Below are 144,179 nucleotides of genomic sequence, written 5' to 3'. Positions count from 1 at the left end.
AAAAATGGAATTTCATTGTTTTACTTTGATACGATTTTATTACCTTTTATAGATTTATTAGCCATTTACTATCCTCCTGTGAATTTTGTGTTCCTATCCTTTGCCCATCTTTTTATTGGAATATTAATCATTTCTATATAGATTGGTATGAACTCTTTGCCTATTAAATATATTAGTAATTCATGTATTACAAACATTATTCTTTCTGTTCTTTGCCTGTCTTTTTTTAAATCTATGGAGAGTTTTCTGTTTGTTTCGTATGCTTTTTTGCTGCATGGAGATTTAGGGAACTTAAAAAATTTAAACAATCAGTCTAACCATTTGTGGTTTCATAATATCATGTCATGCTTAGTATAGCCTTCCTCGTTCCAACTTTTTAAAAATTTATTCTCATGTTCTTCTGGGGGTTTTGTTATTGTTGTCATTGTACTGCATTAAACGTTTAAGCCATTGAATTTTCTTTGGTGAAAGAAATGAGGTAGAGATTCAGATGACCTTTGCCAAATGCCTTTCCATTTCTCATAACATACATTATTGGAGAGACCACCTTTCCACCACTACTTTTCAAAGGTTAACTTTATTATAAAATAATTTTATACATCCTTCTGATAATCCCTGAATTTCTCAGTCTATTTGTTAATAGAATCTTTCTGTTTCCATAACAGTCCATACTATGTTAATTAGTGTAATTTAGTGAAACATTTAAATATTTGATATGTTATTTCCCTTCATTATTTCTTTTTATCTGACTCTTCTCTTACCTCTGTTTCTCTAGATAGACTTCAGAATGAGTGCATTACATTTTTAAGAACACTGTAAACTGACTGTCATTGTAATACTTGGATAAATTATTTCCAGGAGCACTCTTACCTTTTCATTTCTTTTAATGATATTCATATTTTTAAATTCCTAGGTAAAAAGAACATATGTCCACCAACACATTAAAGTCTTTTTGAAAAAATAATATTGCATTATATTGTAGACCTTTGATGAAGAGCTTGAGAAGGAAGACCTTTCTGTAATTCTATAATTACTATTTACATTTATGTTAATGTGAATGAATTCATTCTATAAGCAATTTTGAAGCACGTACTGCATGCAGTATACACCATGTTAGACAATGAAAAGATAATGAAGCAAAACATTGTCCCTGCTCTGACATCTTATCAAGATTTCTAGGAAGAAGACAGTCATATAAATAATTGCAGAATAATAATGTGACTATTATAACATAGGCAGTACACTGTGTCACAGACTATAGGATCACAGGTTTGAAGAAGACCTTACTTTCTCTTGAAGCTTCTTGAAGACTTCCAAGATATGACATGTCAACTAGATATTGAGGAAAAGTGACTGTTGGCTAACAAGAATATTGTCTATTCATGATTCATGTGTCTACTGGAGTCTAGATGTTACTAAAAAAGATGGTTTTATATGAAAATAACCAAAATAATTTTTAAATGAGCACAATTATTAATTAAAAATTGGATCTTATATATAAGCAGATTTTTCATAGAGGTAAATTCTTTATATTGTATAGATATGAATTTTTTTTACTATTTTAATGTGATGCAAATACTTTCCTAGCCAACTTTATTAATTTTCATGGTATTGAAATTGAAAATTTTTAGACAGTTAAATCTGTCATTTCCTGTTTAATTTCTCCTATTGTTTCAATCTTTCAAAATCTATCATCTCTACAAAGATCTAGCAAATGGGGTTCCATTTTGGCCACATTTCAGTAATCACATGCAATTGCTGAACAGCATCCAAAAATGATGAGAAATGAAAAGTAAGCTTCCATTTTTTCACAAGTAAAAATTAGAATGGGGCGAAAAGAGATTTGGTGCATTGTCTCTAAGGATAATACAGAGGATGATGAGCAATGATTTTTCCATGGCCAATAATTTTAATTAAGAGAAAATGAGTTGACAGTAAAGGAAAACATTCTGGATGAGCACAGGAAAGACCTTATTTACTCTCAGGGGGGCTAGAATATTGGAATAAACTCTAAAATAAGATGAGGGGCTCCATTCCCATAGGTTTTCTCAAGATAATAGAAACCATTTATACCAACGGTTTACAACCCAGTGTTCTTAATTGGTGTACCTTAGAGAAAGTAGGGGAAAAGGATAAGACTGTTAACAGGAGGCCAAGGACATAGGTCTATTGCTTGAACAGAAAGATCTCAGAAAACTGGTTTATCCACATGTACACCCATGGCTGATTCACGTCAATATATGGCAAAATCCACCACAATATTGTAAAGTAATTAGCCTCCAATTAAAATAAATAAACTAATTTTAAAAAACTGGTCTATCCAGTTGACAATTGGGATGGTGACAGATGGGGTGCTGACTTGGCTGACAGCTCAAGCTCTCTTCTCTATCTTGGCTGAGATTAGTCTTTCTTCTCTATATTGCCAGAGATTAGTAGTCAAAAGGCAAGTCACATTTTTAAAATATAGTAATTTTTGATTACTTCCCTGGCAGTATGAAGAACAGGATGAATGCATGGAAGATGAAAGAGTGGTCCTCCTCACTTCCACTGCAGGGGCCATGGGTTCCATCCTAGGTCAAGTAACTAAAATCCTGCATGTCATGTGGCTCTGTTAAATAAATAAGTAAATAATTTCCATTACAGTTTTGTGATTTTTGATCTATGTTAATTCATATTTAGTCTTGGAAAAAAATGGGTTCACAGTGAACGCTTTTCCTCCAAATCTAATATAGTCATCAAATTACATAACACTAAAAAACCTGGATCAAGAATTCCAGAAAAACATCTACTTCTGCTTTATTGACTACACCAAAGCCTTTGACTGTATGTATCACAACAAACTATGGAAAATTCTTAAAGATATGGGAATACCAGACCACCTTACCTGCCTCCTGAAAAATCTGTATACAGGTCAAGAAGCAACAGTTAGAACTGGACATGGAACAACATACTGGTTCCAAATTGGGAAAGGAGTACGTCAAGGCTGACATTGTCACCCTGCTTATTTAACTTACATGCAGAGTACATCATGCGAAGTGCCAGACTGGATGAATCATAAGTGGAATCAAGATTGCCAGGAGAAATATCAATAACCTCAGATATGCAGATGACACCACCCTTATGGCAGAAAGCGAAGAGGAACTAAAAAGCGTCTTGATGAAAGTGAAAGAGGAGAGGGAAAAAGTTGGCTTAAAGCTCAACATTCAGAAAACTAAGATCATGGCATCCAGTCCCATCACTTTATGGCAAATAGATGGGGAAAAAATAGAAACAGTGAGAGACTTTATTTTTTGGGCTCCAAAATCACTGCAGATGGTGGCTGCCGTCATGAAATTAAAAGACGCTTGTTCCTTGGAAGAAAAGTTATGACCAACCTAGACAGTATATTAAAAAGCAGAGACATTACTTTGCCAACGAAGGTCCATCTAGTCAAAGCTATGGTTTTTCCAGTAATCATGTATGGATGTGAGAGTTGGACTATAAAGAAAGCTGAGCACTGAAGAATTGATACTTTTGAACTGTGGTGTTGGAGAAACCCTTGAGCGTCCCTTGGACTGGAAGGAGATCCAACCAGCCCATCCTAAAGGAAATCAGTTCTGAATATTCACTGGAAGGACTGATATTGAAGCTGAAACTCCAATACTTTGGCCACCTGATGTGAAGAACTTACTCATTTGAAAAGACCCTGATGCTGGGAAAGATTGAAGGCAAGAGGAGAAGGGGATGACAGAGGATGAGATGGTTGGATGGCATCACTGACGTGATGGACATGAGTTTGAGTAAGCTCTGGGAGTTGGTGATGGACAGGGAAGCCTGGTGTGCTGCAGTCCATGGGGTCGCAAAAGTTGGATGTGACAGAGCAAATAAACTGAACTGAAAAAAACCTAAAGCATTGAAAACATAAATTTTTTTTTTTAATGAGGGACTAAAAAGCACAATTTTCTGTGGTTTTTAAATGCTATGCTAGTAGGAAAGTTAGATTAAAAATAGTTTTGCACACTCCTAGAACTCCCAAATTAACCAAATTTCTTTTCATAGGGTAGGCATATTCAGCATATAAATCAATGGTCAAAATCTGGTCTTTAGTGACTGAAAGTAGACATAAAAAATGCATATTTTACATTTTGAAAAGTCTTTAATTGACTAGTAGAGCCATAGCAAAAGGAGATTAGAAATTTTTCAGCTGCATAAGATTTTCAATGAGTTCCCTAAGGATGTGGGTGGATATCTTTGATTTTAAGATTGAGCCGATTAGTAAGAAAAAAAAGTGGTGTCAGACATTGGAACCTGATTTTTATTATCTAGCTTTTAGGCAATTCATTTCCTCTCTGAATTGAAAAAAAAATTATAATATCTTGGTTAATGAGAGCAGTGTTATGTTTGAAAGGCTAGAGCTGGAGATCTTAGAGGAAGAGCAGCTGGTGGCCAATCTAATGCATGTAGCCTCATAAGGCTACATTGTATTGATGTGGTCACCAGGGCCTCCAATCCAGTAATTTCAGTTCATCAGATTTAATCAGACTCAGAGAGACTGGCGCAAACTAACAAACTCCTAATTCTCTGAGGTCGAAGATGGGAGGAGGGAGCACAAATATCTGCCTTTCCTTCCTCACCAAATCCTATGAAATCACCATAGCGTTACTTTAAAAGGAAATAAATCTACAATAGTATCGGGAAACAAGAAAAAAAAGTCTTCGATAATGAGCCAGAAATTTGGAATGATTCCTAAAAGAGTCATATTTAAGAGAAATTTAAAAACCTTATAGAACATAACAGCTCAAAACACACATAAAAGAGGAATCATAGCATTGAGAGAACTGGCTTGGGGGGAGCTCCATGCTTAGAGCTAATATAATTCGTGAATTCATTCTTTCATTCAACAAATATTAAGCATCTATTATGTGTCAGGTAGTGTTCTAGGCATTTTGTCACATCAATGAACAAAATGAAGTTCTTGTCCTCTTGGATCTGTGTTCTAGTGGTGTGAGACAGACGATAAAAGATAAACGTTTCAGTATGGAGAAGAGGATGAATGCATGGAAGATGAAAAAGTAAATGGAGCGAGAGGGATATGTCTTGAGGGAGTATGAGGCTGGATATTGAATAAAGTGGTCAAGGTAGGGCTCGTTGAGAGGAGGAGAGAGTTAGCTATCTGGGAGAAGGGCGTTCAGAACAGAGGGGATGGTGAGTGTGAAGGCTCCAGGGTGGGAGCGGTGTACCTACAACGTTCTAGGAATCTGAAGGGAGCTGAAAGTAGCAGATGAGGTCGAGAGGTCACAGGGCGCTGACCGTGTAGCCCTTGTATGGACCTTGGGTTTTAATCTAAACGAATTGGGGGTAGTGTCAGGGGAAGTGTGCAGTCAGGGAAGGTAGAGTGCAGAGTTTTGAGCAAAGGAGTGATATGGTCTCATGAACCTTTAAATGACTTGACCCTGTATGTCCTGTTGAAGGTCAAGAACAGACACAGGAAGATCAGTAACGCAGGTGAGAGAACATGGTAATTCTGACCAGGATAAAATATTGGTGGTAATGAAAGTGGTTAATTCTAGTATATTTTGAAGGTAGAATGAATGTAATTTCCTGATGCATTGAGTGTAGAATGTGAAAGAGAAACATCACAAATGACACATTTTTTCTGGCCTGAGAACTAGTTAGCTGTGGTTGTCCTCACCTGATATAGGGACACCTGCATATAGAGTAAGTTTGGGGAGATTTGGGAGAGGAAGGGAAGGTGTTTGTGAGTTTCATTTTGGGTGTGTTAAGTTTGAGATGTCATTAGACATTCAAGAGGAGATGTCCCATGGCTGATTCATGTCAATGTATGGCAAAAACCACTACAATATTGTACAGTAATTAGCCTCCAATTAAAATAAATAAATTTTTAAAAATTAAAAAAAAAGAGGAGATGTCAACAGTTTTCTAGGATCTGGAGCTTGGAAGAGAAGTCTAGGCTGGAGACATGTATTTGGGGGTTGTTGGCTCTTTTAATGATGTTTGAAGCCATGAGACTGAATAAGATCAGGTGGGAGAGTACAGATATTGAAGAGAAAATAGCATTATTTAATTAGAGGAGAAAAAACAGATGATCATCTCAATAGATGCCCCCCAAATATTTGATAAACCTAAAACACTTATTTCTGATTAAGAAAGCAACAATTATCAAGAAACTTTAAGGGGAAAAAAAGACTTAAATATATAATGAAAGATAATATGTTCTCTCAATGGAAGACTACATTTTTTCTTTGTTCCCTCTGCTTGATGTTTCTCAAATTATCAAGCAATATGGCTTTATTGTAATAAGGAAACCAGTACGATGATGTGTAAAGAAGAAGTTAACCACATCATTTCATCCCCATCTCAACCCCCTTTGAGGTAACAAATGTTAACAACTGGCATTTATCCCTTCACATCTTGCTCATGGTTCATTCATTATTACAAGTTATACAGCCCACAGTTACAGTGGTTTGTTTATATATGCTTTGTTTAGACAAAACAGAATCAGGCCATACATGTTACTAGCTTTTAAAAATTTAACAACATATCATGGACATCTCTGCAGATATATTGATATAGATTTAACTCCAGCTTTTGCTCTTAATATATAGACACACATATTATACTTGTATATAACTTGTGTATATATAATGTATATACATACTAATGCATGTAATTATATATACACATATATACATTAAGTATCATCATGCTAGTTTTAGAAATTTCTATAACGTTTTCTTCCTTCAATCCTCTTCAACCTAAATCTAATCTCCCTACCCTCAACCCAGCATAGCCCTTATTTTTTCAGAATATTCCATGCTTTTCCCCCCAAGCTCATGTAACAATAAGAAAACTGAAGTTTGTACAAATATATTCATTTACATAAATATACATATACATACACACACATATACTAGTTTATATATGGTAACCATAACATACACAGTTCTCAGTGTCGAGCCTTCATGGTCACTCAACTTCATGAAGAAATCCTTCTGATTTGTGGGCAATAGTTCTAATTCCTTCCTCTTAGTAGCAGCATAGTATTTTATGATGCAGATACATGCACAATCTATTCAACCATTTCCTTATGAATGCATATTCACTTTGCTTTTAGATTTTTGCTACTATAATTCTGCAATAAGCAAGTTATATATAGCCTTCCATACTGGCTCTTTTATTTCTACTGGCTACATTCCCAGTAGTACAATCATTGGGTCAAAATGTATGTGGATTCTTTAATAGATGTTATTAGATATTTTTTCCAAAAGGCAGTAACAATTCACATTTCCACAAGCAATGCATGAGACTGCAATAGATAATATTATTCTTTTTAATTTTTGCCAGTCTGACGGATGTAATGTCTCATTATTATTTTAATTTGCAGTTTCCTCACTGCTGTTGAGTTTGCGTGCTCAGTTGCTTAGTCGTGTCTGACTCTTTGCAACCCCACAGACTGTAGCCCACCAGGCTCCTCTGTCCATGGGATTATCCCAGCAGGAATACTGGAGTGGGTTGCCATTTCATCCTCCAGGGGATCCCGCCTACCCAGGGATCGAACCCAGGCCTCCTACAAGCTCCTGCATTGACAGGTGGATTCTTACTGCTGAGCCCTCTGGGAAGCCTCCTGCGTTACATGTATTTTTCTAAATGCCTATTTTTAATCTTGACTTTGTCTATGGTATCTTTTGCTATATAAAAGTTTTCCATTTTTAGGTAATCAAATATGCTTATCTTTTATGTTTCTGGTTTTAGTTAAAGAGGTGTTTTCTATCCCCTCGATTTCCATGTAGACACCCAAATGTTCTTCTAAGATTTATTGTTTACATTTAAGTTTTTAATCCACTTGGAATTTATTTTTGGATTTGTTGTGAAATTGGGATACAAGTTCATTTTGTTCTAGATGAACAGCCAGTTGTGCCAGCACTATTTATTAAATAAACCATTCTTTCCCACAGAATTGAAATGCTACCTTTGTCACATATTAAATTATGATATATACTGAGATCTATTTTTGGATCCATTCTTCTGTTCCACTGATTTGTCTGCTCTTATGCCAATACCGTGCTGGCTGTATTACAGTGATTTTTATTACAGTGGCTTTCAGTTGAAGGCAACTCTCTCATTATTTATCTTCTTTATAGTTTTCTTTGCTATTCAAGGATTTATATTTCCATCAATATTTTTAAATAATTCTACCACCTCTCAAACAACCTGTTAGGATAGTAAGTGGAATTCTATTGTATTTATTTGGGGGTAATATTTTTATTTTTTAATCTATAAGAGTTTCAATATTTATTTCTTTTAAAAAGAAATATCCTTATCACATCTTAAAAGTTAATTTCTTGATAATTAAATATCTAGTCATTGTTTATATATGAATACTGGAGTGAGTCAATGTTTAAATTTCCCCAATTATCTCATGATTATTTAGTCTATTTGTTAGACTCAGGATCAAAATAAGGTCATAAATTGTAGTTGGTGGTAAAAGGTCTTTAAGTCTTTTTTGGATCTATAGCTTCCTTCACACTTTTTTTTTTGCAATTACTGGAGAAAACGGGTTGTTTTTTCCAGTAGCATTTCCTAGCCTGCATTTTGATATTTGTGTCTCTGTAGTGTCATTTAATGTATTCTTTTGTCTGCAGTAGTTTCTGCGTATTGGTGGTTAGATCTAGAAGTTTGATCAGACTCAGGTTCAATTTTCTGGTAAATACTCTTCACAGAGGACGGCATAGGATGCCTTGTTGTCTCTTTGTCGTTCAGCACTCCTCTGTCCATGGATTTGTTAGAATTTGCACAGTGGTAATGTCTTGACTCCATCTCTCCTGTATTGTTAACAGAAGCAGCCTTCAAAGTTTCTTCTACGAAAAGTGCTTCACTACTTAGGTACCTTGACGTACATGTCATACATAAAAACTACAAGATAAACAATTGATTTTGGATGAGCTGACTTCCTAGAGTCCTCTGAAAGTGACTACTAAGTTTTGTTTTGTTTTTGTTCACTCTGTTATGAACTAGTGGGCATAATCGTATTAGATACATCAATCTCTTAGAGATATTACTTATGTTTCAGTGGACTGTGGGAGTCTCTTCAGGTTGGCTTGGAGGCCTTTAAACATAGCCCTGGGACTCTTTAAAGTCACACCAGAGAGCAGGGAGCTCAGTTACTCCAGGCAGGTGTTGTGTTTCCTACCCTAGATCTGTCAAGGCTGTAATCCAAGGGGCCCTTTGACCTTCTAGATGAAACTGAATTTGGGACCACCATCTGGGCACTTGATGTTAATGGCTTAGTCAGTTCTTCTGGACTTTGTCAGTGGATGGAGAAGAAAATTGCATTTGTTGGTAAGATTGTATGTCATGAATTTATACTAACAGTTTCAATTCAAATTAAAGACTACAATGTTATTACTTAACTCATTGAAATCCTTTCTACAACAACAAAAAGTTTCAATTGTTGACAATCCTGGCAGAATTGCCTGTTTTCCTTCAGGCCACTCTGCATACACTTTAGTCTGAAAATAATGGTCTCCATACTGCCACAAAAATGTGGGATTTCTCAGGGCAGCTTAAGATTTTTTTTTTTTTTTTTGCAATTCTTTTTTTGTCTGTGGGGCATATCCCACTAGGGATGGGCTATCAAAATAGTGTGCTTTAAAAGTCACTTTAAATTGGTTCTCTTCAGGTAGCTGTGCCACCAACCTGATTCTGGTTGGGTTGGGTTCATTTGTTTTATTTTGCTTTCAATGTTTAGAGATTGCTTTTTAAAAATTTAAATTTGATATACAGTTGTGTAAAACATATGGCTTTAAAGTCAGGTCTAAAAGCATGGTGTGTTAAGAAAAGCCCAGCTTCTCTCTCTGCTTGTTCACTACTTGCCCACAGAAGTCATTTAAAAATGGTTTTATAATTAGTTAACTTTGTATTTTTAAATTTAAGTAGTTATGGATTTATGCACATGTGTGTGTGTGTGTATATATATATATATATATATATATATATATATATATAATGTGTATATGTATATTTGTATCTCCCATTTCCTAAACATATATATATATACCATATATACTTCTCTCCATGTTGTTTTCTCATTAAAAAGAAAACTATCTCAGAGATCACTCTGTCTCCTTACACTTTAGAATTTTAATGTTTTCATCCAGTAGAATTCCACTGCCTTCCAGCTTATTAACCTTGCACTGGCCAGCCTGTTCTCCATTGGGTCTTCAGATGCCCAGTCCCTATCACGCATCCTCCCTTTCCAGGGTACCAACAAGCATCCAGCAGCTGAGAAGTAGTATTTTATGATATTAATTTTTCCCATCCAAGAGCAAGGTATATGAAAGCATAAAGGTATCAGTTATATCTCATATTATTATATTGAATATAAATTTAATTCAATATCAATCCAAAATCAAATAGGATTTTCTAAGGGAATTGGGTAACCTAGCTATACAATTCCTGTGAAAGAGAAAGGGAGCCACATGGCCAAGAAAGTTTTGAAATAAAAAGAAAAATGAGGGAAGACTTTCCCTACTAGATACTGGAACGTTGAATCTACAGTATAAACTTAGTTTACTAGCATACTGTAAGGCTTATGCTCTTGGCCATGATGAAACAACAGGGTCGGATTTAGCCTCCTCTGTATGCAATGAATTATAAAAGAAGAAAAAGTATGTAAAACATCAGTTTTCAGTCATTGAGCAACAGGCAACAGAAGGAAAACAAGCAAGGTGAACCCTAAGATTGTCCTAGCACACTGCCTAGAGAGAATTTCTCAGCTGCAGCCCAGGAAGAAGTACCTAAACAGAGTGGTCTCTGACCCCCAAGGAGGTCCAGGTGGCTGGAATTTGTGGGTCAGGCTAGAGAGTGAAGAGCCGTGTGGAGAGAACTCGGAAGATCTGCAAAGAGTTCTCTCAAGAAGTCAGCTTGGGACTCATCAGTACATGTGTCTTAGTCAGCTCAGCTGCTGCAACAAATGCCATAGACCGGGTGGCTTAAAAAACAGACACATTTCTCTACAGCCATCACTTTGAAATAACTTTAAGTAGAGTATAATCTATAAAAATATTGAATAGATATATTGTATACCTGAAATTAACATAATATTGTAAAGTAAAAAACACACATATTTATTCCTTACAATTCTGGAAGTTGGAAGTTTGAGATCAAGGTGTTCAGTTGGGTTCTTGATGAGGGCTCTCTTCCTGTTTATACCATCACATGGCCTTCCTTGGTGCCTGGGAGAGGTTGAGATGCCCAGGATCCTCCTCCTTTTGTAAGGGCATTAATCCCATCCTAAGGCCCCCACCGTCACGATCTCATCTAAACCTAATTACCTCCTGAAGACCCCCTCTAAATGCTATACATTGAGGGTTAGGGTTTCAACATGTGAGTTTGTGGGGACACAAGCACTATATGTGAGAAAAGACCACCAGAAAAGATCAGGCAGAACAACCTCCAGAACCAGCCCTAGCTGTTCTGAACACAATTGGCCAAGTATAAATAAGACAAGTTTTGAAAGGATTGAATTCCTTCCAAGTAACAACTTAACTGTGTCCTAAAACAGAACCCAAAGCTATCCAAAGGAGCAAAAAATAACCAGTATTGAGCAAGACAAAATTCAAACCATTTGCATCCAATAAAAATTTACTAGGCATGCAGAGAAGCAGAATAATATAACTCATAAAGATGAGAAAAATCAATCAATAAAACAGACCCAGAAATAATACAGTTGATGAAATTATTAGATGATAGCATTATAAGAGTAATCACAAATGTGTTCAAGAAGGTGAAGGAAAGAATAAGCATGTTAAGGAGAGACATGGAAGACGCAGAAAAAAAATCCATGCCAGACTCCTTCCTGGTGATTTGAGTTTGGAGCCTTTGGTGAGTTGGCTTTTAGAAAATTGGCTTTGGAGAACTGACCAAGAACTGTATTTTAGACGTGAGATTGATAGTGGGGCTAGCACTTTTTTTTGAATGGAAGTAGCACAGCTTGGAAACCACAGGCCTCCCTCCTCTTGTCGGGGGAACAGTTTGGGGTGGGTGAGGGCAGTGTGGGTGCTCTCTCTCTGTAAGCTTCCTCTGAGGATCAGGAGTGGAGAGGGAGAATGGACTCCGTGGGCGTGCAGATCCAGGAGAGCAAAAACCAAAAGGCTGATTGCACAGTGACATTTATTTCACCCAACTGAGAAACTGGGACCAGTGGGAGGCAGGCTCTGCTGAGTTGGTGAAAGTGGTGAAATCTTCCTCATTGGTACTTTACCAAGAGAAAGATGTGCCTTAAAAGAGTGTGAAGCTGGGGATGGAGAGAGAAGCTGTCCTCATACACCTAGAAAGTTTCTGGTAAGGCACTGTGTTGAAGATCCAAGCTTGGGTGTAATGTAGCCACTGTTCTTAAGTCTCTCACAGTCTAATGGGCTTGCCGTCCTCACTTTCTGTTCATTTTTATTTGCTTTGTTGACTCCCATTCTTCTTGCATGTGTATTAAGTCGTTTCAGTTGTGTCCAACTCTTTCGACCCTTTGCGTTGTAGCCCGTCAGGCTCCTCTGTCCATGGGATTTCCCAGGCAAGAGTACTGGAGTGGGTTGCCATGCCCTTCTCCAGGGGATCTTCCTAACCCAGGGACTGAACGCAGGTCTCCTGCATTGCAGGCAGATTCTTTATTGTCTAAGCCACCCAGGAAGCCCAAGAATACTGGAGTGGGTTGACATTTCCTCCTCCAGGATATCTTCCCAACTCAGAGATCAAACCAGTGTCTCTTTCATCATCTGCATTTGAGGCGGGTTCTTTACTACTAGCGCCACCTGGGAAGTCCCCAGTCTTCTTACTTGCCTCTTAAGTAATTTGGCGCCTCTATGGAGCTGATAACAAGGTATCCTGAGCTTCCTACTACTCTATTTATACAGTTATCATGATGGAGAGAGGGAGGAAACCGATACACATTATTAGAGCCTAGAATGAGATTTCCCTTAGACCCAGGGAGCCAGGGCTCCTGCCTTGAGCTCTGCGCTAGAGGGCTCGCCCGGGGCTCTTCTCAGGCATTACTCGCCCACTTGGCCGGAGGTCAAAAGGGCAAAGGCAATGTGACTGCTTCGAGTCCACGCCCCCAGGAACCTGGACCAGAGCCATCACAGTTGGGCTGGAGTGTCCACACAGGGAGGAAAGACAAGGTGTATATGCCCTAGGAAAGGAGAGACTTCCCTGGTGGCTCAGATGGTGAAGTGTCTGCCTACAATGTGGGAGACCTGGGTTTGATCCCTGGGTCAGGAAGATCCTCTGGAGAAGGAAATGGTGGCCCACTCCAGTACTCTTGCTTGGAAAATCCCATGGACAGAGCACTGTGGTAGGCTACAGTCCACGGGGTCGCAAAGAGTCAGACACGACTGAGCGACTTCACTTTGTTTCTTTTCTTTTACCCCAGACACCTCAAATGTTCATAGTAAACTGTCTGGCCATCCAGAGGTGGCCTGACTTCTTGCTAGGGGAGCCCAATATTACTTTTTACCAGTTTGAACCCTGTCTCTGGGGCCTGGGCAGTGTAGCAGAACGCATGACTTTACCAGTCATTCTGCGTCATGTCTCTTAGCATCACCAAATTAGAGCTCTTGATTCATTCCCTTCAACCCACAGTCCTCCCCGTCTTCATAAACAGTTTCAACACCCACTCAGTTGATCAGACATTCTATATTCTTCTCCTGTTATCCTGAGCTTCTGCTGAGACAATCCCTTAGCGTGTCCTGTTTGCTGTGCCTCTGAAATAGGTCCCAAATCCAGCTACATCTTACCTGCTTACTGCTACCACCTCACGCTGTCACCATCACGTCTCACCTGGGCTACTTCACCAGCTTCTACAACGCTCTCTCATTCTGCCTCTCTTCCCACTAGCTGATTCGCCAACAGCAACTGAAGTGACTTATTAAAAAGTAAAACAGAGGATACTATTCCCTTGTTTAAAATCCTCTAATGGATTTCCACTGAGATTAGAATTATTCCAAATTCCTTTCAATGTCCCATAGGTCCTATACAAACTGCCCTCTGTCTAGCTCAATGGCCTCCTCTTAGCCCATTCCTTCTTAATCACCACCTCCTTCCACTCTGGTCTCTATATATTTTAGATGCTCATACTAATTTCCTTTCCGACACATCCTCTTTTGTTTGGTCTGGAATAGTCTTACCAAGTTCTTAAAAGGTGCGTGAATGCTCAGTCGCTCAGTCATGTTGACTCTTTGCGACCCCATGGACTGTAGCCCGCCAAGCTCTTCTGTCCATAGAATTTTTCAGGCAAGAATACTGGCGTGGGCTGTCACTTCCTACTCCAGGGCATCTTCCCCACCCAGGGATCGAATCCGTGTCTCCTGTGTCTCTTGCATCGGCAGGCGGATTCTTTACTATTGCGCCACCTAAGAAGCCCTGAGTTCCTCTTATCTGGGCTCAAATGTCATCTTCCAAGAGAAGCTTTACTTAACCACCTTCTCAGTGGAGTCTGTCACACCTCTGGCATCTCCAGTCACTCCCTAGCATATTATCCTGTGTTATTTTCTTCATAGCACTCATCAACATCTGAAATTATCCTATTCATTTCATGCTTATTGTTGGTTGCCCTCCATTAGAACATAAGTTCACAAAGGAAGGACTCTTTTTAATTCATTTTTTATCACTAGAGTCTTAGTGTCTAGAATAGTTCTTGATATACAGTTGGTGCTAAATAAATATCTGTTAAATGAATGAACTAATCAATGTACATATGAGGTTCTCAAGCTTTCTGACAGTTCATCTAGAATTTGTTTGCAGGTTGTTCATACTAAAAATACAGAAATCAATCTGCTATCTTAAACTGGGTTTCCTAGGAAGCAACTCTGACACTGAGATTAGCATATAGGAACTTTACAAGGGATTGCTCCAGGAATCAAAACCAATGGAAAGAAAGTTGAATTTGGCAGAAAAAAAGTTTGGTTATTAGTCTCATAAAAGGTCTAAGTTGATCCTAATAGGAATTCCAAAGCTAGGGTAACACTCTCAATTTGGTCTAGATCATGATGGTTGGGACCAGGATTTATATTTCCAAGATGTCCAGTCATTGTTGAGTCACCAAGTCATGTCTGACTCTTTGCAACTCCATGGACTGCAGCACTCCAGGTTTCCCTGTCCCTTACAATCTTCTGGAGTTTGCACAAGTTCATGTACATTGAATTGGTGATGCCATTCAACAGCTTTAGGGTCTTTTTCAATGAGTCAGCTTTTTGCATCAGGTGGCCAAAGTCCAGTCATTAGACACAGGTTATCCTGGGGAGGAAGCACACCGTTGGGATCTCAACACCACAAGCACAGTAGGTCTCAGTGCTGCAGCTGGTACTCATCTCCCTCCTCTACTGGCCATTTATTTTACCTTCACCCTCCGCTTCTGGTGTCACCCTCTGGCATCCTGGTGGCTTACCTGGTAGTATGATCCAGACTCTCAACTCTTAAAGAGTCTGAGTCCCTGGTCACTCTGCTGTTCTCGTTTAATAGCTACTACACTGGTCTATTTACTATCAAAACTGAGCAAGACAGTACCAAGAAGTGCTCAAATGGATCACCTGGGTGGAAAGCATATTATTATTATTACTATTATTATTTTTATTTTTCCTCTACTGTCTAATAGAAGCCTTATGTCCTCCTGGTGACTAGGGCCAATTATTTCAGCCAGGATGGTGATTCCTCTTCTTGTCCTCTGATCCCTTGGCATGAGGAGCTTTAAGAGCCCAGGTGGTGGCCATGGTGAAAGTACTCTGTTCTAGTAACCAAGACTCTTGATTGTTCAGAACCAGAGTTTCAAGAATAAGAAGCACAAATTCCCCAAGTGGGTCATTAGGAGTGAAGGAAAACAGGACGACTCCTGCTTTCACCTCTTGATCCCTAGGCCTGTGTATTTTACCTCTTGGGGAAACAGCACCACATAAGGGTCATTTATTTAGAATGTGCCCTCCATTGTGGAGGATGACATGCCATTTTCATAAGGAGTTGTCTCTGAGTTGGCTCTTCTGTCAGGCTAGTGGCTTCTGGGTATTGCAGTATGTGATGTGAACAATGTATTTCACAGTCATGTGCCCATTCCAACTGTCCTTTAATGTTAAATGGGTCCCTTTGTGTAACACAGTAAGATGTGAGATCTCATGCTACAGGATTAATTTTCTATATGCACTTGAACAATGAATGGTACTGGCTGAGGCACTTCCGACAGGAAAAGCAAATCCACATCTAGAACATGTGTCTATTCTTGGGAAACAGTAGATGGTAACCAAAGTTGTTAACTTGTCTTCAAGGGATGGCTTGGTCTCTTGGAGGGCCTATGTGATTGGTTTCTGTTGCAAGAAGGTTGGGCATTCAGTCCTGGTGGTAGCTCGACCAGCCTTAAGGGAGCCCTGTGCCACTGCATTCATGAAGAACCTTCATTCCTGTTACCATGGGAACCCCATTCATGTGCCCACCATACAAGCAATGAAGTGGCTGATGACAGAGCCTGGCTTGTATCAACTGGGATATGTGGTTTTTTTTAGTACATCTCCTGTGATGCTCTCTGACTGTCATTAACATGTGAAATTAAGATCTTTACACCCTCTGCTCACTTCCATGTATTCATCCACATTGGCTTTGCCCTTGTTTTAGTTGTTCTTCAATCTTCCAAGCTTTCTGCTCCCAGACCCCTGACCAGATGGCCAAGTTATTCAGCACTGCCCACAAGTCCCTGTGTATTCTAATTTCAGGCCACTTCTCTTTCCCCATAAACTGGTTGACGAGGTGGGAGACATTCTTCTCATCATTACCTTTCAAGGCCATGTTGGGTGGGGCAGCAGGGCAGTCATCATTCTTTTCCAACTTGCACCAGCAAACTAAGTTGAGCCATTTCTGAGTAAAGCTCAGGCTTTTTCTCCCTATATTAACTGATCATCAAGGATTCCCCCATGCAGTAAGAGATGTGAGCTGAGTGGTGGTGTACTGGTAAATAACAACCAGCTTTCTGAAAAGGAGAAAGAAACCTGGTTTATAACATTAGCTAATATCCTAGCAATTTCTTGTTCATTTTGTCCAGCATGATGTAATCTATTTACTGGATCAGTGTGATATTCTGCATGATGTCCAGCTGGTTCATGTCTCTTTAGACAATGTTATGACAGAGAACAGAGAGTTAACACAGCTTAAGGACAAGGCTATAAGTGGACACTGTTGCACAGTCCAAAGGAATGTGAGTTATTTCTGATTCTCCTTTTGATAGGGATAGAAAGAGATCACTGGCCACATACCATCTACCTGCATCCATACTAATCTGCTCTAGCAAAGATAACATACCTGACTCAGCAGCTGCTAACTATTAGGTTAGACTTGTGAGAGTCCATTGCCATTTTCCAGGGTTTGTCTGGATTTTGTAGAGGCCAGAATGGTGAATTAAATGTAGTGTTCTTGCCTGGAGAATCCCATGGTCAGAGGAACCTGGCAGGCTACATAGTTCATGGGGTTGCAAGAGTCGGACATGACTCAGCAACGGAACAACCAACCAACATGATGAGAACCATCACTCAGCCATCTCTTAGGAAGGCAACCACATTTACCTTTTTTCTTGCATTCCTTTTAAATATGAATGGTACAATACATATGGTTGACCTCCCATATCTGTGGATTCCACATCCACAAAATTCAACCAACAGTGAATGAAAAATATTAAAATAAGTTCTAGAAATTTCCAAAAAACAAAACTCTAATTTGCCACACTCTGGCAATTATTTGTATAGCATTTACATTGTATTTGCAACTATTTACATAGCATTTACACTGTATTAGTATTATAAGTAATCTAGAGATGATTTAAAACATACAGGAGTATGTACATAGGTTATACGCAAATATTACATCACTTTATATAAGGGATTTGAACATTTGTGGATTTTGGTACCTATAGGGGTCCCCAAAGCACTCCCCCTTGGATACCAAAGGATGATTATGTAATACAAAGTTTGCTGATTCAGCCATTTTTGAGTATACAGTTCAATGGCATTTAACACGTTCACATTATGTGCAACCTCCACCACCATTAATCTCCGTAACTCTCAACATCTCATTTCACTCAGCATAATATCTTCAAGACTGATCTACATTATAGATGGTCTGATTTTTGTGTCTTATTAAGGTTAAATAAAATTCTATTCTGTATAAGTACACCAGATTTTCTTTATTCATTCATCCATCGTTGAATATTTGGGCTATTTCCACCTTTGGGCTACTGTGAAATGCTTTATGGACATGGATGTATAAATGTCTTTCCCTGAAGAAGTTCTGTTAATATTTTTTGCAATGCAGTCTTCACTTCTGTTACAACATTTTTGACTTTTAGCATTTCCTTTTCACTCTTTGTTAGAGTTCCCATCTCTCTACTTATATTATCCAGCTTCCCAGGTGGCTCAGTGGTAAAGAATCTGCCTGCATTGCAGGAAACACAGGAGACACTGGTTCAATCCCTGGATCAGGACGATCCCCTGGAGAAGGAAATGGTAACTCACTCCAGCATTCCTTCCTGCGAAATCCCATGGACAAAAGGAGCCTGGTGTGCCACAGTACAAAGGATCACAAAGAGTCAGACACAACTAAGCATGCATGCTCATTTAGTTTATGCTTTCCAATTTTCCCATCTCTTCTGGGGTTTTTTTTAATTGTTGTTTGTTGATGTTCTTTATCAAGTGTTGTAGTAAAGTTTTTGTATAAATATATAAAAATAGTATGTATAATATGTATTTTAGAAAATTTGTGAATTTTTGCTTAACTAAAAAATTTATGACATTTTGATTCCACTTGTTTGACTTAATATGAATAGAATGCTAGATTTCTAATTTCAAAAAGCAGATATGCAACAAGCAACAAAGATTTACAGTATAGCGTAGGAAACTATAGTCAATATCTTGTAATAACCTATAACAGAAAATAATCTGAAAAATAATATATATTTTAATATTATATATATAATAATATATACACATCTGTAACTGAATCTCCTTCTGGTGCACCTGAAACATTGTAAGTCAATGTACTTCAAAAATATATATATATATATATATTAAGAAAAAAAAAAAAAACAGGGACTTCTCTGGTAGTCCAGTGACTAAGAATCCACCTGTAAGTACAGGGAACATGAGTTTGATCCCTGGTCAGGGGGCTAGGATTCCACGTACTACAGAGCAACTAAGCCTGCATTACCACTACTGAGCCCACTGCCACAAGTAGAGTCCGTGCTCCACAACAAAAGATCCCACACGATGCAATGAAGATCGCCATCCCACAACTAAGGCCCGACGCAATCAAATAAATAAATCTTTTTTTAAAAAAGCAACCCCCCCCCAAATAATAAAATGGAATATGATCTAGCCATTCAATATCAATGTAGATTTATATTTATTGACATGTGGAGGAAAGTACAATATATTGCTCCGTTAAAGAACTACAGAGAATAAAAAGTATTCATAGTGTGGGAAAAAAAAAAAAAAAAAAACTCAGAAAGGCTAGAAGGGATTGGAGTGGGCAAATGCCCTCCCGCAGGTGGGAAGGCTCTGGTAAAGTCTTCTCTCCTGGAAAGTAAACTCTTGTAATGGAGAATGTTCTGGGCATATTTCACAATGGCTGCTCTTCCTCCGTCTCTTCCAGAATTGTAAGAGTATTTTCTTGGCTCTTTATTACGAAAGCTTGGTGAGATTTTTGGAGGTAAAACTCTCTGTGGTGTGGGAGCGCAACTAAGACTGAGTCCCAGAAGAGCTTCTCACTATCTAGATAGTCCCCACTCAGTCATTAGCAATCGTCAAAATGACCACTGAGATGAGTGTTCCCACCATTTAAGGCTCCAGACTCTTCTGTTCCTCGCAGTCACATCTTTACTATGACTCTCTGAACTTGTCAGTCTTTTCAGACTTCAGGGTGGCAGTTTACCCTGCAGCCTCAGTGTTCTAATGGTTTCAATAAAAGCCAATGGCTTTCCATTTGTTCAGCTTTTTCTTCTAAGAACAGTAGTGATAACTCCTTTTTTTTTTTTTTTTTCATTTGTTTTTATTAGTCGAAGGCTAATTACTTTACAATATTGTAGTGGTTTTTGCCATACATTGACATGAATCAGCCATGGATTTACATGTGCTCCCCATCCCGATCCCCCCTCCCGCCTCCCTCTCCATCCCATCCCTCTGGGTATTCCCAGTGCACTAGGCTGGAGCACTTGTCTCATGCATCCAGCCTGAGCTTGTTGTTTCACCCTTGATAGTATACTTGTTTCAATGCTGTTCTCTCAGAACATCCCACCCTCGCCTTCTCCCACAGAGTCCCAAAGTCTGTTCTGTACATCTGTGTCTCTTTTTCTGTTTTGTGTGTAGGGTTATCATTACCATCTTTTTAAATTCCATATATATGCATTAGTATACTGTATTGGTCTTTATATTTCTGGCTTACTTCACTCTGTATAATGGGCTCCAGTTTCATCCATCTCATTAGAACTGATTCAAATGAATTCTTTTTAATGGCTGAGTAATATTCCATTGTGTATATGTACCACAGCTTCCTTATCCATTAGTCTGCTGATGGGCATCTAGGTTGCTTCCACGTCCTGGCAATTATAAGCAGTGTTGCGATGAATATTGGGGTGCACGTGTCTCTTTCAGATCTAGTTTCCTCGGTGTGTATGCCCAGAAGTGGGATTGCTGGGTCATATGGCAGTTCTATTTCCAGCTTTTTAAGGAATCTCCACACTAGAACAGTAGTGATAACTTCTAAGCTCTTCACATGGTGGTGGTGTAGATGGAAATTTCTCCCCAGGTTGTTTTTTATCTAGTGCCCTGTCTGAGGTGGGGGGTATGGTTTCATAAGCTTTTACTTGGTGTTCCCCACTATGATAGTTCTTACTCATTACAGGCCAAAAATTCAGTATGGGGGGCTGTGCAAATACCAAGGACATCTACTCTTAAGTGTACATTTGTAGAGTGGGGACATGGCAAGTGGTGCGTTCGAAAATCCAGCAAAACTACTATAAGCTGAACCTGGGCTAGACCTCCATCCAAGGACCCTCTTTGCCCCCAGTCTAACAAAGTCCATAAAGACTGAGTCTCTCAGTATCAATGTCAGTTCAAGTTCTGCATCCAATTGTCCTTGAAATGTTTTGGGTACTCTTTTCCCCCAAACATTAGGTACTATTTCCCCAGCCATAAGTAAATGGCTATAGATCCCTTGAGGAAATGACTCAATTACTGGGGGAATTATTACTGTGTACACTCTTACGGTGTTGTAGTCCTTTCCCCCAGGGACATGTTTCTCCTTTAATTAATGTGTTCCAGGTCCAAAAATTGGTTGTAAATCCAAAACTAAAATGGAGCAACTGATGTTAGGGACAGAATGGAGCTGGCTAATTCAGGAATGTTAAAGAAAACTGAAACTTACCTAACTTCACCTCACCTAATTTAAGATACAGGAATTTACAGCTTTTCTCAGAAATCAGCAGAGGATGCCAGCCAGTCCTCAAATGCCAAGTGTGTTTACGCCATCTTCAGATTTCCTTATTTCTTGGACTCAGCTACCCTGAGCTAAGGCAGAAGACCACCAGGCAACCAGTCCACTAGAAGTGTCAAATAACTTCTAAATTTATCCTCCCCAACCCCCCACTGAAGAATAAAACCTTTAATCTGAGCAACTTGAACTCATGTCTTGATAACCTTGAGTGTCCCAGCTTACAGGTCAAAAACCTTTCAATAAACTCACCTTTCTGCCTTGCTTTACTCATTGTGAAGAATTTAGGTTTTCACATAGTTCAGGTCCAGAAACTGGGCAACTTTTACTGGGGCAACTTTCTTCAACTTCTTGATCTTCCATCCTTGATTTATTTGAGTTGTTCAGATTGAGAACTTCGTTTGATGGTTGCCCATCTATTTTGCCCTAGATGCCTTGTTCTATTTGCCATCTCTATAATTTTGTAGGTCAGGCCCCTTTGACTGCACTCCTGCCTTGTAGCATCCACTTGGTTTCGGATATTTAAATGTCACCATAAGATCTCTGTGTTACAGGGTCCTATTGTCTCTACCTCTCTCAGGAAGCCCAGTTCTGAAATGTCATCTTCTACCTGCAGTCCTGGACTCCAAAGAGAGTCACCACTGAATTTATGAGTGATGTTGTTGCCTCTCACTAGAAAATTTCTTTTTGATTTGATAAGTGGTATATCCTCTGGACTTCTCTGTGAAATGTATTTTTCTTCTTAGTTTTCCAGTTCTATGTAAGGATTTTTGCTCTAGCATGTTCATTTATCTGAGCTGTTTAATCCCCGCCCCCCTTACACTGTCAACCACAGCAGTTCCAGCATTTCTACCTTATCTGGTGTAGCATGAGCCATTGCTTTTTCCCTGCTTCTAGATGACATCTTGAGTGTGTTCACACCATCACCTGGGGTTCTTGCCTGAGTGTTAAAGCCTGTATCCTGGGAAGGTAATCCCAAATCGATAAAATTCTCCCTCATCTGACTTTACGTTCCACCTCTCTTTTCTCTTTTTATCCAGAACCTTCAGAATTCTATCCCATGCATACTTCCCTGGCTTCTGTTGGTACTTGTCACTTAGCTTCTACAACTTCTTTGGGGTTACTTTCCAATATTATCAGCCTTAGAATGTCTGTTACTTAACTCTAATCATTGCCTCATGGTCAGCAGGGAGTGTGGGGGTGCATCCTGAGGGAAGTACATGTTATCTTGCACAGGAGGCCTCTCAGTATCTCACAAGGCAAGAGCACTAGCCTTTAATAGACACAGTGGAGCATTTTGCTAGGCCAGCAGGTTGTAGAGAACTTAAGATTTTTCATGTATATTGAACTAAATGTCCTCATCCCATGTGTCAGCGTCCCACCCTTTCCCAGGCTTGAAATGGACCTAACCTGCCCAAGTGGAGAGTTTAATCTTTTTGGAAGTTTCCACTTGGCCTTCTATGAGTATTACAGTTAAGTCCTGGGATGATCCTCAGTTTTCTCTGTCTTCCCACTACAGGAGATGAGAACTTCTTTATATGCTTCCAGAAGGTCTTCTGGGTTTCACACTGAGCTTTGAATTGCAGATTAATCATACTCAGCCTTTCATAATCTCTCTCCAAAGTATCAAGTCCCCTTAGCAATAGCCAATCAAATCCCAAGGGTCTTATAGATACTATTTCCCCTATACTTTGGCAACAGTGCCTGATCTTTCCCAGTACACCATGCTTTAGCAATTGTCCTGTTTTTTTTGTGGTAGCTCTGTTTCACCTGCCATCACTGATTCATTGCCAGCCAGTGAAATTGGTGACCAACTCCAAAATTCAATCATCGTATTTGCTTTCTTGGACCATTTCTGATACCAAAGCTTTTAGATCAGGTTCCATGAAAAGTAAACTCTGAAGCAAAGATCAGTGTTCTAGAAGTTTATTAAGAACACTAGTGCAAGGAAAGGCATAAGAGTAGGATCAGACAGAGTGAAAAATTAGGTTATGAGGCTGTTGCATAATAATTTGACTGGCTTTTGTCCCTGGTTCCTGGGAGGTAACTTCTAAACCACTGGAATTTCCTATAGGACAGGAGTGAGTTTGTTATTTATAGTGGGTCCTTGGACCACACCTGAGTTTATGCTAATGAGATGATTCAGGATGAAGGTTGGTCATGCCAAGAAAGACCAACCAAGTGATTAAAGAGTTGAGACTTTCAGCCATGTGATATCAACCCAAGTTCTGGACATCTAGGGAGGTGAAGGGAATTGGAGACTGAGTTCAATCATGGGGCCAGTGGTTCAATCAGTTACGGTTGTGTAATGAAACCCCAGTAAAAATTCAGGACACTGAAGCTCAGTGGAGCTTCCTGCTTTATGAACAACACATTGATGTGTCAGGAGGGGGAGATGTCCTGACTCCACAGAGAGAGGACACAGAGGTCTGCGTTCAGGACCCTTCCAGACTTCACCCCAGGTATCTCTTCATTTGGCTAGTTCTGATGTGTACTCCTTATAATAAAATTGTAATCATAAGTGTAGCACTTTCTTGAGTCTTGTGAATCATTATTCCCTCAACTACTGAACCTGAGAAGGTTGTAGGAAATCCCCAATTTGTAGCTTGTCAGTCAGAAGTGCAGGTGGCCTATGGGTCCCTGAGCCTGTTGATAACATCTGGAGTAAGGGCAGTCTTATTGGACACTCTGACCTTAAACTGTGGGTTTTGCGCTAACTCTGGGTGCTCAGTGGCCAAAATACATGGCAGTACAAAAGAAAACATTCTAAATGATACCAGCCTCAGCTGATCCCACAGGGAGTTCTGATGCTCTGAAGCTCACTGTTGTTCCAAGTTGGGCGGGGGGATCAGATGTTTATACTTCCACGATGTCTTCAAGCTGCCCTTGGGCAGCTCTCTTTAACCAAGGAAATTCCTGAAGAGAGCAGATAGCTGAGGGTTATCCCCAGGCAGCATTCCCAGAAACTGAGGGATGCTGTTCAATCTTGAAGCAGAATTACCAGGCAAATCACAGTGCCCGCTACACTTTGTAACTCTACTAAATGGTAGAGAAAGGACAGAATGATTAAACAAAGTACTGAAGATTCTTTTGGATTTGTAAGCATTCTGCAGCTAAAGAGAATTCAAAGAGTTGAAGAGTGAGATTGACTGGTTGATCCTGGCAAATCTTCACAAGTGATCATATCGTTTTCCCAATTAAATCTTTTTGATGTCTTCCTATTGCCCTGGGGATGGATAGTCTTAACATCCTTAGCACAACAACTTAGGCTCTGTGTGAAACGGCCCCCTCTTGAATCTGCAGGATCATGTCTTTCTCATCTCATTGCACTCATGTTCTGTCTGTGGATTATGCTCAGTCGTTAAGTCACATCCGACTCTATGCAACCCCAGGGACTATAGCACACAGGCTTCCCTGTCCTTTATTATCCTTTGGAGTTTGCTCAAATTCATGTCCATTGAGTTGGTGATGCTATCTAACCATCTCATCCTCTGTCATCCCCTTCTCCTTTTGCCTTTAATCTTTCCTGGCATCAGGGTCTTTTCCAGTGAGTCGGCTTTTTTTTGCATCAGGTGGCCAAAGTATTAGAATTTCAGCTTCAGCAACAGTCCTTTGAATATTCAAAGCTGATTTAATTTAGGATTGATTGGTTTGATCTTGCTGTAGAAGGGACTTTCAAGAGTCTTCTCCAGCACTATAATTCAAGAGCATAAATTTTTTGGCGCTTATTCTTATTTATAGTCCAACTCTCATATCTGTACCTCACTACTAGAAAAACCATAGCTTTGATTATATAGACCTTTGTCAACAGAGTGATGTCTCTGCTTTTTAATAAGGTAGGTTTGACATAGCTTTCCTTCCAAGAAGCAAATGTCTTAATTTCATGGCTGCAGTCACCATCTGCAGTGATTTTTGAAGCCCAAGAAAATAAAATCCATCACTGCTTCTACTTTTCCCCCTTCTGTTTGCCATGAAGTGATGGGACCAGATATCATGATCTTAGTTTTCTGAATGTTGAGTTTTAAGCCAGCTTTTTCACTCTCCTCTTTAGAGTGGTATCCTCTGCGTATCTGAGGTTGCTGATATTTCTCCCAGTAATCTTGATTCCAGCTTGTGATTCATCCAGCCCAGCAGTTTGCATGATGTACTCTGCATATAAATTAAATAAGCAGGGTGACAATATACAGCTTTGATGTACTCTTTCCCAATTTTGAACCAGTCCGTTTGTCCATGTCCCACTCTAACTGTTGCTTCTTGACCTGCATACAGCTTTCTCAGGAAGCAGGTAAAGTGATCTGGTTATTCCCTTCTCTTTAAGAATTTTCCAGTTTTTGTGATCCACACAGTCAAAGGCTTTAGTGTAGTCAATGAAGCAGATGTCTTTCTGGAATTCTCTTGCTTTTTCTATGATCCAATGGATGTTGACAATTTGATCTCTGCTTCCTCTGCCTTTTCTAAACCCAGCTTGAACATCTGGAAGTTCTCAGTTCATGTACTGCTGAAGCCTAACATGAAGGATTTTGAGCATAAACTTGCTAGCATGTGAAATGAGTGTAATTATTTGGCATTGCCTTTCTGTGGATTGCACCTGACTTTTTAAAGTTTTGGAGTCTTTTCACAGGCTGCTTCCTCTGCCTAGAAATGCTTCCCTACCTCTTTACCTGGCCAATTTTTACTGATTTTTAGGTCTTTAAATGTCTGTTTCTCAGAGAGGTTTTCCCTAACCTTCACTCTAGATAAGGGCCATCTGTTATACACTCTCACAGTACTTGTTCCCTTTAGATGGCCTAAAAATACTTACCAGATATAGTTACCTGTGTGTTTAGCTGTTTAATGCCTGCTTCTCTCCTTTTGGTAAGTGTCACAAAGGCAGGAACTATGGCTATTTTGTTCTTCCCCTTTTCCCAGCACTTAATTCAATGCGACATGGGAGTTTAATAAATATTTCTTGAGTGAATAAGTAAATGAAGTAATTAAGGATAGACAATATTGATGCAGGTTAGTGGCTAAAATCATATGGCTCTGGGAGCAGGTGGGGTTCGAGTGTTTTAAATCCTGATCCCTCTATTGAGAGCTCTGTAAACACGTCCTCACCTTCAACAACGTAGAAACTTCAGATTATCAGTTCACATTGAATTTGTCTAACTTGGGAAACTTAACTCAATAACCAAACTCTAGGAGAATAATGTGGGATAAGAATACCTATTTATTAGCAGCAGTACGGCATAGCCCTGAAGCACACGGACTGTCCTGGGATGAATCCAAAACTGTCATCTTGGTCACAATATTCAGCCTCTTGGTACATCAGTTTCCTCACCTGTAAACAAAGCACCTGTGTTTAACCTGTCAAACCTATCTAATTCACAGCACCCAGTTTAATGTTGCTGTAAAGATCCAATGGAACCTGATAAGTGCTTTATATGTGTTGGCTAATATTACTTATCAATTTAGGTTGAGAGACACCTCTGGTTTGAAAGCTGGAGTTGGTTAGCTGCAGAAGACATTCCCTCTGGGTGAGTAAATTCAGGCCATAGACCAAATAGATGAGTGTTGTTTGGTAGAGTAAAAGTAATGAAAATATCCTCTGGCAACATTTCCAGAAAGCTGGCAGGGAGCTAGAGGATAGATCTTCTCCATCCCAAGGGCTGTTTTGCCTGAAAATCCATGGCAAATCACTCAGACCCAGAATTCTACTCCTCCTCACAGAGAGTGTAAACACCCTGGGAGATTTTGGTCCTTTGCTCCCCTTGTAGATTCCAGAAAGGCCATTATCCTTAGGGAAAAATGGCCTCTCTCCAGTCATTCAGGTCACAACACCATTGATTAGTTTTCTTTAAACACACTAGACCTAAGGAAGAAGTCTTATCACCTTGATTTCTGGTCCTCCTTTGCCAAATTTCCTTGCACATTCATGAGATGCTGATGCCTCTTATGGTGGAACATTTCTGCAGGTAGAATTCTAATTTTTCCCTCATCATTTCTGAAAAATTTTAGAGCACTTATATAGTAGCCCTCAAATTGGGAAACTGGAGACCTGAGCCTGGAATTGTGAGACTGAGATGTGGGTTTTAATTCTGACTTTGACACTAACTGGTGAACTTGGTCATAACCTATGGCTTAGGTTTCTTCATTTGAAAAATGAAGCAGAAAGAGAAAATAAGCTAGATATCCTTTTAGGTTTGTAATTCAGAGATTTTGCATCATGCTCTCCAAAAAAACTCAATATATTGTTAATATACTTTCAGGGTAGAAAGTTGTACTGAATATTTTATAAATGAAGATATTAACTTTTCTTTGTGCTGAACTTGGAAAATAGAGTTGGTACCAAAAAGAAAGATTACAATTCTGAGGATTGGATAAGAACCCAAATATGGTCTTCCAGGGCATCCATATGACCATTGCACAAAATATTGGGTTGGCCAAAAGGTTCATTCATTTTCTTCTGTAAGATGGCTCTAATAGTGCTTAGTTGTCTTTAACATCATTCAAAACAATTTTGTTAGACTGTACTGTGACAGCTGTCAGATCAGCATGCATTTAAAAAAAAACTTATCAAAACGGATGAATTTTTGTGTAGCCATTTTAATATTGCAGATGGAAGAAAAAAGGCAACATTTTGGGCATATTATATTTTGTTATTTCAAGAAAAGTAAAAACACAACTGAATGCAAAAATGATTTGTACAGTGTATGAAGAAAAATGTGTTGAAGTGGCTTGTGAAGTTATTTATCACTGGACTATGCTCCATGGTTGGAGAAGGCAATGGCAACCCACTACAGTACTGTTGCCTGGAAAATCCCATGGACGGAGGAGCCTGGTAGGCTACAGTCCACAGGATCACAAAGAGTTGGACATGACTGAGCGACTTCACTTTCACTTTTCACTTTCATGCATTGGAGAAGGAAATGGCAACCCACTCCAGTGTTCTTGCCTGGAGAATCCCAGGGACGGTGGAGCCTGGTGGGCTGCCATCTATGGGGTCGCACAGAGTCGAACACGACTGAAGCGACTTAGCAGCAGCAGCAGCAGCAGCAGCAGCAGCAGCATTCTCCATGATTAGGTAGACTATTTGAAGTTGATGGAGATCAAGACATTGAGAAGAATCAACGTTTTACCATTCAGGAGGAAGCCAACATACTCAAAATATCCAAATTAAATATTGAAAATCATTTGCACCAGCTTAGTTATGCTCAATGCTTTGATGTTTGGGTTCCAAATAAGTTAAGCTGGGAGAGGTGGGGGAACCTTCTTAATTGTATTTCTGCAAATGATTCTTTACATAAACATAATGAAAATGTTCTATTTTAAAACAGACTGTGATGGGAGATGAAAAGTGGATACTGTACAATCATATTGAAAGGAAGAAATTGTTAGGCAAGCAAAATAAACCACCAACAACCACATCAAAGGCTGGTCTCCATCCAAAGAAGGTGATGTTGTGTATTTAGTAGGATTAAGAAGGGGTCCTCTATTATGAGCTCTTTCTGGAATACCAAATTATGATTTCCAACAAGTACTGCTCCCAATTAGACCAGCTTAAAGCAGCACTGCACTTAGTCAACAGAAAATGCATAATCTTCCATTAAGATAATGCAAGACCGCATATTTCTTTCAGTTCAGTTCAGTTCAGCCACTCAATGGTCTCCAACTATTTGCAACTCCATGAACCGCACGCAGCACATCAGGCCTCCCTCTCCATCACTAACTCCCGGAGTTCGCCCAAACCAATGTCCACTGAGTCAGTGATGCCATCCAACCATCTCATGCTCTGTTGTCCCCTTCTCCTCCTGCCTTCAATCTTTCCCAGCATCAGGGTCTTTTCCAATGAGTCAGCTCTTCACATGAGGTGGACAAAATATTGTTTCAGCTTCAAAATCAGTCCTTCCAATGAACACGCAGGACTGATCTCCTTTAGGATGGACTGGCTGGATCTCCCTGCAGTCCAAGGGACTCTCAAGAGTCTTCTCCAACACCACAGTTCAAAAGCATCAATTCTTCTGTGCTCAGCTTTCTTTATAGTCCAAATCTCACATCCATACATGACCACTGGAAAAACCATAGCCTTGACTAGATGGACCTTTATTGATGATGACAGGCAAAACTGTTACAGTTTGGTTGAGAAGTTTTTATTCATCTGCCATATTCACCAGCCACTGTACCTTTGGATTTCCATTTATTTTGGCCTTTACAAAATTCTCCTAATGGAAAAAATTCCAATTCCCTAGAAGACTGTACAAGGCACCTGGAACAGTCTCTGCTCAAAAAGATAAAAAGTTTTGGGAAGATGGAATTATGAAGTTGCCTGGAAAATGGAAGAAGGTAGTAGAACAGAACAGTGAATACATTGTTTAATACAGGTCTAGGTGAAAATGAAAAATGTGTCTTTTATTTATATTCACCTGGCTTGGGTTGTTTTACAGATCTTTTCCTTGTGCACTTCTTCTGGGAATGAATGTAACTGAGCAAGCAGATAGGTTCTTAGCGGGGAGAGAGTCACAAAAGTCATAGTCATTCTACCCCAACAGTTTGCCATGGCTTTAGAGACAGATGTAATGGCTGTGTGACAAAACCTCTCTCAGCCTTAGCATCTATGTCTATAAAATAACACCTACTTTACAGGGTTACTGTAAGAATGAGAATAGCAGGAGGGTTAATACTGCAGAAGCACACAATAGTTCAGTTCAGTCGCTCAGTCGTGTCTGACTCTTTGTGACCCCATGGACTGCAGCACACCAGGCTTCCCGGTCTATCACCAACTCCTGGAGTTTACTCAAACTCATGTCCATTGCTTCTCCTCCCACCTTCAGTCTTTCCCAGGATCAGGGTCTTTTCATATGAGTCAATTCTTCCCATAAGGTGGCCAAAGTATTGGAGTTTCAGCTTCAGCATCAGTCCTTCCAATGAATATTCAGGACTGATTTCCTTTAGGATGGACTGGTTGGATCTCCTTACGGTCCAAGGGACTCTCAATAGTTTTCTCCAACACCACAGTTCAAAAGCATCAGTTCTTCAGCGCTCAGCTTTCTTTCGAGTCCAACTCTCACATCCACACAAGACTACTGGAAAAACCATAGCTTTGATTACACGGACCTTTGTTGGCAAAGTAATGTCTCTGCTTTTTAATATGCTGCCTAGATTGGTCATAACTTTTCATCCAAGGAGCAAGCGTCTTTTAATTTTATGGCTGCAATCACCATCTGCAGTGATTTTGGAGCCCCCAAAAACAAAGTCTGTCACCGTTTTCACTGTTTCCCCATATATTTCCCAAGAAGTGGTGGGGCCAGATGCCATGATCTTAGTTTTCTGAACGTTCAGTTTTAACCCAACTTTTTCACTCTCCTCTATCACTTTCATCAAGAGGCTCTTTAGTTCTTCTTCACCTTCTGCCATAAGGGCGGTGTCATCTGCATATCTGAGGTTACTGATATTTCTCCCAGCAATCTTGATTCCAGCTTGTGCTTCATCCAGCCTGGCATTTCTCATGATGTACTCTGCATATAAGTTAAATAAGCAGGGTGACAATATACAGCCTTGACGAACTCCTTCCCCAATTTGGAACCAGTCTGTTGTTCCATATCCAGTTCTAACTGTTGCTTCTTGACCTGCATACAGATTTCTCAGGAGGCAAGTCAGGTGGTCTGGTATTCCCATCTCTTTCAGAATTTTCCACAGTTTGTTGTGATCCACACAGTCAAAGGCTTTGGCATAGTTAATAAAGCAGAAGTAGATGTTTTTCTGGAATTCTCTTGTGTTTTCAATGATCGAGCAGATGTTGTCAATTTGATCTCTGGTTCTCTGCCTTTTCTAAAACCAGCTTTAACATCTGGAGGTTCATGGTTCACATACTGTTGAAGGCTGGCTTGGGGAATATTAAGCATTACTTTGCTAGCATCTGAGATGAGAGCAATTGTGTGGCAGTTTGAGCACTCTTTGGTATTGCCTTTCTTTGGGATTGGAATGAAAACTGACCTTTTCCAGTCCTATGGCCACTGCTGAGTTTTCCAAATTTGCTGGCATATTGAGTGCAGCACTTTCACAGCATCATCTTTTAAGAGTTGAAATAGCTCAACTGGAATTCCATCACCTCCACTAGCTTTGTTCATAGTGATGCTTCCTAAGGCCCACTTGACTTCACATTCCAGGATGTCTGGCTCTAGGTGAGTGATCACACCATCATGATTATGTGGGTCATGAAGATCTTTTTTATATAGTTCTTCTGTGTATTCTTGCCACCTCTTCTTAATATTTTCTGCTTCTGTTAGGTCCACATCATTTCTGTCCTTTATTGTGCCCATCTTTGCATGAAAATTGCCCTTGGTATCTTTAATTTTTTTGATGAGATCTCTAGTCTTTCCCATTCTATTGTTTTCCTCTATTTCTTTGCATTGATCACTGAGGAAGTCTTTCTTATCTCTCCCTGCTATTCTCTGAAATTCTGCATTGACAACAGAGCATGAGATGGTTGGATGGCATCACCAAGTCAATGGACATGAGTTTGAGTAAACTCTGGGAATTGGTGATGGACAGGGAGACCTAGGGTGCTGCAGTCCATGGGGTTGCAAAACTGAGCGACTGAACTGAACTGATTCAAATGGGTATATCTTTCCTTTTCTCTTTTGCCTTTCACTTTTCTTCTTTTCACATCTATTTATAACGCCTCCTCAGACAACCTTTATGCCTTTTTGCATTTTTCTTGGGGATGGTCTTGATCACCGCTGCTTGTACAATGTCATAAACCTCAGTCCATTGTTCTTCAGGCACTCTGTCTATCAGGTCTAGTCTTTGAATCTGTCACTTCCACTGTATAATCATGAGGGATTTGATTTAGGTCATATCTGAATGGTCTAGTGGTTTTCCGTACTTTCTTCAACTTAAGTCTGAATTTGGCAGTAAGGAAGTCACAATCTGAGCCACAGTCAGCTCCTGGACTTGTTTTTACTGACTGTATAGATCTTCTCTATCTTTGGCTGCAAAGAATATAATCAATTTGATTTCAGTATTGACCATCTGGTGATGTCCATGTGTAGAGTCTTCTCTTGTGTTATTGGAAGAGGGTGTTTGCTATGACCAGTGTGTTTTCTTGCCAAAACTCTTTAAGCCTTTGCCCTGCTTCATTCTGTACTCCAAGGCCAAATTTGTCTGTTACTCCAGGTAGTTCTTGACTTCCTACTTTTGCATTCCAGTCCCCTATAATGAAAAGGACATCTTTTTTGGGTCTTTAGTTTTAGAAGGTCTTGTAGGTCTTCATAGAACCATTCAACTTCAGCTTCTTCAGCATTACTGATCAGGGCCTAGATTTGGGTTACTGTGATATTGAATGGTTTGCCTTGGAAATGTAGAGCTCATTCTGCCGTTTTTGAGACTGCATCCAAGTACTGCACTTTGGACTCCTTTGTTGACTATGGATCTACAAGACCTAAACACAATCACAGAAAACTAACCAATCTGATCACATGGACCACAGCCTTGTCTAACTCAATGAAACTATGAGCCATGCTGTGTAGGACCACCCAAGATGGATGGGTCATGGTGGAGAGTTCTGACAAAACATGGTCCACTGGAGAAGGGAATGGCAAACCACTTTAGTATTCCTGCCTTGAGAACCCCCATGAACAGTATGAAAAGGCAAAAAGATAGGACACTGAAAGATGAACTCCCCAGGTTGGTAGGTGCCCTATGTGCTAATGGAGATCAGTAAACTAATTCCAGAAAGAATGAAGAGATGGAACCAAGGCAAAAACAACACCCAGTTGTGGATGTGACTGGTGATGGACATAATGCCCGATGACGTAAAGAGCAATATTGCGTAGGAACCTGGAATGTTAGGTCCCCAAATCAATGCAAATTGGAAGCAGTCAAACAGGAGATGGCAAGAGTGAACATCGACATTTTAGGAATCAGCTAACTAAAATGGACTGGAATGAGTGAATTTAATTCAGATGACCATTATATCTACCACTGTGGGCAAGAATCCCTTAGAAGCACATAATAGGCACACAGGAAAAAGTTACGCCTTTACTACCAACTTTCCCTAGTCCAGTAAAAACATCAATAGACTGAATGCATATTGTCCTTTTCTTGTTTTTTCTTTAAAAAAGACAAAATGTTAAATCAACTATACTCTGAAATGCAAATCAAAACCACAATGAGGTACCATTACACGCCAGTCAGGATGGCTGCTATCCAAAAGTCTACAAGCAATAAATGCTGGAGAGGGTGTGGAGAAAAGGGAACCCTCTTACACTGTTGGTGGGAATGCAAACTAGTACAGCCGCTATGGAGAACAGTGTGGAGATTTCTTAAAAAACTGGAAATAGAACTGCCATATGACCCAGCAATCCCACTTCTGGGCATACACACTGAGGAAACCAGATCTGAAAGAGACACATGCACCCCAATGTTCATCGCAGCACTGTTTATAATAGCCAGGACATGGAAGCAACCTAGATGTCCATCAGCAGAAGAATGGATAAGGAAGCTGTGGTACATATACACAATGGAATATTACTCAGCCGTTAAAAAGAATTCATTTGAACCAGTTCTAATGAGATGGATGAAACTGGAGCCCATTATACAGAGTGAAGTAAGTCAGAAAGATAAAGAACATTACAGCATACTAACACATATATATGGAATTTAGAAAGATGGTAACGACAACCCTTTATGCAAAACAGAAAAAGAGACACAGAAGTACAGAACAGACTTTTGAACTCTGTGGGAGAAGGTGAGGGTGGGATGTTGTGAAAGAACAGCATGTATATTATCTATGGTGAAACAGATCACCAGCCCAGGTGGGATGCATGAGACAAGTGCTCGGGCCTGGTGCACTGGGAAGACCCAGAGGAATCGGGTGGAGAGGGGGGTGGGAGGGGGGATCGGGATGGGGAATACGTGTAAATCTATGGCTGATTCATATCAATGTATGACAAAACCCACTGAAATGTTGTGAAGTAATTAGCCTCCAACTAATTAAAAAATAAATAAATAAATAAATAAATAAATAAATCAACTATACTCTGATACAAAAAAAAAAATTTTTTTTAAGGCAAAACTGATTACGCTAAGTCTTGACATTTTCTCACCTCAGTTTCCTCACTGCAGCTGAGCTCAGCGGTTTCAAGTTCCAGACCTGGAGTTATAACTGGGTTCCAGTCCTAGCTCTGCCCCTCTAATGCCAGGGTAATACAGATGGAAAGAACCACCTACCCAGGATTAGACTTTCTCTTTTCTCAATTTCCAAAATCAGAGGGGCATGAAAGACCCAAGGGCTCAACCCGCCTAGCACCCACCAAGAGGGCGGAAACCGGTGGCAAGAGGGAGGAGATCGGTGGCAAGAGCGAGAAGACAGGCACGGAGGAATAAGGGCGAGCCTACGAAGCAGCGGGAGGGGCTGGAGTTCCCGCCTCCGCTGCGTGCGCGCGCACTACAGACGCACGCACGCACGCACATCATACCGCGGAAGCGCGCGCGCAGGCCCAGCCCTCGTCGCCGCCGCCATTTTAGCTCCTGGTTCCGGCCGCACGGTGTAGGCTGTTGTAGCGGGAGGGGTGGGGGTCGTCCAGAGTTTAGTAGGTGCCCTCGACTGCGCCGATAGAGCCGCCAGGGTTTCTTTTTTTCTTCCTTCATAACCGCCTGCTCGAAGAGTTCGAAAATGTCTAAGCGACACCGGTTGGACCTGGGGGAGGATTACCCCTCCGGCAAGAAGCGTGCGGGGACCGATGGGTAAGCCAGGCCGGGGGCGCGAGGCAAGGGCTCGGGCTTTGTTGGGGTCCCGGCGGCGGACGGGCCAGGGAGGGCCAGGCTGAGCGGACTCTGGGGCCCGACGCTTTGTTTCCCTTTCGGCTTGGGTCATTGGCGGCGGGGCGCGGGAGAGCGGTGCCACTCCCGGCGTTCGGCCCGGCAAGGGCGCGGGGAGCTGAGTGGCGCGGCCGCCGCCCGGCCCAGTTGGGAGAGCGGAGAGGCCTGGCGTGGTCACTGGGGCGCCTCCTCCCCGGGCGGAGTCGAGCGAGAGTCACTTCGAGGGGAGCGGACGGGAGGGAACCGCGGACCTCGTGGTCTGGGCTCCGGGTAAGGCCTGGATCCGGAGCAGAGAGTGGGGGAGGGCGCGGCAGGAGTAGTCGCTTCCAAGGGCACTAGGTACTTCTCGGGCAGCGGGGTCTGTGAGAGGGCCTTGGGGGGAGGCTGAGTGCCCAGCAAGGGGAGAAGCGGAGGCCGAAAAGTGAGAGGCGCGTGGATTCTGGTGTAGGCGGGGGTGGGGGTGGTGGAAGTTGAGTGAGGCGTGCAGACGAGGAGTTACCGGGGGATGGGAAAGTAGAGGGCCAGACATGTGAAAAGAAACTGTGGAATATACCTTATGGGCAGCAGCTGGTGATTTGGGGCTACTGAGTTTATACTTTGGCGGGAGAGCGCGTGCCTCGGTCCATTCAAACACTTCAAAGTAGATACTAGGCAAACTTCCGCTCTCTGCCCACGCTCCCGCCATCTCCTTTATTTCCTGCTTTGGCCGAAACAGTAGTTACAGGGTTATCCCTGGAATAGATAATAGAAGATAGTCTCTCTCTCTTATTTCCCTGTGAATTCCTGTTTTCTGTCCCTCTTCCCCACGCTCATTCGTAGGTAGCTTTTGAAACAAGACCGTTTTCAAAAGTGTCTAGTATTTAAAAAACGGCAAAATGTCGCCCTTGGGGAGATTACTTGGGAGTTGAAATACACAGGTGTTTTCAGATTTCTTTCTACTCAGCCTTTTCGTAAAGATGCAGAGGAATTTAACAATTGATTTTCGCAATTGCATGAAAATAAGTTCTTGTCCAGTGTGTACTTTCTTTCCTGACGGACAGAGATTTATTCGAGTAATTCAGGCAGAGACTTGAAAGTCTGGATACCTTCAATACTTTGCATAATTTTGCATTTTATTGTGTGTATACTTGTGCAGAATCGCTGTATCAAGTCTGTATAACTTTTTTGAATTTCTGTTCACTCCCTTTGGGTTGATTAAGGTATCTGGGAAGTATAAGCCAAGATAGGGTGTACTTTTAGATATCTTTTCATGTATTGAATACAGAAAGTATAAGTATGTAAAATTTTAATCTTGTGAATTTTTTAGTTTGCAGTGTTACATGTCAGCTTTGTCGTTTTCGGCAGTGGACCCTCTCCCCCCCAACCTACACAGCAAAATTTTAGCTCCTTTGAGCGACAAGTCACAAACTCTTGAGACCTGGAAATGACTTGAAAGAAAGTATAATTGTTTACACTCAAGGGATGAGGAATGGAGACCCAGAGTTGTTTAGGTGGTTTGTGCAGCCTTTCAGTTTACAGCTGAATTTAGAACCGTGATCTTTTGATTTTCACTTTGCCTCGTGCTTTTTCCAATACAGCACACAGACTATGACTAGTTCAGTGTCATTACAGCCTATTTTAATGACGTTTATATTGGGTTAGTGAAGTAGGAAACACTTGGTTCTTTGTTCCTGTGAAGCAAAAATAAGTTGCTTGTCATCTGGGTAAGGTGCAACTTAGCATCTTAATATCTCTCACAGAGTTGAAATTGGAAAAAAAAAATACACTCTAAGTGAATGAATTCATTTACTCATGTTAGGATGTATGTGCACCATTCAGATGCTTGGGCTTAGTGGTCCCATGATAGGGGCGTGGATTTGCGCCCCTTTTCTTGTAAATCTGGCATCTTTAGTAAAAATAGGAACTTTTCAGGTCTTTGATGGTGAACTTATGATTCTGTTGGGTGTTATAAATGACATCTACCTGTAAATGAAGGAGAGTTCATCTTTGAAATAAAGCTCAAGTTCTGAGATATTTTGGTGGGGCATTTGTATAGTAATTACTATGTCACCTGAATGTCATTTCTTATAGAACTTTCTCTAGCAGTGAGTTTCCAGTGTTCATAAGTGCTTGGGATTCCCACCCCCACCCCATTTAGTAATTTTAAAAGTTACTTTTGTTGACTGTCATGTAGCCTTGCAGATTTTTTTTAAAGCCCTACTAGTTAACAGAGAGAGTAGGCCTGCCAGTCGTGTGAACTCCACTGTCAGACATGGATGTCCCCTTTTCCCCATTCCTGAGACGTGAAGGTAATTTCACTGAGAGATTATACTCAGATTCATGCTCCTAAACTATATTTGGCTTTCTTTACTCCTGCTATATTTTAGTTTTGGACTCTGGTAGAGACGTTGAAGGTTTCTGTTACATATAGATCTTCTTTTTCCCATTATTCACAACATTTTTTGTGTAAAATTATTAACCAAGAGACAACTTACTGTTGAAGTATGGAAAAAATTTTTGAAAATAGGGACTTTTTCATTTTGATATTTGTTTTTATTACTGCCTGATAAGTTTTTTTCTGTTAAAAATGTGAAGCAAATATAGTGATAAAATAATACATGTAGTTCCCAAAATATTTTAGGTACTATATGTGTGTGTATGTATATATGTATTTTTTTTTTCATTGAAGTTCTGTGATGTGGGTGAGGTTAAGTAACTTGCCCTAGAGAACAGAAGAAATGTCCGTTCATAAAAATGTAGAGTAAAAGGCAAAAAATTCTCAGATGCCTTCAGCCCCTTCTTTATTTAATCTCTTGATGGAAATTTGTTTTATTTTATCTCTGCATATTTATTCACAGGTATGAACTATAATATTTGATAGCAGTAGGATCTTTTTCCTTTTTTTATTTTATTGGGAGATACTTGCTTTACAATATTGTGCTAGTTTCTGTCATACATCAACATGAATCAGCCCCAGGTATACATAGGTCCCCTCCCTCTTGAACCTGCCTCCCGTCTCCCACCCCGTCCCACCCCTCTAGGTTGTCACAGAGCCCTGGGTTGACTTCTTTGTGTCACAGCAAATACCTACTGGCTAGCTATTTTACAGAGGGGACTGTATATGTTTTCATGCTACTCTCAACTAATCACAACTTCTCCCTCCCACACTGTATCCACAAGTCTGATTTCTACGTCTGCTTCTCCATTGCTGCCTTTTAATATGTATTATTTAGGCTTTGATTTTTTTTTTTTTTTTTGATTCACCCAGAAATGTGTCATAGGCTGTGGAATAGATATAGATTATTCTTTTCATTGGCTGCATAGTATTCCTTTTGTAAAGGAGTATCATCATTTATTTAACCAATTTCCTGTTCACTGATTTTTTGGGTAGTTTTCCAACCTTAAAAGTAAAAAGTGTGATGAGCATCCTTATGTGTACTTACTAATACATCTTAAAAGTCCAATATATCCTTGGAAAGTGAGAATGCTGGATTAAAAGCAGTGCTTACTTAAAATACTTGGACAAACAGTTTACATCTTTAGAGTGTTTTTCCATGTAGAATTTTAACCTGGTATTTTAAATTAAAAAAATATGATAACCAATGTTATATTGGGCATTTATTATGTCCCAGGCACTATTTTAAGCACATTACATATATTAACTCTTTGTTAATTAACTCATTGCATTACCCCATGAGATTTTTATTGATGAGGAAAGGAAGAACTGGTTGTATAGTTAGTTGAAGTGCTGAGGCTGAGGATCACGCTGAGAGAGAACACTGAACCCTCTGCTCAGCCACTGTCTGTCGTGTCTCTTTCTGTCATGTTGTGGCTAAGTGACTATACTGCACTGCTTTGGTAAGTGGTTTTTTAAGCATTAGATCTCAATTAGTAAATCTTCTAAATAACAAACTCCTTTATAGTAAAAGTACCTGTTTTAAAAAAGAAAATGTGCATATATACAATATCCTACATATACTTATGAAGCAGTGAGTTTGAGCCCTCCTTAACTTGCCCTTTTATCTTCCCTGTCCTGTTGAAGGTAGAGAGTTAGAATCACAGGCAACATTTCAAGGTGATTGAATTTGTGTTCTTGTTTTAATCTAAGAGACTATTAATACTATTCACTTTGCAGATTAGTGCACTGAGGCTTATACTTTTCCAGTGGATATGCAACTGTGATCTCGGTGCTCCTTTTACACTTATATCAGAATTAAACCCCAGTATGTGGTCAGCAGTTAATCTTTGTGTCTTCAGAATATATTTTATCCTTCCTCTGTTGTGGTTGTTTTTGGTAATGAAGTTTCTGGTGAAAAAGGCCCCTGAAAAACACGCCAGGCCTCCCTGTCCATCACCAACTCCTGGAGTTTACCCAAACTCATGTCCATTGAATCAGCGATGCCATCCAACCATCTCATCCTCTGTCGTCCCCTTCTCCTCCTGCTCTCAATCTTTCCCAGCATCAGGGTCTTTTCAAATGAGTCAGCTCTTTGCATCAGGTGGCCAAAGTATTGGAGCTTCAGCATCAGTCCTTCCAATGAATATTCAAGACTGATTTCCTTTAGGGTGGACTGGTTGGATCTCCTTGCAGTCCAAGGGACTCTCAAGAGTCTTCAACACCACAGTTCAGAAGCATCAGTTCTTCGGTGCTCAGCTTTCTTTATAGTCCAACTCTCACATCCATACATGATTACTGGAAAAACCATAGTGTTGACTAGATGGACCTTTGTTGACAAAGTAATGTCTCTGCTTTTTAATATGCTGTCTAGGTTGGTCATAACTTTGTTTTCAAGGAGTAAGCGTCTTTTAATTTCATGGCTGCAATCACCATCTGCAGTGATTTCGGAGCCCCCCAAAATAAAGTCAGCCACTGTTTCCACTGTTTCCCTGTCTTATTTGCCATGAAGTGATGGGACCAGATACAAATAAATGGCTGTCTGAGGAGGCCTTGCAAATAGCTGTGAAAAGAAGAGAAGCGAAAAGCAAAGGAAAAAAGGAAAGATACACCCATTTGAATGCAGACTTCTAAAGAAAGGATAGTTGGTGGTTTATTTCGAAGATAGGCCAGGAAGCTTAAGTTCTGAACTGGTGGGGCTTCATTTTGTATGTTAGGTAGATTATCCTTTAGGTTCCTTTGATTTCTTTCTCTTTATGCCAGATGGGATGAGAAGTTTCAATTTTAGTTTGTATATCTTAGAGTTCTGTAAAAGGTGAACACTGGGATGGGAGAAAGGAGAAATCACTTTTTATAGATACATGTATGAAAAGATTTTATGTGGAAAGTATGTGTGTGAATATTTGTGTACATATAATAAGATTTTTCTCTCTAGGCAAGTTTCTGTAAAATAGAATTTTATTTTTGAAAGGACAAGAACAAATAAAATTGGTCAGTTTATCATTTTTTGTTATTGGGGAACCATCCCAGCTCATGCTGGGTTCAACATTTTAGCTGTATTCTCCTAAGGGGAGTAACTGTTGCCCAACCGATATGCTATTACAGAGAATGATTGGTCTTCCCTTGTCTGCTGCCGATAATTGGGGCATCAGAAATTCATGACTTTTGTGTGTTGTGGATAAGGAACAGTGACATATTTAGCAGCTTGTTTCATGGTTCCATATTGCCTCACTGTTTCAGGTCTGAGCCCAAATACCTTGTACGTTTGTCTGCTGTAGAATTTGGTCTGAAGTAAACTAGACTAGTTCCCCAAAGTAGGAGATGGCAACCCACTCCAGTATTTTTGCCTGGAAAATTCCATGGACAGAGGAGCCTGGTGGGCTACAGTCCATGGAGTCTCAAAGATTGGGACACGACTGAGAACACACACACACACTAGATGAGTAGACTGAATAAACATAGATAGTTTAAAAATTCTTACTGTATTAGGGATCGTCTCTAGTCAAAGAGTTGGACCCAAATTAGCGACTAAGATGCAACAGTTAGTAATTAAAAGTAGATAATAGAATTGACTAAATGACCTAAGATTAATATAGTGGTCATTTGTGTAATTTTAAATAATAGTAACCAATGATTTTTTTTTTAATGGGCTGCTTTTCACTTTATGGATGATTAACGTATACATAGGTTTTACAGAGTACTTCCAATGTTTTACTATTGCTGTTAATGGTAGGTGCAAGAGTAAACAGTGAAAAGCAGAGTGAAAAGTTTTAGTTTTTCTTAGAGAGTAATATATGCTTTTTGAACAAAATTTGGAAACTATAACTTAAGAAAGCAAATGTACTAGTTCTTTAACTCAATATTTCTGTGACTGTAATGTGAGGTGGAGTTATCTTTGAAGCAGAAGCATTAAAAGGTTAATTTGTTGTTAAGTTTTGAATACACTTTTGGTGCAGAAATACATTTCCACATAACCTGAAGGAGAGTTTGGGAAGGACTGATGCCATTCTCTTTGCCTAATTTGTCCCTGCCTTTTCCCCACACTGCCCTTAGTCTTTAACTTTTAAAAAGGAAAGGATTTTACTTGGAAAATGAATTCTTGTGTTATTTTAGCTGATGGGTAAAGGTGGAGAGAGACTGTTCTTACCAGAATTTGAATCATCATCAAAGAAGGGAAAGATGGTTATGAATGAGGCATGGAGAATCCTTGATTAAAAGTTCTTTTTCATTGTTTCTAATACTTTTGAGTTTTATATCAGTTTATTTGGTTGTTGGACATTTACTTTCTTGTGACTATAATGCTGCTGTGAACATTTTGCATAGAATTTGGAATCTGAATTGTAAGATTTTTTTTTTCTATTTTTAGGAAGGATCGAGATCGTGACCGTGACCGTGAAGATCGGTCTAAAGATCGAGACCGAGAAAGAGATAGAGGAGATAGAGAGCGGGAAAGGGAAAAAGAAAAGGAGAAGGAATTGCGAGCTTCGACAAATGCTATGCTTATCAGTGCTGGATTACCACCTTTAAAAGCTTCCCATTCAGCTCACTCAACCCACTCGGCACATTCAACACATTCGACACATTCTGCGCATTCAACACACACGGGACATGCAGGACACACATCACTTCCACAGTGCATTAATCCATTTACCAACTTACCCCACACGCCTCGATACTATGATATTCTGAAGAAACGACTTCAGCTCCCTGTTTGGGAATACAAGGATAGGTTTACAGATATTCTGGTTAGACATCAGTCCTTTGTACTTGTTGGTGAGACTGGGTCTGGTAAAACAACACAGGTGAGTTACTGCATACCGTGGTGCATACTTTATAATAGTTTGTGTTTACTAAATATGAATTTGGTCCTGGCAGTTACTCTCATTGGCTGAGCTGTCAGAATATTTTGAGGCATAGCTGCTTTGTGTATTTAGCACTTTTTAGTGACTTAGAGGGTGGAGATTCAATGGAGAGCACCTATTTTCCTGAGTCTCTTTGGGAAAACAGCAGTACTGGTTTTGATTCCCACCCCCCTCCCAGTTTTATTATGTAAATTATGGCAGTGATACTCTCCTACCCACTTTGAATTTGGAGTGGTACATACTTGGGGGTGCCAAGGTGAAGAGATCTGAACCATGGGAGTGATCTTTGTTTTTGTCATTTTCATTTCTGTTTTTATAGTTGTTTGCAACTATGTGAATGATACCTAGTCTTTTAAAAAAGTAGAAGAGCTAAGTAAAGTCTCTTTACTCATGACCTCCGTCCAGTAGTGTCCCCATCCTCCCCACCCCTGAACTAAACACACATATTAGTGTTGTGTTAGTAACATACTTAGGATATTTCTCAAACATGGATGAGCCCTTATTTGCTAGGCCCATGTCATAGACATCTAGGCTGTTTCTGATGGTTGTTTTGCGTGGGCTAGTATATATTTGGGATAAATTTCCAGACATTGCTGGGTCAGAGGAGGATTAATTGTAATCTTGGTACATACAACCAAATAGCTTTCCATAGGCAATAGGCAACATATCAGTTTACCCTTCCATAAGCATATATTAGAACAGATGTGGGAAACCATTAGAGTGTACTACTGAACTTTTGCCCATCTGATAGGTGGAAAGTGGTATTTCAGTGTAATTTTTAACTTGCATTCTCTTGAGAAGTGAGATAACCATATTTTCAGATGCTTGATCCTGACCTATCGGAAAATTTCTTAGATTTTACAAAAGTAGAAGTCCTTGGCTATTGTAGAAAATTTGGAAAATTCAAGAAAGTGTTGGAATGATTTTAATTATTATTCATCATGCTGAAATAATTACATTGTTTCCTACTGGCCTGTTTTTCCATGTTTATTTATCTATGATAGGTGTTCAGATTTGAGTGTACTGCATTTACAAGATAATCTTTTATTAAGGTTACATAATGACACAAATTATTAATTATTTCATGGAGACATTTTGAATACTACAATAGCAACCCAAAGTGGAAGTTTTTGTTATTTAAAAGACTGAGCTTTCGTAAATAGGATATTTCTTTTAAAGTGGAGGGAATGTAGTGTTGATGTTAGAAACCAAAACTGTTGGTTTATTTTTATCACCTTATGGAAATTTAAAGAATTAAATACATGGAAAGATATAAATCTGAACTTACTAGTTTCATGTTTTTAATAATTATTTCAGTGGTTTATGTAGTTTGTTTAATAGCACTTGTTTAATCAGCAGTTGGGTAAAGCCAGGCACTGTGTACTTTGTATTATCTCATTTTTTCAGCAGCCATGCAAGGAGGTTGTTAGTCACCATTTTACAAATGAACAAAATGAGATATAGATTTATGAGAGGTTTAGTAGGTTGCCCTAGACTACATAGTAGAAATAGTTGGGTTCAGTATTTAAAACTTTGTACCTTTGTTTCATAGCTAAAGTTATTTCATATTGCTCTTCTGGGGTCTTATATGGTTAACGTTTCAGAGATGAGCTTATTTAGAAGCAGTTAGTGGAGAAGAAGGTCAGGTGAACTCAAAACAAGAGGTTTGTGATTATTTGGATTGGTATTTGGGATTTTTTTGTTTGTTTTTAATACTTAAGATACTTGGATACTTAAGGTTGCAGGGCATTTAGGGGATTTGAAGAGAACCCTTCAAATAATTAATTTCATGAAAATACTTTTTTTGGCATACTCCTACTAAATTTTGACTCAAAACCATTAAGAATTGTCAGCCATTTTGAGTATTTTTTGTGTGTATGCCTATCAGAAAATGAAGTTCTCCAAACAAGATCTACCGTGGTTTAACTTTTGACAGAGATTCATACTGAATACTTTGCAGATTGCAATTTGGTGTGCATATACTATAGCCAAATAAAAAACTAAAGCTAATTCAGCCAGAGGGACAGCATGAGCAAGGGCATACATTTAGAAGAGAAAGCACATCCCCTGGCCAGAGTGTATAGTGTGTGTTTGGAGGGGGAGATGGGGCTGGGGAAACCAAAACTAGCTTTCTTGCTGTAGATCAAGGGGCCAACAGAACCTTTAAGTCGAAGGGAGATGACAAGGAATTTTACAAAATGTCCTGTCTAGTGAGAATGTTGATGACAGGCTTTGTAGGAAGTCATAAAAATTTGATTTTGTATAGGGTGGTAGAATGGAGAATAAAGGGCAGATTGATGACTTCTCTGTTAGTCCAGTGGTTAAGACCCCATGCTTCCACTGCAGGGAGCAATGGTTCAGTCCTGCTTAGGGAACTAAGACCTCCCATGCTGTGTATCCAGAAAAAAAAGACAGATTGGAGTTAAGGTGTTACTATTGTTGAGTAGGAGACATGGAGGGATTTTTAAGTACTTGGAGGAAGGTGAGAAGTGGTTTTGGTTTTAAATTTGTTGGATTCAGGATACCAAGAAATTAGCCATCCTTCAAGTGAAATGATAAGGTCAGGTGTAGGACTAGGGTTGGGATTGACATTTGATGTGTGTCAGAAGAATAAATAAATAAAATCACTCAGGATGATGTATAAAACAAGAAGACTGAGGGCTATGGATCAGTTTTTAGGTAGATGGTCACAAATGGAGGATGGGAAGAAGCTGAGGGAAGGGATAGCTTAGAACTGATATCTGGCTTGAGCAAGTCAGTAGCATATTTTATGATGTACTTCCCTTCTTACTGCTACTCTTAGAAATATGGATAGGTATATTGATGGAGCCAGTCTCCAAATATTGTCTAGAAACCCTTTAAAAGTTCCTGAGATTTTTTTTCAAACAAAACTTCAAGTAAAACATATATTGTAGCACATTCAAAATAGAAGCAGAGTCTGTCTTCTCTTAAGCTAGACATTAGCAATAAGCAGATCTACAACGATGTACTCTCGCTAAATTTTGTTTTTTAGGATTTACTTTCTTCATAGAAACTGTTAACGCTAACATAGAATGGGTTTTTACTGTTAAGGAATTAATGAATATTTTAACAAGCTTTCAGTTTTAATTTCCAAACACAAGGAATGTATTAGTTGTTGGGCATCCTAGATTTTTAAAAGTATAAAGAGGTCCTGAGATCAAAAGTTCAAAAACTGATGAATTAGCCAGAGTTGTTCCTATCTTATTTTTAAAGTGGGAGTAAGCTATTTGTTTCACTAGAGTGAATTTAAAAATCTGTGAATGTTCTTGCCTTGAGAGTTCTGAATTAATTTTTAATAATTTTAATTGACCAATGAGTGTTTACTTGAATTTCATTTTGTTTGATCGTATGAAGTACATTTTGCCTTTGTAGGCAGTTTGCTGAAATGAAGATACATATAAAACTTTTCTGGAAAGCCACATAAACTTTGATCTGTTGGTTTACAGGCCCAGAGATGCCCTTCTGTTTTAGTTTAGTATTTTTGATCATTTTAAGTCCTTTAAAGATGTGTGTGTTTACATTCGTAGAAAAGCAGCATAATCTCTCCTTTCCCCTTTCAGATACTTGTCAATGACAGCGGTTATCCCAAAATTGCAGAAAACCTGTCTACAAGGCAATAATAGTACAACAACCAGTGTTCTTCAAATATCTATATTTTCCATACCAAAAAAACTCCCATGTTTCCTGTAGCGTTAAAACCAGATAGACTTGAGGGCTTTGATGGAGACCCATTCTCTCTTTGTAGCAGTGGGTTCCAGTTTAGTGTAGTAAGCACTTAGATTTTTCCCATGGTTCTTTTTCAGGTAAATGGGTAGAGAAAAAACCATTAAATTAGAGGATCTCTGAGCTTCTGTTGATAATGAAACAGCCAGGAAATGCACTGTCATCATGGCAACAACCAGCTACTTATACTTGTTGGTCTCCCCCCGCCCCTTCTGTACCCTTCATTGCACTCCTTCAGGGACGTGCTGTTGTTACTTCTCTAGGTTCTGTTGAGTTTGAGATTGACAGTTAACTTTTTAAGATCTTCCTAAAATTAACCTTTAGGATGTTACCGTTGTGTGTACTTCTGAGGGGAAAAGGATAGGAGTTAGATTCTCTTGACTTAGCTTTTTTTTTTTCTTTTTAACATTTTGAATGAGTGCAGCATGTAGGATCTTAGTTCCCCAACCAGGAATAGAGCCTGTGCTCCCTGCATTGGAAGAGTGGAGTCTTAACCTCTGGGCTGCCAGGGAAATCCCTAACATAACAAATTTGAATTGAATTGAAAGATACAGCTTTATAACTACAAATAGATATGATTTCTACTTTTGTGTGCGTTACTTTGTAACTTAAATTGTTTAAGAATTTAAGTTAAAGGTTTCTTAGAATATTTTTGGGAACTAACATTTGTTATAAACTTAGAATTTTCCTAAGTTGACTTTTCCCCCCCCGTGTATAGAAAAACGCTTGGTGGTGGAACTTTGACCCCATCCAGCACATTCAGCTGAGTGTACCTGGCTCACTGAGGTGTGGTTTCCATCAGAGCCGTGTTCTCTGGGACCTTCCCCGCCTCGGAGAGCTCATGCTGTTCCAAGTTTGAGTCGTAAATAATTGTGGTGTGCCTGAATTGAATTTTGTCTTACATTATTAGAATGAGATAAAACACTTCATGTTAAACATACTCAATGTGTAGGCAGAGTAGAATTAATTTAAATGTGAAATTATTTGATAGATTCCACAGTGGTGTGTGGAGTACATGCGATCATTACCAGGACCCAAAAGAGGAGTTGCCTGTACCCAACCCAGGAGAGTGGCTGCAATGAGTGTGGCTCAGAGAGTTGCTGATGAAATGGATGTGATGTTGGGCCAGGAAGTTGGTTACTCCATTCGATTTGAAGACTGCAGTAGTGCAAAAACCATTCTTAAGTAAGTACTGTCTTTAAAAATGGACACTCTTTCCCCTCTGCTTTTAGTTTTCTGCCACCAGATAGCAGACATTGCTAGTGGAGTCTCAGGTTATCCAGATTTAGAATAATCCAGATTAAACCTTCTTATGCTTACTAGATGACTTTTAATATGGATTCTTTTTTATTAGTAATATATATAGCTGTTCAGTAGACAGTGAAGTTCACAGGTCAGATTTTAGTTACTTGGTGCTATATCTTAGGTGAAGTGTATCATTTAAATATGACAGAAAGATAGATGATATATCTTAGTAGAGGAAAAATGTTTTTAGAAAGAAGGATGTGTGGGAAGGGATATGATTTATTTGGGGTAGAGGGCTTTTAATACTAATTACACAGGTGTTACCATGGATGTGTTTTGCACTAAAAGGAGCAGTCTCTTGTAATATACTCTTACTAGAGTCTCCCCAAAACCTCTTTGTTACACTGTATTGAGCTTCTTTCTAATATGATTGACAACCATATTGAGCTTCTTTGTAATACTTTTCACACTTGCATTCAGCATAAGTAGTGTGGTGTTTGTTGCCTGATGGTAATTCTTTTGAAAATCTTTTGTTTATTCTGTGTGTATGTGTATGATAGTTCATTTGTTTTTTTAAAATGAGTTCTTTGTCTTGATACCGTCTTCTCCCTGAGGTTGTTTTTAAAAGACAGTGGTGGGTGGGATGTTACACAGACAGTGATAGGAGTCTTTGATGGCAGAGGTACCTACAGTGTTAGAGGGGAAGCTGTGTATCTTACAGAAAACTTCAAATGTGTGTAAAAGTAGAATAATGCTCTAATGAACTCATTTTTATTTGTCTTGCATTTTCAAAGTTGACTCATCTTGTTTCGTCCATATCTCAACCCACTTCTGTGTCCCCCAAAATGTGAAGCAGATCCTAGGCATCATATACTTTTGATCTGTAAATACTTCAGTGCATCTGTCTCAAAAATAAGATTTCTCTAAATGTAACTGTGCTATCACAACTTAAAATTTTTTTCCATAATCAAAACCTTGTTACCTTTCAAATTCCATCTCAGTTTCTTCTAATTTCTTCGATTTATTGTTTTATTATGATTTCCAAATAATTGCTTTATTAATTAGTTTCAATTAATAGCAGTTGAACTTAAGTGTTTACTTCAGTCAGCTTGTCTTTATGACTTTATGAGGTGTGTTTTTGACTTAAACCTTAATCTTTTTGAATAAATCTTTAGTGATAGTCATGGTGTTTATCAGTTGTAAATACAGTATAATTGACAAAAGTGTTACATAAAATCTGAACTTATTTTTTATTACTTTACAATTAGATAATGTCAAGGAATTGAGGATAATAAAGTGCAGATTTTGCTCACCTTTAGGAGAAACAATAACATGACATTTGATTTACTGTGCGTTGAATTTTTCTTTTTTCTTTTTTTTTTTTTAAGTAAGCCATAGTTGAGCAGGGAGAGCAGAATTTAGGAATTGGGAGATGAGAAAGTTACATGCAATGTTAGGGCAAAATGTGTAAATGTTTATAGTAGAAAGTGGTAGGCTTTCAAAAGACTCATGCTTCTGAAAGATTTTGGTTCAGTTAATAGGAAATGAAGGACAACAGATTTGAGAGCTCTATCTCTGGCATTGTGATGTTTTCTATGGAATGGTTTCTAGAGGCTTTATTTAAATTTAAAAAGAAACCTTAATTCTTATAGGGTAAGCTTATGGGAATTTCTCCTGGAATCTTCTGAAGAGCTAGAAGGTAACCTAGTATTGTCTTTAAGTGATAACACATCCTATTAGTATGGAGTAAGTGGTAGTTTTAACTAATGGAAGTGCTTTATTAAGTGCAATGTCTTATGAATCCCTAGATATATTTTGTGAAGTCATCTATCAACTCCTTTCTTGAGAACCCAGATGTTCAAAATAGCTAAAACTTAATGAGAATTAGTTACATAGTTAATTGGGTAGGAAGAGTGAATACATCAGACAACTATTTGAGCCCTCCATTAACTGTTCTCATGTGTAATATAAAATGCCTATGGATCTACTTTGTAGCCAGAAGAAGCCTTTAATTTTCACCACCGAAGGATGGTAAAGAGGACTAACTCATAAAGATTCTGTTTGAGGAGCCGAGAATTTAACCATGTCCTTCCTGATGTATTGTGTGCACTACGTAAATACTGGTTTACTAATTAATTTGTTTGAGACTACTTTAGCTTCATCTTTATACAGCTATTGGTCCAAAGATAGTTTCTTCAGTGTTTGGGACACATATGTGTCTGCATTCTAGGTCTTAATATTGCTCTGTTTAGAGGATTGGATCTAGTGTAAATTTGTGCACACTGTGTTAGACTAGCCTTAAATAGCTATCCAGTCCCAGTAGGCAAGTTACTTTTCAAAACCACCGCTGCTAACAGGTTTTTATAATTCGTTGTGTGTTTGCCTGCTCCCATCTTTTGTGTGTATGTTCCTTTGGCCATCTTGGAATGGAAGTTATTGGTGGCGGGGTACCTCAATGAGGTAGTTAAAATATTTAATATTTACATTATTACTTTGGTAGCTAATTTCACTATTATTTTAGGTGATATGCTTCCTTTTTGTTGTTTTCTCAAACTACAAAATTACTGAGAGATCGTAATACTGAGGGAACCTAGTAACTTCAACTTAGGCAAGTGATGCTTAGTTATTTATTCAGTCAGCTAATAAGAGTACCTTCTGTGTGTTGGGCAGTGCTAGGTATAGTAGTAAAACTAAAACTGGCCCCGTCAACATAAAGCAAATACACAGTAAATATAAAATTTCAAATTGTGGTTAGGCTATGAAAGAATTTTGGAGTGTATTTGAAAGCATGATTTGAGAATTCACTTGAGGCTGGAAAAGAGAAGGCAGAATTTCAGTCAAGAACTGAAGTAAAAGTAATGGTTTGTCAGGAATAGCAATAGGGGTACAGACTTTTTAGGCACATGGAACATCATTTTTTAAAACCCTTTTTTTCTGCAGGGAAAAAAAAAAACATACTTTTTGCTTGAAGCCACTATAGCCTTCATGTTACTTCATGTTACTTACACTGATTTGTGTGAGTCAGCATTTCTAAGGCAGATCAGTTTTGAGATGGTTCAGGACTGGTTTATAGACAGTACGGGTAATCAAAGATTGGTTTGATTCTTTTTCTTAACCTGATTGGAACATAAACCCATTGGGAAGGGAGTTTGTATCTGTATACGTGTGCATGAATCCTTTTTTTTTTTTGTTAAATATGACTTGGAAGGGGCAGCAGAGGAGTGTGAAAATTAGTCACTACAATGTAGACTACCAGTGAACATAATTGTGGAAAGGGTAGAGTTTTCACAGAAGGACATTTTCCCTGATTGTTTAAACTTGCCTTGGCGGAGAAGGTACAGTGATAGGTTGATTTGATGTATGTAATTTGCCTTTTATTTTGAATCGTTTGGTTTTGAGTATCAGTTTCATTTCAGTTTTGGAATTTGTCAGAAGGCTAAGAACTCAATCTGGGATAATGTGTATGAAGCAGAAAGTGTTGCAGCTCTCTCTTGGAGGATACATGATCTTAGCTCTGTAAGAGTAGATAAGCATCTTGAGATGTTTATCTTTTATGTAACTTAAGGACAAGCTGCTGGAAAATCAGGAATAATTAAGATAGGACATAGTCTAAATCTAATTGAGTGATGAGGGAAATAAACAGCCTGAGTTTTAAGATGTGATAAACCCTTTGTAAAACCTGAGGGAGAGATGTTTTGAACAAACCAGCTAAAGAAGTACTATTTCAGAGAGCATGGCTCAGAAACTTGGGGAATTTTTTAATTTCCAAAAGGCAGTCGAGGTGAGAAGATGAAAGAGAATCTAAAAGTACATAACAAATATAAGAGCCTAGTATAACAGAACCTCTAAGGTTGCTACTTGGGGAGGATTTACCAGCCATTGCCATAGCAGATTCTTTGGGACCTCAGGAAACTGAAGGACCAGCTGCATGACTACTTAGAGTTTCCAGAGTGGAATTCTAACAAGGCAGTCTTGTTCTAAAAACTTGAGAAAAGAATCAAAAGGAAATAGATTGTAGAGCACAGACTCTAGGATCATAGTGCCTAGTTGTGTCCTGGTTCTGCCACTTACTGGCTGTGATTTTGTCCACCTTAATTAACCTCCTTGAGCTTACTGCTTTTTCAGTAGATGGAGCTGACAATAACAGCTACATCTTAGGAGGATTGTTCTCAGGTCAAATATGTAATTTGTGTGTGTCCCTTAGAATGTTACCTGTAACACAGCAAGTGCTAAGTCAACATTTCTTCTCTTGCTGCTGCTGCTGGTGGTGGTAGATTTTCACTGTGAGAAATTATTGTATTTTAATTAACCAGCTAACCTGGTTAATTTAAAATGGACTTAAAAAGCTAATTTAATAAAGTCCCTTTTAATACAGTATTTGAACTACAATTTGGGGGGTTTAGCTTGAATTAAACATTGATATTACTTGTCAATATGAAATGAATGAATGAATCTAAATATTCTTTTAGGGCTGAACGTAAGATGTGGAAGCAGATCTGGTCTTTAGAGATTATTGATTATATAAACATCAATTATAAACTAATTTATCGAGCATCTGTTGTATGGTGGGCTTTGTTCTAATTCAAGTGTATCTCTGAATTAGGGAAAGGTAGTTTTACTGGATCTTCAGAAAGGAGTAGATGTAAAGAATAAATGTGGTTATTTACCACTTCAGCAGTTCCTGTTATAGAAACTAAAAAAATCACTGTTGTCACCGTAGAAAAAATTCTGTTGACTTTTAATTCATACAAAGCTAACTTGGTTTCCTAAATTAGGTCTGCATACAGTATTACATTTAACCTTTGTGTAAACACAAAGTGTTTAAAGCACTAGCAAGGGATTGGTTGGAGAAGTCTCTCTTTGTTTATAGTGCCAACATCTTTTAAGAAAATACTCAGAACATGCATGTCCATCCTAGCTTTCTGTAAATTCTGTTGTAAAGACAAGAGATCATTTCTTTCAGAAGGTATGGACATGTGAGAGATGAGCAGTGTGTTCTAAAAAACAATGTAGTTTCCTCGTGTGCTCAGTGGCTCAGTGGTATCCAACTCTTTGCAACCCCGTGAACCGTAGCCTGCCAGGCTCCTCCGTCCATGGGATTTTCCAGGCAAGGGTAGTAGAGTGGGTTGCCATATCGTTTCCTTATTTCCCAATAATTTCTTAAGTGTTTCTTTTGCTTGATTAGATCTCTAACTCTGAAACATATCAAATGTATTTTGGCTGTTTGCCAAAATAAAGCTGTATGCTTAGGCTGCTGATCTTCAGCATGTAAGTTAATAACTGCTGCTGCCAAGTCGCTTCAGTCATGTCCGACTGTGCGACCCCATAGACGGCAGCCCACGAGGCTTCCCCGTCCCTGGCTATGTATTTGATAAATAAGATGTGATGTTTTCTGTTTGGCTTTTTTTAAATTGCATTAAAACATTTTAGATTCCAAATTATTCAGAGTACTATATGGTACCTTTCCATGTGACTGTTTACATTTAGTAGTAGTTTGTTCTCATTGTAACCAATATAATGCTGTATATAGTGTTGTGGTTATAGTTAGATTCGTGTTACTCATTCTGGGTAATGCTTTTGCTGAGAATGTTAGACTTCAACCTGTATAAATCTTTATCCCTTTACAAATGAAAGGAGCATTATGTATGAACTATGTCAGTGTCGTTGACTCTTCTCTGAGTTGATAGAGGACGTATGCTATGAAGCAGTTAAGGTAGTTTGAATGTCACATGAATTGTGTAGATTATTTCACAGAAGAGGAAGTACTTCATTTGAGCTGAGAAGGATGGAGAGACCTAGATAGGCAAGTTAACTACGTGGATAAGTTGGATTTTAAGTAGAGTAGACATTCTCATGCTGCTTTGGTTTATAGCATGCTTACTGTCAGGAGTTTCTCATGGCACTCTAGGCCTAGAGAAATAACTCAAAATTCTAATAAGAATTTATGTTCTAACAACTTAATAGCCCATTAAACAGATATTGGACATTGAAAGAAAAAGCTGAATAATTGATTTCACTCTTACTTACCATTATTTGATAATGTGATGTCTTTGCTGTCAGAACACAGCAGTTTCTTACGCCTCCGAGTCAGATTGGATGCTGCCACCTGTATTTTTCTACACAGTGATGTAAACCTAGATTGCGCTAGGGGGTTGTATGTGAGCTGTATAAGTTAGACATGAGTCTGGGAATAGCCAGATCACTTGAAAGAGCTGTGTTAGTTGCTCAGTCGTGTCCAGCTCTTTGTGATCCCATGGACTGTAGTCCCCCAGGCTCTGTCCATGAGATTCTCCAGGCAAAAGAATACTGGAGTGGATTGCCATTCCGTTCTTTAGGGATCTTCCCAATCCAGGGATCGAACCCAGGTCTCCCACTTGACATGCAGATTCTTTACCGTCTGAGCCACCTGATAAATGCAAGCTGTTTGAGCCTTGTCATTTGTCTGTTCCTTACTGTTGTCATTCAGAGAAGTATTCTGCTGATAGGGGCTTCATAGGGGCTTTAAACAAAAATAAGTTACATGTAGAAAATTGCATTAAGTACTACTTGTGGTCATGGTCTCTTTCAGAAGTCTTGATCCATTATAAAAGTTTGAGGAAATTACCACACACAAACCTGTTTGTGTAGGCGCTTTATTGTGGGTAGCTTTTCTCTAATAGAGACGTCACTTGACTGGATTGTAGTGGATTTGTCTAAAAACTTAATGGTAAATAGAAATTTTATGTGAACTTTAAGCATTTTATTTTAACCTAAAACTTACACATTAATTTATCAATCTGTTAATGTAGAACCAACACCATTTCCTTGAATGTGGGCCCTTTGTAGTTCCGTTACTTAGTAAATGTCTAGTTCTTAAAGTGAGATTAAACTGAGACACTTGCAGAATACACGGGTGTTGCTTTTCTGGAGTTTTAAGAGTTCAGTCTTCTGGAATTCCCCTTTCACTCCTCTATAGTTACCTCACATTTGATGGTTTTTTGTATGTGATTTATCTTTTTCAAACTTTTCTGAAGCGTATAACTTAGGATATGTACATACAACTCTCTTTTCTGCCCTAAAAGGTTATCATTGTGTAATATACGATTGTGTTGGCCCAGTTGGTAGGGGCAGAAGTGTGGCTATATTCTAATATGTTTGTAGAGTAAAATTGATTTTCCCAAGGATTCATTCACTAGGTGAAGGTTAGTTAAGAGTGTAGTGTACAGTTCAACTGTATTGAATACTTACCAAGTGCCGGGCAGTTGGTGCACTTAGGTGGTTTATTATATGTTGTGTTTATTTAATTTGAATGATAGCTATTGTATTCTCATTTTTCAAATGGAGCGTTAGAAGAAGTTGAACTTGTTTAAGAAAGTTCCAGTAAGAAAGCAGGGACTTGACCAAGGTTTGTCTTGCAAACCATAAGGATATGTCCTTAACCACTGTATATGTTGTTAATTCCTCTCTATCCTCATTCTTCAGCTCCATAGAATTATTTATGTGTAAGTATTTGTAAGGTAGTAAATCTAATTACTTGGATTGTACTAGTTCTGTGAAATAGATACCAGGAATTTCTTTTGGTCATGCTGAGCAAATTTTGGATCCTCTAGAAACAGTTTTGATTTATCTGCATGTTTAGTCAAGCCAGAATAAAGCCTGTACTTTGAAAGGTAACCAGAATCCTAACAGGAGTGGAATAGCAGCTCATAACTAGGATTTTCAGAACATATTAAACTTCAGCTTTAATAGTAGGGCTGGTTCAAGACATATGGCTGCTAATTTCACTTATATTTTTCCTGGAGATTGTTCTACAACAGTGTAAAGTTGCTTCATTTGTTTTAATGGCTGCATAGTTTAATTCCTTAGGTGGGCAGAATTTACAGTTTCTTTTATTAAAATCAGTTGGTGTCCTTAGTATTCTCTTATAATCTTGTACACATTTTTTCACACATGTTCAGGTGAATATATCTATGAAATGAGTTTCTTAAAAATGAAACTGGTTGGGTCAGAGGGTGTGTTGGAGTTTTATTAGCTGTTGCCATGTTTTAGCTACTCTGACTAAGGGATGAGCAAGTGAGTATCTGTTTCTATGGCCTTGCCAACACTTTGTTCTGGACCCTTTTTATTTTTGTCTATATTGTAAGTTAAAAAGTGAGATCTCATTATGATTTTAATTTACATTTCTTTTATATGAAATTTAGTATCTTTACATGTACTTAGGAGCCATTTGTATTTCTTTTTGGAATCTAAGATGCTTTTCTCAGCTTTTCAGACATTGCTACCTGGTTGACAGTCATTTTGATGGTGCTGTTTTAAAATGCATATCATAAACAAGGTCCTACTGTATAGCACAGAGAACTATATTCAATATCCTATGGTAAACCATAATGGAGAATATATATTTTAAAAGTATATATAAGTGAATCACTTTACTGTGCAGCAGAATAAGCATAACATTGTAAATCAGCTATGTGTCTGTCAGTCGCTCACTCGTGTCTGACTCTTTGCGATCCCATGGACTGTAGCTCGCCAGGGTCCTCTGTCTATGAAATTCTCCAGGCAAGAATACTGGAGTGGGAAACTATTTCCTTCTTCAGGAGATCTTCCCGATCCAGGGATTGAACCTGGGTCTCCTTCAATGCACGCGGATGCTTTTACCGTCTGAGCTCCTTCAGTTCAGTTCAGTCGCTCAATCGTGTCTGACTCTTTACAACCCCATGAACCGCAGCACACCAGGCCTCCCTGTCTATCACCAACTCCCAGAGTTTACCCAAACTCATGTCCATTGAGTCGGTGATACCATCTAACCATCTCATCCTCTGTCATCCCCTTCTCCTCCTGTCTTCAATCTTTCCCAACATCAGGGTCTTTTCAAATGAGTCAGCTCTTTGCATCAGGTGGCCAAAGTATTGGAGCTTCAGCTTCAACATCAGTCCTTCCAGTGAATATCCAGGACTGATTTCCTTCAGAATGGACTGGTTGGATCTCCTTACTGTCCAAGGGACTCTCAAGAGTCTTCTCCAACACCACAATTCAAAAGCATGAATTCTTTGGTGCTCACCTTTCTTTATAGTCCAGCTCTCACATCCATACAGATAGCCTTGACCAGACAGACCTTTGTTGGAAAGTAATGTCTCTGCTTTTTAATATGCTGTCTAGGTTGGTCATAACTTTCCTTCCAAGGAGTAAGCATCTTTTAATTTCTTGGCTGCAGTCACCATCTGCAGTGATTTTGGAGCCCCCAAAAAATGAAGTCAGCCACTGTTTCCACTGTTTCCCCATCTGTTTGTCATGAAACGATGAGCTCCTAGGGAAGCCCTAAATTGACTATACTTCAATTTAAAAGATCATGAGTGGAAAAAATAATAATTTTTTAAATACCATTGCAGTTTTAGACAGTGAATTTTAAATCACTGCAACTAGGCTCAAACACATCTTTATTAATAAATTTTTGCCTACAAGAAGTAAGTTTGTTTATTCCTGTAGTGTAAAAAAAAAATCCATGCTTCAACTCTTGGAAAGCACTTTTTGCCTCCTTGCTGGGTGGGAGCATTTTCCCTGTAAGAAGTTGTCAAGATGCTTGAAGAAGTGCTGGTCGGTTGGTGAGAAGTCAGGTGAATATGGCGGATGAGACAAGACTTCGTAGACCAATTTGTTTGACTTTTGAAGTGTTGGTTGTGCAACTGCAGTCGAACGTTGTTGTGGCAAAGAATTGGGCCTTTTCTGTTGACTAATGGTTGCAGGCATTGCAGTTTTCAGTGCATCTTATTGAGTTGCCAAGCATACTTCTCAGACGGTATCGTCAGGATTCAGAAGGCTGTAGTGGATCAGATGGGCAGAGACCAAACAGTGGCCGTGAACTTTTTTGGTACAAATTTGGCTTTGGGAAGTGATTTGGAGCTGCTACTTGGTCTAACCACTGAGCTAGTCTTTGGTGGTTATAGTATAAAATCCACTTTTTGTCGCACATTGCAAATGATTGAGAAATGGTTTGCTGTTGTTGCATAGAATAAGAGAAAACAACACTTCAGAACGACAGTGTTTTTGATTTGTGGTCAGCTCATGAGGTACCCATTTACCGAGCGTTTTCAGCAAACCTTTCCAGTTTGCTTCAAATGCTGAACGACCATAGAATGGTCATAGTTGAGTTCTTCGACAGCTTCTCATCTAGTTATGAGAGGATCATCTTCAGTGATTACTCTCATTTGGTCGTTATCAATTTCCGATGGCCAGCCCCCGTGCTCCTCGTCATCAAGGCTTCGTCTCCTTTGCAGAACTACTTGAACCGCTACTGCACTATGCGTTCTTCAGCGGTTCCTGGGTGAAACACATTGTTGATGTTGCAAGTTGTCTTCGCAGCTCTACAACCCATTTTGAATTTGAATAAAAAATTGCTTGAATTTGCTTTTTGTCTAACTTCATTTCTGTAGTCTAAATATAAAACAAACAGTAATAAGTCAGATGGTAAAGAATCTGCCTGCAGTGCAGGAGACTCGGGTTGGATACCTGGGGGTCAGGAAGGTCCCCTGGAGAAGGGAATGGCTACCCACTCCAGTATCCTTGCCTAGAGAAATCCATGGATGGGAGAGCCGGTGTGCTGTAGTTCATGGGGTCACAAAGTGTCACGACTGAGTGACTAACAGTTTTCTGTAGTTTAGCAAGCATCAAAATGTGAAAATGTGAAAGCAAACACAGGTTGCTATCTATGCAAATTTTTTGATCAAGTAGATCCCAAGTGAGGCCAGTTCTGTATTTCTAACAAGTTCCTAGATGATACTGATGACTTTTTAAGCTTATTTTCCCAAGACAGAGAAACATTGTGGATAATAGGAAACCTAGTAAAATGTAGAGTTTGGCTGTCCTGGGAAATTTTGGTTACTAGTCCATTAATAAAACTTCAAAATTATATAATTACAGCTTATTATTGTGGCGCCCTATTTTTATGGCTCACCCCTTAGTCTGGGTAAATATTTAATTGCTACTATGAAAGGTAGAAAAAGATCTGGGTAAAAGAAAATAGTTAGGGCTATCAGAACCTGCTTCTGCCCTTTTTGTATTCTATCGGTGTTACTTTGGTTTTTTGGGAAAGGGTTTCATATATTTAGCAAATCATCAGGTGATAGCTTTCTACTTTCTATTTCTGGGCTTGTTTAAAGTTTTTCTTCGTTGTGCACGAGAGCTTTCTCTAGTTGTGGTGAGTAAGGGCTGCCCTTCGTTGCCGTGCTCTGGCTTCTCGTTGCCGTTGCTTCTCGTCGTGGAGCAAGGGCTCTAGGGTGTTCAGGCTTCAGTAGTTGCGCTTTTTGGGCTCTGAGCACAGGCTCACTAGTTGTGCTTGGGTTTATTTGCCCCTGGGCGTATGGAATCTTCCCAGACCAGAAATCAAACCTGTGTTCCCTACGTTGACAGGCGAGTTCTCAATCTTTGGATCACCAGGAAAGTCGTGGGACTTTGAGGAGAGGATGTCTGTGTCTGAGGGGCCTGGGATTGGGAATCGGTATACTGATACCTAGTCTTAGTAGTCTATTCCACTGATTTGAAAGCCCTGGAAAAGTTAACTGCTAATACTCCCTGGGAAAGCAGCAAATTTAATTATGTTAATTCTGATTCTAGAATCTGGAAGTCTGAGAATTTGGGTTTAGTTGACCATTTAACTTGGTACAGGTGATAATGGATAATTGTTAATAAAAGAGCAAATAATAGTTCATTAATCTAATTATAGCTATAAGCTGCCATCTTTAATCGTTCCCCTCTTCTCAGAAAAATATGAAAGAATGAGTATTTGGGTCAGCTCTGCTTTTGGATGCCATCATCACGTGGTGGTCTGAAGCTTATTGAGGAAAAATCAAAATAAAGGGGTATTGTTTTTTAAGGGGGTTTTCAAGTGAAAGTTCGATGCTTAGTGACTTTTTAATCACAATTTAATATGTGACATTAGAATGCATTTTACAGTGTTGAGGGTCTTACAGGTGGAAGTTAGGTGGTTGTCAATGATTGAACTTGATCTAGCTGTACATTTCATCACTTCACATAAATAATACGTATGTCTGGAACTACATATGTTGAGTTCATTTGTTAATTACAGTATTTTCAAAAATACTACACTAAAATTCCATGTTGAATTGAGTAGGCTTGGAAACTGAGTAACAGGGTATAAAGTTGGTAGTGTTAAAGCAGATATTGTTCAAAGAGTGACCAATCCATGTTTTTTGCCTTGCAAAGCAAAAGATGGAGTATTGCTGAAACTAAGGAAATTATCCACAAGTAGATGAAAGTGTGTTAATGTTCTGCTACTGAGATAATGTGCACAAGGACTGCCTAGCTTGTGTCAGTAATAACACCTGCAGGCAGGAGAAATTACCAAGTGTCCTCATAGATCAAGATATTTCAAAACATCTAGAGACTAGAGTAGTTGATTCATGCACTGTGGTTAAGGCATTGAGACATAGTTTAATTGGCTCTGTTTTTGCTTTCATGGTCTTAATATAAAATAATCTTGCAGGTAGTGCTGTGCCAATGTCAAGAATGTGATCGTTTCCTTTTTAAAATAGGACCAAAGAAGAAAGAAGTATAAAATATATCAAGTAAAGATGTATTTCTTTGCCAAAAGTCTTAATTTACAACTAAGTTTAGGCAGAATAAAGAGAAGGGTTCACTTGGGTTATACACTGTCATTTTGTTGAACTCAGTGCTTCAACAGATGGTTTTGGCTAAAAATACAAAGTTGGTCCTTGAAAGATTAGATTAATTTGTGAAAAATAGAGCCAGAATGGTGAAGTCATAAATGATGGCTTCAGATTTTTATACTTGTTTTAATTATGTAAATAAAACCATGGATTTGTATTTAACTGGATGGCCTGTAACTTCAGTGTTTGCAAGCAGACTTCATTTTGTCCAAGTGCCAAATGCAGGATGTTTTGTATTAGTGACAGTAGCAGCCAGAATGGAACAGACAGGAGATTCACTGACCATACAAATCATTCTTCAAATCATCCTTCATCTGAGTGCCTGGATTCTGTATTAGCTGTCTTCTCTCAAACGATCCCTAAACCTAGTTTTCCTCTTTGGTTCATTGATACAGATAATGCTGTATGCCTTGTTTTTTCCGTAATTTATCAGCATTTCCACAGCATAATGTTGCTCCTTATTCCATGAATGTATTCCTTTTTCTGATTCTTTACCATCATTTGATTGAATTAGAGCTGAGGAAAAAAAGATGGTAGACTCATGCTCTCTCAGCCCTTTTGAACCTGTTAGCTTAAGTGGGAAGTTAGTGCAGTTTTAAAGAAATACAACATTTTAGTGCTGTAATGTGATAAAGCAATTTAAAATGGTTTCTTGGTTTTTTTTTTCAAGTTGAACATTTTAAATTTTATTTTAAGAAATTTATTTAAGTGACCATTTTCACTTTGGTATTTGTGTGAAATGTGTTTAATTCTGTTATCAGATTAACATTGTTTCTCAGTGCATTTTGGTATTAGAATAGTTTCATTTGACAGAATTTGATAATGTATAACTTGTTTGATACATTTACTAAAAAGTTTTTCTGGAAGCTTGATTTTGTAATTGATTATGAAATAATAACACATTTGTTTTGGACAAGGGTTTAATTTATATTTATCTGATGTCTTTGCATTTCGTATTTATGTCTTGAACTTTAAACACACTAAATAACCAACATGTTATTTGTCAATATAGGTATATGACTGATGGGATGCTACTTCGTGAAGCAATGAATGACCCTCTCTTGGAGCGTTATGGTGTAATAATTCTTGATGAGGCTCATGAAAGGACATTGGCTACAGATATTCTCATGGGTGTTCTGAAGGAGGTTGTTAGACAGAGATCAGATTTAAAGGTGAATTAGTTTATTTGTTTGGTTCTTTTTAAAAATCCTATAGGTGAAAATATATATATATATGTATTTAAAAGGGAGTACATGCTGATCACTACAACTACAAAAATAATCACCTATAAAAGCAAATAAGGAATGTAAATCCATGGCTGATTCATGTCAATGTATGACAAAACCCACTACAATATTGTAAAGTAATTAGCCTTCAACTAATAAAAATAAATGAAAAAAAAAAAAGCAAATAAGGAGAGTACCAGCAGTGGTTTATACATTCTTTTTCATTTCTCTTACTGTGTCTGTTTTAGATTTTAAATATACTTCCACTTCTTAGCAATATGTTTTTAATCATTTCATTATATAGTCCACCCAGTTTTTTGTTTCATTTCAAATGATTTTATGCCATGGTGTTTTTAAACCTTGTGCTCACCCTGCTTTTTATTAAGTACAGGGGACACCTTCATTAAGGATCAGATCTTTGTTCTTGTCCTAATGCAAACTCACTCATTCTAACTCGTAATGCTGGAGAGTGGAATAACTGTATCCAAAACATACTGCTCCTCAGAAATGCCTACCCTTAACCTAGGGTCTTGGTTCTTCTCCCCAGCCCCCCGCCCGCCGTCCATTATCCCAGTTAAACCCTGGCCAGTGTTACTGTGTTGATAAGGGCTTAAAACTGACTGTGTGGACATTTTTGTCTCCCAAATTTTATGAAGTTCCCTTTTTGTATTTTATGTGTGCAGTTCATTGGAACTTAGTATTGAGTGTTATTGTATGTGTCACAGAGGTTTGTACACTGGGGAGAAAGATTCTGGGTCTTAAAAAAATTGATACTGAGTTTGATTTGACTTTAAAAATTAAACTTTTAAAGAATATATTTGAATAACTATGAGTACTGTTCCTGATTAAACGTTATAAGCTATTGAAATTTCGAGGGAGGAACTCAGAAGTAGAAATTTAGAACTCTGTAATGGAATGTTTAATGGGAGAGCTTTCTATTTAATGGGTTTTGTCATGTGTAGTTTAAATAAAGAGAGGGTGACCACACAGTCAGGCAGCCTGCACCTGAAGACTTTTGTTGCTGTGGCTTTTTCAGTAGTGTAGAAAACCTGTTTGTTTCAGAAAATTTTCTGAAGAACTCATGCTTAGTAAAGATGATTTGGAAGAATGGAGAAATATTTGTACCGCTGATTTATTTATTTATTTTCTTTCTTTGTTTTTCCCTGTGTGCAAGGTTGTCATGTTTTTTTTTTTAATAGCATGGAAACAGTCATATTACATATTGATGTCTTTTATCAATTCCTTTTATGTAATTTTATAAACTTTGGTTTTTAAGGTGTTGCTTCATGAAAATATAGTTTATTTATTAGATATCAGGTTTATTCCTACTTTTTAAAAATGTAAATTTACTGTAGCTCAGCTTTTCTATATTTGATTTTTTTATCACAACTTTTAAGGCATAATCGATATATGAAGAGTGAAAGTGTTAGTTGCTCAGTCATGTCTTGACTCTTTGTGACCCCACAGAGTAGCCCGCCTTGCTCCTCTGTCTTTGAAATTCTCCGGGAAACAATACTGGAGTGGGTAGCCCTTCTTGTCTCCAGGGGAATCTTCCTGACCAAGGGGTAGAACCACGGTCTCCTGCATTGCAGGCCGATTCTTTACTGTCTGAGCCACTAGAGACACAGTAGTTGATATATATGGTGCAGTAAACATTACTCATCTCTTTACAATCTTTGAAGACAGCTTCAAATAATTTATTGTTTTCTTTTCAGGTTATAGTTATGAGTGCTACTCTGGATGCAGGAAAATTCCAGATTTACTTTGATAACTGTCCTCTCTTAACTATTCCTGGGCGTACACATCCTGTTGAGATCTTTTATACTCCCGAACCAGAGAGAGATTATCTTGAAGCGGCAATTCGAACCGTGATCCAAATTCATATGTGTGAAGAGGAGGAAGGAGATCTGCTACTTTTCTTAACTGGTCAAGAGGTATTTGTCATTATTTGCTTCCTTGTTTATATTATTTCTATTAGGAAACAACTTAAACTTAAGAACCCAACCCATAATAACCATGTATTTCTCATCCCAATGTCTATAAAGTTTTTCTTCAGCATGATTGTATTTATATATGAAATATATAGCTCCTTTTATTTATGTACTCTAGGAATATACCCTTGTATGCCATTAGCCTTTGTGTTCTAGTTGATATCCTGAGAATATTAAATGCTTTTAGAAGTTCAAGATTTAGCAGTTTTAGTCTCAACTTTGGAGAGACCTGTTTTTGTGCTGATTTGCCATTCTGCTGAGACATGAATGAAATCTGGTTACTCTAGGCAGTAATTTAGTTTGTAAGTGAATTTGGGTAACTCAGGTGCCAATCTACCATCAAAACAAATGTTTGTATTTTGTTTTTGTCTTCCTGCATGTGTTTACTGAGAATTGGAAGGAATCACTGAAATTCTTTAGTTAGAATTTACATCATTTTTAAGATAGGAATTTTATTCTCTCATGCAGCAGTTTCTAAACTCATTTCCACCAGGATGTTTACAGGTGTGCTATGAAATTCTTGATGGCTTAAATAAGCTCAGTGAGTTATCTGGATAAAATAAACTCTTTTAGAGGTTTTCTGAAAGCCTGTCATTTGTTGTAATAGGCTTTGTGGATTTTCTAGTGTCCTTCTCAAACTAATATACATGCCAGTCATTTGGAAATCTTGGAGATTTTTATTCGCTAGGTCAGGTGTAGGGTCTGATCTGAGAGTCTATTCTGAGTAAGTTTCTAGAACAGTGCTACTCCATTAGAACTTGCTTCACATCTGGAAATGTTTTATATCTATACTGTTGAATATAGTTGTTGCTGTTCAGTTGCTCAGTCATGTCTGATTCTTTGCAACCCATTGGAATGCAGCACACCAGTCTTCCCTGTCCTTCACTATCTCCCTGATTTTGCTCAAACTCATGTCCATTGAGTCAGTGTTGCCATCCAACCATCTCATCCTCTATTGCCCCCTTCTCCTACTGTCAGTCTTTTGCAAACATTAGGGTCTTTTCCAATGAGTTAACTCCTCTTCACGTCAGGTGGCCAAAGTTGGAGCTTCAGCATCAGCTCTTCCAATGAAAATTCAGGATTGATTTCCTTTAGGATTCACTGGTTGGATCTCCTTGCAGTCCAAGGGACTCTGAAGAGTCTTCTCCAACACCACAGTTCAAGAGCATAAAGTCTTTGGCGCTCAGCTTTCTTTATAGTCCAACTCTCTTATCCATACATGACTATTGAGAAAAGCATAGCTTTGATTAGACAGACCTTTGTCAGCAAAGTAATGTCTCTGCCTTTTAGTATGCTGTCTAGGTTTGTCATAGCTTTTCTTCCAAGGAGCAAGCGTTTTTTAATTTCATGGCTGCAGTCACCATCTGCAGTGATTTTGGAGTCCCCCAAAATAAAGTCTGTCACTGTTTTCATTGCTTCCCCATCTGTTTGCCATGAAGTGATGAAACCAGATCACAATCTTAGTTTCTGTAGCCGCAACAATATAATGGACTTGAGTATTTGCATTGCAGCTAGTGAGAGGAGGAACTAGAATTTAATTTTATAGAATTTTAATTAATTTAGTTACATGTGCTTGACCCTCTTCTTGTTTTAGTTTTTGTGTGGTCTGCTAGTTAAGAATTGTTTTTATGTATTTAAAGGGTTGTACATGAAAACAAAGAATATGCTTCAGAGGTGGTAAATGGATGCAAAGCCTAAAAAATTTTGGCCCTTTATAGTAAGAGATCTGATCCCTGCTCTAGAACATTTTTTTCTCAAGTGTGGTCAGTGGATTGCCTGCCTTGGGTAGGGGAATTTGTTAAAGCAAGTTCTTGGCCCTGTTTCAGGCTTGCTGAAACAGATGAAATTCGCGGATGAAGTGCTGTAAGAATCTGCATCCTTAACAAGCTCTAAAGGCCATTTTTCTGTTCCCTTAGGTTAAAAGTCACTGTTCCAGGTGAATGTTTTAGCTATTATAATGCCCGTGGTACATTAGTGACACCACCCTACACAGTATAGTGGGAAATTGCCCTAGTTCTTTCACATACCAAAATCAGTGATCTGGTATGTGACTGCCTAACCGCCAGGATAGTGTGAACTCTAACTGGTGTTCAGGTTCCACAGGGATGCTTGATACTAATATTTAATTAAATATTGTTGCATTAAGAACTATAAATGTTTAGTAATCTTTTTATTCTTGAATTTTTTCCCAGTACTATTTCTATTTTTTCCAGCACTATTTATGTTGTAGGCTGATTAATTCTTTGCTGTGGGAACCCCATGTGTAGTGGGGTGCTTATTGTGTCTCTGGCCTTTACCCATTAGATGTAGATATACTCCCCCAGTTTGCAAACATTTCCAGTAAAGAATCATACTTGTTCTTTTGGGAAATACGGTGTGTTGCAAATTCACTTTTACAGATAAACCTCTCTAACTATTAGTTTGTATGCATTTTGAATCGAAGAATTTTTTAATATTTTGCAGTGTTGAGGCATTTGTGTTCATTTTGTTCTTTGGTTTCTGGTCCTTAGTTTCTCATTTTCTCTAGAGTGAGTAGCATGTTTTTTTTAAATGGCTATTCAAAATAATCATTATGTTCAGATAGTCAAGCACATTAGAATTCTATAAGAAATATCAGATGGCCTTCTGGTGAGGACCTGAAATGCTTTTCTATGAGTTGAATTTCTGTGGCTGATACTTTGGCAGCTCTCCCACAACTGAGGAAAGGAAAGGAATAAGCCCCAATTATCTCATGTATCCTGTTGCATTTTTAAGTTTCTTTTATTTGATTAGCTAGTCTTGAGGAACTTGAAGACCTTTGAGGAGAAGGTAGCAGTACTACTCTTCCTCATGTCTGTGAGCCTGTTATTTTTATTTGGTCAGATAAGTGATAGATTCTGGGAGTTCTGTGTCCCATCTCCATGAATTTGAATAGTATCCATAAAATTTAACTATCTCAAAACTTAAAAATGACAACCATATTACCATTTTGACCATGTAAACAATAGTGTTTCTATAGTCCCTTGAGTTAATTTGGGAGGGGAAGACCAGGTGTGATTATTGAAGGTTTGGAAAATGTTGATTTTGTTGTTGTTAATCCATTAAACCAGATGTTCCTAGTAGAACTCCCTAGAGGAGCTGTGCTACCAAGTTTGATAACAATGATTGTAATTGAAATATGAATTGTTTTAAGTAGATAACTTGAAGATTTTGAACTCTTCATTCTTTAAGCAATACATTCTTTCTTCTTTAATTTCACTGAGTAAAGTTAGTCTTTTCAACATGTGAGTGAGTGAGTGAAGTCACTCAGTCATGTCCGACTCTTTGCGACTCCATGGACACCAGGCTTCTCCATCCATGGGATTTTTTAGGCAAGAGTACTGGAGTGGGTTGCCATTTCCTTCTCTAGGGAGTCTTCCCGACCCAGGGATTGAACCCAGGTCTCTCCTGCATTGTAGGCAGACGCTTTACCGTCTGAGCCACCAGGGAAGTCCAACGTGTAGGAGTTTAGATTCTTTAGTAGGGTCTAAATTAATTTGCTAACCTATATTGATGCTTTTGGAGCTGAAAATCTTTTGCTCAATTCAGAAACTCTTGAACTTTTGTCTCAGTTCATGACTAAGCAGAAGATTGCATTGTGCTGGTGAATATCAATGAGCTTTCTTGTCTTTTGAACTGTCAATGTTGACTATGAAAGTTCAGTTAAATTTAGGGAAAATTTTGTTGCCAAGTTTAAAAAAATAGTGTTTAGAACTTTGTCTCCATAAAAACATAAACTGTGGGGTTTTTTTTCTCACTCTTTAGAGTTGTCTTTATATCACATGCAGTAGTGATTTTGTTTTAGCTCCATACATGCTTAGCAGATAGTTTCAAATAAATTTGGAATAATCTTGTTTCTAGAGTCTGCAAATGCATGATTTGGAGCTCTTAATTTTCTATATAAAATTTGGTATTTGGTGACTTCTGAATTAACAGAATTGAAAAATATTCTGAATTTGGCTTCAGTTTTCCTAAAAGAGTGTGTGTGTGTGTGTGTGTGTGTGTATATATATATATATATTTTTTTTTTTTTTTTTTAAAGAGAACTATATAGTTTTGGGTTTATATTGTGTTTGTGTTTTTTTTTTTTTAAGATCTAATTTTGTTTTTGTATACCAGCAGGGGGCATTCTAATCTAGATACAGCATTTAAAAGCAGTTTTTTGGTAAAAAATTTTTTTTTTTCAATGAATAGCAAACTTCCATTTCTTTTGGAAACTGTATACCTCAAAGGAAATTGGTATATAAGCTCTTTAGTAATTTTCTGTGTCACAGTTTTTAAGACCTTATCAATACTCCAGAAAGCTGATATGTTTTAAATTGATTTAAACTTTTTTTTGTTCTTAAGTGTATTTTTTTTACCACGGAAACAAAGTTGCACTTCAGTTAAGAAATCATTTTAAGGAAAATTATTCTAGCTTGATTATAATATACAATAAATTTACTTGGTAAGTTTTTAAAAATTGTTCTGTCTTTTGAATAAAAGATAATTTGTCGATAAGGGTAACTTCTGATTGATATTGGCCATACTGCCAAATCATTTACCATACTTCTGAGTTTAACTGAATTAAAGCTTCTGTAAAATTTTAAATATAGCTCCCTTTCCATGTTAAAGTCCCTTTGCCATCCCCTAGAGCCTTCACCTACCTCTCTCTCACACCTCCCAGTATTCATTGTGTCCTCTCTTGAAACCTGGAATTAAATGCAAGTGCGTTGGAATTGTTTTGTGTATTAGAGAAATTTTTGAAGAGGCGTTAAGATATTTGGGTTAACCTAGTTCTTAAATATCTATGTTGATACTGTAGAGGTGTGTGTTCTCATTAGGCACAATGAAGCAAATCTTCCATATAATTGCATTAGTGATACGTGACATTAAAGCCTAATTGGCTTATTTAAAATATCTTGCACATCAATTTCTTGTAGATTGTGAAAATTGAAAAGGTTATGAGTGCAGTTAAATATTCCTGGGTGAGAAATTTCAATTTTGGTACAATTTGTTGAGACTTAATTAGGACATTGACTCTTAAGAAGAAAGGGTGTAGAATGCCAATAAGGCAATTGTGTGTTTATGTGACTAGAGAAATCAAAGTTTCTTGGATTATTTTTGAAATCCCAATGAAATTTGCTGAATTAATTGTGATTACTAAAATAAGCTGCATAGAACTACGATTATGGTAAGTACTTAAAACGTTTCAGTGTGTACTCATTTTGTTTGCACACTTCAACTTTTATTTTGTAGGAAATTGATGAAGCCTGTAAGAGAATAAAGCGTGAGGTTGATGATTTGGGCCCTGAAGTCGGTGACATCAAAATCATTCCATTGTATTCCACACTCCCACCTCAGCAGCAGCAACGCATCTTTGAGCCTCCACCTCCAAAAAAACAGAATGGAGCAATTGGAAGAAAGGTAACATTGAAATGTTCTCTATAAACAGTGAATTGATACTGAAAGATTTGTCTGTGAGATACCAAATTGTATTGAATTATGATTCAAGGAGTAAGTTACAGGTGATTGTGATCTGAATTGTGTGCTACATAGTTATCTGTATTTCCAAAGTAAATAGAAGGAAATGTATTTGTGTAGAATTCTGCATATCTTTTGACAGGTACTGCTACACTACCCCTGGGAAATTCTTCCTTAGCAAATGCAAGGTTGCTTAGGGTGAGGAAGGTGGCCAAATGGCTTTCTCCCCATTAAATCACTTGGCACAAAGTACTTTTTTCTTCAGTTCCTTGGCTTCTCCTAGAATTTTTGTCTCTTGATCAGTCCAGTTGCTCAGTCATGTCCTGCTCTTTGCACCCCACTGGACTGCAGCATGCCAGGCTTCCCTGTCCATCACCAACTCCTGGAGCTTGCTCAAGCTCGTGTCCATCAAGTCGGTGATGCCATCCAACCATCTCATCCTCTGCCATCCCCTTCTCCTCCTGCCTTTAATCTTTCCCAACATCAGGGTCTTTTCCAAGGAGTCAGTTCTTTGCACCAGGTGGCCAAAGTATTGGAGTTTCACTTTAAGCATCAGTCCTTCCAATGAATATTCAGGACTGATTTCCTTTAGGATTGACTGGTTGGATCTCTTCGCAGTCCAAGGGACTCTCAAGAGTCCTCTCCAACACCACAGTTCAAAAGCATCTATTCTTTGGCACTCAGCCCTCTTTATAGTTCAACTCTCACATCCATACATGATTACTGGAAAAACCATGGTTTTGACCTTTGTTGGAAAGTAGTGTCTCTGCTTTTTAATATTCTGACTAGGTTGGTTATAGCTTTTCTTCCAAGGAGCAAGTGTCTTTTAATTTCATGGCTGCAGTCACCATCTGCAGTGATTTGGAGCCACCCAGAATAAAGTCTCTCACTTTTTCCATTGTTTCCCCATTTATTTGCCATGAAGTGATGGGACCAGATACCATGATCTTAGTTTTAGGCCAACTTTTTCACTCTCCTATCTTACTTTCATCAGAGGCTCTTTGGTTCTTCTTCGTTTCCTGGTGTTATCTGCCTATCTGAGGTTATTGATATTTCTCCCAGCAGTCTTGATTCCAGCTTATGCTTCATCCAGCCCAGCATTTCACATAATGTAGTCTGCATATAAGTTAAATAAGCAGGGTGACAATATATAGCCTTGACATTTGGAACCAACCTAACTGAAGTGTCATGTCTGTTGACTGCACTGATTTCTGATAACAGTATCACTAATAACAGTGAATAAATTACGGGGATTTCTTGAGGGTAGGAACTGTGGGTCCCACTGGTATGGATCTGCCTGGCACAGGAACTGAGGCCAGGGGTTTTCCAACCTTGTTTCTGCATGCTTTGTTGGGCAATGGATACGATGGATATTTGAGTTTGATACAGGCAGCTATGCTTTAATTTTTTGAGATGGGGATTCTGATAGATCCTTTGAAAATAAAATTGCATTGCTCTAAAAGGTTTGAAAACCACTAGAACAATAACGGTCAAAATTGGCTTTTAAAAATCCCAGCCATTTATATAAAGTTATTTAAAGTTGCATGTAATTTTTGCTGTGTGATTCTTAATCTGATTTTAGGGTTTGAAATCTATATTTTAAAGTGGGTATAAATGATTACCTTTATCACCTTGGGAGATGATTGACAGGGATTAAACTGAGTGTATACAGGGTACTAACATTTCTAGAACAGAGTAACCCCTCATGGCAACCACTATACACTTGAGTCTGTTAATGTAGGGGGAAAATGTTGGGAAATATTACTCACTTATGAATTACTTGTCAATCAAATTTGGAATTCATTGTTTATTTCTGTGTACAGGGCTAGGAGAGTCAAAATTTTTTTCTTTTTTGCTGTATTTTTTCAGTCTTTTTTCTTAATAGTTTTGATGATTTTGAAAAATTATAAAGATATTGAAATATATCATGGTTAATTATTTACTTGACTGTCTAAAAGTTAAATGAACCAGATACATTTTTCAAACTGAAAGAACTTACTGAAAAGATAGGCAGCATGAGCCTGAAAGTGAAAATGAGGTCGCTCAGTCATGTCCGACTCTTTGCGACCCCATGGACGGTAGCCTACCGGGTTCCTCTGTCCATGGGATTTTCCAGACAAGAATACTGGAGTGGGTTGCCATTTCCTTCTCCGGGGGATCTTCCCAACCCAGGGATTGAACTCCGGTCTCCTGAATTGTAGGCAGATGCTTTACCATCTGAGCCATGAGCCTAGTGGATGGAGTATAAATTAACAGGAGATTGATGGGGGGTGGTAATCAGGTTTTGAGTTAATCATAAATCAAAAACTGTGAACATGACTTTTAAAAAAAATAGTCTGATCCTAGCTTCATTATGTTGAATGCTGCAACTATTTTTGTCATAGTGCTGTCTCTAGAACATGTTAAAATATTTTCTGTTACTTTATTTGCATTCCGAATTTTGGGGGAAAATTGAAATTTTAAGTGATAACTTTAGTATATAATTTTGAAGGAGATTTGTTGACAGAAAAGTACTCATTCTCTAGTTTTTTTTAAACTTCTTTCTGTGTCAGTGGATGTGTATAAAAGTATTTGTTTCTTAAACATTATAATAAAGTGGAGTTAGTGCATCTTCCATGCAGATGGTTTAATTTTTCATAAAATCATGGGTACTTTATATATCTGCTTTTATAATTTTAAAATGGTGGTTTTATTTATCTTGGAGTAAATACAGCAAGGTTTACCATGATTGTCTTTTCATGTAGTTCTCTTCATTCCATTTTGAGTTACTTTGATGGGGTCCACCTTAACTTCATGTTTGAGCTCCTTTCATCCTTTAATACTAGCAGACTGGAAATTTAGGTTCAGTCTGGTGCCAGTTCTGTACATGGTATGTTTTGTAGACTCTTCAGCAGTTTAAGCCCATGGAATAGAATTAGTTGTTGTTTTGTTTTTTAAGCTATTGCTTTTCATGTTCTTGTAAATCCTAGAATATTTAGAAGAATTTTGTCTTTCTAAAAAGAGTGATTCAGCAGCAGTTGTATATGTGTGTGATGTTGAGGCCACTGGAGTTTCCAAGGCTTTGGCTTACCTTGGGGTCTCATCTCCAGCTTTTAATTCAGAATCAAAACTAACAGCCACAGTGCTACTTCATCACCCACTAATTAATTATGTTTTTCATTCAGCTAAAGCTATAAGATCTCTTGCTGGGAAATCATGTTATCTCCTGGCATGAGTCAGCTTTATCTTAGAAATCAGAAGGAGCATTCTCATAGCCTCCTTGGATGACCCCAGTGGGAGGGGGATCTTCCCTTGGCAGTGGTGCATTATACTCTATGAGGGAAGACACTTTGAAGCTCAGCATGTTTAAGGTGAAATGAATGATTTTTATAAAAGTTTGTAGAGAAGGGTTTACTCATCCAGTCATATATTTTAAAGCTGGTTATGGGAGATAGTACTAGTTGAAAACTTGAGACCATTGAAATGCACTACGGCCAAGCACTGACTGGCTAGCAAGATGAGTAAGTGACCATCAGACTCAGGGCCTGGCAGGTCCAGTTAAAGTAGGAGAAAGGATTGATGGCATTGTGGGGAAAGAGGAAAGGTAATGAAGATGCACACAGGTTATATGAGGGTATGGAAAAGAGGAAAAACTGGTATTCAGTTGCTGCTTTCCTGTTCTCTTATTTTAAATGCTGTAACTTTGGTAATATCCTCTTTGTAAAGGCCAAGGCTTAATTCTTCTATCATGAATTCATTAATTAAAGATTACTGTGCCAGTTACTGGAATGGGACTTTTCATTCAGGAATGCCGTCACTGATCGATATTCACCATTAATTTAAAACTACAGGAAGGGATAAATTGGGAGATTGGGATTGACGTGTACACACTACTGTATATAAAATGGGTAACGAATAATGTCCTACTGAATAGCACAGGGAACTCAGTGCTCTGTAATGACCTGTACTGGAAAAGAATCTTAAAAAGAGCAGATACATGTTTATTATGGAGAAGGCAGTGCTAACCCACTCTAGTACTCTTGCCTGGAAAATCCCATGGACGGAGGAGCCTGGCAGGCTACAGTTCATGGGGTCGCTACCAAGTCGGACATGACTGAGCGACTTCACTTTCACTTTTCCCTTTCACACATTGGAGAAGGAAATGGCAACCCACTCCAGTGTTCTTGCCTGGAGAATCCCAGGGACAGGGGAGCTGGTGGGCTGCACAGAGTCAGACACGACGGAAGTGACTTAGCGGCAGCATATCTGTTATGACTGGTTCACTTTGCTGCACAGCAGAAAGTAAGACAACGTTGCAAATCAACTATCCTCAAAAAATAACTGACCAGAAGCACAAAATAAATAAAATTATGTAGGAAGAGTTAGGGATTTACGGTCTACTGCCAATTACTTAAAGTACTATTTGATTCATGCTTTTGTTAAATTATATTGGATCACATTTTGTAAAGTAGTACTTCATTTGTTGTCTTACTCCTCATTGTATTAATTTATGCAAAGTAGTTTCTAATTGATTGTGATGAAACTAACAAAACAGCCTTTTAGTACTAAAGTTTTAAAATGTAGGCTGATTAAAAAGAATTCATTTGAACCAGTCCTAATGAGATGGATGAAGCTGGAGCCCATTATACAGAGTGAAGTAAGCCAGAAAGATAAAGAACATTACAGCATACTGACACATGTATATGGAATTTAGAAAGGTGATAACGATAACCCTATATGCAAAACAGAAAAAGAGACACAGAAATACAGAACAGACTTTTGAACTCTGTGGGAGAATGTGAGGGTGGGATATTTCAAAAGAACAGCATGTATACTATCTATGGTGAAACAGATCACCAGCCCAGGTGGGATGCATAAGACAAGTGCTCCGGCCTGGTGCATTGGGAAGACCCAGAGGAATTGGGTGGAGAGGGAGGTGGGAGGGGGGATCGGGATTGGGAATACATGTAAATCCATGGCTGATTCATATCAATGTATGACAAAACCCACTGGAAAAAAATAATAATAATAATAAAAATAAAAAAAAAATGTAGGCTGTATTAAAGGTTAACTCCTATGGGCATTGGGTACTTAACTAGCATTCCTTTTACAAATAGTTATTGAAATCTTTTTGTGTGGTGCTCTCACATAGAATCAATGGTAGACTTTGAAGCTTTCTAGTAGTCAAGAACAGTTGAGAATGCAATACATAAATTTTTGAGGGTGGATACTTTACCTGTTTTGATCATTTTTGATATTTATTCATATATTTGACTTTAAGCTAAAGCTGCAGTTGCTTTGTACATGCAGTAACATTTACTCATTAATAGATTACATATGCATTTTTTTGACTGAGACTTATATTTGCTGTTTTATAGATTTGGTGTTAATCCAGCAACTATTTTTATTTTTATTTCATTTTCATTAATTTTGCCCATACAGATAGCTGATTTTTCTGTATCTTATCTCAGAGTTTACTAATTAACATGGCTCAGAGCATACATTGCTCAATAAAAAAGAGAAATGGCCCTTGTGGCAACGTCTCTCTAATTTTAAGGAGAGGCTTAATGATCCACCATCTGAAGATAACTTGGTGTGGTACTGCTGGAATATTTACAAACAAACAAGCTAATGTCCTCACTGAATTAGAGACCCCACCGAGTTCCCTAGGGACTAAAAACCCACACTTCTTTAACCTAAATGCATTATTGTGTCCAAATAGAATTCAAGTAGAGCATCTCAAGTACTTTGAAATAGAATTATTGAAATAAATCAATGTGAATTCCATTAAAAAGCAGATTATTGAGGGGGAAGGAGATAAATCTAATTGAGAGTTTATTCTTAACACATTTAATATAGAAAGATTAGAATTGGCATTGTCTTAATTTTTTATCATAGAGTTTATTCTATATATTGGGCTATTTATGTGAAATAATTCCTTTGTCGTTGAGGTTTAAACACTCTTTAAGGCTCTTTGAACACTGTTGCCAAGCTGTAGTCTAGAAAGCTTTGTGGCATATGAATTCTTTGACAAATTCCAGGACCACTTTGTGTTGTGACCGTTTCCTGAATAGATCATGTGCCACTTAGTACATCTAGAAAATACTTAGGGCTTGCCTCTCCCCACTGTTAAGGTTCCAAGGCAGCTGGATAACTTGTATCGTTTATTTGTCTGGTTTTTGTTTTTGGTTTTTCTTTGCCGAGTGTGTATGTAAACATGTTTTATTTAGCCTCAGCGAGTATTACATCTGCAGCCCAGAGTTGTACAGTTTGAGCTTTTCCCTTTTTTGTCCCAAAAGCCACTTCTCATGGGTCAGGGAGGTCCTACTCAAAAATTATTGTCTTTTTAAAGCTTTCTAGCTCATTAATTTTATTATTTGGAAAAAAAAACTAAAAGCTGTGTTTCTCTAGGTCTTTGTTAACACTTCGGATTTCAAAGTTTAACTTTTGGGCGGCAGTTGACTCAGCAGTAATGACACAGAGCTTGCCAAAGTTGGTGTGGACATCACCTGATTCTTAGTATCTGTGGAACCACAGATCCATACCTCCTTACAGATGTTGTACAATTTGTCACACAGACCCAGAGAGAACATGTGAACACCAGTTTTTATGGACAAAAATTATTTTTAAATAATTTTAAAGTTTGCATCAGTACATTTTTATTACACTGTATTTTGTTCTAGAAGAAATAGATGAAGTGTATTTTTTCCCCAAAGTATGTTTTATACTTCTATTTAGATGTACATTTTCCAGAACTATAGTTTTTATCCCAGAATTCCAGGAAGCCACAAGACCTCTTATATAATAACAAGCATGTGGTTTGTGATTCTGTATAGTTTATAAGGGCTCTATGCAAGAGTTATAAAAGAAAATTGAAGTTTGAGTGTGTTAAAACCTCCCCACTCTTACTTAGCTACTTAGATTTGATTCTTGGCTTTGATACCTCCCTTTCCACTGCAACACACTGACTTTGTAGAAGAATATTAAACTCTGGTTATACTTATTGAAGTTCACCTCCTGACCTTGTTTATGCTTGCTTCAGCTCTAACTGTTGAATGTTCAAGTCTTTGAAATGTTCTGGAAAATATATTTCATTAGCATCAGACCACTTACAGTTTACTGTTGATTTGCTAGTTAGTATTCTTTTAGCTGATCAGGGCAAAAAGGGAGCCTTTCGGTTTTAGACATGTAAATAATTGTATGATACCATCCTGTTAATGATGTTCTAGTAGCCTTTTAAACCTCCAAGATTACCTGGCAGTGTGAGTCCTTTCTTATATGTGCCTAAGAGCATTCTTATCCACATGCTCTTGTTTAAGCAGAACCTTCTATTGCTAATGCTCTTCACTTCTCCCTTGTGGGTGAAGTGAAGTGAAGTCGCTCAGTCGTGTCTGACTCTTTGTGACCCCTTGGATATAGCCCACCAGGCTCCTCCGCCCATGGGGTTTTCCAGGCAAGAATACTGGAGTGGGTTGCCATTTCCTTCTCCAGGAGATCTTCCCGACCCAGGGATTGAACCCGGGTCTCCCGCATTGTAGGCAGACACTTTACCATCTGAACCACCAGGGAAGATCCCACCTTATCTTCAACAGCTCTCCTAAATGCCATTTTCTGAGTAAGTTTTCCTTGTCTTTGCTTAGGAAATAAACCCTTTAAAAATCTTATGACATGTTATTTATGTCACTGTACTTCCATTCCACCTCTAATCTTTCTTTACAAATTCTAAAAGCTTTAAGAGCAGACTCTGATTCATTTTCTATGTCAATTGCTTGCATATTCAGGCATCTCCACCTTAATGGCACTAATCTTCCTCAAATCAGATGCTCTGAGAAAAATACTAATGAAGATCCAATTTTTCCATTGCTTAAAAAGAAAAATTATGTGACATGTCATTCACAGGTCCCTAATTTTCTAAAACATATTTAAAATACAGTAAAACACCCACATGAAAAAACAATCATGTTAGTATGTAAATGCTTTGAACCTTACTCACTTTCAATAAAAAGTTCAAATCATTCCTTGAGATTCCTTATATGCTGTGACACCCACTTTGAGATTTTCAGAACATCTATGATCAATTCTGATGATACACCAATTCTTACTGGATTCTAAGTTGAGATTGTCACCCCCACATGCCATTTCATTTAAAATATTTAGTTGACTATTGATGATATAGTTATCTTTTGTAAATGTTGCCTGAAAGTATTGAAACATGTACATGCTGTACAGTTTGAATATTAACCGAGGAGTGTTTTCTCAGGGAACTCTGTGAGATAAGCTTATTGCCTTACCAGTTATTTTCTTTTGATTTTGTTCTGCTATTTGAATAATTAAAACCTAATGTAGTCAGGTAATAACCTGAAGATTTTTTGTTGTAAAAGGAAGGTGCTATGATGAACTAAATCAAACTTTGAATTCTTAAATATTAATGTCTTTATATAGCATTGGTTATTAAAGATTAAACCTAATTCCTGCTTATTTACTGGTTTGTAATTGACTGTTTAGTATAAGTTAATGATTAATCTTATTTGAATTGTACTTGGCTTGTAGTTTAAGTTAAATACTGTTTGTATCTAAACAGGTAGTTGTGTCAACTAACATTGCAGAGACGTCTTTGACAATAGATGGTGTGGTGTTTGTAATTGATCCTGGATTTGCGAAACAAAAGGTACATATTTTAGTACTATAGTACTTTATAAATTAGTGTTAATTTAATAGTACTTATTTCTTACTTGTTTCATGCCTGAAGTTTACCTTTTAGAATTATTTTCCAGTTTGTGTTTCATTTTCAGAAGTCTGTGATTTGAGCCTTCGGTTCTAGCTGGTTTTCACATGCTAAGCCCATGTTTATAATCCTATGTTTTTGTTTTTGTTTTTGTTTTTTTCTTTTTTTTCTTTTCATTGGTTTCTTTGTGTCTGTGTGGTGATTGTGAATGTTTTATATGTGAATGTATATTCATGTAAGGAGTAGTAAAAAGTACAGGATTATCATCCTTACCTATTAGTTACTCAGTCAGCTAAATTAGTTTCTATTATGTGCCAGGCATAGTACTTGGGGGGAGAAAAAAGTATTATGTTAACCTCTAGTTCAACAGTACCGAGTACCCAAGCACTTGAGCCAAATTAAGGGATTACTCAGTTAATAAATAAAACTGTTTCTTACCTAAGATCTTTGATTGCACTTGATTATGTTTTATAATTGGGAGAATTTGTTGTACATAGTATTGACGTTTTTGTTGGAGAACAATTCTTTAAATTGGCAGCATATAACTCAGTCCTCTGGACTGAGTTCAAAATGTTTTTCTTGATATCCACACTGAATATTGGGTGTTGAAATTGACGAGTTTTTTTTTCAGGCAAAAACCTTCAGCACTATTCACCATATAAAAGTAAGGTAAAACTGAAAGTATTTTAAATAAGGAAGAGTAGAGCTATCTCTGTGTTAAGTGACTTTTCATGTTAGCTTGAGTCTCTCAGAATGCTGGAGTCAGAATACCTGAAAGAAAGTTAAGGAGTGATGAATTCTGTTTCTGTCCCAGCATGATTTATGCTGGTCATCAATACTACTTTGTTTATTTTGGGGTTAACTTTGGGCTTTGGATACTTTTGTTAGATCACAGCTTTGTGTTTAACTGGAGGATGAATTGTAATGTTATTTACGTTCCAATAGGTGTATAATCCTCGAATCAGAGTTGAGTCCCTGTTAGTGACAGCCATTAGTAAAGCTTCAGCTCAGCAAAGGGCTGGTCGAGCAGGACGAACCAGACCTGGAAAGTGCTTCCGACTTTATACAGAGAAAGCTTACAAAACAGAGATGCAGGTAAGGGTTTTACTGTGTCCTTACTCTGTTTTTGGAAGGTTAAGTTAAACTTGTTACCAGAGGGAAGTTACTTCACTTACTTTATCTTTTTTGGCACTATAAGCTGTTTAGGTTTTCCCTGTTTTCCCTGAAATTTATGGTGTAGTCTACCAATACAACCCTTTGTTACAGTTCTAAGTCGAATTGGGCAGCAGTGGTAACCTTTCGAACCCTATAAAGATAGCTTACAGGAAGTATCGGATTCCTTTTTAGTCCACAAATACTTTTCTCCTGTCTAAGTCAGTTGTTTAGAAGAAATGCCAAAGTAAACAGCTAAGGATGAGAACAGATATTTTTTTTTTTTTTCTGGAGCAAGAAGATTATGGGATATTTAACAAAACAAATGTTTTTGTATTTTTCTAGGATAATACTTATCCTGAGATTTTGCGTTCTAATTTAGGATCAGTTGTGTTACAGTTGAAGAAACTTGGTATTGATGATTTGGTGCATTTCGATTTTATGGATCCACCAGGTATAAATTCTCAAAGCATGTTTTATCAAACTTTTTAACCAAAATTGACTATCCTTTTCCTTCTATATATTAAATACATTTTACCTTTCCTTTGCAATACATCAAGAGAAATTTTGTGTGTTGGCATTAAATCTAAAAGAGTGGAAAGATAGCAGATTCTCTTTTTTTTCCATATCTTTCAGGATAACTACATTATTTTGGGAGTTATTGGCAGGGCATGAAAATGTGAAAAAGTTTCTCTTTTTTTTTGAGGGAAAATAATTTGATAAACACATTGTTAACAGTTAATGTACTTAAGAAGGTGACATTTAACTACTGTACAGGCAAGTTTTGCAGTTTTATATGATTCATAGTTTGCTATATCTCTGTAATTGAATTTGATGGCAGTTTGAGTTTTACATTCGGTCCACTGGAGAAAGAAAAACGAGATTGCCTCTAATAGTCTGTGCTTTGTCAAGTTTTTGCTTATTAAGGCAGCTTGTCTTAATAGATTGCCTTTTCCTCCTAGCTCCTGAAACTCTGATGAGAGCCCTAGAACTTTTGAATTATCTGGCTGCTTTAAATGATGATGGAGATCTGACTGAATTGGGATCCATGATGGCCGAGTTTCCTCTAGATCCACAGCTCGCTAAAATGGTTATTGCAAGTTGTGACTACAACTGTTCTAATGAGGTCCTATCTATTACTGCTATGTTGTCAGGTAATAGAGGGAAAGGAACTAAAAAAAGCCCAGCTCTTCAAAGTTTGGGTGGACTTCACTTTTGGGTTTGTTTTTTAATACTTAGTATGATAGTGAATTTTACAGATGTTTTTAAGGGACTCATTTTGTTTGCTAAATATCTTGAAAAATAGCTTCATAATAATATAGTGTTTACAAAAGTAAAGTAAAGCATTGTACACAAAATGTAGTAAAAAAAACATTGGCTCAGATTAAAATATCAGTAAGAAAAGAATAGGTCCAGGACTTCCTGGTGGTCCAGTAGTTAAGAATCTGTGCTTCCACTGCAGGGGGTGTGGGTTCCATCCCGCAAACCTCACATTATAGCCAAAAAATTAAGTCTGAAGATACTATAACAGAGTTCTTTGGTAGGTCCGTCAGTTTTGCAGTTTATTGCTGAAAGCTCAGGAAGAACTTTGTTCTAGTAGCTGGCACTATTTAAGTGAGCCTAAGACAAACCAAGCTATCATTTAAAAAGTAAGCTTTTTCTTCATTTATAAATTGTATTGCAGTGGCAGTCAAATAATTATTTTAAACTTAGTATCAAATAAATAGAAGTAGTAATGTATAATTTTAGGTTTAAAATCTAATCTGGTGGTAATTCTTTTACAGTGGCAGGAAAACACTTGATAAAAGAAATATGTTTAATAGGTAAAACTGCTTAATTTTAAAAGTTGGAAGGAACATTGAGCTGAACAAATACTACTGTTTTTTTATTAATAGCTGTAACACTTAATTCACAAATAGTAACTTTGAATTTAAATTTTCCAAAACAGAGAAATATTATTAGCATAGAGATGTACACTGATTCTTACAGCTAAAAACAGAAAGCGTGTTAAGTTTTTACTGACTGTCAAAGTACTCTATAATACTAATTTCAGTACTGGGGAAGATTGATTTCCAGTCGTAGAGTGGTTTATTGGTCTTATTTATAATTAAATACCTCAAATAATTCAAACTCTTACATGAAATTAAAGGAAGAAATTTTTTAAATTTCTAAATATAAAATTTTTGGCTTAGTTTAGATGTATGTTTTAATGATGTGAATTTTTAATTTAAGAATAGCGAAAATGTTTTTTTTTTTTTTTGCAGTTATGATTGATCAGACTCAGAGCAGATGGGCAGGGCAGTACTGAATCATTTTAATGAAATTGTAGTTTCTTGCGGAGGTGGTGGTAGGTTGTTGTCTGCCTTTTGTCATATATGTGATTTTTGTTAGATTCTCCTGGTTGTAGTTAACCCAACATTTTAGCTTTAGAGAGTGTGGGGTAAGAGTTAACAGATTGTGTTTGTTACCTACCTAGTTTTTATTTTTCTAGGTTCTCTTTTATCGGGCATACTATAGGGTTAGCATTGTTCAAGTTTAGAAAACTAGCTAGCCCTTTAAAAAATTGGTCATTATAATGCAGTTGAGATCTCCCATCTACATCTCTTACTTACAGTGGTTCTGCAAAGCATAGGGATAACTAGTAGTCTTTAGCACATCAGGAGAGTGAACATTTATGTGCATTAGTTATTAAGCAAGGCATTTGTGGGGGGGTGTTAAAGGGTTAAGAAGTCATGCAACTAAAACAATTTGCTTAGTTTGTAATGCTTTGTTTACCATTTAGGGAGTTTCTGGAGTTTGGGGGTCCTGATACATATAGTAAAAAATCAGGGGCCTTATTGAGTGCTTCTTAAACCCAATCATTTAACTGGTAGCTAGTTCACATTAACGTTTACAGCTATGAGAGATTTCTGTATTTATATCTGTTACCTTGCTTCAGTTACGTTAAGCAAGACTTAATATTTACTGTGATCATGTGTCATTGTTTCTATTTGGCTTCTTTGGAATCATTTTAAAGGGGAAACTGTATGGATGGCAAAGAGTAATTTGATACTGTATTTGATCTTGTTGATTATTCCTATTATCTTCTATCTGAACTGATGATTTATAATTTTTTTTATTGACAAAGTTTTAAGAGCTTTAAAAATGTGTTGACAAAGTCCCAAGCTGTTAAGTATTTTTATTTTCATACTGCTTTTATAACTATGGAATTGCTAAAGTGAATTAAGGAAAGTTGTATTTCAAAAAATGTAGAACACACTTTGTAACAACTTCAAGTTTTATGTGATTTAATATTGAGGCTCTAAAAAATATTGTAGTTCATTTTGATGACCCTGACATAATGACTGTTTCAGACTAATTGTCAACGTTTAAAATATTGGATTCTGCTTTTATATGAGGACTTCGAGTCAAATAACAATTTTTAAAAAAGAACTTGGGACTTTATTTGGTAATCTTTTTCTTAAAATGCTGGAAAACTAGGCTGAATATTCCTAGCCTTTTTGAATTTTCTTAATTCAAAGGCGGTTTAACCTTCCACCACTACTGCTATCATCAAAACCCAAGATTTCATGATATTTTTTATGTTACATATGCTTCTGCTCACCAGTGCTAATAGTGATACCCACCAGTTGGTAATAGCCACAGCACTAGGGAAGAATTACGATAGAAATGTGGCCATAGACTGGTTGGAAAGTTGTTTTTAGTCCTGCAGTGGGGAATTCAGCGGATTGAATGGATGACCTTTTGAAAAATTTTGTTTAGCTAAAAGGCTATTGACACCATAATTCTGGTTATTGGTAGAGCTATCGGCACTGGTTTTTTCAATAAGTTGAGCTTTTAGTATCTTGATGGCCTTCAGAATAGCTGTTTTTGATGCCTACTTTTAGATTTAGTTAAAAATAATCAGGTACTCTGTAGCTTTGAAACCCTCTTGTCTTACAGATGTGGTTAGGTGTTGATGTACCAAATCAAGGTAGTAAACAGTCCAAGATGCAGTTGGAGGCCATCCTGCCCTGCCCTATGCTCTGTGAACTGACCTAGCTAGGCCTTGTTCCTCTGTCTGTGAATGCGTGACTCATCGATATGGGCGTTTGTGTTGGGCCCATACCAACCTTGTTTAGTCCCACAGTGTTTTGTTCGTCCCACGGAGGCCAAGAAAGCTGCAGATGAGGCCAAGATGAGATTTGCCCACATAGATGGAGATCATCTGACACTGCTGAATGTCTACCATGCTTTTAAACAAAGTAAGTATAAATTAGATTGAAGGCACTCTTTTGTCTAAACGTCACTTGCAGCATATAAGGTATTTCTTCATCTCACTTTCATTTATTATCTGTGACAACTTTACATTAGAAACCCAGAGGTACTTGAGAAAAAACTCCTGACTAGCATTTAAAATAAAAATTGCCCATCTTTTCCAAAGTTGTTTTTTTTTATAATCAGGAGGAAAGCACTAGAAAGCTGGAAATACAGAGCAGTAAAAATGAAATGCTGGTATAAAATTTACCACAAACATACAGATTTTGATTTTTTTTTTTTTAAACTTTGCCTTTTGTGTGAATAGTTTTGTATTACTTACATAATTATTACTGTCTAATATTTTTCCTAGTAAATAGCTCTTATGTAAAATTACTTTTACTAACGAAATAGGAAAATAGGCTACAAATGTGAATGACCAGGTTGTAAGTGGTTCATAAACTCGAGTGGGGGTTCATAAACTCGAGTGGGGGGCTCTTCAGCATTACTTGCAGTTCAGTAAATGTGCATTATTGAGAGGTACCATTTCCTCACCTATAAAATTGGCAAAGGCTGAAGAAAAACAGTCAGAGCTGTGTAGGAGTGGGTCTCGTGCAGTGCAGCAGTCTTAACACCAGAGGTGGGAATAGAAATACATGTTATCTTTATGAAAAGCAGTAGATGTGATGCTACCAAGAACCTTAACAAGTTCATACCCTTTGACCTATAGATAATCTGTGAAATTTTATTTTAGTATTTTTTGGACAGAGATATGATTCAAGTTTTTTATCTCACAGTTTTTTATGATAGTAAAGAAAAATGAAAAATACCTCAAATACCCACCAAAAGAAAGATGGCTCAATGTGATGCTTTCGCTCGCTACATGATGAAATATTCTTCTAGCTTTATATCATATTTTCAAAGAATATTTAGCAACATGAAAAAACATTTTCCAAGTTATTTGAAAACAAGGAAACAGTGATAATGAGGAATACACTATTTATAAAAATTAAATGAGAGGAAAATATGACAATAGTCTCTTGAGGTTCATTTTTATAACTTTGAAGTTGTATTTGATAGTCTTAATCTAAGCCTGTTTTTCTTTGAAAATGAGAAAGACATGGCATTTTTCCAGATTCTCTCAATCCACCCCTGTAAGACTATCCATTGAAAACAGCCAGGTAGATTTTCATGGGTAAAATAACTTAAAAATAGTTTTTCCAAAATCATTGTTTTGTCATTCAGTAGCCAAAAACCTTAGTGCTGTTTTTAATTTTGAACTTGACTCCACAGGTTGATTAAGACTGTGATTAATTTTTTAAAATGAAGTGGTTTAGTTCCCTTTTTGGTTTTACTTGATACTTACACTGACTTTATTTTTTAATTAGATAATACACCTATATGGATGATTCATGTCCCCTCTTATTTTCCCTCTTTCCAACTTTGTAGATCATGAGTCGGTTCAGTGGTGTTATGACAACTTCATTAACTACAGGTCCCTGATGTCAGCAGATAATGTACGCCAGCAGCTATCAAGAATTATGGACAGATTTAATTTGCCTCGTCGAAGTACTGACTTTACAAGCAGGGACTATTATATTAATATAAGAAAAGCTTTGGTTACTGGGTATTTTATGCAGGTATGTGGATAGTACAGGAGTACATGATTAAATGCTTACTTAATATTTGTTTTCTATAAGCAGTGCTTGGAATCCACTTAAACACAAAATTCAGTTAAAGAATGCCTATAAATAATCTTTAATTATATGTCCAGATTCTTGAATGAACTAATATACTGAGAAGTTTTTACATGTCTGTTTACCAAATGGCATAGTTAGGGATCCAGTTATGTAGAAATAATTTTACAAGCACTTTTTAAATAATGGAGTCCTTTTATACTAAATAGATATATTGACTATTTTCAGGTGAGTTTTATTAGTTATTTCTTCAATGCAAATTTTGACTTTGGATAAATGTATCAAAGACTTTCTTTGAATCTTGATCTTAATTGGAGATGTATAATTGCACTGGAATGCTGAAAGGAAACAGTTTCCTGGATGGATCCAGAAGTACAATTCACTTTCCTCTCTTTGTGGAAACTAATCACCCTAAAATTCAAATAAGCAACTGTTCTATGCACAATCCTGTAGCGCGATCTTTGGTGTTTATAAGACACTTGGGTGCTGGGAGAGTCAGATATGGAATAATGATTTAAGATGAAAAGTAATTTTAAAATATTTCTTTTGGTGTTAAGTGTTTTATATTGGAGTCTGAAGTTACAACTTGTCAGGTAATTCTTACAGTTTAAGGGACATGAAACCAATTATGTTTTTCAAAATGAAAGTGTTTCTGGTGAAAAAATGAAAACACATCAGTCCCTTATTTGAGATGAGGTTGATTTTAGTTATCTTTTAAATATCCCACTTGTTCTTTGATTCTTTCCTTTGGCTATGTATAAAAAGTAAGGTATGGCCTGCCTTAAGGCCAAATGAGCCAAATACATAGAGTGGCCATTAAGTGCCTGGAGGCAGAATGAAAGGAGATCAATGCCTTGTCTGTGTTTGAGATCAGAATAACCGAATGTTTATTGTGGCATCTTATTCTGAAGTTTCAGTGCTTATCAGAGTTAGGATTTTCACTCCTAAATCTATTACTGAAGCATTTTGGATTTCTGATTGTCTCTTAAAACTAAAATCCATTAGAAATGGGACTTTCAGTGTAGTGCCTGGCAACTAGTAGGTGCTTAGTAAATATTTATTGAGTAAAATCGAGTTTATTTTCTATTTTATGTTAATAATGATGAATTGCTCATTTCTGCTTTTCATACATGCTCTTTGTTACTAGAGTTCTAGAATTGAAAAGAGCATGTTGTCATCTGCTTTGATATTGTTAACTATTAGATGTCGTCAATCCAATTGACATATTTGATTATATATAGAAATGTAGGCCAAGAAACACATGCATCTCCTCTCTCGTCTCCCCACCCCCCACCCCCCAATTCCTTTTCTTATTACAGCTCTCATTGTGGGTTACTTTTGCTCTATTTTTCTATCTTAAACATGAATTTTCATCTTTTAGTAATTGTTCATCTACTACATAATTCCCACCTGGTATTAAAGAACCAGTCTCAGGCAGAAAGACCAAGTAGTATATATTAGGCTTTGTGGGCTCATTAGGTCCCTTATTGAAACAGTTCGGCTCTGCCTCCCCTTGGGCAAAAGCAACTTTGGACAAATGGGCATGCTATGTTCCAAAAAGCTTTACTTACCATTTTGAATCTCATGTGATTTCCACTCCAGTATCACCAAGTGTTTCTCTTGATATTTTTCCCCAGCCATTTAAAGGTGTATAAACTGTTCTTGGCTAAGACCCCTTAAAGATGTAGGCAGTGAGTTGGATTTACCCTGCTGTAGTTTGCTGATTGCTGCTTTTATTGGGCAGTGGTAAATAAGTCTAGCCATCAGATTAAAAGCAATAGGTGAGACTTGCCTTTCCCTGATTATATAGGTAGCTTTACATCACTTTTGTAACTAGCACGTCAGAAGCATTGTATTAATTTACTGGGTTTCGGTTTCAGGTGGCACATTTAGAACGAACAGGGCATTACTTAACTGTGAAAGATAACCAGGTGGTTCAGTTGCATCCCTCCACTGTTCTTGACCACAAGCCTGAATGGGTGCTTTATAATGAGTTTGTTCTTACAACAAAGAACTACATCCGGACGTGTACAGATATCAAGCCCGAATGGTAAGCTCAGTGTCTTTCATTCTAAAAGTTTTCTTTACCATTTTGCTCAGAATGGAATCTTAAAAGAGTCTTGTCTTGTTCTTCCTTTCACTCTGGGGAACTCGGGTATTCCCCAGCTAGGGTGTATACTCCTGTGTATAGACTTGGGGCACAAAATGGTGTGGTTATCTCTTAAGAATAATTCCTTTGTGAAGAGGGTGGTAGAATTGTTAGTATGGGCAGGGGAAATTTGGAGACAAAATTATACTTGACTAACATGAAGCCATTCTCTTGCTGTTATGATTAACTTGGTCTCCGGGTTAGTCTTTGTATTTCAGCTCTCAGTTATTGTTTATTTATATGTTGGTGCTTTAAGAGCAAAGCAAGCATTAAAAACTGCACCTCTTTTTGTACCATTGCATATTTGATGCACAAAATGTGATCAGAACTGACTGCCTTTAAGCAGAATTACCCACCCACTGCAGTCCTTTTGTGACTTTTTTTTTCAGGGGCCAGAATCTATTCTGTAACTTAAGATAGGAAATGTCAGCCAGAATGGTGGGACTGAAAGCACTTACTTTAGTTGATGTCACTTGCTGTATATTTTGAGGCTTCTTTCCTCCACATCAGTGACTTTTGACACTTAAATTGTGTAGGACATTACCATTTTATCTTAAATGCTTTGTTGAGAAAAAAAATTGTATGGCTAAATGTTTAAAAAGATTCAGTCAGATGTATTCTTTGGGGTATAGAGTTACATTTATGGTTATTGAAACTTGGAAAATGAGAAGATCCAGTCATTTGAATATCAGGGTGTTTCTTGTATGGAACTTGTAATATTGTAACTTTAGAGAGATAGATCAAAATAGTGCTCCAGAGTGAAGAATACTTCTGACCTTATGTTAATGTCTGTGTAAAAGAAAGGAGTATTTTTTTTTTTTTTACAAGAATTTATCTTGAGTGGTTTTTTGTTTTGTTTTTTAAGTTTATGAAAAGTCCACCATCAGAAAATGTGCAGCTTACTAAGACGCGCACATTTCTAAAAGTGGTGTTTATAAGGATTAGGCATTTGTAATTTTAACATTGGCTTGGATTTATAGGTTTGCATTTATCAGTGTATTAATGAATAATGCCTATCCTATCAACATCTCCAGTACTCTAATTGTTAATTTGGTGATTTTTCCCCTCCTGGACAGGTTGGTGAAAATTGCCCCTCAATATTATGACATGAGCAATTTCCCACAGTGTGAAGCAAAGAGACAGTTGGACCGCATCATTGCCAAACTGCAATCCAAGGAATATTCACAGTACTGAAATTCAATGCTTAGAACTGAAGTTATTCAGAGGACAGCTTTAAAAGATGAACGAACTGAAAAGTTCAAGTTGTGCTCTTCATGTTGGTTCAATAATGGCCTTTATTTGAAAGCTTTTTAATTTTTCTTTACAGTAAATATTCCATTCTGATTTCATAAATTAAACATTTATGCCTCCCTTTTGTGTTGACACTGTAGCTCATACTGGAAAAGTCGATCAATGTTTTGCAGTTTATTGAAAGTAGTTCTATATATAACAATGTTATAAGCATTTCTTTAGAAATGGTTGAAAATGCTTCTAAAATGTGATTATCGACCATGGTATGCATGATCGTTGTAATTGTTGACATTCCTTTTAGAAGTTGTGAAATGTTACAACTTGTGCTTATGTAGACACAATCTTCTGTCTCGGTACAGAGGCACTGACTTCAATAAAGTCTATTTATACTAATTTCGGCCACAGCACTTTAATATTTTTGTTCTAGTCTCTTTGAGTATGGCTTCTTTTCTTCCCAAGTGTGGGGTTTTTTTTTTGTTTCCTTAAACTGTAAGTGTACTGTGATTCCATATTCAGCATCTTTCCACAGGGACTGCTCTTTAACATAGTCATTAAAGCAGTATGTTTTAAAGAACATACCGTAGCACTTTGTTAGGTTAGTTAGGATCTGATCTAATGGGATAAAGTTATGTTTTTAACTCAGAATTGGATCCCCAAAGACAGAATAATGATAGTTTTCATCATAAAGTTCATTCTATAAGACTGATTATTTATTTCGTTACAAAATTTTTAGCAGATCTTTTTGTTTTACTTAGATATTCTCTGCAGTCTAGTCACTGAAACAAATGTTTGTGTTAAATAGACAATAGGAAGTGATATTGTAGATCTTGGTCAGTTTATTGAATTCTTAATGTTGGATGTTTTGTGCAGTGTACAAAGTCAGTATAGTGTGTTAAGATGTGAGTTTCCTTCCCTGTGACAGGCATAGATGTGTTAAAAAAAACTATTTTATCCACAAATGATCCATGAGAGGGTAGGTGTGACCCATCTTTAGGGTCAGGTGTATTCTTCAGGGTGAGTCCTATCAAAGTGTCCCTAGTATCAGTTCCTTATACTTAAAGCATGCGTACTGTACTCATTAATGCCCGGACTCACCTCTGCTACCTATCCCACTCATTAAAAATATTAAATATGAAAGTAAATTATAAGTGTACATAGTTGGAATTTAAATACTACTTGAGGGAGTTAACTGGGAAAGTTAAGAATTTTTCGCACTACTGGGATGCTTCTATTAAGTGCCTCGTTTTGCTCCTATGGAGTAATTTATGAGCTGAAATAATAATTTAGGTTTTATTTAAATCAGTTACAAATTTATCCTGGGTTTAACTGTTGGCAACATTATATGCCTATGTTGTCTGTTAATCAAATTACACCACAGTATACAGTTGGTAAATCAGTTGCATATCTTTATAAATCTATCTGATTTTATAATAAATAGCTTTCTAGTGTATGTATCGTTTAACCTTGTGCTTTTTAAAATCTGGAGTTTGACCATTATGTTTTCTTACAGAGACAAGTTACAGAGCAGTGTGTAGAACAGTGTTGGTTATTTATTTGGCAGAGTTTCTAGGAATGGTTTGTATTCTCTGTATCTGATAAGTGGTGAATATGTGTTGGTAGTGGCTACATGGAATCCTTAGAGCAAACTGAGTTTTTATTCCCTATTATCATGCCTACCAAAATATTAAAGTCCCCCCCATAATATTCAGAAAAAAATTGTTTTAAGATTTCTTGAGAGATCTCCTTCTCTCTCAAAATAGTAAAATAGAACTTTTTTTGTTGTGAATATAGTTCTCAGTATCTGTTAGGGATTGGTTCTAGGGCCCCTTGTGGATACCAAAATCCATGGTTGCTCAAGTCCCTTGTATTAAATGGCATGATGCAGTTGGCCCTCTGTTAACCCAGGTCCCACCTCCCTGGATTCAACCAACAGTGGATACAGACTGCAGTATAAGGAAGGACGACCAGCAGCAAATGGAGCCTTTGCTTGTAAATGGTGAGGGAGTTATGACAACCTGGGTATAGGACAGGATAAAATAAATATACTCTTGTAATCAATCCATTTAGCTAGAATCCCCCAAAATAAAAGCTATATGACTTAGTCCTAGGATTTTTAGGTTTGTAAGGTCCCTGCAAACAATTGCGCTTCTGTTCTCAATGATTTTAACGGCCATCCCTTCTGCTCAGATACTTTAGAGACACCATTACTTTAGAAGACATCTTAATAGTTCTGTTAGAAATGCTGAGCTGAATACTGTTTCTCTGTAACTGCTGCTGCTGCTGCTAAGTCGCTTCAGTAGTGAATGACTCTGTGTGACCTCATAGACAGCAGCCCGCCAGGCTCCCCCGTCCCTGGGATTCTCCTGGCAGGAACACTGGAGTGGGTTGCCATGTCCTTCTCCAATGCATGAAAGTGAAAAGTGAAAGTGAAGTTGCTCAGTCGTGTCTGACTCTTAGCGACCCCGTGGACTGCAGCCTCCCAGGCTCCTCCGTCCATGGGATTTTCCAGGCAAGAGTACTGGAATGGGTTGCCATAGCCTTCTCCAATTCTCTGTAACTAATTGTTTTTAATTCTTACCAGTGAGTAAAGTTAAATATGTCTGGCTGTTCTGCATGATGCCATTTAGTTATTTGAGTTAACTGTCATCTTTATTGTTTAGGCTGAATAGCCTGTTTCCCCTCAGCCTTCTTCTTTGACCAGCTTTGAACATTCCTGCTTAACTTCTGCTAGGTGTTTTCTGGATTATAGTCAATACTATGGTCTAAACTGCGCAGAGTGTAATGGGACCTGTATTTTCCAGGGGACCAGACATGCCATTTCTTCTGTTAATGCAACTCAAGATTGTTATCCTTTCATGCAACCATAACCTTCTAACTTCTGTGAATCTCACTATAAATTTACAGTGTCTAGTTATTACATGATAGTTTTGGATGTGGCTCAGGGCTCAAAATAATATTTGGAGACCTCACCCCACATTAAATGCATTTGTAGCCCATTAAATAACCTTTTAAAGTTAGACATTTTAAAAATTGCTTCTTAAATACTGCTATCAGTCATATGCTAAATTTAACCCAAATCTGGGAGTTACTTGTATTTGGCAAGTTTCTTGCATTCTTTTAATGTGTGGGCCTATTTTATTCTGTTTGGAAAGATGCTGGGTTTTTGTTTTTGTTTTTTTTTTTGTGGAGTCTTCATTTATAATTAAAAATAGACTGTAGTAAGTGGAACCAGATTGAGAATTCATGATAAAAATGGGAAAACTACATTTATAACTTTTTTTAAAACATTTCTCTGTAATAGACATTTTCATGGTATTCCTTCAGAGAATTTCTTTATTAATTGCTTAGTAATACTGATATGTTCATTTTATTAAGTACCAACTCTGGAAGGCATTGTGTGAGTCTATAAAAATAGATTGGTAGTTCAGAGGTTGTCTCGAATTATGGTTTGGTTGGAGTTTTAAAAATGTGTTCAAAGATCTATAATATAAAGCCAAGGGATAATGAATAAGGTAAAGATGAAAGAGCTAATAGGTATCAGAAAGGAAACATGGCTTAAGGATTAGTCGAGTATTGAGGAAAGAGAGGTAAATAAGCAGCCCAGTAAGTTAAATGGGTAAGTGTGAGTCACTGGAAGTGGTGAAGGTCTGGGATAAATAAGCTCACATCCCTGGCTCTGTCTTGCGACAGTGCCTAATGGTATTTTAAACCAAGCTGGAAACTCAAATTTATATGCTAAATCTCCCTTTTAGAAGTTTTAGATCTTTTTATTTTCTTCACTCAAAGCTGGATTCTAGGCGGCCATTCACAACTTTGGGGTTAATAATAATAATTTTGTGGTGGACATTTCGATGTGTATCATCAAACAAAATACTAGGATTTCAACAGGCACTGAGTATTTCGTAGAAAAATTTACATACAGTAAATTATCTTTTTTAGGTGTAGTTTGATAAAGCTTAACAACTCTATACAGTTGTATAACCATCACCACAGTCAATACTCAACATTTTGGTCACTCCCAAAGTGTTCCTCTCTCCCTTTGTTCATTAATCCCCTTACTCAGTTCCCCAAGAGTTTTGCAAACCAACAAACTTTGTCCTTTTAGTTTATTAGCCTTTTCCAGAAGGTCATAAACTGGTTGCTATGTTGGAGCCTGGCAGGCTACAGTCCATGGGGTCACAGAGTTGTATACAACATAAACACTTTCTTTCATTGGGCATAATGCTCTCAAGGTTCATCCATGTTGCGTATATTAGTATATTCAGTAGTCCATTATGTATATATCATATTTGTTTATGCATTCACCTGTTGCTGGAATGTTGGGTTATTTCCAGCCTTTGTATTATGGGTAAAGCTATTTGCATATAGGTGTTTGTATGGCTATGTGTGTGTGTGCTGAGTTGATTCAGGCGTGTCCAACTCTTTGCGACCCCATGAACTGTAGCCCACCAGGCTCCTCTGTCCATGCAGATTGTCCAGGCAAGAATACTGGAGTGGGTTACCATGCCCTCCTTCAGGGGATCTTCGCAACCCAGGGATCAAACCCATGTCTCTTAGGTCTCCTGCATTGGCAGGTGGGTTCTTTACCACTAGCGCCACCAGGGAATGTTTTACCTAGGAGACGTTGCTAGGTTGTATGGTAAGTGCATGGTTAATTTTATGAGAAACTGCTAAGCAGTTTTTCGAAGTGCTTATGCTATTTTGCTATCCTACCATCAATGTGTTGCTCTGCAATCTTGTGTTTTGTAATTACCCATTTTTATTTTAAATTTTAGCCATTTATGTAACCCCTCTTTGTGGTTTCCATTTGCATTCCATTAGCAACCAATTTTTAGAGAAGTTGAGTATCTTTCTACATGCCCGTTTGCCATTCATGGGTCTTCCCAGGTCGTACAGTGGTAAAGACCCACCTGTCAGTACAGGAGACAAATGCAGTCCTTGGGTCGAGACTATCCTCTGGTAAGAATGATAAGTAGTGTTCTTGCCTGGAACACGGACATGGACAGAGGAGCGTGGTGGGCTACAGTCTGGGGGTCTCAGCGTCAGGTGCAACTGAGCACAGACATGTTGGCCTTTCATATCTCTGGTGAAGTGAGTGGTTACATCATTAGTTCTTTTTATAACTGAATTTATTGTTGAGTTTGAGTTCTTTATGTACTCTGGATCCAAGTTCTTGGTGAGGTATGTAATTTACATGTTTTTGAAGCCTATTGACTTATTTTAGGTTCTTAAGAGTTTCTTTTGAAAATCAGAACTTGTAAATATTGTCGAGACCCACCCCCTACCCCCAACACACACACACCATTTTTCCTCTTTTTTTCTTCTTTTCATGATTTGTGCTCTTGGCGTTCGGGGCCATTTTCGACGGTATATTAAGGGAACAGCAAGTATTCCGTCTTGACTGGACATGATGTCTGTACTTTAGTGTGAGGACAGATGAGTCTGAATTTAGGTTGGGAGGGCTTTGAAGGCTAGGTTAAAAGTGGATCCAAGTTCACTACAGAGGATACATTGGAAGTGGTGGGGGACACTGAAACCACTTAGAAAATCATATAATCGAAGTAAGAAGATGGAACCCAAACAAGAATAAGAGTGAAAGAGCACAAGATAAGGTAATGATAAAGAAATCACTAAAGATAGCTGGTTTAGGACCTTCTCTGACTGTGCTTCCACTGCATGGGGTTCCAGTTTGATCCCTTGCGGAACTAAGATCTCAAATACCATGTGGTACACCCCCCGTCCCCCCCAAAAATGCTGGTTTAGGGTACAAGTGGAGGAAATGGCTCGGTGTGCCCACTGTGAATCTAAGCTTCATTCAGGTCATTTTATTGAGATCCCAGTTGCCACCTAAAGACAGAAATGGCAAAGATTCCAAGTATAGAACATTTGATCAAGGAGTTGGGGAGTGAGAGACCAAGAAATAAAACAGGTTGGATGGTGCAGTTAGGGGTAGATAAGAATTGCGAATCTACAAAGTTGTTGGATTAGCCAGTTTACATACATTTAAGGTAAAGACTGCAAACTGGTAGCCAAAAGAGCCAGATTTCTGCCTGCTCGTCTGTTTTGTGTGACCTAGTGTTTCAGACCAGCTAGAGCCATTGTTCAGAAAGGTTTTTCAAAATACTCCGAAGTGAGGCGAGGACAGGCCCACCTGAGGTTTAGCCTGGCGCTCAGTAATCTGCAACGGGCTTGTGGATATTCCATGTAGGATGACACATTTTCTGTCATTTGCACGCCCCACCTGGCCTCTGTTAGTCATTGTTGAATGAGAGAGTTTTTGAATTAAGAATTATTTCCAAACCAAAATGAATCATATTCCCTCCTACATATTCACAGCAAACTGCTTTTCCCCATCATTTAGAGCCATTATGATGATTGTCTTTCCCACTTCTCTCCTTGGAGTCTCAAGTATTTTAAGGCTGTTTTTCTCTGTTGTGCTGTGAGTTCCTGAAGGTTGAGGGCCTTGTCACCTGTCACTGTCCCTGGTACCTAACACTAGGCCTGGTATGCAGTAAGGGATCAGCAGGTATTTTAAAAATCTAACCACTGTGGCTTTCTCATATTTGCATTGTTCCTTCCTCACTGGTGGTGGGAGAACTTCCTAGACTGCCTTCTCCTTTTTTAATCACCAGACTAGAAATCCAATTGTCCAAGGAATATGGGCTGGGGAGTGTGCAATGAGCTGATTGGGTTTGAAATAACTGGGTGTGACTTTACCTAAACTGCTCCCTCATTTATCAGGGGAGAACTGGTTATAATACTTCGCCAAAGGGGTGGGTTGATTAAATGAAATGCCTGTAAGGAGCAGCTTTTCCTATTTCATTGCTGTGAATATAACTATAATTGGATATTTTGTGGGTCCTGAGTAAAGCTCCATTCTTTACTTGAACTCTGAAATATTTACTGTGATAACCTTCCAGAGGTCTGTCTTGCTTAGGCCCTCTTAGGATTCTTAAAATCACCTAGAAAGAGATTCCCCTGTGTAAACATTGATACTACTGTGAATATAATGAGAAGATGTAAGTAACATGAATGTTCTCTTCGTATATGCCAGAGGATGTTTGCAGGGAAGTAGCCTGAAACAATGGGTTGAATGTTTTGAAAGGAATCAAAACTTTTCATGGACAGTCCACCTTATATTTAATAGTGCAGTGTCTGTGATAGTGTTTCAGATCCTGTGCTGTCATCTGCTGAAGTCAGTATCTGATTACAAATAAATGACCAATGTATTTGTCTTTAAGAGAACTTGAGGATGTCATGCACTCTGAACAAATGCAGTTGAAATGTCCAGGGAAAGGCCTTATTTGTTTTGATCTTTTTTTTTTAAGTCTCTTGACAGGGTTTAGGCACAGCCAGGCAAGTAGGAGACAGGTGTTTAGACTGACAGAAGACTTTTTGAACTGTTAGACAGAAATCAGTTTTTCTTCTGTAGCATTTCCCCCCAGTCCCATAAAGGAAGAGAGGAATAGAATATTCAAATGTATAAGTAAGGAAATTAGTTCATTTTGTATTAAAATTAATACTCATAGCTTTTGTATGTCTTATATTTAAAAAATCATCTTTTCAAAACTTAATTTTGAAAGGGAATACTGTGTTTTTCACCAAATTCAACTTATTAGTAAATACATGTTCTATCACCATGTTCATATGTATTAAATTATGTCTGAACAATATAGCTGAACAAAGACCCACAGTCTTTGCGACCGTGTGGACTGTAGCCTGCCAGCCTCCTCTGTCCATGGGATTCTCGAGGCAAGAATACTGGAGTAGGTTGCCATTTCCTTCTCCAGGGGATCTTCCTGATCCAGGGATTGAACCCAAGTCTCTAACGCCTCCTGCATTGGCTGGCAGGTTCTCTACCACTAAGTGCCACCTGGGAAGCCTCATTCCAAGTTCTATCATCGTGTTCATTTGTATTATTAAATGAAGTCAGAAGAAAGACCTACTAGTAGTGGTCTAAAAGTTTTCCATGGCCATTGGGTTTCCCACAGATTCTCTTAAGTCTGCTAGATTTATTTTTTCAGTTAGTGTTTTAAGTTTGGTTTTGCTATTTATTTAAAAATAGAAAACTTAAAAGATAAGTGACAGTTCCTCAATTCTCCCTGTCTCCTTTTTTTACTTCCAAGTCCTTATGTAGTTTCTAAATGTGTCATTGCAATCTTATTTTACTGTTCTGAACTAAGACTTTTGAGATAAGTCCTTCGTAATGAGGATATCCTGAATCCTAGTGCGGGGTTGGGGATAGGGGTTAAGAAATACAGTGACAGGCTATGAAATAGTGTTGTCATAACTTATCAGTTGCTAGTAAATAGGGTAGTTGCCTTCTGACACCATTTTGAGTGAAGGCAGCTTAATTGCATTGCCTCTGTTTAGATAAGCATTTAGAATCTACCGTCAAATGTGTGAATGCTGTGCTTAAAGTATTTCTATTATAAAACATTTGATTTCTTAAGTGATTTTTCTAAGTTCCACTTTACATCAAAAGTTATTTGGACAGTGTCTTTCACTGTATGTGTATATGGAGAAACATTGCTTACAAATTTATGTAAATCTGGTGACTGAAAAATTGAAAGTTTTGCAAATACATGATTGACAGTTGGTGATTTAAACTCATGTGTTACCTGTCCCCCTCCCTCCAAAGAAAATGAATCCTGTGAAAAAACAATTAAACCTTTTGATAAGAATTTGTAATTTTTTAGTTGTGTTCTTTTTACTTGGAGGAAACTCCCTCTTGAATGAAGAGACTATTCTAGTTTCTAGGCAGATAACATTCATGCTTCCAGCCTCATTGCTTTCTGCAGTATAAACAATAAACACTTAAAACCACTAGGCATTTACCAGGATACTCATAGAGGCAGTCTGCAGCTATTTGAGCTAATTTTTGCATGCTTTGTCAATTCAGATTTTCTACTAAGTTGAAAATCCACTTTGGTTTGCAGTGGTGATGGGTTTCATCCTCTGATGATTCAACCTTTTCGATTTTTGAAAGAGAGGAGTTTTAACCTTAGCAGTCATGTAGCACTTGAAAATTCAAAACAAGAATTTGACTCTTGACTCCTAAAATGATACTGTGTGTTTTGTTTTTGTGGAATGGGAGGGCCAAATGGATAGTTACTTTCTGTTGTAATTGTAACAGCTGTCAAAATCAGAAAATGCTCGAAAGGACCTCAAAAGTCACTGATTTCAAGCCCTCATTTTCAAAGAAAATCAAGGCCCTGAGGTAACCAAGTTTGCTTCAAGGGTATTCAGTTTGTTATTTTCTTTTCTCATTCCAAGTGAGGGCTTCCCCCTCCATGCAATTATATACATGCTGGTTTTATTTTTATAATTCCTTTTGATTTTTCTTTGCTTTTCCCAAACAAAAACTGTTTTTAAACTATGCCAGTGGCATTAAGAGAACTTGGGTGACAGTTACTAAAACATTTTGTGTGTATGTTATTTTAGTAATTTCATAATGAAGGTAGTCTCAAACCTTTGCTAATTTCAGGCTGTTTTTTCCTAAGCTGTTTTTTCCTAATTATTTGATTAGCATCTCACAGAACTGTGAAATCTTGGTCCTTTATAACTAAAGATGGAGTTACTTCCTTTCTAACTTTCAGATAATGCATATCTTTCTTTTTACTTAAGGAAAAATCTGTGGAACTCGGGAAGAAAAACACATTTCCAACATATTTTGATTTGCCCTATCATTTTTTTTTTTTTTTTTAAAAATATGGAACGCTTCACGAATCTGCGTGTCATCCTTGCGCAGGGGCCATGCTAATCTTCTCTGTATCGTTCCAATTCCAGTATATGTGCTGCCGAAGCGAGCACTGCCCTATCATTTTTGAACACTGCTTTTTTATGTACCAAGTAGTATGCTAATTAAGCACTTAAACTAAATTTATCAATCATTCACCAAAGCCCAGCCAAGGAGAATAAGGTGCTGTGAGGTTATGTAACCTGTCCAAGATGAGCTGGGTTTTAACCTTGAAAGTGGAGGTGAAGGGTAGGGAGAGCGGGCCTCAATGTCTTATCTCTACAGCATTGTTATTTCCCTTAACACCTTACCCTACCCCCAGCCAGTGCAAAATTGAGCTTCCTTGTCTTAGCTGTGCCACTTGAGACATGCATTTTTGGAAGCCAGGGCTCTATGTGGAAATCACAGTTGTGCTCCACCCCTTAGTCCCATTCCTCCTGTCCTTGTCTTGCCAAATTTGCCAAATGTCAGAGCTATTCACTCATGCAACATTTACTTGAGTTGTCAGTCACTTTGTTTCATCCCAGCCCCATCCTGGGGGTTTCCCCTCTTTGCTCCTAAACTGGTTATGCATTGAAAAAGCTGTCATTACCGTACTTTGCTTGTGCATTCCCAGGCGTTCTGTTGCGGGAAGCTTTCCAGTTACCGTCTCTAGAATTGCTTCATATATAGAAGTTGGCCACTCCCCTTTAGTCTTTAAATCAAGAGAGGATTAAGGTCATACCACTATGCTGTCAAATGAATTATTTGAACAGATATAGAAAAGATACTTAACTTGATTTAGTCAGATGAAGAAAAGTTTAGTGAGTGTTCCCTGACATATTGACATACTTGGGCAAGCCGATTTTCTGTCCTTAGAAAATCTCACTTGAATTCTATTGGCATAATTAAGTGGAGTTGATAATCCATCTCTATTTTCCTTTGCCCTAGAAGCCTGATAACCAATGGTCAAGCTTTGAAACCAAAATACTTCCTTGCAAGGATTAACTAAGAACCATGGAAATTGTTCTTAGCTTCCTGCCTCACATGTTCATTTTCAGGGTGGACGAGGTGGCTGAGATCCTGAGCCACGTGGCCAGACCCAGAGAGCCACCTGGTTCTGGAGATGCAGCTAAGCGATCCCTTCACAGAGGAGTTGTCTTGAGGAGATGGATTTTAGCCACTTCCTTGCTCGGGGTTCTTGTTCCTTGACTGTTGAGTTCCTTGACTATTCATTCTTTCCTCTTTTGGAGAGGGATAAAGTGGAGTTTCATCTTTCACCCAGGATCAGACGCAAGTCAAACTTTAAGGCAAAAATCATTATATAGTCCAAATTAAGTCTCTGTAAGTTACCCTGTTAGAAATGCACAGTGAGGGACTTGCCTGGTGGTCCGTAGTTAAGATTTCCTCCTTCAGTGTAGGGGCAGGGAGCTAGGATCCCACATGCCTCCTGGCCAAAAAACCAAAACAGAAGCAATGCTGTAACAAATTCAATAAAAGACTTAAAAAAAAATGCATGCTGGGCTATTTCAAGGAGAAATATTGACCAGTTTTTCCTACAATATTGAAAGATCACAATTTTTATGGTGAGAATTGATATGGTTGGCCTTCATTCAGGGGCCATTTACAAAACAATATCAGAATAAAATGAGAATTTTACTCATTATCAAAGACATACTTCAAGAGGCAAGCACTTCTTGAGATGGGCAGACACCTCTTGAGGTGAGCAACACTTTCTATTTCATCTGTTCCAGGTACTTTGACTCAGAATAGTAGGCTGACTTGCCCAGACTGTTTATTCTGGTTTTTCTCTGTTTTTGTTGGTATTTACTGATGGCTTATCATTGAATTATCACATTTAATTAATTTTTACCTTGGATATTGTGAGAATTGACTAATCATTGTGATGAAAGCTTTGTAAGATCCTTGTGATAGTCATTAATGCGGAGCCCTATACCAAGGTCACAGGACAAAAATCTCTGGAACTGACCGAGCCCCATAGCAACTATTGCCATAATGTAATGTGCATGCTCAGTTGTGTCCGACTATTTTGCAACCCCATAGACTGTAGCCCATCAGGCTCCTCTGTCCATGGAATTTTTTAGACAAGAATCCTGGAGTGGGTTGCCATGCCCTCCTCCAGGGAATCTTCCCAGCCCAGGGATGAAAAGCGCCTCCTGAGCCTCCTGCATTGGCAGGGGGATTCTTTACCAATGCGCCACCTGGAAAGCCCCAGTCATTGATGTGATTCTGCAGATAGTTGCTTCCAGTCAGGTGGTAGTTTTTTTCATCCCCCTTGGAGTTAGGTTTGGCCATGTGAGCACAACTTGCTCTCTTTAGGCCAGGGCAGAAGTGTGACTGAGAGCTGTTAAGAGCACAGTCGGTGTACAAGTCCATTTCCCTCTGCTGTGGCCCTGATTCTGGGTGAGGCCACACAAAACAAAGGTCCCGGCTGACCCCAGATGCAGATGAGCAAGAATGAATCCTGTGTGTGTAAAAGCCACTGGGGTATGGGGACTCTGTAATCACAATATAATTTAGCTTTTCCTGCTCGTATCCACACAAAACTTCTAGGTCTTATTTTTACAGGGGAAAAATCTGTTTCTTCTACTTTAACCTTTGCTTTCAGTTGCTATTGTTCACTAAAAGGATACTGTCTACATAATGGCCTGTCTCAGGGAACCCTGCCCCTCTACCTGAATGTTAACACATCCCCTCCCTAAGGCTTGCCATTCCAGGAGATATTTGCAAGATTAATTGCCTTTTTTAAAGAAAAACTTTACTTCCTCACCTCCTCTCCCTCTCCGTTCTGTAAAAGAAACTGACACCCAGACCCCATAAGAGGGATATTTTGAGACATTAGTCTGCCATCTTCTTGGTCTGCCAGCTTTATAAATAAAGTTGTTATTCCTTGTCTCAACACCCGACTTTTTGGCCCGTTGTGCAGTGAGCAGAGTGAGCTTGGATACAGTCACCTGTGAGACTGTGCAATTTGATGCACAAGCCTAATCCAGTCAACAAGGCTTATGGTGAAGCCCTGTGATTATATTTAACAAACTTCTGAACTCAACAGGAAAAGCTAGCTCCAGAATCCTTCAAGGATATATTTGAATCATCCCCTATGTCCACTAACTGAGCATGACCATTCATGGGAAAGGTGGAGAACTTCTATTTGGTGAGGCCCCTCTCTGTTCCTGCCACTGTGCTAGACTGATGTCCACAAGTGAACACATTGAGTCCCAACAGCAATACTGGGAAGAACCCTGAGTATCATTCCTATTGCTCAATATAGACAGTAAGACTGAGAGACACTGAATGGCTTGGGTCACGTAGCAGGTGAGAAAATTGTTTCTGAGAGTATAGAAGGCTACTTTAACATCCAGTGATAGTTTCAGCTTTGTTGCTGTGATTCAGTCGTGTCTGACTCTTTGTGACCCCATAGACTGCAGCCAGCCAGGCTTCCCTATCCTTCACCATCTCCCAGAGCTTGCTCAAACTCATGTCCCTTTAGTCGGTGATGCCATCCAACCATCTTGTCCTCTGTTCTCCCCTTCTCCTCCTGCCTTCTATCTTCCCCAGCGTCAGGGTCTTTTCCAATGAGTTGTCTCTTCCCATCAGGTGACCAAAGTATTAGAGCTTCAGCTTCAGCATGAGTCCTTCCAATGAACATTCAGGGTTGATTTCCTTTAGGACTGACTGGTTTGATCCTGCCGTCCAAGTGATTCTCAAGAGGCTTCTCCAACACCAAAGTTTGAAAGCATCAATTCTTCGGCACTCAGTCCTGTCTGTGGTCCCAGCTCTCACATCCGTACGTGACTATTGGAAAAACGATAGCTTTGACTATACAGGCTTTTGTTGACAAAGTGATTCTCTGCTTTTTAATATGCTGTCTAGGTTTGTCATTACTTTTCTTTCAAGGAGGAAGTGCTTCCCCATTTATTTGCCATGAAGTGATGGGACTGGATGTCACGATCTTAGTGTTTTGAACCCTGAGTTTTAAGCCAGCTTTTTCACTCTCCCCCTCCACCTTCAAGAGGTTCTTTAGTTCCTCTTTGCTTATACGGGTGGTGTCATCTGCCTATCTGAGGTTATTGATATTTCTCCTGGCAATCTTGAGTCCAGCTTGTGCTTCCTGCAGCCCAGCATTTTGAATTTTGCATGATGTACTCTGCATATAAGTTAAATAAGTGAAAGTGAAGTCACTCAGTCGTGTCCAACTCTTCGCGACCCCATGGAGTGTAGCCTACCAGGTTCCTCCGTCCATGGGATTTTCCAGGCAAGAGTACTGGAGTGGGGTGCCATTGCCTTCTCCGATAAGTTAAATAAGAGGGTGACAATATACAACCTTAAACTCTAGGTTCAAGCCTAAATTTCAGCTTAAACCTAGAAATTGCCTAGGAGTACCTAATTGCCCAAGTCTAGTTGCTCAGATTAAGGGTTAATTACTCTTATTCTGGGTTTAAAAGGGAAAATGTAAGTCTCTCCACTGCACTTTGATCTTTCTCACTGACCTTTTCAAAAAGTCACCCTGAGGTAAAGTTCAACATAACAAAACCCTAAGGGCCACCCTTGCAATTTGGGACTCCTATATGGGTGGGACTCTTGGCTAGACTCTGTTTTTATCACAGTCTCCTTTTATTGCTTATTTTCTTCATTTATATTACTTTATCTTTCCAAGAGAGTTCCAGAAAAACATCTATTTCTGCTTTATTGTCTATGCCAAAGCCTTTGACTGGGTGGATCACAATAAACTGTGGAAAATTCTGAAAGAGATGGGAATACCAGACCACCTGACCTACCTCTTGAGAAACCTGTATGCAGATCAGGAAGCAACAGTTAGAACTGGACTTGGAACAGCAGACTGGTTCCAAATAGGAAAAGGAGTACGTCAAGGCTGTATATTGTCACCCTGCTTATTTAACTTATATGCAGAGTACATCTTGAGAAACACTGGGCTAGAAGAAGCACAAGCTGGAATCAAGATTGCCGGGAGAAATATCAATAACCTCAGATATGCAGATGACATCACCCTTATGGCAGAAAGTGAAGAGGAACTAAAAAGCCTCTTGAAGAAAGTGAAAGAGGAGAGTAAAAAAGTTGGCTTAAAGCTCAACATTCAGAAAACTAAGATCATGGCATCTGGTCCCATTACTTCATGGCAAATACATGGGGAAGCAGTGGAAACAGTGGCTGACTTTATTTTTGGGGGCTCCAAAATCACTACAGATGGTGATTGCAGCCAAGAAAGTAAAAGACGCTTACTCCTTGGAAAGAAAGTTATGACCAACCTAGACAGCATATTAAAAAGCAGAGATACCACTTTGTCAACAAAGGTCCATGTAGTCAAGGCTATGGTTTTTCCAGTGGTCGTGTATGGATGTGAGAGTTGGACCATAAAGAAAGCTGAGCGCTGAAGAATTGATGCTTTTGAACTGTGGTGTTGGGAGAAGACTCTTGAGTCCCTTGGACTGCAAGGAGATCCAACCAGTCCATCCTGAAGGAGATCAGTCCTGGATGTTCATTGGAAGGACTGATGTTGAAGCTGAAATTCCAGTACTTTGGCCACCTGATTCGAAGAGGTGACTCATTTGAAAAGACTCTGATGCTGGGAAAGATGGAGGGCAGGAGGAGAAGGGGACACCAGAGGATGAGATGGTTGGATGGCATCACCAACTCAATGAACATGGGTTTGGATGGACTCCAGGAGTTGGTGATGGACAGGGAGGCCTAGCGTGCTGCGGTTCATGGGGTCGGAGAGTCGGACACCACTGAGCGACTGAACTGAACTGAACTGAGAAGATCAAGTTATCCTGGATTATTTGGTGGGTCCACTAAAACCATAAGAGTCCTTATACAAAGGAGGCAGGAGAGTCACAGAACAATAGATTTAATGACTGAGTCAGATGGACTTTAGAGTGATTTGAGGAAGGAGCCAGAAGCCAGGGAATACAGGCAGCTTCTAGAAGCTAGAGGGGTCCAAGGAACAGGTTTTCCCCTGGAACCTACGGAAGGGATACAGATCTGGTGACACTTTGATTTTAGCCTGTTAAGACTCACTTTGAACTTTTGACCTTTAGAACTGTAAGATAATAATGTGTTTCAGGGAGGATGGGGGGAGGGTGTTTGTTTTTAATATTTACTATTTATTTGCCTGGATCAGGCCTTATCTATGGCATGCGGGATCCTCACTGTGGCTCATGGGCTTAGTTGCCCTGTGGCATGTGGGATCTTAGTTCCCCGACCAGAGACCAAACCCACGTCCTCCTCATGGCAAGACAGAATCCCAACCACTGGACCACCAGTGAAGTCCCATTAATCTGTTTAATTTTACTGATTTTGTAGTAATTTGTTACAGCAGCAATAGGAAGCTAATACAACCATCATCACACGCTTTATGTAAAAGCTAAAATCAATATAATAATGTCTTCTTGTCCCTTCTTGCTAAAATGCCCTTCCCCCCGTTACCTGCCTGGGTTTCTCCTCCACCTTCTGCACCTTCCTGAGCATGCCACCTGCCCAGAGAAGTATATTTCAAATTACGCCCTCTTATCATTGTGTCTCCCCTGTCCTTGCTTTATTTTTCTTCATAGCACTGATAAGCTGACAATATATACATACAAATATATAATTTATTTATATATGAGAGCAGAAGCTTGTTTTGTTCACTTTACCGGGCACAAAGTAGGAACTCCAGGAAACATTCGTTTGGAATGAAGGAATGAAGGAAAGATCATGCTTATGATATGAATCCTCTCGAGGGCTTCCTAAATGACATTCCCCATTCGCTTGTATTCTTAGTGTAGTTTGCGGATTTATTCCTTGAATTTTTCCTTAAATGAGGGTACTCTGCTTAAATGGAGTACTTCACACACACTGTGGGTTCCCACAAGAAATCAGCAGTAATTCTACTTTGCACATGAGAAAGAAGTACCTCTCCAAGGCTAGCAGGCTTTCAAAACCATAATCGTGGGGATTTGGGCCACTGTGCTGGGCAGAGGACAAACGTGAATTCAATGACAGGTGATCTGATGGCTTGCCTGGGCTTCCCTGGAGAAGCAGATTTGTTTCATTCTAATTCACCCTCAGAGATCAGCAGAGCTGGGAGGGAGCTGGGGGTCATCATCTGGATTCACTCCCTGCCTTTGCCCTATGACTCCTGAAACATTCCCTAGGTTCTAGGGTTAAAAAAAAATAGTACCCCATTCCCCACATCCCTTCTCCCCACTCTGAGCTGGCCCCAAACTGCCCAGGTTTCAGCACGATACTTGACAGGTTTTATGATACCAGTGGGGACAGAATCCTGCCTGTCCTGGCTCAATGCAGAGGCAGTCAGATGGAGTGGTGACTGTCACGGACCTGTGGGACTAAGCACTTGTGCCCAGCTGCCCAGGCTCTTCCTGCTTTTCCAGCAGCAAGGTAACGGCCCCAAGAGCAGCCTTGAGCTAGTATGGGATGGCGAGTTTGCAGATAAATAACCTCTGTCTCCCCTCCGCAGCTGGGATGATTCTCAAACATGTTTCACACTGGATACAGCCCCAGTGCCCTTGCAGTGACGAACTTGATGGTGACCCTTTTACTGGCTTCCTTCCTTTCCCTGACCCCACTTTCCTACCAGTATTTCCAGGAATCATCTTCCAAATAAGACACACGCCCTGCATTGTTGTCTCAGCGTCTGCTTTGGGGGTCTGCCACTTCCGTTCTTTCCTGCCCCAAGTCCTCTTCTTTTAGCTGCATCTTTCCTGTGCTCCAAGACCCAGCCTTACCTTCTCAGGCCACTCCAGCCCATTCCTTACTCAGCAGTGACATCCCACCTAACCTGTGGTACATACTCTCTGTCTTGCAGCAGTTCTGATGTTATTGAATATCTGATGGAGTCGGGGTGGATAGGATGGGCGTATCACTCCCACTGAGACAGTAAGTTCCTGGTTGGCAGAAACTATGTCTTTAATTTTTATAAAACATTTATTTATTTTACTTATTTGATTGTGCCCATCTTAGTGGCTGCACATGGAATCTTTGATCTTTGTGGCATGTGGGATCTAATTCCCTGACCAGGAATCAAACCCTGGGCCCCCTGCGCAGAGTCTTAGCCATTGGACCACAAGGGACATCCTGGCACTGTGTCTTACACTTGATATTTTCCCTTTGAGCATTTCGTTTTGGACCACATACCTAATAAGTTCTCAACAAATACTCATTCAATGATCAAAGTATTTGGAAAAGAGACTGTGATTAGAAATTTTTTAATTAGAAAAAATTTGGTTGTAGATGACAGAACACCCAGCTCCAATAGGGTTAAGTAAAACTGGGACTGTTTTGGTGCCTACAGTAGAAAAATCTAGGGGTACATTGGCTTTAGGTAGGGCTCCAGCCAAAGCTCAGACAATGGCCTTGGAACTTGGTCTCTCCTCTCCTCTTGCTCCTGCTTTCCTCTCCCTGTTGGCTTTTTCAGGCTTCTCTTGGATACGCCACCGATATCTCATCAACTTCATTGCCAGCTGTCTCAACAGAGAAGATAGTGTCTCTTCTTGGGATCCCTGGCCTTAGGATGCATCTGCTGGGATCCTCCATACCCATCCCTGAGCCAATCACTGTGGCCAAGGAGGTGAAACCCTGCGATTGTCTGGACAGGGGTGATGGTAGAACATGATGTGAGGGTGGTCAAGCCCCGCATGGCTTATGTGGCCTCTGAGTGTGAGGGGTTCCTCAAAGAAATCAGACCCTGCAGCCGGATGCTGTGACTAGGCACCTGAGCTCATGGTGCCTGTTTCCTGATCTACAAAATAGGAATAATAACTCTGGTATCTGGAACAAAGCAGAGGATTAATGAGTTAACACACTGTGTGTTTAAAGCATTGCTCGATCCATGGGAAACACTCGATAAATACTTGCTAGTATAGAAGCTGAATATATACATATTTGGCTGCATCACATGTGGGCATCCCAGCATGTGGGATCTTAGTTCCCTAAACAGGAATCAATCCCATGCCCCCTCCATTGGAAGCATGGAGTCTTAACCACTGGACCACCAGAAAGTTCTATGAATACATATTTTTGATACTGCAGAAGCTCTCTTTGCAACAGAATCTCCATTTGGAACTCAGTTGGTTCATAAATGACGGATCTTTAAAAATGTTATATCCCATCAGTGTTTTACTTTAAAGCCTACATAGATCTGAGACCACCTGGCAGGACTGGTCCCAGGGGAAGGCAAGTGAGATACTTAGGGCACAAAATAAAAGGAGGTGCTCACTGTCGGCGCCAACCCTGGACTTGCACAGTGTTGAAAGCAAGTCTTCTTGTAAATCTGCACCCTGGGTTCCTCGCTTGCCTCACCAGTTTCCCACCAGTCCAGGTCTGTTGGTTCAAGTTTCTTGTTGTCTGTTGTCTGCACAAGCCATACGCTGAGGTCATCTCTAACTTCTGTTTTCGGTTTCTTTAAAGACCAGCAAGAGCTTGAATACAACTGCAAAGGTGAATCCTGGATCTTCACCAATTCCCCTAACACTATCTGATTGGTCCACACCAAATTCAGTAGCTTCCCTGGTGGCTCAGTGGTAAAGAATCTGCCTGCCATGCAGGAGGTACAAGAGACATGGGTTCAATCCCTGGGATGGGAAGATCCCCTGGAGGAGGACATGGCAACCCACTCCAGTATTCTTGCCTGGAGAATCCCACGGAGAGAGAAGCCTGGTGGGCTACAGTTCATGGGGTCACAAAGAGTCAGACATGACTAAAGTGACTTAGCACACATTCGTCTAGCAACTTAGGTCTCCTCAGTCACGGCAAAACATTTCAACTGGTTTTCATAGGAACAAGAACTTCTTTTTCTCACTTGTTTTTCATTAGTTTCCTACTTTATGATTAAAGTATGAAATAAAAGAAGTATAATTGGAATAGAATGTCCCTGAGGGCAGGCCTTCTCTGTCTTACTCACCAGAGCATAGAACAATGCCCACACACCACAGGTGCTGAGTGTCTGTTGTTTGAATAAATTAAACTGGCATCCACAGATCTTGGAAACAAAAGATTGACTCAGTTTTTAGGAATATGTGGGTGAACTCAAGCAGAGCAAACCAGCTCTGAGCATTTCATGGTCCCTGGGCATTGTTAGCATGCTTTACAGAGGGACTGGTTGACCTCAGTCAATCTGGCAAGTTAGGAAAGAAATGGTTGAACAAGAGAGCAGATACCACATTATGTGTAAATATCTAGGGGAAGAGTCTAGAAGCATCTGCTTGTTGCTCATACATACATAGTATGCAGTTGCTTTCCTGGGCTGACTTCTTTCTCCTCCTCTTCTTCCAGCTTTTTACCCTCTACAGTATGTTCCTCCTCCTTTTCAGAGCTTCTGCTTTTGAGGGTTAATAATGTATCAGCCACTATAAGAGATATGTATTAGTTAATTTAATCCCCAGTATCTCTATGGAGTTATCACTTTGCTGACAAAGGTCTGCATAGTCAAAGCTATACTTTTTCCAGTAGTCATGTACAGATGTGAGAGCTGGACCATAAAAAAGGCTGCGAACTGAAGAATTGATGCTTTTGAACTGTGGTGTTGGAGAAGACTCTTGAGAGTCCCTTGGACAGCAAAGAGATCAAATCAGTCAGTCCTAAAGCAAATCAACCCTGAATTTTCATTGGAAGGACTGATGCTGAAGCTCCAATACTTTGGCCAGCTGATGCAAAGAGGAGCTGACTCAGTGGAAAAGAACCTGATGTTGGGAAAGATTGAGGGCAGGAGAAGGGGGCAACAGGATGAGACGATTGGATGACATCACTGACTCAATGGACGTGAGTTTGAGCAAGCTCTGGGAGATAGCGGAGGACAGGGAAGCCTGGCGTGCTGCATGCAGTCCATGGGGTCACAAAGAGTTGGACATGACTGAGAGACTCAACAACAACAACTCTATAAAAGTAATAGTATTTCCATTTGGAAAGGTTAAGACCTAGCCCACAATCACATGGTCAATACTGTAGTCAGGACTGGGTGATTCCACAGGTCTTAACTATGCTTAACCACTTAGACATACAATCCTTCCATCCTTCCATGCATGCATGCATCCATCTATCCATCGTTCCCACTAATGGTGCTTGCTCTTCTCTGCAACCATGGCGCTTAGGCTCTCCGTATATGCAAGAGAAGCTTACAGACTCATGAATGAAATATGCAGATGCCATTACAATGCAAGCTGTTAAGTAAGAAAGTAAGAGGAAATCAGCCCGCTAGTGGGGAGAAGGAAGCAAGGAAGGATCATATTTCTCAATCACATAGGTGGTGCCTGATAAATATTAATTATCTGTTGATTAATTTGGCTCTGTTTGCTCCCCAGGAAAAGCATCTGCTCTTACGATGAAATGAGCATGTGGGTAAATGTAGTCTGTGAACTCAGAAGCACTTACAAATGTAAGGAAATGTGCCTGTGGTTACCTGACAGGTGACACACCTGAAGCGATGCCGATAGGTAGTAGGTGCTAAACACACGGATGCTGTTATTAAAGACAGACGTCAGGGCACAGTCGGTGTGCTAGCCTCGGTAGTTTAAGGGGAAAAAAGTTTTTAATACGGTGAAAATATTCTCTCCCTTCATTTTTCTACTCAGTCGCAGAGCGGTGCTAAAACTGAAGCCAAAGGGAGCACATGTTTTCATGGAAATTCTCCATTGCCTATAACTTTTATTTTAAGGCAGAATCTTAGGTGTACTCCCTGCTACCCACACGAACTCACCATTCACTGCTGGCTTCCCACCTATTATATCCCTAGCATATTTCACGGATTCTTCCCCTAAAGAGCTTCCTATCATTCCAGATTTTCAAGACAGAAAAAACAGGGTTCCTGTGTGACTCTGGGTGAGTTTCTTAGTCCGCCCAAGGCCAAAGTCTTAATTCTCACATATTTATGATTAAATATCTACCTCATGGAGGCTCTAGTGAAAATGACAGCAAATAACACAAGAGCAGTTACCTATTTTGATACCTGTCAGATAGCAGTAGCTCAATAAAATTGTGTTCCAGTTATCTATTGCTCTTTTAAAAATGACCTCAAATTCAGTGGCTTAAAACAACCATCTTACCACATTCCATGCATGGACAGTCAGGTCATTTGGAGGGAAGGCTTGGCTGGGTGGTGTGTGGGTGGTCCGTGGCTGAGATGACTTGACTGGGGCCTGCAGATGCCCTCCAGCGTGGCTCTCTCACATGGCTGGAGCTCAGCTGGAGCTCCACGTGGCTACAGACTACTTACAGTAGAGGGGCTGGTTTCTAAGAATGTGTCCCAAGAAACTGACGGACGCTGCAATGTCTACCTCAGAGGTCCCACAGCAGTCTTGCTGCTGCATTATCTTGATCAGGCAGGTCACTAGGGCCAGTTCAGATTCACACATACTGGAAGGAGGACTTAGGTATGGAAGGATTTATATTTAACCCGCCAGCAACAGCAAGTTGTAGCTGTTATTGTGTGTGCGGAGGCATGCGGTCAGCACAGGCTACTGGGCTCGGGGGCAGGCCAGCACGCCCAGCTCTGGAGCAGCAGCTGGTTCCCTGCCTGTCTCCTCTGGCCCCTCACTGACCTGGAGAAGGCAGGGTTCAGGGCCGGCCGTGGGTCTCACCATCTGTCCCTGTGGACGCTTTCTTTCCTTCCTTCCTTTTTCTTTTTTTCCTCTTAATTTTTTCCTTCTTCCTTTCTCTTTCTTTCCTTCTTTCTCTCTTTTTCTCTTTTTTTGGTGTGTGTTTTGATGAATTTATTTCAAGTTCAGTTGAATTTGTTTTACTGAGTAATCCTCTATATACTGGCTTAAATTCTTTTCATTTGTCAGTTTTCATTTCAGTTTAGTTGTTCAGTCGTGTCCGACTCTTTGCGACCCCATGAACCACAGCACGCCAGGCCTCCCTGTCCATCACCAACTCCTGGAGTTTACTCAAACTCATGTCCATCTAGTTGATGATGCCATCCAACCATTTCATCCTCTGTTGTCCCCTTCTCCTCCTGCCCTCAATCTTTCCCAGCATCAGAGTCTTTTCAAATGAGTCAGCTCTTCACATCAGGTGGTCAAAGTATTGGAGTTTCAACTTCAACATCAGTCCTTCCAATGAACACCCAGGACTGATCTCCTTTAGGATGGACTGGTTGGATCTCCTTGCAGTCCAAGGGACTCTCAAGAGTCTTCTCCAACACCACAGTTCAAAAGCATCAATTCTTTGGCTCTCAGTTTTCTTTATGGTCCAACTCTCACATCCATACATGACTACTGGAAAGACCATAGCTTTGACTAGACAGATCTTTGTTGGCAAAGTAATGTCTCTGCTTTTTAATATGCTGTCTAGGTTGGTCATAGCTTTTCTTCCAAGGAGCAAGAATCTTTTAATTTCATGACCGCAGTCACCATCTGCAGTGATTTTGGAGCCCAGGAAAATAAAGTCTCTCACTGTTTCCATTTGTTTCCCCATCTATTTGTCATGAATTGATGGGACCGGATGCCATGATCTTAGTTTTCTGAATACTGAGTTTTAAGCCAACTTTTTTACTCTCTTCTTTCACTTTCATCAAGAAGCTCTTTAGTTCTTTACTTTCTGGGTGGTGTCATCTGCATATCTAAGGTTATTGATATTTCTCCCACAATCTTGATTCCAGCTTGTGCTTCATCCAGCCCAGCATTTCTCACGATGTACTCTGCATAAGTTAAATAAGCAGGTTGACAACATACAGCCTTGACGTACTCCTTTCCTGACTTGAAACCAGTCTGTTGTTCCATATCCAGTTTTAAGTGTTGCTTCTTGACCTGCAGACAGATTTCTCAGGAGGCAAGTAAGGTCTGGTATTTCCACCTTTGTAAGACTTTTCCACAGTTTGTATAATTTTCAGTTTTATTGAGCTATAATTGACACAGCACTGTATGAGGGTAAGGTGTACCACATAATGACTTGATACACATATATTGTGAAATGATTACTGTGGTAAGTTTAGATAATATCCATTACTTCCTATAGGTACAAAAACTTTTTCCATATGATGGAGAACTTTTAGGATTTACTCTTATAACAACTTTCAAATATACCACAAAGAGCAGCATTAACTGTGGTTATTATGTCATTGTACATGACTTCCTAGTATTTACTTGTATATACTTCCGGTTATAACTGGAAGTTTGTACCTTTTGACCACCTTCATCCAATTCCTCCAACCCGTGCCTGCTTTAGTAACCACAAAGCTCACAAAAACTCTTTTTCTCTGAGTTTTATTGTTGTTGTATTTGTTTATTAGATTCCACATACAAATGAAATCATGCAATACTTCTCTTTCTCTGACTTATTTTAGTTAGCATATTCCCCTCAAGGTCCAACCATGTTGTTGCAAATGACAGGATCTCCTTCCTTCTTATGGCTAAATAGTTTTTGTTTAGTTGCTAAGTCATGTCCGACTCTTTTGTGATCCCGTGGACTGTAGTCCGCCAAGCTCTTCTGTACGTGGGATTTTCCAGGCAAGAATACTGGAGTGGGTTGTCATTTCCTTCTCCAGGGGATCTTCTTGACTCAGGAATGGAACCCACGTCTCCTGCTAGGCAGGTGGATTCTTTACCATTGAGCAATCTGGGAAGCTTCAGTCAGTAATGTGATTCTCCAAATAATGGTATCCTACTGTATGTATGTATGTATATATATATATTCTTTATCCATTCATCTGTGGAGGGACACAAGTTATTTCTGTGTCTTGGTTATTGTAAATAGTGCTGCATGGACTGAACTCTTTTAAGCAACTCAGTGCTAAGTCATAGCAAACACCTGACCACGTTGGTGAACACAGCAACTTTATGAATAAACTCTCATTCTATGCAAAGACCTTAGCTCTGAGCATGAGCTAATAAAATACAGATTTTGTACCCCATGGTATGAAGGAAACTGACTGCCATTTTGTTTTGTCTTCTGGGTTATATTACTATTTTGGAGTCATCCTGAATGCTGAAATGGCTTTTTCATATCATAAGGACTTTATGTTTCTTAATGGTTCTGGTTCTATTTGTTTCATAATTCAGACTCTCTGTGAATATCTTGCTAGGACACATTTTCCTCTGTCCATGAGACATCTATGTCAGTTCATTATCACGTGGGTAAAATTCCATTTCTTCACTTTCATTATGTCTCTTATTTGTCTCACTTTTATTATGTCTCTCCATCATTATGTCTCTTATTTGCCAAAACCAGCATTTCTCAAAGTGAATATTAACAGATGTCATATGTATATAAAAACCCTGATGTCAGGTAGACCAGGGAAATGCTGATGCTTAAAAAAGTCAAGCAAACAATTTTCTTGACTGCAGGACTTATCAGAACCTTTAACAAACTAATGTGTACTTTGTACTTCGGAGGGAATAGCAAATGCCACAGATTTGTATTACCCCAGACTGTTATTACAGAGCACCTCCCAGGACTTAATGTTCCATGGGACACACTTTGGGGAACAGGCCTAATCCTGTGCTTCTTTTAGGAGGAGGATGCATGGGCCCAACATGTTGTCAGGGTTTGCACACCTTCCCTTCCTCCAGGCAGCACTGGTAGAGTCAGAGAAATCTAGGTTCCATTGCAGTTTCTCCTCTCAGCTCTGTGCTCCTGGGCACGTTAGCCTCAGACTTCTCAGGTCTAACATGTAGTTAATACCGCTTCCTGAGCTGAGGCAGTGGGGGATTACAGACAGGAGTACGCACACAAGGGGCTGGGGCCGGTGCCAGAAACATGCCCGCTCTCCCTCCCTGGTTCTGGGACTGAGCCACCATCGGGAACAAGAGGTGAGCGCACTCGCCCCCTAGTGGGCGTTTCTGCCTCTGCCACCTGAGTCGACCCATCCTTAGCACTGATGGCTTCTACTGGCTTGTTAGCAACTATTCAGAACTAGTGTGTGGGCGATCCATTTTAGATGAACCCAGTTGAGAAATTATTTATATGGAGGTGATAGATCTGAGAACGGGGATTTGGGGTGCTTTCCCCAGCAAGAGACGACGCATTCTTCCCATGTTAGACATGCTGGCCTCGAGGTCACCCAGAGGGGCCATTCCACACCCCTGAGTCCTTGTGTAGAAAACCAGGAACAAGATCTTATTACCTTTATAATGTGTGGTTCTTAATTTTGAGGGGAGGGGAGAGAGATGATTTGCCTGATTCTGTGATCCAAGGTAATTGCGGATCTGAAAGCCTTGCAAATAGTAGGCAGGCAGCGAAAACAAAAGTCGCTGTTTATTCAGCACTTGCCCAGCCAGGAACCATCTTAACTGCTTTGGTTATTTAATCCTTGCAACAAGCCTTGGAAGATATTAGAATGGTTCTTCCATGTTAGAGCTGAGGAAACTAAAGCACAGACCATTTGAGTAATTTGCCTGTGGTCACACAGCTAATGTGGGCCAAAAACCAGTATTCAAACCAATCCACGCAATCAGATTTTGCACCTGTGTACTTAAACATTGCATCACCCTGCCTTTTGAAAAATTGCCTGTGGACCATCCTGGTCACACCAAGTGTTTACAGTATCTCTGCTGTGTGCCTACTTCTGTGTCAAGTTGGTGGAGGATACAAAAGATTCATGAGACTATTTTATGTCTATGATTGCTCCAGAATTGGTTTTGACTTCTTAATAAAGGGTAAAATCCCCGAGGAAAAAAACTGAATGATGAAATTTAAAAGAGCAAGTTTTTCAAAGTAGGAAGAAACTGGTTAATAGCAGGCTGAAGGGCAAACATGTTAAAAAGAACCAACGCAGGGAAAACCAACACTATTAGTGACACATATGATTTCTATGCCTGTAAGCAGGAAAATGTAAAAGGGGGAGAGAGCTGTCTTCTTGAGTAAATGAAGCATAGAAGTTCATTAGGGCTCTAAAGAAGTGTTAAAAGAGGAAACCCTGCCTTAAGAGCATCAATGGATTGTAATATAAACCATGTCAGGTAGGTGCAAATTGGAAACTGGAGATGCAGAGGCATGATCTGAGGAATACATTTACCAAAATATCAGATAAATAATAAATTATTAAATATGTTAAAAGCTAAAAGGATCTTTGTGTCTGCAAGGCTCTTAAATTCAAGAGGGAAAAAAAAAAGAAGACTGGCTGGTCTGGTCCGAGAGGGTGAAGGGAGGGCAACAGAGACAGTCTGGCTGGATTAGTCCTTCATCTGAAGACACAGAAAAACACACCCCTGGTGGAGTTTTCACAGAAAATCATTAGACTCAGGCCACACGCGAGGCCCTGGGGAAATTAAGGAACAAGTTAAAAACAGGAGGGCGGCTGACAGCTAGGAGGCCCTCTGTCGGCATCCCGTGTCCAGGAGCCTCAGGCCTGGCGGAAGACCCCACTGCCCAGGGCAGGGAGGTCTAGCCCCCAGGGCTCTTCCGTCCCCTCTGGAGTGCCCTTCAGCCCTTCTGCTGCCCACTGCTTGGGGCCTGGGTGCAATCTGCGCGGCCCCTGCGCGGGGCTGGGAGGGGAGAGGGTGTGAACATGGGCCTCCCTCGGAGCTTCTGTGACGCCCCGGCCACCTCTCCCACCTGGACTGTGGACTTCTACCCCACAGACGGGAGGAAAGTCCCAAAGACCAGCAAGGAGGGGCTACATGGGGCCACGCACAAGACTCAGAGCCCCTCCCCCCGTTGGGTGAACGTGGGCTGGAGTGGGAAATGGGATGATGATCACGATACCTCGCTGAGCTCCCCAGATGCTGGCTGCAGGCCTGCTCCACCGGGTCCTCCTGCCCGGGTGGAGCCTGCAGTAGGGAGGTCGGCGTACCGGGGCCTTCCTCTGGGTGTCACGTGAGACCTGTGGGGCACTTTATGCAAACACAGAGGTAGCAGCATCGGTTTATTTCATCATCAGGACTGTCACCCTGTGAGGTCATTATTCCTACGTTCCTCCTGTTACAGCCCAGGAAACTGAGGGGGATGGAGGCTAGAGAACTTGCCCAGGATGCTTGCTTCAATCCCACGTGCCTGACGTGCAAACTCTTAACCCTATGTAGCTCTGACCAGTGGTTTGGTGCACCCATGATAAGGGCATTTTACTGAGGAAGTGATGTCACTGGAATCTGAACGACGTCAGAGTTAACCCGGGAAAGACGAAGGGAGTTGGTCCCTGAAGGGGACTAGTCCCTGAGGGGGAAGGCTGAGCCTCTGTGGTGAGGACCAGCCTGCGGGTGCAGCACAGAGCTAGATGCCTGGCTGCTCTGTGGCCTTGACCAAGCTCCTTAGCCTCTCAGACCCTCAGTCTCCACATCTGTAAAATGGACAGAAGAGATCGGAGGGGGATGAAGCTAGAGGATGGCTGTAGAGTGTCCAGCCCACTGTTGTTAATATTATTTACTGTCAAGAACAGCGATGTATAAGGAAGAATCCCCTCACCCTCAACCCCCCGCCATGGAGTCTTGACCTCAGCAACGACACCAGCTGATAGCTGAGAGAGGTCACAGATGGTCAGGGGAGCCCAGGGAAACCACAGTCAATAGCCTGGATTGGACCCTTCAACGGGCCAGGCCAGCCAGACACCCGGTGTCAAGGTCAACAGCAGCTCCAGCGTCCTGTGCCCCCCATGTTACTGTATTTCCTGTTTGCAGCGGACCCTCCCTTGCGTAAGGTCACAAGCCCATTCTGTAGATAGGTTACAGATAGGCCTCCTAAGACCGCACGGAGACAGATCAGGGCTGGGCCCTCCGGCTCTGCTGTCCCCTCTCTGTGTCGCTCACACGCTGTTCAGGAGAATTCCGTAGCTACATGATGCTCTGAGCGCCGTTCCTTAAGATTGCCATTAAGCTTTTGTTTTATGTTGAGAAGTTTAAATAAATCTGACTCTAGATGACTGTGAGATTCCTTCCTCTTGTCACTTGGGTATAACCTCAAACAGTCTTCCTAAAAGATCCCCACCCTTCCCACGCGTTCCATCACAGGGTGGAATTGTTTCTCTAGCAATCATCTCACATCATCTCATCCACGTGTTTGCTTACTGACTTTACCGCATGGCTCAGCTCATTGGACGGTGAGGGCCGCACAAGTAAGAATCCTGTGGGTCCTCCGTTCTCCAGTGAGACCCGTGCATTCCCAGCACGTAGTAGATGCTCACTGTCTCTGTGTCTAGACAACATGGTCAGGAGCACAAAGCCTAGGCCACCAGGTGGGCATGATTGTTCCCCTCACTGTCTGCCCTCTATTGAGCAGCCAGGCCTCACTTGTCCTGTCTGTAAAATGGGCAGCCACCTAAGATGATGTGCAAAAGTATGAAATGACAACAGACAGATATTCATGATGTGGTAAGTGGGGGAAAAAACCAGGTAGTAAAATAGTGTGTCAGAATGAACCTACGAAGGGTGCAGAATATAGCATTAAAGGCCCAGCTGGGCTTGCAGGCTGCCTAGTTTCCAACCCGAATTCCCCACTGACCAGTGTATGACTTGTGGTAAGTGACGCTCTGAGCCTTGCTTTCCTCATCTGTAAAATAAGGCTGCTAAGAGTCCATGTCAAAGAGTTGTTGTGAAAATGAATGAGTTAAGGCACTTGGTGTGGGAGAGTGGTGTTTGGCACCTAGAACCTGTTGCTGTTGTTGATATGACCATTATTGTTTATATTATTACTCTGATGTAGCAAGTGAGAAGGAAAGCTTGCAAAATGAGATGGACAATATAATTCCATTATTTAAAAAATGTGTGTATACGTGACTGGAGGTATGGAGACAAGTCTTTTCTTATTCTGTTCTTTCCTCCTTCCTTCCCTCTTTACCTTTCTCCCTATCTTCCTCTCTTTAAGTATTACTTTTGTAATGAGACAATAAAACCAAGAAAAGTCATTTAATCCTAAAAATAATAAAGTGAGCAGGACATACTTCCTGGGAATTGGGAAGGTGGGCTCTGGCCTCTATTCCTTCACTATGGACATGCCAGGCATTACACTCAGCCCCTCACCGACATTCCACATCTTGGCAGACCCGCTTGCTAGGTTGCTATCATCACTGTTAAACAGATAAGGAAGCCAGAGCCCAGAGAGGTCAAGTAATTTGCCCCAGAGTGCCCAGCTACCAAAGAGGTGGTTCCCAGCCAGGCCTAACTGACTTGGAGCCTGAGATCTAAACCTCATCATTTGAATTGTGGGCCCGGGCCAGCACCATCAACATGCTCAGGAGCTTGCTAGAAAATGCAGAATCTCAGGCCCCAGCCAGTCCTACCAGACTCTGCACTGTGACAAAGTCCCTGGGTGGTTCACGGGCATGGTCAAGTCAGAGAAACCTGGGTCCACCTGGGGTGTTGTGCCATGTCCCTCAGGCTTGCCCCAGCACCTGCCGGCCCTCCTGCCTGGCCCTGATTCTTCCTGCTCCTCACCGGGATCTCACTCTCCAGACCTCAGTCGGGGAAGCGACCTCCACACCACTGTCTTTACTGACTACTTAGCATCTCTGAGACAAAGGTTTGAAGTGGGTGGGCGGGGGTGGGTGGGAAAGATGTTTGAATCCACAGAACTGATTTGAGGATTATCTACAGAGTATCTGTATCCATGTTATCTCTTTCCAAATAGTGGACTGTAAAGAGGATAGTTTTGGTATTTAAAGAAAAATAAATACTGGAGGCTTCATAACCAGAGGCCCTTCTGATATGCTTAAATGCAGCCTGGGTGGCCTGATTTAAGGGGCCAGCGCTAGAACAGCAAAGGTAAATTATCCTGGCCTGCGGGTGTTTATATATGATGATGGAATGCAAACAAGCGTTGTTTGGCTCTGAAGGCAGAACCGGAGAAAACTTCATCTAGGTATTTAATTATACAGGGCAGAGTGGAAATGGTCTTTTGTTTCCTCACTGGCCCATGGTTGGAAACCCATAGGTCACTCGGAATCAAAAGGCATTAAAATGTATAGAAAGGAACTGGAACAGAACATGTAGCAGGAGCTTTCTGCATTTCTGCTTGTGTTCTTCACTGCCGAGGCTGTTTACACCGTGAAATTCGTGGATAGAGTCAGATAACGTGGTCTGTACAGGCCCATGCATATGTTCAGGCCCATGCCCAACAAGCGCACAGGCACGCGCACACACACTCACACACACCCCTTTAGGATTTATGAGAGAAAATACAGTGATCAAGTCTGATAATTAGGCATTTAATTCTGCGTAGGTAGAAGAAGGGTTGCAGATGAAAATTTCTCCTGTCTGTGTGTGTGTACATATATGGGTCACACAACCACATACAGTCAAGGTCCTGGGCTGCAGATTTTGTTTTTGCCAGTTTTTTTTATGAAATATCTGGGTTTCGACACCCGTGCTAGAGCCAAGGCAGAGACCTAGAAAGATAAATGATTTAATTCGGGCTGTCAGATTCTGTTTGTTTGGAAGCAAGGATTCACGGAGGAGAAAAGCGCATTAATTGAAGTCTCAAGGTGGTAGTAGAACACATTTTCTTTATTACTGCTCTCTGTGGAGGGGGTTGGCTTTCTTCGTAAGTTGATTTGGTCTTGTTCAGTCAACTTTTATTGAGTTGGTCCTGGGAAAAATCCACGTGAATAGGGCCTGCCTGTGGGCAGTGGGCTGTAACAGTGGCGGGAGCAGAGCTGAGAGAGACATGTTTCCTCTTGGGGCCCTTACGAAGGGAATTCTCCAGAAGGTGACTCCTAGCTCCATGCTGAGAAGGTGTTGGCCAGGCAGAAAGGTGGGAAAGGCATTCCAGGCAGATGAAAGTTTAGGGAGAAACCACAGGGATTTCTATGCCCACACGGCATACCAAGGCTGCATGTGGCTGTGGGGAGGAGCAGAAGAGAAAGGGGTTTGAGATGAGGCTGGGTAGGTGGTAGGAATCGGATCCCTTTCAGGGCTCCAGTGGCTTCTTAGGCCACGTGGGATCAAAGAAAATCATGCTAGACTTGGAGATGGTGAGGGCCGCTAGATTGAAGGAGTTGGAAGGGGTCTTTTTAAGGATCTGGGCTTTTTAAAAAATTGTTATTTTTTTAAAAATTGAAGTATTTACAATTGAACAATTTACAATGTTGTGTTAGTTTCAAGTGTACAGCTGAGTGATTCAGTTATTCATTTTATATATGTGTGTGTGTATACACACACATACATCCATATATATTCTTTTTCAGATTCTTTTCATTAGAGGTTATGGCAAGATCCTGAGTGCAGTCCCCTGTTCTGTACCCCAGGTCCTTGTTGCTTGGCTATTTTATATATAGTAGTCTGTGTATGTTAAGGGATCTGGGGTTTGATCCAAAGAGCAGTGGAAGCCACTGAAGAAGGCTGCAATCAGACTTATGGCTTTGAAAGCTTACTCTATTTGAATGGCAGGTATAAGCACAAGAATGGAGACAAAAAGAATGGACAAGTGTATACTGCAAAGTCCTGGCAAGAGAGGAAAGTAGCCTGGCCTGGGGTGATGGGAGGAAATGGAGAAGAGTGGAGGGTTTTATAGGGAGGATACACAGTGAAGGCAGGAGTTGAAGGGAAGGCGATGTCAAGGTGCTTCTTCATCACAATCCATACTTCCTAACTGCCTCCCAGAGACAAACATGATGTGCCATCATCTGCCTTCAGATGACACCCAGGATTTGCAGGTATGGTCCAGGAGTGGTCTGAAGAATACAGGCTTCTGTGGACATCTTACCTGTTGGCATTGAGATTCTTGCTTGCTCTCTTTTTTTTAGTAAATGTCAGAACCAAGTCAGATAAACCAGTGTGACAGGTGAACTGAGTTCAGCCTTTTTTGTCTTCTCTCCTAACTGAACTCCTGTCATCTGCTCTATGGCAGGTATTGTAAATTCATGCAGTATCCATTGCAAGCCCTCCTAATCAACTTTTTGGTACTTAGAAACCAGAAAGTGGAAAACTACACTTCCCAGACTCCTTTGCAGGTAAGGGGCCCCAGGTGAACCTGCTCTGAACTGACAGGCAGAGGTGATCAGTGTGTGGTGGCTGCCACGTGCAGGAGATCAGGTGCTCTGGCCAATGAGGTGGCAAGACCTTTGTTCTTCTGGGACAGTAGGTGCTCAAGTTCTCTGATGTCCCAGGCCCTACTGTCATATCACTTCTTTTTCTGGCTGCTTTGCTCCTATTTGTAGTATCCGAACCCAATTCTCTGGCCCTCCCAGGAATGATAGGAATTTCCTCAGATTGTCTGCTTCAAGTGTAGAAAAGTACATTCTGTTGCCTGCCAATAAGAAGCCGCAGTTCACTTCATTTGTTATCGCATATTCTTTGTTGTTCTACATGCAGTGTTCCTTTCTGAACGTAGCATGGGCTCCTTAAAGACAAAGACGAGGTTGTGAGTCCTCTCTGCTGTGGATGACTGCCATTTCTGTCTGCTGGGCAGCCAAGCATCAGTCTTCTAGCAGAGGAGATTAGTCGCTTGTGTCCCAGCTTTCCTCTGGGGAACCCTATCTTCTCCAGTCTCCGTTCAGATGCTCTGATAGGGTAACTCCACCAAGAAAGCCAAGGATGGCTGTGAGATTCAAACCTGGTCAGTCAGAGCACTGCCTCCTGCTGGTGACCATGATGAGTGTAAAGATGGGTGTGTGATCCAATCAGAGCCAGTGACTGGAAATCTCAGGGTTTTTGCTGGGAGGGTTGAGAGAGAGGGGCATCTGTCTACCCTGCTGGGACTACTGATAAAAAGCAAGAGGTAAGCCAGGAGCTGCTGGAGGCTCTGTGTAGGATTGACAATGAGGTCAACCCAAAGGCAAGTGAAAACCAGAAACTGTGGTGCTGACACAGGCTGAGCCTTGCAGGGATCCAGCGTTTCCAGAACACAGCCCTACTCTTGGCCTTTTCAGTTAGGTTAGTCAATAAAGGTTTTGTTTATTTGTTTTTTCCTTCAACCAGTGAAGTGGGATTTTTGTCACTTAAAATCAAGAGTCATAACTAAGCCAGGAATTGTCTGTTAGTAGTTCCTGACTAGCTCACCAAAAAACTGAAGGTCTTAATTCTCTGTTTTCTCTTTCAGCTTTTTGTCACTTTCACTCCCAGCCTTTAAGTGACCATCATTAACACATGTTGCACTTTTAATGATTTGATGGAACAAACAATTCAAATGCAGCCAAGATATACCCTGATCCATTATCCTCTTAAACAAATTGGCAGCTGTTTCTGGAAGGAAAGAGGTTCCAAGTGAGGGCCAGACAATGAGAAAGGTGCTGTGACCTTGAGCTCTGTCCGAGGTAGATACTAATCGCCACCACAGAGCATGAATTAAGAACACGGGCCGTAGCACCAAAAGGAATTAGGGTTACTTGGGTTTGATTATTACCTCCACACTCATTAGTGGTGTGATCTTGGCAAAGCTGCTTAACTTCTATGAATATAGCCCCAACTGGCTTAGAGTTTATTGGCTTATATATTTGGAAAGTCCAGGATAGTGTCTTTGGCTTCAGGCTGGGCTGGACCCAGTCGCTCAAAAGATGTAAGTCAGAAGTCTGTGGTGTTTCCTTTCAGTGCTGGCTTTCCCCTGCACTGGATTCATTTTCAAGCAGTTGGGTTCATTCTTGTGGATGGAAGATGGAAGAGCTCCCAACTTTGCTCTCCTGGCAGAAAGGACACACCTCTATAGCTCCTGTAGTCCTGTAGGTGCACTGAAAATCTGAGATAGTTAGATTTTATCAGGTCAGCTTGGTTCACCTGCACATCCCTGGAGTGAGGGACTTAGGTTGAATCACTGAGATGGCGGGGGGTGGGGTGGGGGGATGTTTCTCAAAGGAAAAGCAAGCTGGGCTGTTGGCAGAAGAGGGGACTGATGCTAACTGGGTGAAAACAACAGAGGCCCCTCCTTACTCTCCTAGACCGTGTTCTCTCAGGAATAAGTGGACATGCTCCCACTTCAAAAGGTTTTGGGAAAATGAAATAAGTTAATGTCTGGGGGGCAGATGCTCCTAGGGATCCACCCATAGTCCAACAGCTCTTACCGTTTCCAAGTATGAAGCCCCAGAGTCTAACAACAGCCTCTGCATCCCTTTGCTTGAGAACTTTCTCTGGCTGCCAGACCTCACTCTGCCAATGCATGCCACAGGTTGGATGTGCTGGGGGGGAGGGTGTGGTTAACAACAGCTGGGAGCAGCCTTCAGCTGCTCAACCCCCTCACCCCTTGAATGGGGTAACTCTGAAATGTGCCCCCTGGAGGTTCTCAGATAGGATTAAGCTCCAGTGGCCCACAGGTACACCCTTTAATCCTTCCTTCATTTCCCACTTCTCCTACCCACGTTTCCTAGGATGCCCTCCCAAATAAACATCTGGTACTTGAATGCACTTCCCTTTGGTCAGGAAAGCCCAAAGTAAGACTGTCCTACGTTTAACATCGTTCCTGCCGTATTACCAGCATTCGACACACATTTGTTACTACCACTGTCCTAGTTATTTGGAGGTTCACTTTCTGCTGCAGTTTGGTTTTGCATGAACTGCTGCATCCTTCTTCCTGCCCTCATCTTTCTGCACTTCCCACGGGGTCTCCCTTTCTCTCTCATGTTATACCATCCCTCTGCCCTCTCAACTTTTCCTCCTCTATTTCCTAATTTTAATCTCTCCCCAGGGTAATTATAATTTTGATGAGTGAATGTAAGTTTTTAAACAATTACAGAGAAAATTGGCAACTAACACAATTGGTAGACCAAACAACATGTGTTGAGACTGTCCACTTCATGAAGGTAGGAATAATGTTGGTTTTCACTGTGCCTGGAATTAACACATGAATTTGGATTCAGAGGGCTTTTTAAAAATAAGACAGATTAGCAGACTTTATTTTAATAAAGGAAAAAGACTGAGTGAAATCTACTTCCTCTGTACATTACATCTGCTTCCCATCTGCAGTTTTCGCCAAAATGATCATTTTTTTTTTTTATCCACATCCACAACAATTTGGCCTCCTGCATCTGCAGAGCGGAGCAACCGTTCACTAAATGATACCCTAGTGGTATGAGAGTGTTAATGCATCTCATTTATAAACAAGGAAAACACCCCAGCATCATCTGGACTATTAACCAATTTCCAATATGAAATTAATGCAGAAGTTATTTCTTAAGAGGAAAGTATTTACAAAGAAAGACGGATTTTCTCATTAATAGAAATATATCAATTTAGCAAGCATACATTTGCAGTGTGACAGAGCAATGTGTGCAGAAGAAACTTTGGTTTAAGTTGAGAGAACCCAGCACAGTGGATCTGGAAATCAAATGTGCTGTGTTTCAGATCTCTGCCTTCTGCACAGCAAAGAGCTGGCAAGGTGGCTGGGGCGATCTTTTCTCAAAGAGCTTGTGGCTCCCTCAGCTTCCCAAGGGGTTGTTTCCATCTGTTCTGGGTCCCAGTGGGGGTAGAAGGGGTGGCTTGTTTTTATGTTGCTGGGAACTAGCAGACAAACGTCTATGTTACTGCGTTTCTGCCTGGTGAGAAACCTACTGAGGGATAATTCTTTCAGGGTGTCAGGGCTGCCCTGGGAGAGGACAAGCTGGGCAGAGAGGGAAGGTGTTTCATCAGAAGTCTATCCAGGTGGCCCTCCTTGGGCCTGCCCTGTTTGAAAAAGAAAGAGCTGGAGATTTGAGGGCAGCCAAATGTTTGTGGCTGGAGGCCAGACTTCATTTATACAAGTGTTCTCTGGTTTGCTGCTCAGAGGAGATTCTTTCCACCTGTTCCTGACTCTTCCTCCCCACCTCCAATGTCTGTAGGTCCTGAGCCTGCTCAGTGGATACCTGTACCTACTTTCCTGTGTGTTTGGAGTTGGGAGAGACTACTTTTTTAAGAGAAAAAAGTCACGAACCAGAAATCTCTGGCTCAGGACCTAGCTCTGCTATGTACTAGCTCTGGATAGGATAGGAAGTTGAGTCTTTTTCCCTGAGCCTTAGTCCCTTCATCTCTGAAACAAAAATAATAATAGCTTCCTAACAGGGCTCCTAGGGCTCCCCCAGGGGCTCAGTGATAAAGAATCTGCCTGCCAGTGCAGGAGACTTGGGTTTGATCCCTGGGTCAGGAAGATCCCCTGGAGTAGGAAATTGCAACCCGCCCTAGTATTCTTACCTGGAAAATCTCATGGACAGAGGAGCCTGGTGGGCTATAGTCCATGGGGTCACAAAGAGTTGGACATGACTTAGCAACTAAAGAACAACAACAACAGGGTTCCCACAAAGAGTGGATGAGCTGGTGAATGTGCAATCAACCTTTAAATGAACACATCTCATAGATGTATACATATCACAACTTTGGGCAGTTGGAGAAAACACTGACTTTGCTTTTGGGGGGATGAAAGATATAGTCATGGAACAGTAGGCTCTGATGGGCTCAGATCTTTATGTGAGAGGTAGGTGGGGGTTCCAAAGTTTGGGTTTAATTCCCACTACTTTGTAGCTGGGTGAGCTTGGGCAGGTTATTTAGCACATCTGAGCCTATTTCCATATCTATGAAGTGGGTTTAGAGTCTTGATTCTTCCAGGATTGTCATGAGGAATAAATCTATTCATTCAAATAGGAAAGGGGATCACAGAGACAGAATTAACTTCTCCTAGGGTGGAGGTGGGACCTGAGCCCAAACAGGGACTCATAAGTGGCTGCAGGAAGAGGATGTGAACTTGAGCTAAAGTGTACATGAAAAACACTTTACAGTACTCTGTAGAAAGATTATCTAAAGGACTTAATTTAGATAGGAAGACTAAGAAAGCCCAGGCATTGGGCCTAATTTCTATTTTCTAGCCCCTTTACATTTAATATGGATAGGCATGAGATTGTACAGGGCTAAAGGCAGGAGGGCATGAAGAATGTTTCCCTCTTTCTCCCAGCCCAGAGCTCCAGGAAACAATAGATTGAATGATGAATGTTCTATTCAGTATCTTGCCAGTATTGAATAGAAGCCCCTCTATTCAGTATTGGCAAGATCAGCACTAATTTTGATAACTGAATAGACTTATTGAGGGTCTAACACTTCTTAAAAACAATTGTATTTAATGAAGCCAGGTCATTTGGCATTACTTGGATATGAAGTTAGTACATTAAATTTTGTCCCTCAATGTTCATTCTGACATGATTTTTTAGGAAAAAAAAATCTTTTCCCCCTTTATTAAAATCTCTAGTGGTCAGTGTGATTAGGTACCACTGATTTGAAACACCATTCTTCATGAACACAGGAAAGAGGATGGTGACTTTTTTTTTTTTAAGAATCATTTGATGTTTCTTTGAAAAACATTTGATGTTTCTTTCAATCTCAGAAGAAAACAAGTATTTAGCCAGAAATCGAGTCTGTTTTCTCAGTCTCTACCAGGAGCAATGCTATTTGCAAGAAAACGGAACCTGTCTTTCTAGATAGATCCTTTTCTCTTGCTTTATTTCCGCTCTGAAATTAGGAGCCAATGTTTGTGACATCACTGGGTTGCTGTGGAAATGTTTATTTCACAGAGGATTTCGACCTCAAGTGGGGAATTTAAAAGAGGAAGTATGGAGTCTTGGAAAAACACAACTGGTTTGCATAAAAATGGGTAGCATTTTTGGAAGAAAGACTCCGAAAGAAAACAGTATAAATTACAGGTTGTTCCAAGTTTTCCTGAGAGGATCCAAACACTTGTAGGAGTACCTTACACTGATACGCCGATTTTTATTAGAATTCTACTTACTGTAAATATCTGAAAAAAGTTGGAGAGAGCAGGCTTTTTGCAGGGGGAAAAATTGGCTATTCAATTATTAAAATTGAGAGAAAGGTTTGGCTCTAAAATACCATTTTGGGGGCGGGCTTATCGGTTTACAGTTTTATAACATACAATAGACTTAAGAAAATTGCTCCATTTAAAGAACTATGCCTCAAGGGGCCTGAGTTTCAATGCAGAAACTACAAAATCCTTCTGCGTTTTAAACTGTTAAATCAACAGAATGCCAAACTAGAACCTTTCTTCCTGCTGGGGCAGTATTGTCCCCTAAATCCACTTTCCAGTTCTCTCAGCCTAGCCTAGTTTGATGTAGCATTGACTTAGCTTAACTACAGCAACCGGCAAAAGGAAGTGGGTTTGCATTTGGGATGGGAGGAGGCGGCCACGGGTGTGTGTGTGCCTGCGTGATTGCGGGCGCGCGCGCGCGGGAGACGTGGGGCACCAGGAAAGGAAAAAAAAAAATCGAGACGTAGCAACTATGTGAAAATAATTTCCCCGTGGCTGTACGAGTGGTAGGGAAAGCAATTTTAGGAATTAAAAATAACAAATCTTCAAAGAGGCTGGGAGGAAGGCTGGACAGGAGGGTGCGGGGCACAGCGGGGGACATGTGCCTCCTCGCCGGCATCTTTTCTTTTCCTGTGCAGGCTTGGGGCGACCCCTCCTTAACCACCCACCTATCCGTCGTCCCCTGCTGTCCCGGGGCCCGCGCGGCCCCGCGGGGATGGCTGGCCGCTGGCCGTGGGGGGGCTGCAAAGGTCTGGCGGCGCGGGCTGATTTAGTGGCCGGGGCTGTAGTACAGGCTGTCCCCGGCAGCCGGCGGAGTCAGCGCGCCCACGTGACGGCCCCGGCTCTCCGGTGAGCTCCCCAAACAGACGCACACCCAGCCACACGCGCGCCCGCGCGCGCGCGCACACACACACACATACACATACACACACGCACGCACCCTCGCGCGCACACGCCCGCCCGCTCTGCCTCTGCGCCCTCCATCCCGGCTCGCTCATTCTCTCGCCCTCTCGCTTCCCCTGCGGTCTCTCGCTCTGCGCGCACACACCACACTCACGCACACGCACACACACGCGCGCACACACGCAGCCGGCACAGGCAGCAGCGGCGGCGGCGGCGGCGGCGGCTGCTCAAGTCAGGACGAACCTCTCTAGGTACCTTCTTGAGAAGGCGGCGGCGGCGGCGGCGGCGGCAGCCGGAGCATCCCTCCTCCGCCGGAGAGGGAGCACCGCTGAGAGTTTCCGTTCCCTTTGCCGTTCCCTTCCCCCTCCTTTTATTTTTCGAGAGAATTTCTTCTTCGCTTATTGGTTTAATTTGATTTTGAAAATTTTTGGTTGCTTGTGTGTGTGCTTTTTTTACCACCCCCCCCTTTCCTCATTTTATTTGCATCCAGAGCATGGCGGGCTGCGGGCTGTCGGAAGACACCTTCTTCTCTTCCTTCTTTTACAACTACGGCTCCTCCTGGGAAACCCCTTCCAACCAGGTAAGGGCTGGCTCGGTGCCTGGCGGCGTCGCGCCCCATGCCCCTCGCCGCGCGCTCACTTGGCACTCGGCGGGGAGGCAGAGGCTTGGGAGGGGGTGGGGAGGCTGGGGGGCCAAGTGGGTCGCACCGTCTGGGTCAGTGCCAACCGGCTAGAGGAGGTGTCCCCCTTCCCCGAGCACTAGCTCTTTGGTCTCCAGGGTCTGTCGCGTCCCTCCCTTGTCCAATCTGCCATCCAAACCTTCCCCTTCCAACCTCCCAACCCAGCGGGAACCGGAGAGCGAGGCAGGAGCCGGCACGTTACCCCGAACAACTCCAGGCAAAACCAGGGAACTCGAGCGCAACCTTCCCCAAGTCGCCGCGGGCGCCGCGCCCCTGTGCGCCCGGCGCCTGCCCGCCCTCCAGTTGCGCCGAGGGGCTGCAGAGCTGTGAGTCCCCCGCGACGTGCTGTTCCCCCTCCACTTCCCCCGGGGCCCCGAGCCACCTCTTTCCCTAAAATGGCTGCAATCTCAAGTGGAGGCGTCCCCTGACCCCGAGGAGGGGGTGCAGAGTGGATGATCCGGTGCCCATGACCCCACGCCTCCCCCGGCGCGCACAAGCACCCCACAAACACACACACTTAACTTTGATGACTGTGCAATGCAGTCCGGCTGCATCGTCCCCTCGACGCTCCCCGCCGCCGGCCTGCAGGTGTGCTTGTCGGTGTGACTTGGGGGGCGCGGAGAAGCTGGGGGTAGACGCCGGAAGGGGGGGCGTGGAAGATGGGTGTTAGCGGGCCGCGGGTAACCTGGAGAGTCAGGCGTGTGCTCAGGGTCTAGGGGTGCAAAAGCTATTCTGGGAGCCAGAGCGAGAAAGAGAGAGGGGGGAAAATGCCTTTTAATTAAATAACTGTTGTAGTCTGCTGCCCCCACCGCTTGTTTGGTGAAAGTCTACAGGCATCTGTCATTTCCAAACTACATGGGGAAGTGGAGCTGGAGTCGAGGGAGGGGAGAGGGAGTGTGTGTGTGTGTGTGTGTGTGTCTGTCTGTCTGTCTCTGTGTGTGTACGCGCACGAGTCCAGGCTGGGGAAAGTTAGGGCGGGAGGAGAGGTGAAGGAACAACGGTGAAAGGCAGCAGCAACTCGGTGGGCGGTCCGGGGCGCGGGGGATTCCCGGGCCCGCAGAGCGAGAGCTGCCGGGGGAGCGGGCCGGAGGGGCGGGTGCCGGGGCGGGGGCGTCGAGGAAAAGAACTCGGTTCTGCCCATCTCTCCCGGCCACCGGGGCGTCTCTTCTCCCCAGCTCGCTCGCCAGCCAGGGCGGTTAGCCCGGCTGCCCGCCGCACTCGCCGGCTCTGGCGCGCTCCTTCTCGGGCCCGGGGCGCAGCGCGCTCCTGCGAGCTCCGGGCCAAAAAAAAAAAAAAAAAAGGAAGCCAACCCCGCAAAGCAAAACAACCGAAAAACGAGCTCCGCCGCCCCCGCAGCACCCTCAGTTTACAAAAAGCTGAAATCGCCGAATTCGTAGTCGCCGGGCGAAGACCTCGCATCTCTGGCATGGGCTTTCCAGAAAGCGCCGTGGCCATCGAGTGAATAATACATAAGGGTGGCCCGGGAGCCTCGCAGAGGCTCCTGTCGCCGCGGCAGCAGCAGCGGGAGACGGCGACGAGCTCTGACCAGACTGCCGGGCTGCCGCCGCGGGTGGGGGCATCTGGGCAGCTCCGGGGAAGCGCGCGGGTCCCTGACCGGGCGCGGAGCTACGGAAGGCGGAGGGGCGGGGGGCGGCCCAGGGGCGTGAAGTTCGAGATTCAGGGTGAGGCAGCTGGGAAAGGGGGGGCCCCGCTGTGAGTAGAAACTTGGAGGAACTGCCGAGGTGGTCGGGCGAGCGCTGGGTTTGGGTAGCTCGAGGGGGGCCCCGCTGTTCGAGGCCGGCGCTGGGTGCTTTCTCCAGGCCACCCTGCCTTGTCTGGTGGGGTTCGGGTGCTCTCCATTCATTCGCGAGCTGGCTCCGGATTTGCCGAGAGCCAACGACCCCTCCGGCTCCGCAAACTCCAGGTCTCCAGGAGCGGGCGTCCGGGTGCCTGCGTGTGTGTGTGTGTGTGTGTGTGTGTATGTGCGTGCGTGTGCGTATGTGTGTGTGCGCCTGCGTGTGTGTGTGTGATTGTCGATGAGTCAGAAACCAACCCCAGCTGGTCTTTGAGGACCGAGAGGTGTAGGAAAGGCTTGAGCCACAGTGCATCCCGCACAAGCCCGGCCGGGACTCGGGATTCCTCGGCCGCGCCGCGCCTTCCCCGCCCCCCACCCCGCCTCCCGCAGTCCTGGAGTCAGATGCATTAGGATAAGTTTCCAGACGCGTACCTCCGACCTGCACCTCCCGGCCGAGAAAGTCAGGCACTTGGTTTTTCTCCCAAGGAAGAGAGAAAGGAGACTTGGGTGTAGGGAAGCTCAGAGTGATACAGCTTTACAGCGATGGGAGGTTTGGCAACATTTTTAACGAGACAGGAAGCAAGTGGTTTGAGAGCGTAGCAAAGGGCTACGGCCGGATTTTGCAAGACAGGCAATCACGTGCAAACTCCTTGGAAACCGAAGGAGGTGGGCGAGAGAGGGTGGTGGTGCGGGGCAGGATTGGAGTAAAAGAAGGAGAGAACCAGAGAAGGGGCGGGGGTGGCGTTTTAAAAAGAAAAGAGGAAAACTAGCGGTCTCTTCGGGTGAAGTTAGTTTAACTTAATTTGGAAAAACCTTTTCCCAAAAGGCAAGATCTTTCTTCTGGAAAGGGAAACTCACGTTGCTAAGAAAATCGGAAAGAATTTCTGACAAAGCAGCTGCTTTGTGCAGGGTGATTAGCTCGCGGGCCGGTACTGGGTGGCGCGCTACCCTTAGCGCAGTGAATTGCACGGTGGAGAAAGGGAGGTTATCGGAAATATTGATTGCTTCTTCCAGTGGTGCGGTATGAACTTTAAGATAAAGTACAGAAACAAATGAGAGAGGTACATCATTAGAGAAAGGTGCCCTCAAAGTGCTACCGAGGCTTTAATATCTGGTGGTAGGGGCAGTTATTCAGGCAGTGCGTCCTACCAGGATTTGCGGCTTCTACCGTGGCCCTATCACCGTTTTCAGGGATGGAGAGTATATGGTTATAAGGACCTGGTCTCTTATTGATCGCTAGTTTGCATTTTCAGCATTGGAACATGGGCAAAGGGCTATGAAACCTGCTCCTGAACTATACCTTCGGAGAAAAAGGATTAATTAAACAAAGGCAACCCTAACTCCTATCTTGGACTGTAGGCAGGGCTGCTAGGGGGAGGCCTGGGCCAAATTTGAAAGAGTGAGACTTATTCATGATTTTTACCTGAATTGCTGCCAAAAGGCTTACAAATCCTCCATTACCTAAAAATAGCAATGTTCTTCAAATATAATTTGTTTACTACACCTCAATTAAACATAAAACCCTGTTCCTAGTGTTAGAAAGTGCTTATGAAGGTAAGGGTTCACTGTACTAAAAAAAAAAAGTCAAGCTTTTTATTTCTAGATCAATATGATATGCTCTCAACATTTAATACCATGTAAAAGGAGCCTTTTTACTACATCAATAGCAGGCAGGCATGTCTCCCTAAGAAGCTCTTTTCCTGGAATTACAAGGCATTTTGATTGCTTTCATTTTCACAAGAAACATGATTATGACACCTCTGGTTATAAACAAGCAAGTAAAAAAAATAATGAAGATGGGGGTTCTTCATATAGAGACCTGGAAATTTGGGAACAACTGGGGCGTTTATTCATCACTAAACACAAAAACCCAAACCCGGAAAACCCAAACACTAATCACTGCTGACTGGAAGGTTTTTACTTATCCTGTGACATTTTGTTATTAAAGCAGGGGGAGGCTGGGTTGGGGTGAATTTTTTGGAGAGAGCCCAATGTGTATTAGAGCCGAAACTGCATCTGTTACCATTTAAAAACTGGGAAATTCCATCTTATATCTGAAGAGACCATGTTGCAGAAATTTTGCACCCACTTGCCAACGTGCAAAACATACCACAGTGAGAGTGGGGGCGGGGAAGCATCTGCTTAGGTGGAATTTATTTCTTCAATTAGAATGAAAACCCCAATTAAAGTGTGTATGTGAAATGTCTCTGATTTGGCTCAGTGTAGCAGACAACAGACCATTCTTTAATTTACAGTTTCACGCCTAGGGATGGCAGTAGTGCAAGCTTCCAGAACCCAACTCTATCTTTCTAGGTTGTGCTTTTTCAACCTGCAAGTCTCTCCCATAGTTGTTCAAGCTTTCCAGCTCCATCATGAAGCTGACCGTGCACTGGTCGGTCCTGCTGGCAGCTTGGACCTGGGTCACCTTCTTTAGCTGTCCTGCTATAAGCCCAGATTGAAGCAGTCCAGGTCTATTATGATATTGAAGCAATCAACTGAAAGTGAAAAATGAAGCCAATTAGCTGACTGCTTGGGTGTCCACGAGGGCAGACATCTGACTTTATTCACCCGATTGACCGCTTCTTTAGCTACAGGGTAGCTTAAACCTGAGTTTGCGAAAAAAGCATCATCACCAGCAAACTTGACTGTGCTTTTTAACTTTTCTTTCTCTCCTGTCCCCTCCCCCCACCACTCCTTCAAATTGCCAGACTAGAAATAGAAAATGGCATCCTTATAAGGACACATACTATCTTCTCAGAGTAGAGAGTGACTCTTTTGAATTCAGCCCTGGACTTTGTTAGCCAAGACCTGTAATTCTTTATACTCATTCTATCTTTTCAAGCAGGATAGATGTTTCAGTGCGAAGTCATTAATGGATTTGGGTAAGTTGTTGAACGCTTGTGCTGTCTATTTTTTTGGCGGGGGAGGGTGCTTGGCACTCCTTCCATGAATATGGATAGCTGAAGCAGAAGCTGTCCACTGAGGAACATTTCTTTTTTTTTTTGGAACATTTCTCTTATCCAGTCCATGTACTATAAAGAACTCAATATTTCCATCCCCCCCTTTTCTGGGTATTTCTTAATTCCTGAAGTGATAACACAGCTGAGATGAGCCAGAGCTTGGGAATGTCCTCCATTTGCAAGATTCTTAGAAAGCCAGTATCTTAAAGTTGAAAAAATGTAAACTCGGCTTCTTTTTTTTTTTTAATTTAATTCTCTGGAAGATGAATGTATGAACTACAAACTAGTTTTTAGGTACATTTCTATAGATTTACCTTAAATACACTTTTGAAATCTACCTCTAAATCCAGCTCACCTAATTCCACTTTTTTCATCGTTGGATGGATTTCTCCTATGTAGACAGAAAAGTAAAAGAGACTTGGAATAACCCGAGTTTGTTGTGGATCTTCCAGTAAAGGTAGCTTTTTTAAGGCACCAGTTTGAAAATATTGTTCTCTTTTTTGTATAAAGTTTTGTTAGCCTAAAACTTGGGAACCAAAGTATAGTGACAATAGCTACCATTTATTAATACTGTTCCAAATAAAGTATGTGACTCATTTAATCTCCACAACACACGAGTAAGATGCTTTTATTATTGTTCCCATTTTATAGATGAAGAAAGTAAGGCATAGAGTTAAGTGCCTTGCCTCAGACCTCAGTGCTAGTTAGGGACCAAACTGGGCCATCTTCCACCTGCAATGCAGGAGACCTAGGTTCGATCCCTGGGTTAGGAACATCCCTAGAGGAGGGCACAGCAACCCACTCCAGTATTCTTGCCTGGAGAATTCCATGGACAGAGGAGCCTGGCGGGCTACAGCCCGTGGGTTTGCACAGTTGGACACGAATGAGTGACTTTCACTTAATTAATATATAGCCAGATATAGTTCTGTTTGGGAATGAGGTGGAGTCTTCTCTTTTGGTGAAATCAGCCATAACTACCGGATGCTTTTTTTTTCTTGGTGATGGACTAAATGCTTGAGTTTACCATTCCTTTTGGTTTGAATAGTTGATCCAAGTTGAGAGATAGACAGGGTCTTCAGATTGCCAGCTCCCAATAGCAGATAATTACGGTTTAGTGGAGGGCTCTTTCTGAATGTATGTGGGTATCAGGAAAATATAACTTTATAGAAGAAATATAATTCTAAGATACTTGAATACAATACTTTTATAAATAATCATTTAGATGCACCAAAACCCTAGCTCATAATATATATGTATAGTTATGTATGTGTGTGTGCACATATTTTTGAGTCATAACTCTCCTTTTATAAGCAAACTCATATCATTTTGGGTTTGTTCTGTATATAGTTGTGTTTGATATTAAGACTGAGATTTACCTTTCTGGTCACGGCCATGTTATAACAGGTGTTTTCTGTACCAATTCATGCACCTAACATTTATGTCCATCATGAACTAATGCCTTTTAGTGGTTCATCCCTTGTATTGTGATCTTCCAAAATATAGTTGTGGGAAGGGGAGGGAAAACATTAAATGTCAGTAGTTACAGCAAGACAGTCTCAACGAAGAGGGCAAAGAGCCTCTCTCTAGTTTCACGTTCCGGCAGCCCTGGCGGAAATGTAAAAGTGCAGGGTTTGCATTGGAATGAGAATGGGGTCACCTACCCTTTGTAGTCATCATCAAGGAAGCAGAACTTCCTCCCAGAGAGAGAGACCATAGGAAATCAATGATCACACTTTGCTGGCGGAGAGGTAAATGTGGACAGCAGACGGTATTAAATCAAAAGGCAGCAGAAAAGTGATTTACTCCAGATGTCAGTGTGGCTTTTTGGTTCCTTAAAAGAATTCACATCTTTGACTTAATTATATTAAAAATCTTTCTTTCTTTTGAGTTATATTTTGGCAAAAAAAAAAAAGGAAAGGAGAAAATACCATTAGGTGATGCTATCATCTTTTCACTTGAAGATTGTTTTTTAAGGAAAACAGAGTGTCTGGAATGGGGGAACTACGTCCCCCACTCCCTTCTTTTTTGTTTAAGAATTGACCTGATTTATTAGAGTTGCCAAATTTCTGTTTGTTTGTTTAGTCCATGTATTCCTTGACACAGAAGGGAAGTTTGCCATGGGGCAAGGCTCACCTTGACAAGGTGTTGCAAAGGATGCTTATATGGGAGAGGCGCAGAGAAGGGGGTGGTGATCCCTGGGGTAAAGGGCAGTATAGATGTGGAAGCTTAATGAAATATGCAAAACCAGTTGTGGGGTTCTAATGTGCTGGCCCTCTTTAGCTTGTGATTCTGATTGCTTTGTGAGCACATCTTCCTGTAGATTTGAAATATCGAACCGCAGGTAATAGCTGTGGGGCTAAGAATGTCTGGCTTGTATCTGGGAGGAGATGAAACATCCATGTAATCTCTTGCCTGAAAGCGTATTGGAAAGTGTGTTAGTTGTGTAACACCGAAACAAAACAAGTCAAAAAAGCACAAAGAAAAGAAAAACTCGCACCAACACCCCCTACCACATTTTGATCCAATTTATTATTTCCAGTAGCAGTTCAGTCCCTAAAGTTAACAATGAATGATTATGATTCTGTAGTTTCGTTTACAGCATAAATTAGCATTTTGTTTTCTGTTACAGCTTTTGAATGAGGAATTATAATGTATAATTTGCTGAAAATAGATGTTATCATCTCTTAGGATGAGAACAACCACATAAACTTGAACAAATGATAAAAATGGAATCAATTACATTTCAAATGGAAGTAGTTTACAAACCTCCAAATACAGAAGTGGCAATAGTAGCTGGTTATTGTAACAAATAATTAGTTTTTTTAAACAACATTTATTGAATTCCATTGACGATTTGGTAATTGTTCACAGTCAACGGTAGCCCTCCCTCTTCCAAAATGAAATGTGGCGTGGAATGACTGCATTTTATAAACCACAGTTTGCTTCATTATTTAGTGTTGCAACCAGAATGTATATTTTTTGCAGATGTAACCCTTTCTGAGTAATAAGAAAACAGTGAATTGACTAAAATGATGCCGCCAAGCCTGGTTGGTGACTTAAGATAAACACCCAAGGGCTCATGGGTGAGAGTGATTTCCGTTTGCAAAGAAGGAAAAGAAGCATACTGCCAGAATGGATGTGTGTATCTCTGCGTGTCTGTGTGTAAGGGGAAACTTTTAAATGATTTATCAAATAATAGATGAGGCATCATTTTACATCAGCAAGAATTCATTTCTCTGTCCCACTCCCATCACTGTACTTCCCATTCCTTTTCCATCCTGACTTGTTCTTTCTCTGTAAATCTCAGCTCCCTTGCCATTTCAGAAGCTCCTTGTGGGAAGAAATTATGCCTTCTTCACCTCAGGATCCCTCGTCATGCCTGGCCTGTTGTGGACAAAACAGATGTGTTAGAAAATGGTTGAAATTTCAGAAAGCTTTTATACCATTATGTGTCCCTTTGTTTATTTTTTATTTCATTTTTTAAAAGTCTTTATTGAATTTGTTACAAAACTACTTCTGTTTTCCATTTTTACTTTTTGGGTGCAAGGCGTGTAGGATCTTAGCTCCCTGGCCAGGAATTGAACCTGCACTCCCTGCGTTGGAAAGTGAAGTCCCAACCACTGGACCCGTCAGGGAAGTCCCTGTCCCTTCATTTATTGTTCTTTGCTCCACCTCTTAGGATAATGAGGACAATTCTACAGTGTCATTTTTGAAAATGGGAATTTGACTTGGAGAGTAAATGAATCCTGCCTTCATTGAAGCGTCCCCAGGGAAGAAGATTATTGGTTTACCGTAGGCTCACTAGACCTCTTAATTTTTAAAATGAAAAGTTATGAAGTATATACTTAAATTAATAAATTCAGAAAAGATAAGGGCAGAAAAGTGGGGATCTGAGGCATTGTAATTTTAATTTTTTATTTTTTGGTAACTGCTACATGCTGAGTGGATCATTCATTTTTGATTATTTCTAAAAGATTAATCTATTTCTTTAAAGTTAATATGCAAAGAAATATGTTCAACATCACTTTATTTTTAGATCCCACGATTTAGTCTGAAACAAATCAGTGGTGCATTATAAACACACAAGAATGTATCTAATGACAGGAGTCAGGCTGAACAGATGCTAAAAAAGATGCTTCATGTGAAGTCAAGGGAGCTGCAGGAGGGAACGGAAAAAAATCTCTAGAAGTTGGAGGGCTTGTGAGGTGAACACTATAGAGACTTCTCACCCATCAAATATTGCTTGTGTAGTTCAAAGCAGAAGGGACTCCATTTGCTTCTGCACAAAATTAGGAATGATGACATCCATCCTCTAGGATGGTTGTTAAAATTCAGTGAGACCTTGGACCTGGAAAGACCTTTGCTATTGACTAATAAAGAGCTGAGTCAATGTTCAGTCTTATCCGTCAATCCTCAAATATTTATAGAGTCCCTTCTGAGCACGCACTGATATGCTAGCCCAGCAGTGTGCCTGGCGCATAGGAGAGTCTCGGTACATTAGACTGAGTCGATAATAGAGTTCTTGCATTGAGCACTTACTATAACATTTCAGAAAACTTTCAAAGTGCTTTACGTAGATTAACTCATTTTGTCATCAAAATAACCCTAGAGGTAGGTACTATTATCAGTGCTGCATATTACCTGTTAAAAATGAGAGAGCCGAGGTTCAGAGAGGTGAAGTGACTTAACCAAGATCACACAGCCAGTAAGAGTCAGTAGGCGGTGCAGTTAGGATTTGTGTCTCTCATGTCGAACTTCTGAGCCCATGTTTTAATTTTAACCACCATGCTCGGCTGCCTTAAGGTGGATGAATCGATGGGTGACAAAGAAATCAAAGATGAATAAAAACCTGCCACCCTCAGCGGGAATGTGGCTTTCAGGTAGAGCCTCTCTTCTATGGAGAGTAGGCTAGAAGATGGGTAGAACTTTGAGAAGAGATCAGACAACGTGCTGTGGTCATCTGGATGATGAAGAGTTTCTTTTTGGCTGGAAGAATCACAGAAAATTTTGAGGAGGCAGTTGCATTTGGTTTGGGCTTTGGAAAACAGAGAATTTGGGCAGGTGAGAATGAGATAGAGAGACGTTTCAGATAGAAGGAAAGCACAGGAGGAATTTGTCAAGGTTGGGTTTTTTGTTGTTGTTGTAGTTCTTTTTTCATTCAATGAAATTTATTGGGTACCTACACTTTATTGTGTTTGTCCCTGCCCTCAGGAGCTTTAATTTAGTAGGAGAGACATAGATCACATAACATATGATATATATATATATATTTAAAATATATGTAATATATGTTGCATATAAATTATTTTGTATCTGTCTCCGTATGTATACACATATATCAGTCTATCATCTAGCCTTCCTTCCTTCCTTGCAGCTGTCAGTCATCTCCTTTAAACTGTGTGAGGTGCCAAGAAAGAAAAATAAAGAATGTTATATATAGAGAAGAAGGGGCTTGGGGGGGGGGGGAGGTCTTCCCGGCTCATTATTTCAACTTTAGAAATTCGCAAAGCATCTTCCAAGGGTGAATTCACCTCCTCCCACCAGTGATCTCCCTCCCTCTCTCTTGCTTAGCAAAGGGGCAGGGAGCTGGCCGAGTTGGGTAGATGTGAGTTAGTAGTCTCAACAGGAGAGCTGCTTTCCATTCTCTTCTGTCAGGAGCAAGCAATAAAGCTTTCAAATTTAGTTGAAAGTTTAGATCTTTGCATCGGTTAGGATCTGCTCTGTTGACAATGTCAAGAGAACAGTTTAATTAGTAAATCAAACATTAAGTTTTATTTTGGATCTTATAGCCCTTTACTAGATGGCTAAATTTTTTCTGGATTAAAATTAATCATCCAAGCTAGAAAGTGAAGTAGCCTCTGAAGTTGGGAACATACTCTGAGGCCCATGTAGCAGTGCTAATGAAATCCTTTACTTCTTTCTCCTTGTGATGCCAAACTAAAAGGGTTGCATAGTGTGCAAAGAGCTGGGAAAAAAAAAATGTAAAAGAGAATGGAATCATCTTTACAATGTCAAATGCTTATTGTTTTAGGAAGTAGGCCTCCATTGCTAATTGATATTTTTACTCTGCTAGTAACAGATTCATTAGGAATCATTTTAAAATTATTTCCCCCAATTAAACTGGTCTTAAAAAACAAGTTTCTAAAAAAAATTCAATGAGTTGATTCCTATTTATGTGCATTAAAATAAATATTGTTTCATCTTACCAAAATTTTCTTTCCCAAATTCATCCTTTTACTGTAAGTAGTAAAATTGAGTATGATGATGTTTTGGGGAGTGTTTATAAACTATAAAATGTTCTCTTAGTCATTATCATTATGATGGAAGGAGAGCTTGCCTTCTGAAACCATTTCTTTTTATTACAGTAGCATTGAATACACACCCAGAAATAAAGTAAATGTTAAATAATATGCATTACACTCACTTAGGTAGTTATTTTTTAAATGTTTGTTTACAGTGATATTAAACATTTGCGTTATGGGGCCTCACTCCAGGAATAATGACAAAATCTGTTTTAAATCTGTCTCTCTTCTGTAACTGATTCTGTCATGTGACCTCTGACGGTTTCTCAGAAAAGCATATACTGAGGTCGTTTTAGGGTAATGAGTCTTTCCCAAGCATTACAGAGTTGTTTAAATAAAGTAGAGAATGTCCTGCAATATGAGAGCCTTTAGAAATACTCGAATATCCCTCTTTTCAGGAGAATTTTGGGAAAATGCCTATTCTTATATTTGGGCATATATGGTATTTAAGAAGTCTTCATAAATAGTAACACTGCTTGAATGCTTATTGTTCTAATAAGATCTGATAAGGTCTTATATGTCTGCTATATTTAAATAGCTGCAGCTTTTCCTTCGTTGATTTATAAATGCCTTGAGTTTAAAAAAAAAAACATTATTTGGATAACCTGCATATTAAGTACAGTGCAGGGCACAAAATATGTGCTAAAATCTTTATTGATCATTTGAAAAGAAAAATAACCTTTGACTCCTTCTGGGAATTTACAGATATCAGCCCCTGTTTCAAAAAGGATCAGAACATAGAGGTAGGAACATTCCTTTAACCACCGACCCAAAAAGGACTTTTGCTCAAAAGAGAGTTTTCTCTTCAAAATGAGGACAAATACTTCTTTTGTTCTGCATTTTCAAGAACAGGGAATACTTTCTTCCTTTATACTTCACTGCCTAATTTAAAAAATATATTTAAACCTGATTTTCTAAGGTACTGTTTTGGAATATCTTCTATCTGGAAACTGATAAAAGCATGGTATTAATTTTTCTTATTACAGATATGATACATTTTTGTTTTGGAGATTTTTCTTAGGTTCAGAGAAAAGAGGAAAATCAAAACCATATATATTGCAAACATCTAAAGATAATCACAGATACTATTCTAATGGATATCTTTTCAGTCTTTGTTCTAGGCCTACATAATATTTCATTTTTAAATTGGTATCATGTATAAGAAATTTTTTATTTTTATTTTTTGTAAACAATTTTATAGCCTGATTTTAGATGAATAAATCATAACTAACTTGCCACATAATATTTCATATGCCTCTATGTCCCTTTTACTGTCTCTGTAGTATTTCATTGTATGATTATCAGACCATTTATTTAACTATCTTCCTAAATATTGGGCTTTTGGGTTGTTGACAATTATGGCTAAACCCGGGGCATATCTATGATTATTTCTTTAGGATAACACCCAGTAATAGAACTGCTGGGTGAAAGGACAGGCCTTTTTGAAGACTTTTGTGTTAATTGTTTCTTGGAAGAGATGCACTCGCTTCTACTCCCAGCAGCTATGTGTCAGATGGAGGCTATTAGCAGATGAGTCCTTGTGAGACAGTATTGTCTTTGTCCATTTGAAAACTTCAAAATAAACCTTTTGAATGACCATGTCAGTCAAGAGGTCATGCTTATAATAATGATGACTTTTGTTCATCTTTAGTTTTTCAGATTCTTTGGGCTGCTAGAATAAAACTCTGGTCATCAGATGAGCATTTGTCCCTCTCTTTCTAGGGCATATTATCTCTGTAAAACCTCCTGGCTTGTGTTCTGTTGTGATCTACAGAGAAAAAGCTTTCTTGTTCCACTCATGGAACTACTTAAACTTCAAAACAAGGAATACGTCTGGATGCTAAACAGTATCTCTGGTCATGCCTGAGATAATTCCAAGGAAAGAGGAATGTTGACTGTATACTAAGGCATTGTTGCTGGACCCAAATATGACAAATTGGCCTGGACCCAAATATGACAAATCTTAGAGATATCTGTGAAAACAAAACTCCTATACAAAAGTAATAATGATTCAATTCCCCAGTGAAGGACATTATCATATCTCTCAGACTCTCTCTCCCCACTGCCTTTATCTGTTGATCTCCTTCAACCTTTTTTTCCATAGGGTTTCTTTGGACCCTTGGTTTATTGCAATATAAATTCCCTTTCTCTAAATCTTGCCTTTGTTATAAGTGAATTCCTCATTAAGAAAATACAATTTTGGGGGGCAGTAGCTGTTATTTTTTCACACCCCTTAGGCCCAGAGGAGCTGTGGTCATTGTTACTTCCAGAACATTACTTGGCCGCTATAACACAAAACCATGCAATTCCTATAGCCCCCAGGGAAATTCCCAGAGACTGTATCCTACCTTTCTTCCTGGCCATCTTATCTTCCTGTCCCTTCCCCCTTTCTCCTGAAGGCTCATGCGCTTGGCTAATGTCTTCCCTCTCCCCCAGCTGTCATCACCAGGGTGATCTTCAGCGTTTGTGCATGAGGATGGACTCAGTGGCTTAGTCTCAGAGTTGCAACACTTCACCTCCCACAATGCTTTGGTGACCCAGTTATCTCGCCCACACCCTGGCCTTATCCTTTGGAATAGCTCTGCTCCTGGAACCTTAAACTCCAGCGTCATTGTACATGACACCAGCCTCATAGCTTTCTGCTCCCTCACTCATTTATTTCCAAGATTGCTGATCCCAGTACTACCCTCCCTTTCTCCCAGCTCATCAGTCATACTTTCCCTCTCTCTCTCTCTCTCTTTTTAAGCCAGCACAGAAACCATGATATATCACTTTAACCGCTCTCTTGCCAAAACCTCAAAGCCCGTAATCCTTGTCCTTCTATATTTGTCCTCAAAATCCCAGTCTTGGGTCAGTCCAGCCAACTGCCTTGTTTATTCTACATACAAACTGTTGCAGGCTGTTGGAAAAACCCAGTCACACTAACGAATGTGATTTTTATTGTACTCAAGTTCAGTGCCACTCACCAAGCTCTGTCGGGGTCATCACTGTCTGTATCTGCAACTCCAAACATTGCCAACTCTCCTCAACTCTGCCTACCACTGGTTCCCTTCCCAGGTGAGGATTTGTGGCCACCCACTGTGAATTCCCTCAGCCTTTTGTCTCATTTACGGACATCTCCATCTTTACTTTCCCCTCTCATTTTCTCCAGGACTTTGATCCATAGTTGTGGCTTCGTGATTCCATACACTTAGGAATAAATTTATCACTCCCATCCTGAAAAATTCACCCATCAACCTTTCCTTTCCCTTTAGACGGTGCCTGTCTCCTTCTTTTGCTGGATGGCTTGAAGAGCTCAGATGATGTGACTGTACATTTCAAAGTCATGAATTCACATGACTGCGAGGCTGGTTTCTCTTAGTGGTTCACAGATTCCTGGAGCAAAGAGGCAAATAGTGATCCAGGGCAGATAACCTATCTGCCAGCCTCAGCAGGAACCTTGTAGATAAGCATTGTTTCCAAATCATTCCCTCCTCTCCCACTCTTTCTAATGACCTCTGATAAGGGCTCCACCATCACTACCATTATCCCCTCTCCTGGGAATGACTTCATAATTCCCAAATACTGGGACTCTTATTAGTTATATGAAGTGAAGTGAAGTGAAAGTCTCTTAGTTGTGTCCAACTCTGCGACCCCATGGACTATACAGTCCGTGGAATTCTCCAGGCCAGAATACTGGAGTGGGTGTCCTTTCCCTTCTCCAGGGGATCTTCCCAACCCAGGGATCAAACCCAGGTCTCCTGCACTGCAGGTGGATTCTCTACTAGCTGAGCCAGAAGAGAAGTCCAAGAATACTGCAATGGGTAGCCTATCCCTTCTCTAGCGGATCTTCCCAACAAAGGAATCGAACCAGCGTCTCCTGCATTGCAGGCAGATTTTTTACCAACTGAGCTATGAGGGAAGCCCTATTAGTTATGTGTGTATATATACATACATATAGATATTTCTGTGACTCTGTTGAGATGTTCCTTTGACTTCTGTAGCATCTTCCTGTCCTTCATTGCGTCTTCTCCGCTCATTGACTCTCGAGCTTTGCTTGACCTTAAATGTAATGTTCCTGGGATCCCCACCCCGATCTCCCCTCCTTTTACTGTATTCCTGCTGTCCTGTGGCAATCTCCTCACCCATGGAAATCAGTCACATATCTGTCTTTCAGATTTCTATTTCCAGGCAACATCTCCTTTCTGAATTCCATAACTGTTTAACCAATTGGTTACTTGATTGTCCCAAACTTTCCTGGTGGCTCAATGGTAAAGAATCCACTTGCCAATGCAAGGTGCGGGTTTGATCCCTGAGTCAGGAAGATTCCCTGCAGAAGGGAGTGGCAGTCCACTTCAGTATTCTTGCCTGGGAATTCCCAAGGACAGAGAAGCCTGGTGGTCTATAGTCCATGGGGTTGCAAAAAGCGTTGGACACGACTTAGTGACTAAACAGGAACAACATGATATTTTAAGCACGGTGTGTCGAAAGATAGGATTCTTTATCCAGATTGTGTTGCTCTTGAATTCCTTATTTGGGTGAAAGACAGTTATACTCATCCTGTATATCAGCTAACTTTTGCAGTATACCAAACCACCCAAAACCTTGTGTCTTCAAGCAAACAACCATTTTAAAGTGCATAATTATATGGATTAGCAATGTAGGCTGCGATCAGCTGCGTGGTTCTTCTGCTGGGTCCAACTAGGTTCACTTATGTCTGCAGTCGGCTAGCTGTGGATGGCCTCACTCATACATTGGGCAGATGGCTGGCTGTTGATTGGGGATATAGAGATATGAGCCATGTGTCCTTGTATCCATCTTCCAACAGGCTGGCCCAGGCTCATCCTATAGTGGTGACCACAGGATTCCCAAGAAAAGGAAGAGAGAGGAAGCTGCAAGATCTCTAGAGGTATAGGCTTAGAACTTACAGAACACATCACTTCTGTCTTATTCTGTTGGTCAAAGCAAGTCAGAAGGCCAGCCTAGATTCAGGGAGTGGAGAAGTATATTCTGCTTCTTGATAGGAGGAGCTTCAAGGCCACACCACGAGAACATGCATGTGTATGGTGGGTGTTGGAGATGGGGTGAGTGGAAGGGAATTAGAGGCCACTTTTATCATTACTAATCTCATGACCCAAGTCTGCCAGCATCTCTTGCTTTCCTTCT

At 40.1% G+C, this 144,179-nt stretch overlaps 1 protein-coding gene and 1 non-coding gene across 2 annotated transcripts; one reads left to right on the top strand and one right to left on the bottom strand.

Annotated features, from left to right (window-relative positions):
• Positions 1-34,983: 34,983 nt before the first annotated feature.
• DHX15 (DEAH-box helicase 15) lies at positions 34,984-88,465 on the top strand. Its single transcript, XM_061164473.1, has 14 exons — positions 34,984-35,223; positions 42,039-42,474; positions 47,270-47,463; positions 61,198-61,357; positions 63,127-63,345; positions 68,659-68,826; positions 77,444-77,530; positions 78,533-78,682; positions 79,085-79,193; positions 79,702-79,893; positions 82,861-82,983; positions 84,425-84,615; positions 86,553-86,722; positions 87,898-88,465. The coding sequence occupies exons 1-14, from the start codon at positions 35,153-35,155 to the stop codon at positions 88,013-88,015; spliced, it is 2,388 nt and encodes a 795-aa protein (XP_061020456.1). The 5' UTR covers positions 34,984-35,152; the 3' UTR covers positions 88,016-88,465.
• Positions 88,466-97,778: 9,313 nt separating this feature from the next.
• Positions 97,779-97,885, bottom strand: LOC133071973 (U6 spliceosomal RNA). The gene has a single exon (XR_009696586.1). It is a non-coding gene; the product is annotated as a U6 spliceosomal RNA (small nuclear RNA).
• Between the last annotated feature and the right edge of the window lie 46,294 nt (positions 97,886-144,179).

The sequence above is a fragment of the Dama dama genome, chromosome 17 (assembly GCF_033118175.1).
Source record: "Dama dama isolate Ldn47 chromosome 17, ASM3311817v1, whole genome shotgun sequence".
Classification (NCBI taxonomy): Eukaryota; Metazoa; Chordata; class Mammalia; order Artiodactyla; family Cervidae; genus Dama; species Dama dama.
This window is presented reverse-complemented; position numbering and strand designations above follow the sequence as displayed.

Excerpts from the sequence above, each read along its gene's own strand:
- DHX15 (XM_061164473.1), top strand. The coding sequence starts at position 35,153 with ATGTCTAAGCGACACCGGTTGGACCTGGGGGAGGATTACCCCTCCGGC. Across the intron at positions 35,224-42,038 it reads AAGCGTGCGGGGACCGATGG|GAAGGATCGAGATCGTGACC; the intron begins GTAAGCCAGGCC and ends TTCTATTTTTAG. Across the intron at positions 82,984-84,424 it reads CTACCATGCTTTTAAACAAA|ATCATGAGTCGGTTCAGTGG; the intron begins GTAAGTATAAAT and ends CCAACTTTGTAG.